General features: G+C 42.1%; 2 protein-coding genes across 6 annotated transcripts; both read left to right on the forward strand.

The window, feature by feature from the left end:
* The first annotated feature begins 46,107 nt into the window (after nt 1-46,107).
* TOPAZ1 (testis and ovary specific TOPAZ 1) lies at nt 46,108-88,991 on the forward strand. The gene is made up of 20 exons (XM_055709711.1): nt 46,108-47,807; nt 49,329-51,771; nt 57,251-57,318; nt 59,680-59,810; nt 61,707-61,768; nt 64,094-64,212; nt 66,467-66,552; nt 67,273-67,410; nt 71,741-71,804; nt 72,988-73,139; nt 73,351-73,443; nt 73,729-73,844; nt 75,337-75,403; nt 76,386-76,560; nt 78,113-78,213; nt 80,415-80,580; nt 81,447-81,611; nt 82,689-82,892; nt 83,959-84,142; nt 85,458-88,991. Exons 1-20 carry the CDS (start codon nt 46,652-46,654, stop codon nt 85,669-85,671), a joined length of 5,904 nt encoding a protein of 1,967 aa, XP_055565686.1. The 5' UTR covers nt 46,108-46,651; the 3' UTR covers nt 85,672-88,991.
* Nucleotides 88,992-90,636: 1,645 nt separating this feature from the next.
* Nucleotides 90,637-112,623, forward strand: TCAIM (T cell activation inhibitor, mitochondrial). 5 transcript variants are annotated; one of them, XM_027814780.2, is made up of 11 exons: nt 90,637-90,655; nt 93,314-93,390; nt 96,656-96,791; nt 97,345-97,498; nt 98,706-98,952; nt 100,369-100,491; nt 103,140-103,237; nt 104,848-104,939; nt 107,177-107,409; nt 107,956-108,087; nt 111,470-112,623. In XM_027814780.2, exons 2-11 carry the CDS (start codon nt 93,362-93,364, stop codon nt 111,693-111,695), a joined length of 1,470 nt encoding a protein of 489 aa, XP_027670581.1. In that variant the 5' UTR covers nt 90,637-90,655; nt 93,314-93,361; the 3' UTR covers nt 111,696-112,623. The 5 variants fall into 5 exon arrangements, with proteins under 5 accessions (XP_027670581.1, XP_055564229.1, XP_055564230.1 ...); XM_055708254.1 differs by lacking the exon at nt 90,637-90,655 and adding an exon at nt 91,083-91,232; XM_055708255.1 differs by lacking the exon at nt 90,637-90,655 and adding an exon at nt 91,333-91,399.
* The last annotated feature ends 31,556 nt before the right edge of the window (nt 112,624-144,179 follow it).

Genomic DNA, 144,179 nt, shown 5'->3' on the forward strand with positions numbered 1-144,179 from the left:
TGGGATGCTTCTTACTGAATTGCTGCACCTTTACACTTTGCATCCAGGGCTTCTGTGAGAAGGAGGGGAAGAGAAGAGGCATCTGAAGAGCAACACAGGCATCCGAGCCTCTCCTTACCTCGTGGCTGTGGAAATCTCTGTGCCTGTGGTAAGGGAGGATGCCCTTGGCTGTGGCCAGCAAGGAGGAAGAGGTGAGGGTCTGGGTACCCAAATGCTCTTCCTGAAGTGCCCATCATTTTGGGTTAGGGGCCAGCACTGTCAGCCCAGGGACTGTGCCTCTGTTGTGCAGGGAGTGGGTGAATAGAGGCAGAAAGAATCGAGCTGGTGATTTGTCACTTGGTTTTGCTGGTAATTTCTCTGAACAGCGAACAGGCAATCTGGTAATGGGCCATAGATTTCCCAGATGAAAGCCAGCTCATTATGACATAGATGTATTTTCTGATACAGGGTTTCTAAAATGGATGCGTTGGTATCCTGTTCTTTATGAAAATCGTGTACATACATATCTAAGTGAAGGCTGCGTTATTTAAGTGCACTGAAAGAAAATGGTACACAAGTATTTTGTGCACATTTGAGATCCTTCTTCCTTTGAGGCAAAGCTTTAATTTTTCTAGAGCTAAAAGATACTTGAATTAAAAAGGAGCAGTACAAAATAAAAATGATCAGCCTCTGTCCCTGAAGAGGCTGTACTGCAGCGGAGCATTTAGCAAGGACCATGTTGTTACCTGCTCCAACAGTGGGATGCTGGTGGGCAGAAGGATGCTTCCAGGTCTTCACAGGCCCTGCTGATGCGGCTTTAGTGTTGGCAGTCGGGTAGATAATACCACACTTGCATTTTATTTTAAAGTGCTGTTTTACTTATGCTGTTCTCTATTGCTGTAAATCAGTTTCCTAAAATGTATGGGGGGGGGTGTTTCTCCTCCTCCCAGACATGTACAGTTCAGTACTTCTGAATATTTGAACATACAAGCATTAGGCATTAATCTTCAAGCCTATAAAGCAGGTTGTATGAAGTTCTACCATGTTAGCAGCCCAGTCCTGCTGCTACTCAGGTAATGGGGGGAAAGGCTCCGACTTGTTTCAATATTGCATTCAGCAAGCAAATCTTCCTATTCGTCCTTTAAATCAAAATGGGCAGTGACATACTAGACTAGTACAGTACCTATCAGAAGCATATGTTTCATCTAAACAGGTCTCGGAGACTTATTTATTTTCTCATTGTAAAGAATGTGCTGGCCCAGTATAGATGGCAGTGAGTTTGAGTGCATTTTGTGTGATGAAACAGACATAAAACAGCAGCAAGAGTCAGGCCTGGGACCTAGGAACTGCTGAAGAGCGCTTGCTTTCCCTTCTGCTTTTTTATAAGCATTTGAGTCCCTCTACCCACTAGTTTGAGTCTCTGTTGGCCTCAGAAGGGCAGTAACTTTGCACACTCCTCTTTCCCTGAGAAGAGCAAGAAGTTGTCCTTCATGAAGTGGATAGATGATCTAGCAGGTTGTAGTATGGAGGTTTGGGGTTGTTTTTTAACAAATATTTCCTTAGTCTGAATTTTAAACATTCCTAATAAACAGTAAGGAAAAAGTGAATGGGATGTCCTTTATGAGCAGATGTGTTGGTGGGAGGGAGTCTCACGTGTACAAACAGGGCACTGTACAACCATGTGGTGTTCGGTTTTGTTGTCTGCAACCGATAACATTTAGCAAGAGGCAGTAAAGCAGCTGGAAGATGATTTTTAAGTACACGTTTATTGTTTAGGTGAAAAACATCAGAAACAAGTCAGAAAATCCTTTTGAATTTCGCTGTCGTGAAACTAAGTCCCTCTATCAGGACATCTAAAAGCAATCCTGAAGTCCCCGGTGTTAATGATCAACATTGATTGTAGCCTGATTTTTCCAGCAGAAAATCAGCACACTAAAAAAGCATCTTGCTGTGCATATATGGCACGTACCAGCCTTTATAAGGGATCAGCTGATTATTATTCTGCTACCAGCTTTTATTTTCTTCTGCTACTCCCTCTCTTGCAGGAAGGCTGCATACAAATATAGCAATCGATTGAGAGGAGATGTTCTTCCTTTACGAGATTAATTACAAACATAGGGATGCTGTGTCTAGCCCACATGTATAATTGATCTTGTAGGAGGAAATGCAATAGGAAACTAATGCTTCCTTTTATCCAGTAAGCAAAGTTCAGAGATGTTTACATTCTGCTAGGTAAGCACAGCTGTCTAAAGACGTGAAGACGGATGGACTGTCCTGTCAGCACAAATTCATGCCGAGGTAACAGGCTATGCCATCTCTGCAGACCTCTCTCTGGCCAGGAGGCTGTAGGGCCAGAATTGCTAATTTAGCCAACAGCTTAATTGTTTCATGTTTTAATTAGTGGGGAGATTCAGACAGAGCAGATGCGCTACAAGGGGCAGCAAGGGAGAAGGTGTTGGTGGACCATGCTGGTGGGGCTGTGGGGCGAGGAGGAAGGCTCCCGGTGATGCCAAGCATGGGACAGCGGTTGCAAGGCAGCTTTTCAGAAATTGCAAGGTTTTTTTTTCCTTTAAAACCTGGCTGGCATAAGGGGCGATCTGAGTATTCTCTCTCAGTAGCTCACAGCATGTAACTGTAGCTGTGGAAGCATCTGCAAAAAAGTGCAGCGCTTAGCTGCCCTTGTTTCTATTTGTATATAAATATAATCTTACAAGCCCTGGAATTGGCTCAGGGTCCTTCTGAAAAGGTTCATTTCATTCTTGGGCATAGGCTGGCGCTTGTATTTAGGCTGAGAAAGAATGTCAAGAGGTGGCAGATCCAGCTTAGTGACTCAGCCTTCTTCCTCACGGTATTTTAAATAATGGATGTGCTACTGCTGATATTTAACTCCTGCCAGAGCTGCTGAAATATATGGTGTGTTTAAAATACCAATACAACGCTGAATCTCTGCTCAGGCGGAGGAGAAGATCTTCACCTGGAATTGGTTTTCGCAAAAGGAAAAAGAAATCAGATGGATGAAGAGGGGGGAGCCCAAGCTGTAATCTTGTAACAGTGTAAAAATGCCCTTCACCTGTGGCAGTAAAGCAGTCAGCTCTAGCAAGCACATTGACGGAGCATCCTGAAATCGATGCTGCAGTCTGTGTTATATTTATACAAGCATATGCACTGCGCTGATGACGAGGGAGAGAAAGGGCTGTTCCCTGCGTTAAAATAATTAGTGTAATAAATACAGCCTGGCGAGCGCCAGAGGAAGTAGGGATCCCTTTGTTCAGTTCACATCTCGCCACTTAGAGCTGGGTAAGCAGGTCTTGTGGAGTTAAGCGCAGAATTTACCCTTTTATTCTCTGTCTAGAGGTCTGGAGCAGGATGCTCCACTGATGCCAGAATTAACAAGTGATGCTGGATCTCTGCTGTCTTAGAGCAGCATTGAGGATTTTGGGGGTCTTTTCTTTTTCTTCTTTATGTCCATGCAAATCCTGCCTGATAAACATGGATCCGTTTGCTGTTTAGCAGTCAGTTTGCTAGGCTTGACAAAGGTTATTGCAATAATTGATGTTCCTCTTCTAATAATTAATGTTAATGAGTCCACTAAACAGTAAACAAGACAACAAAGAACTGTTAATGAGACAGTCTTTACTCATTTGTTTAATCTTTTAGTAAGATAATGGGCGATAAATATATCGCTATTCAGCCATCTTCAAGTCCTTAATGCATGAAGAGGGTTTTAAAAAGAGATTTGAGCTGATTTTTTACACTTGCATTTAGTAAATTCAGCTGACTGGGTAGGTGGGGCGCCTGGAAGAATTGGGAGACCTATATAATTAAGTGCCTTGACATTCTGCTTCTGAAGGACATTGGCGGATATCCAAATGCTATGTTCTGCTCTCAAACCATTTAATTGAAACCATGCAAGGGGGGGGGGGGGGGGGGGGGGATTGACACACGCAAAAGAGAGAGATCTTGGCAAAAAACCTTATGTGCAGTTTTTTGCTATTGGATTGACCAGACAGGGCAACAAAGCTGATAAAACAGGATTAGCAAAATTGCATTGTTGGATATTATATGCTGTGTGACATGTACTACAGCAAAGGAATTTGGCAGGATTAACCTGCAGAGGATAAAGATGTACCAGACAAGAGCGCTGAATTAATAAACTGCTGTGACCAAAGCAAGGAAATCTATTTGCATGGGATATTAAGGGTGGTAATAACCTTGTAGGATGGGGTTGGAGTTGATGTCCCGAGTCCTGTGGTGACCCTGCACTCGAGTCCTGCTTACCACCTGGAAACTTGGCATACAAAACCCAGCTTGTTGGCACGGTTCCTCGTTACGCTTTCCTGTTTCTAAATATTAAAAAAAAAAAAAGCTCATTCCTAGGCAAGATTATCTGTGTTACTGTTGGGTGGGGTTTTTCCCCCAAAACTGAGAAGTTTTTTTTCCTATTTCTAGGAGATGAGATTCTTCTCCTAATGCACTAGTGTCATCCTAAAGTAAATATTTGGTTTTGGTGGTTTTCCTCAGGGCTTCTAGATCCTGCCAGCCGGACGGCACGGGGGAGTGCAGTTCCCTAGCTGCTGGTTACTCAGCTGTTTAGGAGATTGTACGCTTACATATGTGTAATCTAGCATCGTAAGAAAGCTTTCAAACCATGTAGCGTTAAAGAACATGAAAGCTATTTCCAATAGATGAATGAATAAAATCATATGAAGTAAAAATGAAAGAATATTAAAATTTCAGCTCAGATGTACTCTAAGACTATGTTGGACTATTTGACTGAGGGGGTATAGAAGCAGAAAACCAGCTTCCATCTCTGGTACATTAAGAGGAGAGAAAGTAGATTAAGTGTTCATTTCTCACTTGTACAACATGTAATACTGTTTTTTACTTGAAAAGGCTTTTAAATTGGCTTCTTCCAGGGAACAGGCAACGCATATACAGTAGCCTGCTTTTTATAAGTAGTCTGATATACTTCAGCACAGATTGCATGGATGGTTTCAGAAAGATTTAAACAACCTTGAAAAAAGCTCATATCGTTTGTTTTTCTTTTCCCACCCACAGTACTAGTGGCAGACTTTAGTGTTCCCAGGGAGCAGAGAACGTACAAGAAGTATTTGGCATTACTCTGTGTGTGACACAATGTGCTTCGTCAAGTGTGCTCAGTGCCATCACACGCAGTGAAAGATCTGCTCAGGGGAGATGATTCACCTTCATCCGGCATTATCATGTCACCATTGATCAGCACCAGCCACAACACAAGTTCAGCTTTCAGGCTCTTCCTTTCAGGATTGAAGGCTGAATAATAGATACACATAAAATATAAATACATTGGGGTTTTTGCAATGTGTTAAAATGCCAGAAACTGCTCTTTAAATAAAAGCTCTGTTAATACAACACGACTGAGACTTTACAAGTGTGCACACATGCACAGGTGTCAAGAAATTTAGCTTCATTTCCAACAGTGACTAAATCGTATAACCTGTCTCTCTTGGGGTATCTTCCGTTTGTGTGTATGTTAATTGCTCTTCTGCCCAGGGACTAAACATGGCCATGTCTCCTTCTCTGCAGGGGAAAGACGACGCATGATGTTTCCTTTGGATTAAATTGGGCGCTGGGCATGGGCTGGGGGGGGGAACGCTTCCTTTGTCAGCAGGGTTGGAAGTTTTTCCTCCACATCTAACCTATTTCAGGAGAACTATTAAAACCCAGCAGTTCCTCCCTGGAGGTTTGCTAGGCTTCACGCAGCTTTCTGTCTGGTTTGCTTAAGGACTCCTGCAATGGGTCCTCATCACAGAGATAGCCCTGAGCCGATTGGCAGAAACTCGGCTTTCTTTTGGGTTTTGTTTGCTGAGGCAAGTCTGTAATACACAGGATGAAGTTTATTATTTTTTGCGTGTGCCTAGACGAGCCCAATAAGGAGCTGTGCATAACCCCTTAAGAACAACCCAACCATGTCAAGCAAGTCATTGTACCACCAGCGCAGCATTTTGAGGGGGGTCGGGGAGAAGCACATGTCTGTTTCCGCCCTGGTTTTTGTCTGCTTGAAAAGCTGCAGGAGCACCTGGCCCCGTGCCCTCTCGGAGGCCATTCCTGCAGTGCTGCAGCATTGCAACACCGCCCCGGTGCCGCCCAAGGGCCAGGCTGCCCGCAGTTTCCACAGCCAGCGTGCTCACCAGCGGCAGCCCCGCGCAGGTGAGGGAGATTCCTTTTCCCTTGAGCGATATGGAAGTCCCAGAATCCATAACTCCTCGTGTGGTTTGAAAAGAAGATCCACTTTCCTGGTCGGCAGTGGGTTGTGTCCTTCAGCTTCCATGAGCTCCTGAGGGATGGGCACTTCAGGGGGGAGCGCTGGGCCTGCAAACTGGGATGTTCCTGGGGCCCAGCAGTAATTATGTGTAGTGGAGGCACCTTCCTGAATACCTCCAACATGCTGAGCAGCTTCTGGGAAGGGCCATGTGCACATTGGCATCTTGCTCACCTCAGAGGAGCAGCTGGGCTACAGGCGTGAGGGTTAATGGCGGCAGCACGCTCAGGAAGCTGCACAGTCCCTACAGCACCATTCGCCAATTGACAATGTCCTGGGATCTGTGAAAAAGCGGCCCGTTTCTCCTGTGTCTCTGAGGGCTTGGCTGAGTTTCTAGGTTGCTTCCCCTGCCTGCCAGCCTCTGAGCCTCCCCAGAGGAGCGCAGGAAACGAGCAGCAGGAGTGCAGCTGTACGCGTTACTGGCATTGCATTGCAGGGCCACCTCTGTGGCGTGGTAGGTCTTCAGTGCAGAGGCAGTTTGCCACTCTTACTTCTTTCTTTTCTTGGAGACAGACACCCTTCACACTTTCGTATTTTAAGGAGGTAAGAGTATATACCCCGTGGGTTCAACAGACCTAACCCTGTCGCTTTGTTTTCCAGCACACAGCGATGCAGAAGATGGAGCGTGGAGGAGCCCAGCAGTGGGGAGCCCGGCTGGGACCCCCTCGGGTGCCGTGCAGCAGCTGGTGTTGTGAATCAGGCCGTCACCAGTTGGAGAACGGCTACTTCACAACACCAGGGTTGCACCGCACCACAGTTCGACCACCGGCCACAGCGGAGCTTCCATGGGCAGGCAGGGGATGTGGAGCACGTCCCGGCTGCCTCTGCCCAAGCCCAGACCTGCAAAGGTAATCAGGTGCTCAACTCCTATTTAGGTACCGGCCTCCCACTGAAGTCTGAAATAGAAGTTAGGCCCCTAAATATCTCTGTGGGTCTGGCCCCGAGACCCTGGCTTGCTGTGCAGTGCAGAGCAGTGCTTCAGCAGGCACAGGGCAGTGCTGACAGCAGCACGGTCACTGCCTCTTTGCACGCCCTGTGAATGTTAAGGATCGGGTAACTTTTATTAAGTTGTGGCAAACAGGAGAAAAAAAACACCAAAAAACCTTCTGCATGCTCCCTGACAGTCATGTCTGTGGTCCTTGCCTGTGACTAGTCCTGATCCCTTCCCTGTCTGAACACCTGATCACACGTTCTCTGTAAAAGATGCTGCATGTACCAGGAAAGAAGCCAGACCCCTTGGAAATGATACTAAAACAGCCCTAGAAGTGTTGTAATGAATGAAAAAGCACCAAAAATAAACAGTGGCATTATCCAGGGGTGGTGCCAACAGCTGCTGTCCTTACAATAGAGAAAACATTTGATTTTGCGTTGCTTAAGCAACACCTCATAAATTATTAGGTGTAGAGGGGTGGCAAAGCACACTCAAATCGACCCTGTCCGCAGTGGCTGTAACACGGGCCATGCGTTTCAGGTCTGCAATTCAGGCTCTTCCCTGCCTCCTCCCTTGTACTGCAGCACCGGCGTGATGTTAGTTTGAGGGGAGTGGGTTACAGCAGAGTGCTTTCCACCCAAAACTGGGTCATGTTCACGGAGGTCAGCACAAAGCTGATGGCCATTATACAATCCCTTAAGTCAAACTGAAATGCTGATCAGTTTTGATCTCTGAAAGCAGCCATCTGCTCTCAGGCTCAGGATGGGCTTTTCTCTGGTGGGTTTTCCCTTCCTCTCCCGCCCTCCAGGATAGACTGTCTATATGCTCTTAGTTGTTGGCTGGCTGATCTCTTGTGTGACGTAAAACACTGGGTATATCTGAAAGCAAAGAGTGAAGATAGGCAGAGGGCAAACAATCAAGGTAATTTAGAGCTGATGAAGTATTTTTTTGAAAGTTTTCTTTGTTATCTTAACTCATTTGATTGAAGTCGGCAGTAAAAATTACTTAAATCCCATCCTGGATGTATGATTGCTAGCAGGGAGATAGACATAGGGGAGAGTCAGGATATACATAAGACCAGAAATAGCATGGGACAGCCTGGAAATATAAATGAAAGGAGACAAAGGTGGCTACATTAGACCCGTCCTAATCTTTGTGTTCAGGTGGGCTTCCTATGGGAGTAACCCTGAATTCCTTTCATAGCAAAAAGCCTACAACTAACACCATGAACAATGAAAGTGATGTATGGGAAGCTCACTCGTAGGTTAGGAGAGAGCAACCTGTTGTTGTAGGCTAGCATTGGCTTTTTTTCATTGATGGGAGGAAAAGCAAGACCATGTTTCTGGTTCAGGCACTATGGCACGGAGGAGTGTGAATTTGTCAACCCAACACGCAAGGAGCCTGTTTTATTAAACGTATCCTCTGCTGACACAAACTGTGTGCTCTGTGTGGTAGTCTTATGGTTCATTATAACCTTGTCTTAAAGCTTGATACCTTTCACTGCGGGGTTTGTTCCGTGGAGTAAAATAACACAATTCTTTAGAAACAGGAGGCAACAATGAAATAGCCCCACCAACGTTTATGCACACACACCGACTTGCATGAGCAGCTATTCATTTATAGAACTAAACACCATTTCGTCTTCTATTGTGAGCCATAAACCTGTTTGACCTATTCGGTTTCTGTCTGTAAATACGCATAACATTTGAAATAGGTTAATCGTAGAATCGTTTAGGTTGGAAAAGACCTTTAAGATCATCGAGTCCGGCCATTAACGCTTAATATTTGCTGCTGGGTGACCCAGTAGACTATCTCCATACTTAGCCAAGTATGATATGTGGAGACAAGTCATTTTCAGTCTCATTGTTAAAGAATTTTTCAGGATCACACTTCAGAGGTACCTTTGGGGCGTGTATTGTACTCCCTGTTTCTAACTTGACTCCATCACAGTTCATGCTCTTCTAAAGTGATTTCCTAGCAAATTAATGCATGCCATAATGTAGCACTGCTGCTGAAAATGAAGCACTCCTGCTGATCATTAAGGAGCCTGATCGTGTCATCTCACGAGGTGGATCACAGGCTGAATAGCCAACTGTCAGCTTCAGGTGATGGAACAATTTCTGTTTGCTCTCTTCAGTAGTTAGAAGTAATTGATGTTAGCATGTGCTGTAGTGAAAGGTGAATGCAAAAAATAAATAGTGGGGTTTATGCGTTTTCAATTTGTTGTGAGTGTTATTCTTAAATAAGCGCCTACAGTTCGTGTTCGTGCCAACCCCATTTCTGTCTGCTGAGTTGGAAAAACAGGGGCTCACCGGGTTTCTGGGTAGCCCCCAGTCTGTGGGTATGCCTGGAGAGCTTTCTGGTGCTTTCCAGATCTGTCCTCCTACTGGTGTGCTATTATAAAAAATGGTAGCTTACCAAAAAAACCAATACCCCCTATGTGAATTATTGAAAGGCCTAATTTTATAATCTTTATAAAACACTGTGCTCGGGGGGGGGGGGGGGGCGACAGGGGAGAAGAGCGAAGTCTGTCAAAGCTGAAATGCCGGGCTGTATTCTTGTGAATTTTTTTTTTATTTTTAAGGCATTGTTATTCCAAAAGTGCTTTTTGTATTTAAGCAAATAATATTTCATTTCACTCTTTAACTCTTCAAAGTCTAAATCTGATGGGGTTTATGTTCTCAGCACATGCACTTAGTACTATGGCTGTTCTTCAGTTATTTTGAATGGCTGTCTTTGTTTCCTCCCCAGGATCGCCAGCAGTGCACGTAGCACTTCAGAGAGTAGCATCCTTGTAAAATTTGTTCTCTTTTCCCCTGCATGCAAAAGCCAAGCTGACAGGCACAGTAGGGCTCAGCATCTCTCACTTTCCCTGTTCACATGCACGCTGCTTTTTACTGAGGATGTTCCTCATGAAAAGTGCCATTAGCAGGTTTCCTTTTTGTCTGTTTAATTGGGCTGCTTCTTTGGCAAACAACTCACATGAAATTAAAATGGTATTTCAGGCAGTATTGCAAAGCAAACGGTAGGTGGGACTGAATTTTGGTACCCACAAACCTGAGTCAGATTTTATTTCAGTGCTATAAAAGCATCTCAGTAGGAGGAAGAAAACACAGAAACAGGTCTCCAGGTATCTTAACACGGCGAGCAAGAGGTGACACTAAGGAAGAAGAGACAAGGCTTGTTCACAGCTACCATTTTGAAAAACAAAGTAGGATTTTGATAGGAAGGCTAATCAGATTAAATAACATACCCAAACTCCCATCTCTTTATTCTGTGTTCTTTTCTGTGGGCCTTGTGCTTTAACCAGCACATGGCGAAAAGATGGCTGATAGTAAAGAAAGCAGGAAAACAGGAAGAAAAAGGCAAAATGAACAAACAAAAAAGGAGTTGGCAGGGAAGGGGATGGCGTCCCTGCAGCAGACATTGAGGCTGAGCTGCCTCACCACAGCTGCCCACCCCAGCAGCAGCAGCAGCAAGGCAGGCAATGGGAAAACTGCAAGCCAGAGAGCAAGCACTGCTCAGCTGACAGCACCAGCACTGAGTGGACATTACCTCGCTGTGTGTGAAACAGCTGTGAAATGTAGGTCTTGGGCAGCAGAGACATCGTGCTACTTCAGCACTTGACTTCCATAGCCCTGGATGCATTGCTGCAAGGTGATTGCTCTGCAGCACCGTGTGCCTGGTGATGCCCAGCTTTGTCACCCCTGTGGTAAGTGATTGACAGTGATTTTTACAGTTCACAAATGCAAGTGTATATATGATATGCATTTTTAGAAAAATCAAGAGTCCTCACTGTATATGGTCAGGCCCCAAAATGCACATAAAACGCGCCAGAACCTCCCCATTGTGCAGTGAGCTGGCTCCACAAAGAGCATACAAATCACAAAGTAAGGCTATATAACTGTTTCGCTCAAAGGTTGGTGTAAACAACAGAAGAGAGTAAGCAGTCTCTGAAGATCACGTAAACTACAGAGAAGTTTTAAAACCCATCCTCTAAGGAGATTCTCCCTGCTTAAAAGCCAAAGCAGTGGAGACTTTGCTGCGTCATACTCCTTGTCTTCATGTATATGGGAAGTTCCAAGAATAATGATGGTGCTTTGGCAAAGTTGCCTCTGTTCTTTAACAAGAGTCATTACGTGTGCCACAATAAATGTGTTTTTACATTGCATTTGATTAGACCTAGTCCTCCAACCATGCATTAGCAGGAAAGAGCTGCCCACACATGCAAGCTTAATGCACGCAGCTCTCGCCACCACAGGGACCGTTTTGAGAAAGATGTGCAAAACAGCCCAGCCAGCCACTCTCTGATGCCCACTTCACGCCAGGAAAACTCCTCTGCTCTCAGGGAACACGGGTACCATGCTGGGTGCCAGGAGGGAGGCTGGGACCAGGCACCCACCCCAGTGCCACTGCAGCTTTTTATCCCCCTGCTGCTCTGTTGGTAGAGTGTAAGGCAGGGGCTTAGGATGAGCTGGTTCGTTCCTGGGTTGGGACAGCACAAAAAAAGCAGAATTGAGAAGAGACCTGAAGTCTGTATTAGTATTTTGAGTGTGTGGCATCTCCATGATTCAGCTAAAGATTTTGGTGATTTGGGAAGAAAAGCCCAATTCTAGAGAACTCTTTGGCATATGTCAAAAACTCAACATCCAAAGACACCGTCCCATGTGTGCCTTTAAGTGAAGTGGTTATTAAGATGACTAAACTTTGCATAGGGGTCTCGTGCCCTGAACTCTTCCCACCCTGGTCTCCCTGCAGTTTGGGATGTGTAGCCGTGGCAGCGCTTGTGTTCCTGGGCTCTCTACAAGAGCCGGCAGCTCCTCTGTGAATAGCAGCTGTGGACTGAAGTGGCTGCTAACGCTGTAAATCGCGTTTCATTTCCAAATCTCTGGCTGAACTTCACCACCAGATCTGTGGAGGTCTGAGGAGGCAGCACTTTGTGCCGGTTTTACCTCGCCCTGCTGAGGCACGTGTCTGCAGGAGGCGGATAGTGATGGGCACCCACCCACCCAGCTGCTCCCCTCCCCAAAGCCTCCCCTGATGGCTGGAATAGGAGTAGGTGCCCATCGATGGATAAAGAGCAGGACAGTCTTCTGGAAAAGACTGCTTTCCCCATACGCCCGACAGCCCTATTCCTTGCCAAATGGCAAAAGGTTTTAGCACTGACAGCCTACAGGGGTTTTACATGGCTATTTTTTATGATGTAAAAATACTGGTTTCCATAGTGACAGCCACGTGGGCCGGCACTTACCCCAACTCTGGAGATATGTTGCAGAAGACTCTTGGAGAAAAATAATCCCCGTGTGCCCCAGGAACTGCTGCACGTCCCAGGGTGTTTCCAGGAAAGGTACTCCTGCATTCTCCCTTCACTAGATTTCAATGTAACTAGTTGATTATTTTACTGTTCCAAATAAACTTCTGTTGTTCTGCCATAGGGACCTCCAGAGAGACCTGTCACACAATGGCAGCATCTCCCACGTCAGCTGCAGTGTGTGATAACTCTCTGGTGAGAAGCAGCAGTTCTTTTCCTCCAGGAATGGGTTTTGATCTCTTCCCACTTGCAGCTAGTCTAAACCCAGAAGTATTGAGTCGCGTTCTGGCAGCTGTGTTGCTGAAAAAGCCCTTCTAGTTTTATTACTTGAATTAAAAGCGTACTGTCTACAAGCCTCGAATTAAAAATGGCAACGTCTTCGCTGCTTAATGACACGGTAAGGGAAGGGGAGCTGGTGACTGCTTTGAACAGCAGGTGCCCGGGGAACAGCATCAGTCATCCTGTCATGGGGGAGATGTGTCTGCTGTCAGGGAAAAGTAACTTAGAGATGCACCCCACACACACCCCCCACACCCCAGCAATGAGGCCAGGGCGTGCAGGCAGCTGCCGTGCCTGAGGCAAGAATAACCCCAGGGCCAGGTCGGTCACATCAGTGGTGGGCAGCTTTGGGTGGAGTTGGCTTGTTCTGACTGTGTGAAAGACAGCCCGCCTAGGTGGGGTTGGTTTTTCTGCCTTTGTAAACAAAGCAGTTCTATTTGTGCTAATAATAATAATAATAATAAAGTAATAATAACGAAAAGGAAGTTGTTCAGCAAAAAGTCTCCCCAGCCCTGCTAGGATGAGCAAGCAAATTTTGAATAGCTAAATACTGTTAACATCGATGCCTCCAGCACGGTGCAGCCAAGCCCCCTGCCCAGCCCCTGTCCTTGGCTGCCCATGTCCCAGGCCTGCCACAAATTCCGGCACCTTCAGTCACAGGAACTTGCTTGCTCCCTCAAAGCCAAGACCTAGAAAAATAGCAGATTGCAAAGCACAGATGTTTGCAGTGACTGAAACACTCGGTGACCAAGAAAACCTTCACATGAGCTTTCTTTTTTAATAAAGCAAACTGCACTGCCTTGTCATGTGAATTAATATCCCCGCAGCATGGCTTTGTGTATTTATTCCTTGCTGATGTTGCTTTTGATCACTACTAGATGAAAATGAAATCTTGGATGCTTCGGGGCTGCTGTTAGGACAGATTCAATGAGATGAAAACACATTTCAGGAAATACCACAGAAGCCAGTTTTTGTTTTAATTTCCGGGGACACGCAGGGCTCCAGTTCCCCAGAGACAGGAGGAATTGCAGTCAGAGAACTGCAATGCTGAAAACACACATCAAAAGTCTGTCCTTCCAACCCACTGAAGCAAATGGCACTCAGAGGCATTGCTGTTAACCTCCTCAATCACAGGACTCTTTTCTTTGGAGGGCAATATTTGGGGAATCCAAATCCCTTTCTTCACAGGCTTTTTGAACATGAAGTGTCCCTGCGCACAGACAGTGGCCAGGGCTGTAGCCCCCTGGCATGCCCTCAGCGTGGCACTCCCACAGCCTCTGGCCATCGGTCCAGCATCTGCCCATCAGTCCTGTATGCACGTTACTCAAAACCCCACTTTGGTGCCTGACTTTCTGCCCGGCTTGTGGCCTCGCAGGCAGGTCCCCAGCTGAAGGCATCACCCTGTACTTGAGGAGCATGGGGACTTTGTCCCCTGTTAAGGTCCTCATCTGACTCTGTTACGGGATAACCTCTTTTCTGTTCTTGAGTTTATATCCCCGAATCTCTGCCTGGGAGGTGGGGAGGTGGTATGAACATCAGGTAACATCCACTTACTCAACACTTGTAATTGCACAACTGGCCTAAGATAAATAGTGCCAGACCAGATGATTTACACTGTGTAAATCACTGCTTTTCACAGTCCACTTGGTTCAAACCCCACACGATTCGGTTTAACCTACATCTGAAGAATCTAGTCTCTTCTAATTTAAGCACATGACTGGAGTCCACCAAGTCTCATAGTTAGATCTGGTCAGGGAAAAAAATTTTACTTTTCCCCATATGTTCATAGAAGGAAAACTCCGTATCTGGAAACAGTTTAATTGGAAAAGTCAGGTGCTCTGTTATTGAACATAACCCAGATTAACAGTGACAAACTGGGATTTTCTCAGAGGGAAAAAAAAATTAAAATGGAATTTTTCCTGTAAAAATTAACATGAAATAGAGGAGAGCAAAACTCCTGCCCACACCGGCCTCCCCCTGCACTGCTGTGGCCAGGGTCTGGGTGCCCTGAGCCTCCTCTGCAGGGCAGGGGTTCAGGGTGGGCGGGCATGGCTCTCTCCTCCTGCCACTCCTGCTGTGCCAAGGAGGCTTAAAAAGCCAAGAAACTTGGCCCCTTTCAGATTTTCTTTCAGCATTTCCCCGGCTTTCTCTGTATATGCATTGCGCACAACACAGTGGGGTTATGACACACAGCAGGGTTTTCTAAACACTCGTACAAGTAATAATAAAAAGTCCTGACCATCCCCATCTGTGTGTCTCACAGAAACAGATGTAAAGACCTCGTGGTCTTTAAATAGTGTGCTAAGGCAGGCAGAGCCTACAAAGAAGCTGACAAAGTCCCACTGCCCTGTTGCAAGGTGGGGAGGAGACCTCTGATGCTCTACAGGCCAAAACTGGCTCTCAGCCAACCCCTTTCACCACTTTAGCCCAGTTTAGATCTTGATACCCTCACCTTTCCAAAGGCTTCCAGATTAGAGAAATGAACAATTGAAGTCTGCTGCTACATCAGCCAAAAAACTTCATAGCAAGGAAACGGACCTTGGACCTGACGCTCTTAGCAAGACCTAGTGAAACCTGCTGCCATGCGTGAGGCTTGCTGGGGCCCTGTTTCTGAACACAGACCAGCATCAGTCATCTGCAGTATGAATATAGAAATGCAAATATACTGGTGAAGTGATTCAAGAATGAAGGCATAAAAAACTTGTACCTTCCTCCTGTCCAAAACTGTAGGCTGGGAGGGGGGGAGATGGTGGATAAGAGTCCCAGTGCCTTTGCAAAGCAAAAGAAGTTACACCGTGTTCATTTTAATTGCCCTGTGAGGGAGCTCAGCAGCCTGGGGGAGTCTCCTGCCATCCCACGGTTGTGTTGGCTCAGCATAGTAAAATACAGCAGAACAAATACCGACCCAGATGGGAGTTTCTAAAACTCCATCAAGTCTTTCCTCTTTCCCCATATAACTCAAGCTCTCTTACATGGCCACGACACAGTAATTTCACCTTTGTTTAGAGCAGAAGACACTGAAATGGAAACTTGGGGGGGAAAAAAACCCTTCCAGATTGAAATCAAAACAAATCAAATTTTTTGCATATTAATAAGGCTCCTGATTGAAAGTATTCTAGCTGTTCACAGAGGAATATCAACAGTAGATGCTGCTAATTTAAGCCTGGCTAATTAAAAGCAAAAAGAAAAAAATCACTCCCCTAGAAACAGCCACACGCAAGACACACTCACCGACCACATTTCATCAAGCTCCACTTATTATATCTGGGTTTAGGGAAACAACCCCGTGGCTTTTCTTTCCCTCACTGGATGGGGTTTTCCCACCGCATGCTGCCTCCAGCAGCCTGCCCCTCTGCAGAGCCGGCGGCAGTGGCCAGCGGGACCTGCAGGGACATCCGTGCCTGCCGCCCCTTTGGGGTTCGGCGAGGCATCACCAGTGGTGCGGGGCATTAGAGGTGGCTGAGCTGGGACCTTGCCCGTGGCACAGCCTGTAAAGACTGACTGCCAGAGTGCCATGAGGAACGTGTCACAGGTGTGCTCTGTCCTCTTGCCCACCTTACCGGTAAAAACACTAAACTGTACCAGCCCCAGGACTGACCCCCTAACAACTAAACCACATCTCACCAGTTTGGCTACGGGGATACTATGGGATATTGTGGCCTTAACCCCACTAAAGTAGGGACAAATGGCATCCACCGCCATCCCCCAGGCCACCAAGGCCCAAGGAGGGCTGTATCCTTGACTGCAGAGCGCTGGTGGTGTCCAGCGGGATTTGGGAGGCCGGGTGGCAGTGAGATGCCACTTCCCCCAAGCAGCAGTTTTGAAGCAGAGCTATTGCAGGAAAGGCTGCTGACGGGCTCTCAAAAAGCTACCATGAGCTTTGCATTAACAGCTCGGAGCCGTATGGGCTGGGCAGCACAGATGCTTATGTTCACTGGTTCGAAAGGGATGAGGGATCTGTAACCATCGGTTCCGCACAGACTGAGAGCACCTGCTGTCGGGCAGTGCCCATCCACAGCTGCTCTGCAAGGCGGCAGCAGACAGACCCATTTTCTCAGTACTCCTTCAGCAAGCATCCCTCTTCTCCCTGCGAGGGGCCTGGGCTCTGCAGCCTGAGTAGAGAGGAGAAATGTCTCTGCAAGCCTGCTGTCAATCAGGAAATTCTCACTGAAATGGGAAACGGGGTTTTGTGCTTTTTTAAAATTTATTTTATGGTTATTTATTGTGCCTCTTTGAATTTGCATCCCAGGGGCTCGCGTATGACAGAACGTAATAGTATTAGTCACCATTTTACACATTAGGGAACAAAATACTTAGCACTCATAACAATTTCTAGCTTCAAAGTGCCACACAAACATTAAAAATACACTGTATTTTCCCCTGTTTTTTTCAGGGATAGCTTGTTCTTGCCTGAAGCCGTACAACTTCTCTTTGTATTAACCCTCATGAGAAATGGGGCTTTTCTGTCACCCTCTCCGTCACCCCAGAGGATGCCAGTTTTCTGCCCTCTCACTCAGAGCAGCTCTGAACAAAGGGGACTTCCCTGGCTTGCCCTTTATCCCCATCCATCTACAGATCTCACCCACATACCATATTCCTGGCTGCAGAAGTCCAAGCCCAGCATTAGACAGCACCAGCAGTGGTCAATCAGTCCTTCCTTCAGCAGCTTGTCCCATTGCTTGTAGGATAAAAACTATAAATTGTTACATTTATTTCTTCTTTTCTGCTGATGCTTTTCTCATGCTGCCAATAAGCTCATTCTCCATACGGGACTAGAGTCATGTGCTGTAACCCACCTCATCACCCCACGGTCTGAGTCTTGACAACAACCCAGATGACTTGCCACAGGCACATTTGAGCAGTGGTGGTCTGCAGAGCCCATGGAGGTAGTGGTGAGGCTGCTCTGTGGTGGCCTGGGGATCAAGAAGACCTTGTCTGGTAAATCTGTACTTTGAGAGACATGCTGAATGCATCTTACAGAAAAGTAGCATCTTTCATGTTTATGTAGGAATATCCAACTTGTGATATATTCTCATAGCTGCCACTTGTGTATTTGTTAGACCAGAAGAAATACCATTTATGTAAACGGTGACATAATGTTTTACATGCTGTGACACATTATGACTTCTTGGTCCCATACAGCAGTATATGAAGTGGGGTTAAGAGTTTAAAATCTGTTCTCTTAACATCAGTGATTTTGCCACTGAACACATGAACATGAACACATGAAGTTCCTTCAAGTTTCCTGCAAAAGACAACTAAGATAAATGAGCTTGCCCGGTATTCAGTACATGTCTGCCTGTATTACATTTCCACTGGGCTCTGCACCTCTGCTGGAAAATACTTGGGATCCCCAAATCAAAAAACACCTCTTAATGTTATGTCTCAAGAAACATTTTCTGATCCTTTGTGTAACAGGTCTTAATCTTGCCTTCAATTTTACTGTGTTTAGACAACTGAGAAAGGAGGATTAAAAATACTGTCTCAGTTGGAGACATCAGACATTATTTGTATTCATTCCCAAACTGTGATTTGTAGTGTGATGAATTCTCAAGAAATGTCTTGGCTTGGCAAGTGTATTCCCGGAAAAGAATGATTCAGGCTGGAAGGGATCTCTCTTGGGTCATCTAGCCCATCGTCCAGTAGTCATGGCTATGCTGCGACACTGGTTGCATCAAAAGGTCTTCAGTGAAAGAGAAAAAAAGCCTGTCACGGTATGTATGTCACACACGCTAGATTTGACAAACAGAAAATCCCAACTCTAAGAACAATGAAGCATATAAATATGCCAATTCAGAAGTCATAACAATCCACAGTTTCCACAAATTGCACGCATTTTTCTTCCACCAGCCCCAGCCTTACACGCTGCACGCATTTTAATGCACACTTGCAATGCAAATGAGTTTCCAGTAACTCCTGTTTGTCAGCTGAACAAAACCCAGAAGTCTCAACCAGAAAAATTTTCTCCAGACTCAACAGATGATCAGCTGTGCTTCCAGCCGCAGCCTCTGCAGGCGAGTCAGTACCTGAGCTTTGGGGAAGAGAGGGCTGGGATGCTAGTCCTCCAGCATGCTGCTTTGGGACAAGGGAAAAACCGTTGGGCGTTTGTTCTCTCAAATTAAATTCCCTGCCTATGTGCAATTGCCAGCTAAAATGAATACTGTAGCCCACTTTAAAAGAGGAATAAAACTTCCTGCCTCTTAAAACCACTACAGAAGCATCCGTAGTTTCTACAGTGCTCAACTGCAAGCCTGTAGACATCTCAGCTGAGCAGGAACTGGGGACCAGGGCTCATTTAAGTCCATGCAGCCCCAGGCCCTCACCTCATTCCTTAGTGCAGGCAGCCAGCAGCCAGTTACTTCCCACATATTTCAGCTGGTTACTTCTACCACTCCCTTAATCTTATTTCACGATGTGTGGGGGAGAAAAAATCAGGGCTTATATTTCACCAGGTGTTTCACACAATCTCTCATTTGCAACAGATGTAAGCATAGGTGGATTTAGCACAACTTCTTAACCACACATAAAAAACTCCCCAGCCTGATCACAGAGGCACCAAGTTTCATGCACTCTTGTGCACATCCCTCCTCTTTTCCTGATTGTCTGCAGGGACAGAGCTCTGCGGTGTGTCATCATAACTCTCCTGCATCTCCAGGGCTCAGCTACTGACCAGCTGTCTGTCACTTGCCCCAGTAAGGCCAGTACTCACTCTCAAACTCTCTTTTCTCCTGTCAGATTTAAGCAGTGTGTTCTCAAATTAATATGTGTATTTGATCACCTGCAAACAGAGAATAAGGATATAGGAAGGAAAGAATACCTCTAGTTAGCTTTCATAGACTAGCATGAAGTGCGTGTCAGTGTGCACTGGTGTAACACATGACAGGAACAGCGTACGGTCCAAACCAGCTGTTTTCTGGGTCTTCATGGGGCTCTGCTTCTGAACCTGCAAAGCTGGAAGCTCTGTTTTGCAGGATGATTGAGCCTACCATCACAGAAGATAAAAACAGTTTGGTGCAAATCATGCCTTGCGTTCTCCCTGTTTAAACTGGTTTTTAGCACATCTACTACAGAGCTGCCTCCAGCCTAACTAGCCAGTGGTCTTTGTTCCCAGGCTGGAGGAGATGTGGCAAAGTCAAGTCTCTGTGCCAGCATCGTTTCCAAACTCCTCCCAAGCTTTGCTCTTTTCTCCAGTCACCCAGGAAGCTCCCAGGAGGCAACGCGATCACCTTGGCTCCAATTCACAACTTCTTCAGCAAAAGGCAAAAGAATGGTGCAAAGCACAGCCACATCCCATCAGTGTGAGAGTACAGAGGATTTCTGTGGAGAGGACCATTGGAGCTTTGATGTGTGGAATAAGATCCATTCATATGTGGGCCATGAAAAGATCAGGTATCTGCACAGTCCTCATCTTGGGCTACATCTACCAAGCCCATGTGGTACGGACTTGACCCTGGGAACCAGAGGCCCATTGCAAGGTCACAGTTTTGAACAGTCTTACCAGCTGGCCTTGCACACTTGTCCCAGAAACCGGTCACGGAGTCCTTAAGGTTTTGAAGAGCTCAGTGTAGCTTACCAATATTTAGCTGGAGATCTTTAATGTATTTATTTATTTGCAACAGGTCAGAACTGAAATAGGGCGGATGATAGATACTGAAACACAAATCTGAGACTTCTCCACTTCGGGGACAGACATTTTCTAAAGACTTATCTGGATGCCTGCACGCACTCAGTACCCAGCACTCTCCATATTAACATTTGTAAATGATGCTTTGAAACCTTCCAGGTTTTTTAGGGCACAGAGATTTCTCTGAAAGGAAAAAGCAAATCAGCTAGGATACAATGCTCTGCCTCTTCCCTCAGCAGCTCTCTGCAGAATCTGGATGTTGCATTGACAGGCAGCTGGTGAACTGCAGGCAGAAGTAACAGCCAGCTTTTAAGCAGCATCAGGTTGCTGATTCTCATATGCAAAAACTGGGTGCATGGAGGCATATGAGGTTAAATTGGGGTCCTAACCTTGCCCAGGCTCACAGCAGAAGCAAGTAATTCAAGGGTTATTGTCAAGAGGCTTTGCTCCAGGCACACACTTACAGAGCAGCTGGGAGAGGGTGAATCTTCCCTGTGCTGCCTCCTCTGCCTAACAGCAACAGGGTTGTCCAGGTTTACACTGCACTTCTTAAAAAGATGGTAGAAACTGCTCAATTTCTGTTCCTCCGCCCAACCCACAAACCTAAAATAGACTGTGGATGAAGCCATGGCCTCGTGACCCCCTCTTGTGCAGACTGAATTAAAGCTATTGCTGAAGGTGCTTTATTGGCAAAGCTAAATGGCTCTACGTACTGCATTTGGACAATGCAAAGAACTTGATAAAAGGCCGTGAAAAGCTTTAGAACTATTGGAAGATGTCACCTTCTTCTCCACCTGAAGAAGGAGGCATTCAACCAGAGCCTGTTCATTCTCTGTGACCCAAAAACCAGATGCAGGGCCACTAACTGAGCAAACCAAGCAGAAGTAGGCAGCAAAGAGAATTTGGAGTGACTGAAGATCAGGATCGGGAGAGAGGTCATAAAATAAGTAATGAGATAAAGAGCCAGACGTGAGGCAGAGACATCATGCAGAGCATCAAAATGAGCAATTGCCAGTGGGCAAAGCATCCATCACAGAGACATAGTACCTCGGAGGAATCTCACAGATGATGTGGAGAAGCAGAAAAAAGCCCTGCACTGCTACAGGACCCACTCCAGGCAGGGGGCTGTCACTCCTCCAGCGGAAAATAGGAGTATAGGTGAGCAAGAACCTTTTTCTGGGAGACAGTTAATTTAATGCTGCTCACAGCATAACTGCAGAAAGAATGCAGAATTTCAAGTGTCAAGGAAGTAAATTTGTATTAAAGTAACAGCAATTATACACAGCCTGCACTCACTCCCACGGGAGGCTGTGGCAGGTTTGTGATGGACTTCACTGGAAGCAGAATTAGGATGATAATCGATACAAGCACAGCCATCATTTTGCATTTTCTTGTAGCTGCCAAAGCCTACGATAGCAAAAAGCAAAGGGCTTTTTAGATTACAGAGCAAAGGCCTGCAGAAATTTCAGCTACTCTCTGAATAATGGCATGTGATCAAGTCCTTTTGTGAACAAAAAAAAAAAAGAATTTCCCACTACGTGCATGTAATTCCAATGCTGTGATAAGTTATTTGTTTCAGTGCTAGTTAGACCACTGCACAGTGTTCAGTGCCACAGAAGGTTTTGGTCAATCGATGCATTTTTCATCTCTCATATAAATACTGGTTTGTGCCCTAACTGTGTTAGTGGCAAATGGATCTCTGGTCTAACAAAAGCAAAACTAATTTTAGTGCTGTGAATAACCCACTGTGCTCAGAAATTAACCAGTTCCTTCAATTACACACACAATCAGGTAGCTGAAAAAGTCAGTCAATGTATTAGGAGTTTGATTGCTTTTTTTTTTGGGGGGGGGGGGGGGTGGGGGGTGGGAAGGCAATAATGGAAAGAGCAGCAGTTTGCCCATCCAAATGGTGGGAGCCCAGAGGGGATTAATGGGAAGCAACCAGTGCTGCAGGTGGGTACCAGAGGTTGCTCCCTTGGTACATCTGAAGTTAGTTGGGAAGAGAAAGGCTTGCTGAGCACTGCTACCACAGAAAAGCTGAGGACTGTGAGGGTGAAGGTGTGGTTACACCGAGGGGTGGCCAGTTTAAAATATGATCATCCCTTCCAAGATAACTGCAGCTTATTCCATACTTCTGCTCTGAAGATTATGAGGAAAATCCTCATTTGTCTGCTGTGCTCGGCTTACATAAAGGAATAACAAGTTCTCTAAAAGAATTTATTTTCCAAGCAGACACCTTGACCTGCTTCAGGATGAGCCCAGACAATTCCCATGGACTGCATGCAGGGTGGACTGACTCCCCATCTCTTCCAAAAGCCCGCCTGCCTCAGAGCAACCTGATACTCCAAAAGAAACAGATGGGAGAAAGGGAAGAGCTAAGCACCTGCTATTCTTCCCGGGACACTAACCTTCTATTGATGAGACCTCTACATTTCAGAGGGTACCTACAGAAGCGCAGTGTGAACAACTTGGCAAGGAGCCAGAAACTCTTCTTTGCATCCCAAAGCAGAAATTCACAGTTCACTTTGCTCTTGTTTGGGGCCAGTGATGTCAGTTGCCAGAAAACCTCAGTGGTTATCACAGAAACAGGCTCAGACAAATAAGAGACAAGAAAAAGAGGCAGCAGTTCCGCAGATCAGCCAGACCAAAATGATGCAACCATCACACAAGTCACTGCTCAGGGAGCTAGGGCCAAGCTTGGTGTGCACTGCCAGCCCACCGCCACCTCCTGCAATTCCCTTCCGAGCAGGCTTGGGTAGTGCTGCTGGTTTTGGGGGAGGGGAAATACAGGGCACACTTCGGCTTTCAGATGCCAAGAGGAGCTCGAAGACCTGAAGGAGCTTGTAATGGAGAAGAAGCTCTATCCACCGGCTGGGTGTGCAGAGACCTGGTTCCAGGCAGGGTTAAAATCCATTTTGCACAGCACTGGAATTTGAGAAATATATATATGCACGTGCACAAAGTGTCTCTTGTACAGATCGGCCAAGAGCATGTGGAGACAGGGAGAGGACAGGGGACAGATGGTAGGACAGTGGCAGAGTGTAGAGGAATGAAGCTGGGTTAATTAGCATTGATAATATACAGCTGTGGGTTGGCTTCAGGGGCGGCGGGTTGGCTGATGTAGATAAGGTGCAGCTGTGGCTGGTTCTGTTAAGGGGTTGAGAGCCAACGAAGAGAGAGCAGCCGAGGAAGAAGCAAGAGGAGAAAGAGTGGGTGCTGGATGAGACAAGGAGAGAGGGGAAAAAAAAAAAAAGCAAGAGGAGAAAGCACACGTGCCCTGGACGAGACGAGGAGAGAAGAAGCAAGAGGAGAGAGAACACATGCCCTGGATGAGATGAGGCAAAGGCAGCAGAGGGACTGGCGTGAAGAGTATGCTGGTATGAGATGGTAAAATACCTTGTTGCAGCTTGATAGTTTGGAGAGTGCTGTGACAACAGAGGAAAAACCTTACCTTAAGCTGCCATGTGGAAACTGTTCAAAAAGAAGAGAAAGAAGGTAATGATGATGACATGAGGCCTTAGGCCAGGGAATAGGCAGATTTTTTTACCTCTGCTGTATGCTGAAGCTCATGGGAGCTGCCAGCCTACTCCCTGCTGCCCGTTGGGTGCACACAGGTGAGAAATGGGGGAGCACACCTTCATGGTGGCAGTTTATGGCAAGAGGAAGTGGGAGACAGAACAAGCGGATCCAGCTCCCTGGGTTCTTAACAGTCCCAAGGCAATTACCCTGCCCTCTAACAGCAAAATCCTTTCACTGAGGGCTGGCAGGATTTCTGTGGGTTTCCTATACAGGCTTGGGGAGATCTTTCCTAAATTAACCTCTTCACAGCTGTCTTGGTTTAACCACAGCCAGTAACTCAGCCCCACGCAGCTGCTCACTCACTCCCCCATGTCAGGATGGGGGAGAGAATCAGAAAAGTAAAAGTGAGAAAACTCATGGGCTGAGATAAAGACAGTTTAATAGGCAAAGCAAAAGCCACACACGCAAGCAAAGCAAAACGAGGAATTCATTCACCACTCCCCATGGGCAGGCAGGTGTTCGGCCATAGCCAGGAAGACAGGGCTCCATCATGCATAACGGTTACTTGGGAAGACAAGCTCCATCGCTCCAAACATCCCCCCCACTTCCTTCTTCTTCCCCCGGATTTGGACATTGAGCATGACATTCTGTGGTATGGAAAATCTCTTTGGCTAGTTCAGGTCACCTGTCCTGGCTGTGTCCCCTCCCAGTTTCTTGTGCCCCTCCACCCTTCTTGCTGGCAGGGCCTGAGAAAGTGAAAAGTCCTTGACTTGGTATAAATACTACTTAGCAACAGCTAAAATATGTTACCAACATTATTCTCACACCAAATCCAATATACAGCATTGCATCCACTATTAAGAAGAAAATTAACTCTATCCCAGCTGAAACCAGGATGGCTGTAGAGCAAACCATGTCTCTTTCCTCTGCAGCCCAAGTTAGAGGCAGTTGCTGCCCCCTCAGAACCAGAGGGCAGAAGGGACACGTCCTCCCTGGCTGCTACATCTTCTTGAATTTCTCCTCAGGAAGACTGTGAGCAGCAAGAGTTGTTTGTGCTCACTTCTTCTCTGACCCTGTGAGGGTGCAACAGAGATGCAGGGCTGGCACTTGCAACTTCTCCTAAACGTTGCTCCTCTACACAAAAGATGCCAGAGCCTGGGAGGATGCACTTTTCTCCCCTTCCCATCTGCTTTCACCTGCATGCAGTCAGAAGGAAGGATATATCTGAAAACTGGTTTTACAGTTCTCTTAGTAGCAAGTCCTGATACAATTCAACATGATCACTGGGTTTGAAAGGGTTTCAATTTTCAGCACTTTCATCTGTGTATGCTTTGTTTTGATGACACTATGCCCTATTGCAGCTATTTTGCAAATCTTTTAGCTATCTGGGAGAGAGGTGGATGGACAGATTTGGCTATTGCCTTGTGCCCTCAGACAGGGCACAAGGATAAGGAGAGTCATAGCTGATCTCAGCCTTCCCCCAGTTGCCCTGGGGTCAGCCAGATTTAACATTTGCATTTTGTTTGATTCATTCACCACACTATCAGCGTAACCCAAGACAACATGGGTGACATTTGTTGTGAGCTGGCCCCTTTTTCATTAAGAATTGGCCTAAATCCACACACATTTAATGGTAATTGCTAGGCAGGCAGCACAGAGCAAATACCTTTTATTTCAAATCCAAGACAAGTCAGTGCTGGCTGATAGTTTGTTGGCGCTTTCCTACATTAATTAAGTACCTCTCATCTAATATTACACATGGTCTTTCTGAAAACCTCTAGTGAAAAGTCTATTTGTTAAAAGTGCCAGTTGAAGTCAAAACAACGTCCAACATTGCAAATTAGGATTCCAGATTCCAGGATGAGATCTATTAGTCTTTCCCTGTTTAACTAATTAAAAACATGGAGGGACAGAATTTGTTTTGTCATTCTGTCCGTAGGACTCCTTACAGCAGTTAAGAAAAGAAAACAAAATTCCCTTCATTTATCTTAAGATATTGGCTGGCTTACCCATCTGTGAGCAAAGAATGTTTTTGCTTAGCTTGCTTAACTAAATGAATCTTGGTTCACTTGCTTGCAGCTGAAGACAAATTAGGCTGATTATATACAAAAGGGCATACAGTACATCTAGGAATTAAACTGTGACTGGGTATTTAGGATGAATGAAATGAATAGGCAGCAACAGCTTTGCGTTGCTCTGAACAATCAGCAGTCCCCTTCTCTCACAATCTTTTTAAAGCACTTTCAAAATAATCCTTGGTGTTATTCTTGTGTGTAAGTTGCTGGTTTGCAAGTATGGATTTTTAAAGAAACAAAATCCCCATGCAAACTTTTTCCCCTTTGGTGTGGGAAGCTTTACCAAGCTCAGCAGCTCGCTGCGATGCTGCCTTTCATACTCAGCTGAGAAATTCCTGCTACACCACGCTGCTCCACATACAAATCACAGAGGCAAGCAATAGCATCACATCCTCCAGCACTTTTATTTCCCACATCTCTCTTACTCCATAGGATGCCGCAGAACATATAGTGTATGTACTGCAAGTGCTTGACAGGTGGTATTTCACATTCACTGCTCTTGGTGGTATGGGGAGTAGGCTCAAATACTGAGTTCTTCACGTGTCGATGGTTTTCATTAATGAGCATATTTCAGCCCAAATCACAAACATCCTCCCTTGAAAAGAATGATAATTGGTGACAAAATCCGTGGCATGCAGTTTCATCAAATGCAAATTTGGGCTAATAAGACACTAGGCTGCACTAGCAGAATAAAATGCACCATAATTTTGGTTAAAAAGTAATTTTTGCTAACATTTTGGACATAATGATTTTTGAGAGGACATTTTTTATTTTAGTGTTTACGTGATAAAAGTGGAGATTTGAATACGCTGATAAAAAGTCTTATAGGACTTGCAGCATACCATGGAGCATCCTCTGTACAACTGCATTTCGGTATGACCATGAAAGATCATCTCAGACAAACTGGAGCTTAGGTGTCCAGATCCTCTTTGAAAAACACATCCTCATCTGTGCTATTCCAGGTACTTGCTGAGATGCAGGAATTCCAGTTTTGTGCGCTCTTCCCTTGGTATGGATGTAAAAGAGAGGTGGAAGGCTGCCTTTCTGGTTGTTTGAGTCAACACAGGCTTAGGTTGGTGCTAGCTCCTTTGCAGTGCTGGTTTTGCAGCTTCATAACCTGAGCACAGGGTCAGGAAGATGTTTGCTGCTGTGATCGATGTCAATAGAAGAAAGAAAAGCAATCCCTCCAGCAACAGAAAGCATATATTTCTTCAGTAGTGGATGTTGTCCATATACTGCAATCAGATGAACACTGAAAGGCAAATATTTGTGCTTTCTTTTGAAAGCAACACACAGCTTCTGGGAAAGGTGGTAGAGGCTTGAACTGGCCAGAATCCTTCCAGAGAAACTCCCAGGGAAATACCTCTAAACAAAGAACTACACTAAGGTGTTTGAGCTTGTTGTCCCAAAGTCTTTTTACATTTTGATCATCTTAAGGAGAGATGGTCTGGAGGGGCACCTTGATGTGTAACTACATGTAACTCCTCATCCATTTGGTATAGCAGATACACTGCTACCTTGCGGGTACCCAGGCATGACTGAAAGACAGATATACTGAAGTTGTTTTACCCACCATGACACAAAGAGCCCAAGCCAAAGCGAATACTGAACCCAGGTCCTCAGGGTCTCAGCTCACGAATTCAGCTAAAGCCATTGTTTCTTCCCATCACTTTTTTCTGGAGTCTTCTTCCCATCTGCAGCTGCTTTCCTGAAGCTTGGTCATCCTCTCTCCCTGCTGACCCCTACCTGTACCCCCGTGACCATCCTCCCTCCCTAGTGAGCCATGACTCAAATCGCTACGGATGCAATACCTAGTGCCTACAACGGCTGGTGTGTTTTCTGCATGCCGCTTTAGCAGCACGGATGGTCATGGTAGGCTGACTCTCTGTCTTCTCATTTCAGCTGCTCTAACACATATTCAGGCTATGGAGAAGCAACAGAGCACTTTCTAGACCACAGGCACAAGCTTTTTTCTCTTACTAAAAATACCCAAACTACTGCAGAATTGCAGACCCAGCCACTCTCTGTCGACCGAAACGTGATTCTCATCTCAGTAAGAAATCTGAAAAAAAGTTTTGTTTCAAAGACTTTGTGACTGCAAAAACATGGGAAGCAAATATAACAAGTCAAATCCCCAGCCTGAGATAACATAGTCGATAGAAGGCAGAATATGGCTTTTGGTCTGAATTGGATGCTGTCTTATTAAATGCTGATAGGTGCTCATGAATATAAGTTAGCAGTTTCCTTTTATCTAATTTTTTTTTCCTCTGATATGACAGGCTCTTGGTTTAGTATATAAACTTGCTTTTGATGTATTGATGCACCAAGAATTTATCAATCATGGGGAAAGCAAGACAAACGATCATAATATTGGGGGTTTTGTAACACAATTGCTGAGCTTTCATGATATAAGCATCATAGTAAAATGATTAACTACATACAGGAGTGCACATCCAGCTTGCTTTTGAAAAATCACATTCCGAGCACACACACATATATTCCTGTAACAGCCATATAAACAGATACTCAGTCATATCCTAACTTACAAAACATACATTAATGGCAATCGGAGAGATAAACCCTTGTCTAACACTGAACAGCTTTGTCTCTTCCCTCGCTACAATTCTCTACCATGTTGAAAACAATTTTGCATCTACTGCTGAATCCAGGCTCTGAAATCTGAAGACTGTTATATCACCATGTTGTACGATCACCAAATGCCAGATTAAAATATACACAGGCTCCATATTATTCCGTTATCGGGAGAGCACAAATACATCTCTTTTCAGGTATTATTTATATGGTTTTAAGAAGCTGCATTTCTTTCCAAAAAAGACTGTTTGAGAATTTCCATCTTTATCATACAGTAACGTTACAGGTATTTAAAGGACAAAATCAAATGCAGCAATTTGTTTTACACATATTTTGATTACAATTATTAGCTCCTTGAAAATAAGGATGAAGTTACACCCGTCAGAGATGTGCATTTCACAAAACAGCAGTGCTTTTCTTGGTGTCATGAAGGATGAAATTTAATTAGAATTTTACATTACTGTTGAAACATTTAATGTAACAAAAAAAATATACTCTTAGTAACGTTAATAGCTAGCTTGCTTTAACAGCCATCAATAACGGATCCTCACAATGACTTCATGGGGCACAGAAAGCTGCAGTATCCCCAGAAGCCTACATGCAGGGAAATTTTAAAAAGCAGTCACACAGTGAGAGATAAACCAGGATCAGAACAAAAGTAACCCCAGAAACTCCATTTTTTTTTCAGCCCTAGAGGCGCGCCAGTCCTTCTCTAATCTGCAGCATCAACATTTCCACGGGGAGCCATGTCAGTGAGATCTCAGGCAGCTCAGGGAGCAGGCACTCCTGGGACTCAGCGTGCGTCAGGCAATTCCTCCTCTTTCCCACTAGCTGGGCTGCAGTTACTGCACCGGCAGTGCAGTCTGGGGAGCAGAGGGGGATGCGCTGCACGGTCTGGGGAGGTGGGGAGCACCTGGGAATAACCCAAGCCACACTGGCCTTCTGCCTCGCAAGCATTTGCAGGAGTTTCTGAGGAAAAAATCCAATTTACAGACAAGCCAGAAAGCATCCTTTTTCTATAGCGTGCAGAATCAGGCTACATGGCATACATGTGAAATTAAACCTGCCTACACGTGATGGAACTGCAGCTTTGATTCAGCTGCATCCTTTCCATTGCTGCTTTATAAAGAATAGCATTTAAAACCTGACATCAGCCCTTTTAGACATACAGGACTTCTCCAGACAGATGACTAAACAAATGGCCAGGTAAGAGGTATTATTAGTATTTTTGGGACTATCTTTGTCTAGAAAAGACCTCTGTGCACAGGTATGAGCTGTGGCCAGAATTTTTAAGCTATTCACAAAAGGCTAATTGTTAATAATCTAAGATTTCTCACGTAAGGTTTTCTTTTCCACCAAAAAAGCAGAGGGATTAATAAATTAAATATTTTTAAAAAGATTGAAAACTGCGGAATTGGCATCCACTAAGATGTGCAGACAAACAGCAGGAAAGGACATGTCATTAACCTGAAAGATTGGCTGCACCAGCTGCTTTCACCAGCCTGACCAGCGTGTAACTGGGAGGCTTCTCTGGGGGACTAGCTCATAGAAACAACAGCAGGTTCGTCATGCAATGCATGGAAGAAGAACAAAGCCAGAGTTCAGCCTTAATTTGAATAAGATTTATCTCCACGATGTGTGTTCAGACATCAGGAGGCACCAAACCTCTCCTGAGCCTAGCATCTGTGTGTCCCTAACACTGAGCATAAACGCTGCTGATGTGTGAGCCACAGCTGGCAGTTTGTACAAGCCCATCACAAGGAACAGCAAGCCATCCTGGAATGAGTCAGTACAAAACTTTTCCCAGGATAAAACTGGGTTTCCTCCATTTAGGTTTCCTACTTTTCCTCAGTACTTCTTGGTTTTACATGCACTGATATTTCCCAGTTCTGAGTGAAACTGGACATAAATGCCAGCTCTCTCCCACAGAAGCAGGAAAGCACAGACCACTCACAATGCTCCTGACCAAACTTGCAGACTCACTCCTTTCCCAAAGCATCTAAAATATTTGGTTGCTAATGCCAATCTACCCAGAAAAGCCTCCATCCAGGATTTCCTGGAAACGACCAAGCTATTTAGGATACCCAGCAACCCTCTTTTCTGGGAGGTTTAAAAGCTAGGAAAATAAATGTGTCAAATGAGGATTTTAAAGGAATAATTAAGATAGCAGGAAACATGAGCCAAAAACGGAGCCTGTACCTACTATCCTCTAATATTTTCCCTTTCATATTATGAAAAGATCAAGTCCTTAAGCCTGCTGAACTTCAATGGCTATGAAAACCTGAGCTCAAACAGAAGCTGCTAATGAGAGGCATTTCCTAAAGCTGCTTTAGCAGGTGTTTCCTGCTGAAATAGGGAGGGTCACAAATGTAAATCTCATTTGGAAAGTTTCTAACCCTGGGGATAATATTCAGTGGTGCTGCCACTCTCACTGCCATCTGCACTAGAAAGTGGTTCAAACTGAACTAGATAGCAGTTGATCCCACTGAGTGAGCCCAATTGTTTGCATTCTTGCACAAATGTGTGAATGGCAGCCTTCCGGCGAAGCAAATGCTGGGTCTGCTCCCTTCAAAGGCTTTGCCAGTGATCCTTGCCCTGCTGGCTTCATCCTTAATTGGCCTACACGGTGGGGAGCAATTAAAAATAAATGGTAGCTTGCTGAGATGCTGTAAGGGGAAGTTTTGCGACTCCAGGCATGAGTGCAGCTACCTTAGTCGATTGCATATGCCATGCACGGGGAACTGCAAGAGGGAAAGGAGAAAGACCTGGCTATCCTGTGTAAGCGCCAGGGGAAAAAAATCACATTGTAGGCTGCAACGAATCATCATTAGCCTTGGGATTAAAGGTTTGAAGATGGTATGAAAAATCCCATTTCTGGACTACAGCATCTCCTGTTACGCATGTAGTCCAAAAATGGGATTTTTCATACCATCTTCACAAGGCAGTATGCGTCCCCTTCCATACAGTCTCAACAGAGAGGGCAGAATGGCTCTTATCCACATGGAAAATTGAGGTTTCTTCAAATGAAATATCCAATACCAGAAGCTGTAAAACTGGTCTTTTAACGAAAGACTAATCTCAAAGAAAATCGGTATCCCGTAACTGTGTCATCAGGCTTTCTGAAACTTTAATCATAGGAGGGGGAATTTTGAACCAGCAATTAACTCACCATAATGATCTGTATCAAGCAATGGAGTTTCTCGCAAAATTTCCTACAACTTTTTACTGAAAGTCCGCTATAAGGATGAACTGAAAATCCTGATCATTTATTAAAACTGAATTAAAATACAAACTTTTGCTACAGACCAACCCATATTTCTATTGCATTCAGAAGTGGATTAAAGCACAAAAAAAAAAAAGAAAGACCTGAGAGTCACTTGATTTTCCTTTGTTCCCTGAGGATATCTGACACTGAAGGTGTTCAGCTTCACTCAGGAACCAACCAGGTAACGCACATCAGCCACTGCCATTTTATAAACACCACGTGTATGTCATCTCCTAATGACAGGGTTGCACATCATTTTTTGCATATTGCTGTTTTACTATAAAGCATCACAATGCTTCCTGTGCCAGAGATGTGTGGTACCTTCAGGGCACTTTCTTCATTTCATGGTGGAATAAAAATGGATGAAGACTGCACTGGAGAATCTCCAGGACATCCTTTTCTCGTCTCTCTTTGTTGATACTAAACTGAGCTAACAAAAGACTTTACTGTGATGATATCCTAAACAGTCTGTGCAGTTTTTAGAGCTCACCGTCTCTGAAAAAAAGCTACCACTTTTAAAGCAGATTCAGTGAGCATGGGATAGAGCTAGTACATGGGCATGCACTTCTTGCTGCACTCATTTTTATGCCCAGTGTTTGGAATGCAAATCTAGACGTACCTCTAAAAATTACTTCTCCTGTAGCTGATGTGTGGTGTTCCAGTGTCTGCAACATATGTTCGGAGTGGGCCAGAAAGGTGTATTGGTTATGTACCAGCCCAGTTCAACTTCTGTGATTATAGACAGCTCCCCTCTCCCAGGAAATTACCTACAAGAAGCAGTAAAGAAAGATTTTTGGCAGTAGATTTCATCTTCAGAGGGGAAATAGGTTATATAAATTGGATCTCTGCGTAGAAATATCTTGTGTCTTGCGCTGTAGTGTAGCAAACTATCTGAATTGCATTGACAGCAATTGAATTACTCAACTGCTGAACTAGAACATTTACGTGCAAGCACGTACATTTGATACACTGTTTGTAGGCACCTCCACAATTCACCTTCTCCAAAACCACAAGATTTCAACAGCAGTAGGATGCTGTGGGGGCTGTGGAGACGCTTTTCATGTTCTCATCATAGAGAGCTGGAGAAGATAATGTTATTCACAATTCTTCAACAAAGAACTGTCACTCATCCAAGGCACTTTCCTTTTAGTCCATTAATTTGTGATACAGTTTCTAGAAAAGAGAAAGTTTGAAATGATGCAAATCTCTCTAAACCAGTTCTGAGCAGAGAAACAGTGAGGGGCCAGTTGCTTAGTGATAATCACAAAGGCAAGGAAGAAAATACTGCAAGCTCTGCTATATCTGCACAGTCGACGTGATGAAAAGGCCATGGCCTTGCAAGGGAAACAACATTAAACTGCTTTGTTGTGTTGCTTGTGAAGATTTCTTACACGCTCATTCTACTTGATTACACTCAAGTTTGATAATCAGGTGGTTTGAATTCAGGGTTAAAAATTTCCTACTAAATAATGCTAAGGGTTCCAATATACTGTTACTATGACTTTTGTAATAAGGTCTTTAAAAATCAGGTGATATTTCAAAACACAGGGTAATCCATAGCATTTTGCATATACTTTGTGCTCTTCCCACATACTTACAGCACTACGAAATACACTTATGTGAGGCACAAAATACGCCAATGATACCAAGGCTGCCCTAAAAAGTTTCCTCAGATGATTAGACAAATTCTGAGGGAAGAATTCGATATTAAAAAGTTACTAATGCTAGGGCTGGCCTTATCAGCCATGAGGTCACTTATGGGGTCCCTTCCTCCTTGCTCAGGTACCTTGATCCCCTATTAGTCATTCCATGGGCCACAGGCAGTCTGTCCTCCATAAGGCAGGGGGACATCAGCAAAATAATTTCTGACAGCTGCCAGTGTCTTCCTGTTCAGGAAATACAAGCCAGAGCTTAGTGAACACTCACATTTTTTAGTGTCAGTTCCTGGGTACAGTGCCGGTGATTACAACAGCAAAAATCTGATTTTATAAAACAAACATAAAAATCGCAGTCTTGCTTACCTAACTGCTAAGTGTTTTTCACAGTTACAAATCACTGCAAAATAGTAGAATATGAGGTGATCCAAAGACTTTTTTTTACCAAACAGGTCAATAATTCTTTAATTAAGAATGAAAGGGTAGCACTGCCCTGGCCCATTTGAAAGGACTAATGAAATGAGGATGCACATTATTTCTAGCCTCAGAAGTATGCTGTATATTTATACAAATGATGCAAACCTTGAGGCAATACAATACGAAGCCAAAAGTACAAATGAACTAAAGATTAATGCAAACATAATGAAACACCACAAGGGGAAATTCAGATTGCACAGCACCTATGCATAGCTGCAAACAGACGGCTTCCACATTGTACGATGGCAATTTCCAGTGTCCTCAGGATCCCTTTGCCTCTACAAACTTTGCATCTCAAGTTGCACATCACAAAGTGCTGGACAAAAGCTGGTACCTCGGAGCAGTCCTAGGCACATACCTCTCTCATGGCCACCAGCGCAGCACCATCTGCTGGGAACACACACAATCTGGACAAATCTTTCCAGCACCAGTGTTTGTCAGCACCCATCTTCCTAAACATAAGACATACTGAAAATTTCCATTTCCCTGGTTCTTCGCTCTTCTTTTCAGCAAAGATGAAGCAACTAATCTCTGCAAGTTAATCAGATTGTTACTTGAGCAATTGGCAGCCCGGAGGACTTGGCAAAAAGCACAGTACAGCCTGCAGAAAGTTTGCATTTTAAGGTCCTATCCAAGAAGTCATTTCCGTACAGTGGCCTCTAATCTCTGCAGGCTAACTTCACAGGCAGGCATTTCCAAAAGACTGGTACAGGCTAGTGATGCCAAAATGAAGCTGGGAACCTGAGGCAGGGCCCCTTAGACTGAGCAATGTTTCTGGATGTTCATCCCTTCCTAGGAGACAGGTTTCAGACATTCAAAAGTGAGACAGAAAAGGCAAGAGTTAATTCATCAGAAAGTGCTGGTAGGTGAGAGATCTAAGCTAGTGAACATAGCACTGACTATGTTATTTTGCTAGCATTAAATCTGTGGAAGAATTAGTCACATTTTAACAGTCTAAACTAAGCTTCATTATAAAGGAGGACATCAGCATCTTTATTAGCTATGAAAAACACCATGTATCCTCCCCACATCAACAGCAAGGTCCAGCTGAAAAATTTTAGCAGGCTTTTTTTTCTGGCTCAGAAATGTTTTTCTGCTCAGAAAGACATCCGCTGGAGGAGCTGGAACCTTTGATGAAAATCAGAAAGCTTGCACCCTGAAAGGGTACTCCAGGACAGAATTTCTGCAACCTCAGAAGGGCTGGTCAGTGGTATGGACAACACGCTGAGACAACTGTACTGCTGCTACTGTGGGAAATACCTCTATTTGTCCTTCCTCAGGGATCTCCTCACCCCATCCCATTGTGTGGCACAGGCTAGGCCAGAAAGGCATTACTGAAAAATGTCCAAATGTTTTGTTTGCAGAAGGAAATGCTCCATTCAGCAATACTACTGAGGGTTTTGCGGTGGGGCTGTTTTAGCAAAACCTTAATTCTTTGATCTCCTTTAAAAGCAACACCGAGCCTCCAAGAACTAAGGATCCTTAGTAAGATGTAGGTAAAAGTGAGTTGAACTAAATGATACTATTTTAAGGTATAAACTTTACATTGAGTAAGAGATATAAGAAAGACGCCCAGGAACTCCTGACGGAGTTGTAGGCATTATTCCGTATTAGCTAACCAGTTGTGCATGCTGTAAAGTGGTTCAAGATGACAAAACATATCAGAGATTTAGAAACCAGCTGCACTTAGGAGAGCAAATTCATCGAGTTTGTTAAAGAAACTCTTTTTTTATTTGTAATCCCAGTGGCCCGAGTTAGCACAAGTAATCCACTTGTGTATTCAGACTTTCAGTGAGAACTAACTTTTTATTCACCAAACAAGAAAGGGTCATCCATTATGTTTTTCAAATAAACGCTTTCTGTTTACAGTTAATAACATATCAAAATATTACTAGGTTTTCATCACTATCTGTCCACAGCTTTGCAAATTCACTACACCACTCTGTCATTTGCCACACGATGGTATTTGCAAGCACTTCTGAAAAATCCAATCTACTACCCACAATCTATATTTCTCCTAAAACATTTTATGAGTCTGGAAAACAATTTCTATCATGAGAATTTCATAAAATAGCAGGGAAAATTGAGCATATAAATCTACATAAATATCTAACCGTAACAACCTCTGGCACTTTAATTCAACATAGCTTAGTTTCCTCCTCATAAAAATGGTTTCATTTCATAAAACATACATTTTAACGTAAAGATTACTATAGTTCGAATAATCTGAATGACATTCCTGATTAATTCTTTTTTCCAATTATTTTTAGTAATAAAAATTTAACAGGAGGGAAGGTCACTGTGACCAACAATGTTCTCTGAATCCAGCTGGAGACTGCTAGCAGTAGCTGCTTACAGTTTTAGTAGGCAAATCCACAAGCCCCAAATATTTTTCAAGTGCTAAATCAATTAGTCAATATTAAAAGGCCATATATAATAAAATTCTTCCTTCAGTTGCCCCTGTAAACGTCATTGCTGTTATCTCACATGTACAGGGCACAGTGGCAACTTGCAGGCTCCACTAGTTGGTGCCTCACCATGCAAGTCAGAGATGCCCAAAATAACGGTCCCTGACCCAAAAGCCTGCAGTTTAAATGTCAAGTCTCCTCAAAAGGATGGCATAAATGAGGGGTTATATGAGAGAGGATTTTTATTAAACGTATAGGTTGTGCATTCTAGTGAATACTATTGCAGTGCATATAATTCCTTTTCAGAACAGTATCTCGAATCTCCACCAGACTAATGAGGCATGCTCTTTTAGTTTGCTTTTATTTCAGATAGGCTACATACTAATTCATACTATATAGCTTGAAGCCTTCATGCATGATGGAGCAACAGCCAGAGGAGGGAAATGAAATGGCAGTCTCCTCACAGAGCATGCCACTATTTCTCTCTCCTGCTTCTCCTTTTTCTTCTGCTCCCAAAATGCAGAGGTTTGTATGTGTGTGAGGTCTGGCCGTGGTGGCAGAGCACAAACTCCAGCTCACGGGGCCAGCTCACGCTGGTCGAGGAGGTTAGTTGTCACTCTGAAAGAGCACAACAGATACAAAACCCGAGGTGAGGGTTTAAGCGTACTGGGGTCTGGATGGAGGGATGAATACTAGTTTTTATTCAGCCCAGGGTATGCCCTTAGCATCCACTTGCATATAAAAGAGGAAGATGTAGGTGTCAGGGAAATTGTTTGCTGGCCATTGATTTCAAACAGCTTTCAGGCCATCTTTAAATCCTTACATCACTGTATTGAAACCAAAACATGATCACATGCCAGGAACATGGGCAGTCACTCAAACTGAAGGGTCAGCTAGAGGATCGGCTAAGGCTTCAAAGCCCAAGGCCAGAGCTCTGCAGCAGCGAGAGCAGAGCTTCCTAGCAGCCCCCAGGCTAGCACGGGAGGGCAGTGCCTGCCAGAAACAGATGCTGGAGGGTCCTGCCTCATTTTCATGTTTTAGCAACACTTACATTGTTTTTTGTCCTGCTAGTATCTGCTTGAATCCAACTGAAATTACAGTCGCTGCCTAGCACTCGCTGCTCAGGACTGCTGGGTACAAAAGGGCATACCGGTGTGCAAAGGTGTTTTACTAAGAGATCAAGCAGTAACTTGCACAGGACCATCTCATTACTATTTTGCTGGAGTTAAGCAATACCAAAACCCGCGGTGGTAGCCTCTCAGCAGTGCAGTATGTCCAGCTGCACTGACAAGTTCCAAAGAGAACGTAAGGACTCAGCACAGCCCCTGAACTACTTACAATAACCTCCATTCCACCTTAATTCACAGAAAACATTTATTTAGGCAAAGAGATGATGAGGAGGAAGGTATCAGAAAACAGGTCTCTGAAAAAGCAGCGGCAAAAATAAATGCTGTACATAGTGCCTGACTTTTTAAATGAGGGAACAATTTGTTAATTCATCTTCGGTTTTAATAAATACAGCCTATAAAGTGAGGGAGCATAATGTATTCACAAAAGTCTGTAACTACACCAAAGGAAAGACACTAGTTAAAAAATATCCAAACAGATTCCTGATTAGAAATAATTATTTGTCTTTGGTTACATCTTTTTGTTTCCTCAATGGCCAGGAACAAGAAGATAACACCCCCAAGGAAGACCACAACGTAGATTTACGTGATGAATGACTACTAAAGATGAAATGTAAATGTTATAGGATGATGGGAAAAAGACAAGGTACCAAGTAAATCCTGCGCCACAGGCAGAGGTTTCAGTTCAGCATTTGTCTGGCCCTGATCATCTAAATCCCTGAAGGTATCATTCTTAGCCCACATAAGGCAACAGATTTCACTTGTCTCTTTTCAGACTGAGCACGCAAAATGAATATAAATTATTACCTGGTTCCTTTCAAGGTTCAAAACAGAATAGAAAACTCAGACTCAAATAACTATTTGCATATTTACAAAAGCAACTTATATACTTTTAATGTAAATAAATATATTGTTTATTTACATTTATTTATAGTTCTATTACACAACATAAAGTATATATTAAAATCATTTTGCTGTAAATTCACATGGGCCAAGGAAGAGGCTTATGTATTGGAACAGTCCTGAAAAATCATTCAGATGCGTCACACATGGAAGCATTAATCCACATATGGATTAATACTGCTTTGTAGCTACTAGTCTGTGTGCCCTAACTTTAGGAAACCCTCAAGAACAACATTTAGGGCCTTCTGGTCATGAAGCTCTGCCAGCAAGTGTAATTCCTGTGGAAGCTCTCTCCCTTCCAGCACGTCTTCTCATAAGCAAGATGTCCCCTGACAGCAAGTCCTGCCCAAAACCCTGTTCAAGAGCTTATAATCATCAGCAGTGTAAGCAGTTGGAAAGGACCTGGTATCTGACATCTCTTTTTCCTGTGGATTCTCTGATGTTTGATAAAGGGTGAGCCTTTCTTTCTATGGATTACTTCTCATCTACATGGATGTCCATCTTCATGAAATATGCAGGAACTTAATAGCTCTGTGGTCTCGATTCCACCACAGTCAAATTCAGACAAAATTGCCCAATGTTGGATACTTACTCAGAGGCCAGGAATGACTGACATAAGCAGGCACACAAACAACAAGTGCAACGCCACCATTGCAGCCAAGAAGGAAATAGACTACCTTGCTGTTCTGACTTGTCTGTTGAACAGTGACAACCACATTGCTATTAATTGAGAATTATCACTTACTGCCAGCCTTATTACAGGTGAGTAAGTTTTTGAAAGAGAGGCTCCTGAAGTGCAAGGAAGGTACTTCTGCATATATACAGTAACATCAGAGAAGATCTCTTCCTGATTTCTGTACCCTATGCTATGCAAATGTGTAACTTCACTCCTCACCTGATTGTCACAATATGATTAATGCAAAGCACTCCAATTCTCACGCTGAGCAACATGGCAAATAAGCAGAGAAACTACAGTTTTAATTACCAGCATGAACAAAAGTTCTTAAACCATCCATGTATAGTCTGTGTTCAGAAACTCTTTATGAAACTAGCACTTGAGATGGCTCATTCAACCGTTCTCAGCTGACTGGCCTGGGCACCAGGAACATAAATACTCACTTTAGGATTCTACCAATATAATAGTAATAGTAGTATTATGCAGAAAGCCTACAGTGGAGTCATGACTCAACAGGATTCCAGAGCTGTTGTGAGCATTGTATCATTAAAGGAGGTTTTTGTTATTTGGAGTCAAAGGAGATGGTCTAGAAAGCAGCAAGGCTGAAAGGCAGTCCAGCAAGTAATTCCTCCTTTAACAGTGAAACATCTAATTTCTTCAGTAATTACATATTTGTCTACAGCTGACAGGTACAGAAACATTCTGATCAGCTCTCTGCAGTCACAGAGTTGCAACGACTCCAGAAATAACACTTTCCTTAATTACTTGGGTGCTCAGTCTGACCACTGGATGACAGCCAAGCAGAACAGTGGACACGCAGTTAACACAGTATGGAACCTGGGCCATCACAAACAGATCAACTATCAACAATCCTCTTGCTGATTAGGAAAATATTTATCTAGGTGAAGAGATGAAAAAGAAATTATCCATCCCCAAATGCTGGTTAAGGAGCAGAGCATACAGGCAAGGAGTATTTAGATTTTAAATGGACCTGTCTTCTTAGGCAGAATACAAATAGCTGAGACAACACTTAGACATTATGACCCAGACACTCAGCTCATCAAAGTATGAAGATATGCAAGTGATGTTGCTATTAACTGAAGAATTTATGCTGGATGCAACTCCCAGCTGAATGGTTGCCTTGCTTTGACTTAGCATCAATGAATTTTACCTCAGACCCTCACTACAGCCCCCTAGTATGTGCCTGGTTTATCCGAAGATCATTTTCTGTTGCTTTCAAATACCCAAATTAATTACATATGAGGAAGTAAGCAGATGAATGCAAAAGTAGGTAAATGTCTGGTGTCATCTTCCCTTTCCTACACAGCAAGTTGTTGCACACATGCACCAGTACTATCAACTTTCATGCAGTTCTTCCCGTAGATTATCCTGGATATACCAGTGGGAAAATGTTCAATGGTAAAGTCAGCAAATGTTTTAAAATGCTTGTATGCTGCTTTAGCCAGAGGAAGCTTTATAGTCAGTCCATTGCTCAATACAGTCAGCATGTCTGAAACACTTATGCTTCATCAACTGTAAAAGGTACTTCCATTGCTAGAGAGTAATCACACAGAATCACAGAATGGTCAGGTTTGGAAAGGACCTCTGGAGATCATCTAGTCCAACCCCCTGCTAAAGCAGGTTCGCCCAGAGCAGGTTGCACAGAATTGTATCCAGGTGGGTTTTGAACGTCTCCACAACCTCTCTGGGCAGCCTGTGCCAGTGCTGCATCACCCTCAAGGTAAAGAAGTTCTTCCTCACATTCAGAAGGAATTTCCCGTGTTGCAGTTTGTGTCTGTTGCCCCTTGTCCTGTCACTGGGCACCACTGAAAAGAATCTGCCCCATCCTTTTGGCACTCGCCCTTAAGATATTTGTATACATTGATAAGATCCTGTCTCAAAAAAAAGAAAAAAAGAAGAAAAAAAAAAAGAGGTAAGCAGCAGCCATTTCCTAGGTCTGCAGTCAAAAAAACTCACATTCAAGTTCTGAAAACATACACTAACTGCAAATACACTCCTCAGGTTCAAAACTATATACACAAACTATATAATATATTGGAGGATGTGGAGTGATCTGATGCTTATGGATGAATCACCCAGGGAAGAAAAGACATGGCAAGTTATTCTGAGGCTCCACACATTCTGTCATCCACCCTGAAACTATAAAGCAGAGATATAAGGCCTTAATGGATGACCACAGCACAAGAAATTGAACCTAGGAGCCAGTCACTGTTCAATGCCCAACAGCAGGATAAATTGGGATTCAGATTGGGATTCTAGTTTGCAATTGATCACTGTCACCATTCAAAGTTCAAGGCTCTCCTTACTTTTCCTGGGAGCACTGCTGAAGGTGATCCTCCACTGTTTCTTCAGTCAGTCTGAACCAAAAAGAAGTTTCCCATTACTGTGTTTTGTCTTCACATCTCCTTCCTTTTTTTTCAAGGGTGATTTTCTGAAGCAATTTGCCAATTTTTTTGTTTGATTCCTGTCTAGCACTGTTTTCCCTGTTTATCTACTGTTTTATTACACTCTGTCTATACCTTAACCGACCCCTACTGTTTCTAATCCTATGCCTTTTTTAGCTCCGATTTACTGAACTTCCATTTCCTCTTTTCCTTTCTTTTTTAATTTTCTCATTTAGAAATCACATTTCGTAATCCTTTTTGGCAGCAAGATAGAGGTGTCATGTACTTGCTGGTGTGCAGATGCTTTCCTCATAAGCCCAAGATCTTTTTCATCCAGATACTAAAAGAAGTTGATTCTAAAGGCAGACTTAGAGGTAGGTACATGGTTATGTACTACCTAGTTAAAGCAACGATACGCTTTATTTAGAGAATTTTGAAATAAATTGAGACTGAATGGGTAGTCTCCTATCTGACTACTTAATCCTCTACTGCATCTGTATTTTTTGAATCTCAAATTCCAGCTAGCTAGTTATATTATTTCTTAAAGTCCTGGCAGTGGAAGTTCAAAAAAAGCCATAAGTGAAAGGGAATAAAACAGAATATGAACCCAACACAGGAGTTCCCTTGTGGAACCTTAAAACTGATTAGTGCCACTTTCTGTAAGGTTCAGATCAGATGCGATCATCTGTAAAGTCAGTCTTCCAGAATAAATGTCAAACAGCATGATTACCAGAAAAAGGCCAAATGGTATAAGACTTTCAAGCTTTGCAAAGCTCAGTGTGAGAGGCCCTTATCCCTCCAATGACTATCCATTGACAGAAACTGAAGGAGCACAAAATGTGCCAGAGGGAAACACTGATTCCACACAATCAATAATTTTGATTTTCATGCTGTCACAATTCAGTAGTAAATTAGGAATCAGAGGATCTACCAAGAAATGCCAGATGGTTCATTATGAAATACACCAGCTGTCCTTTTTCCTCCAACGTCTCATTTTAAACTGGTGGAAAATTAAGTTACTTTAATCTACAATAAAAACAGACACCAAAATAAAGGTTCAAAAGGATTCACCTAGTCTGCCAGCATGATGCCATGTAGTGTAATCACTCAGCCATTTCACAAAACAGATCACATATTTCCACTGAGGTACCTCTGCTTTCAACACCATACTGGCCCTTGTGTAACAGAGATCATAGTGTCAGGCTAGAAAAACTGACAAACAGCTGTTAGTGTAAACTGGATGAACACCTATACAGTTAAGCTACCAAGGACGAGTCAAATGCATACATCATACCTGAAGTCTTAACAGGGCAGTTAGCACGATTCTCATTAGATGTCATGTCAAAGGTGGCTCCTGCAGTAAGTCCCTGGGAATAGAAAGCAAAGGCAGTTTTAGAGGGATATACATGAATGGCTTGAGATGAAACTTCCTAGTTCAACAGCAATACACTTATTTCCAAAACACCCGTGTATTTGAACGGAAGGCAGGGGGTAAAGAAGTTACTTAAAAATCATATCTACATTCACTATATTTGGGTGCTACCTTTGCAAAACCAGTAACTCAGAACTGTTAATAAATAAATCCTTGGGGTTATAAAAGGATACCTTCTCAGACATACTGGACTAAAACTCTCCTATTTCATTTTAGTTGTATTACTTAAGGGATTAATTTGGCATGTTTTAAGAATATAACAGACTATGCATATTCTTCAGAGCTCAGTCCCAGTTATTACAGCACAGCCAAACTCTTTCCACTAAGGTTTGCTAGATAACAAATCTATCCTTCAGCCAAGCATGAAGATGTAAGCCATGCAAAAAGAAGTGGTCCAGGGGGACATTTTTCACATTGCCTCACAAAAAAACCAATTAATTTTCAAGTTAATTCTTCTCAGCTCCCTAGCTAAAAAAGACGACTTAATTTCTGTTGCTAACGTGAGTGTTAGCAAAGTCTAAATTACAGCCCAGTGAAAAATGTGTATGATTTGCTCACCTACGTAGCTGGTTTATGTGTTTATAAATTTCAATCCTTCAAAAACTTTTGGAAGGTTACTCAAATGTATCATTGTTAGACCTGCAGCCACAATTCCTCCACACTAGTAATGCAAACTACAGTAGTTGGGGGGGTTAAGTACACACAGTTACTCCTCTGAGAGAAGAAATAAAAAATTATTTCATGGACTTTACATAAATGTAGTCACACAAGTTCCTTTTTCTTTCTTGGAAATTGCCAGGCATCTCTGAGTATACTGGTTATTCTAGGAAAAAATGGGTTTAGGCACCAGGATTCCCTTTATACTTTCAGATACTTGGTACCTCATACTTCTATGACTAAGTGTCTAGGATGAACAAGAAACAGTGAAACAAAGTGAAAGATCAGCAAAAGATGAACCAGTTCTAAAATTTAGATATGGCATTGAGATACAGCGCTTAAAAAACTCAAGAGAAACAAACATTTATCTTTATTTCCAAACAAGATAGAATTTTAAAATAAAGTTTAAACATTTCCTTGTAGTATTACTAATACAAATATTGTTGGAATGTGAAAAGAACTTGTTTTCCCCCCTTAAGCTGCTTACGTGATTTTTTTAAAGTTATTTCTCCTTTAATAACCAACAGTTTTAATAAGCACTTGACACATAATTTTTTTTAAATAATACATCTATGTATTAAAAGTCTCTCCTCTTTCAAGTGTTTTTAAAAGATAAATTGATCCACTTTGGAAGACAATGTTTATACTACCTCTTTTTAGCAGTATTGTAAACAATGCAATCTGTTTTTTAACATAATCCACAGCTTCTTCAAAGTGTCCTTTTGGAGGCTGTAGCCCTTTTTTCAAAGGACCTTCAAGAAGAATGTCTTTAATCAGTATTCATTTCAAGTAGATTTTTTAGTAATTTCATAAAAAATCCAGTCTGAGAAGTGTTCTCATAATTGTAAATAACTAAATACTCAAATTGTAAAAACTATACTAGAGAGCAGTTAGATAATTCATACGCTGTTCTTCCAGATTTCCTTTACTACTGCTTTTGGCATATCTTTTTCTTTCTTGTCTTGCTATCAAAAGATTACGTTACATACTGGAGAAGGTTAAATTTTGCCAGAACGGAATGTTTTATGTAATACTAGCCTTGTGCTGAACACTGACAATGATAAATGCTGTGCAGTTAACTTCCTATTATTGCGTCCTTTATGTCCCAAGGACCTGAAGCGCAATACCGAGCCAGGGGAGAAACTGCCTAAGAAATCTGTATTTTCTGCTTTGATTAGCTTTAGCTAGCCACTTGCTGACTTTTTTGTTGTGCTTAAGCACCTACATGCAATCTAAGAGGTTGATAAGCAAAAGAAAATTAATGGCTTCCCAGCCTGCCTGTGCTTCCCTCACCTATGGAGAGGTTTTGCCAAAAATCCAGTGTTCTCTGTCTTTCTTTGGACAGCAAGGTATTACCTCTGCCTATAGATGGAGAAACAGAGATAAAGTGAGTAATGTGAGCTGAAGTCACGCAGCGAGCCAACATCAGTTAGTAAAATATAATTTTATTCTTAAACCACCCTTTTACATCCATAGTATCGCACTTCTGGAAAGTAACGACACAAAACCCATTATTTCTGTGCACGGGTCTGAAACTATGATGTGTGAAATGTGACCACCACCAAACACTGAGCCAGGGTGAAATTAATTTGAATAAAGGGCTTCAGCCCTCAGGAACCACCTGCGAGCGGAAAGGGACCACGGGCAGGACACAGCTATTTACCAACCACGTCTGGTTTTGCTGATGGCATTGCTAGCACTACCAGCGTAAGTATCTACCAGTGAGCATCACCTTATTAAATTTAATCATTTGTGATTTTCATAGCACTCTCCACTTAGATTCAATCTTTGTACAATGCTGTTTTTGTAAGCTAACTTCTACGTGTTCACGTTACCACACAGTGAGTGCTCCTGAGGCTTTGGTGTCCCCCATTTGTGTTGAAACTATCACCACATTTGAAGCCCAAACACCAATTTCGGCTGTTTTCTGACTACATAGCCTAACCGTTCAAGCTGTTTTTCCTAACTCCTGAGAAACTACTTTATTTGAAATACAAAGTTTCCATAAGCCATGGTTATGGAAACAAGCGTATTGCCCCTCTATTTTAGGGAGCTTCCGAAGTGCTGTGGGCAAAGGAAGCAACGCTGCTTCATGGAGGTGGATAACACCTGAGGGGAGCAGGGCAGCTGGGCTGTTCTGTACCCGACTCAGCCCTGGGCGAGCCGAACGGCTGCCACCACTCGGCGCGGAGCGGGGTCCGGTAGCTCCACGCCGGGCCCCACCACCTCGGGCCGCGCCCGCCGCCGCCTGGCCGCCCCTCGGGCCGCAGCCGCTGCAGCACGGGGCTCAGCCACGGGGGCGGCACGACGGCTCCGCAGCCGAAACCAGCGCCCGGCCGAGCTCCGCCGCCCGGGGCAGCAGCGTTTGCCACCCCGGTGCTCGGCCCCGCCTCAGGAGAGGAGCTTCCATGCGGCAGAAGGACGAGGGCGGCGAGCCGGTAGCGGCGCTGCCCCGCTGCTCCCCGAGCCTCGCCCCGCGCCCCGCCTCGGAGACACCCTCACGCCGCCGCCCACCGCCGCCTCCCGCCCTTGCGCCTGCCCCGGCCACGCCGCCATTACCGGCCGCAGCGGGCGCTCGTCCGTCGCAGTGAGCGGCGCGTTGCAGGCAGGCGGCGCTGGCGGGGCTCCGGCGAACCGTCGAGGGACAGATCGGTGGACGACAGAAGCGGGGAGCGGGCTTGGCTTGGGCGGCTGCTGCGGCCGCAGGGGTGGCGAGGGAGGCGGCGGGCGGCGCGGCACGGGAGGCCGCGGCGCGGCCCGTGAGGCGGGAGGGGTGCGGGGCCGCTGCTTCCACCCCGCGCTGCCGTGAGGGGTTGCTCCAGGCTGTGGGGGCGTGGGCTTTCCCCAGGCGGCCCGTGCATGCTTTCTGTCAGGCTGGTGCCCCCCGGGTGACCCCTGAGGCAGTTGCCTGAGCGAGGTTGTGCTCCCTGCCTGGTCTGGCCTGTGCCTGTCTTGGGTGCTGGGCTAGCTGGGGTGCTATTAAACATGCTCTAGTGAGTGGATTTGGTGGATTTTATTGCTTTCTCAAGGCTGCTATGATGCCACAGTTAAGATCAGGGAAGGTGGTAACAGCTAGCAAGGGGAAGTCAGCCGACAGAATGGTCACCAGCTCGGGCTCTCTGGGTGCGGGGGTAGGACATGAGCCGGCGAAAAAATCAGTAGTCAAGCAGAGTCCTCGCCTGGCACCAAAGGGAAAACCTGAGCAGCTCTTGTCATCCCATCTGCAACCTGCCCTGCTCTCCAGCATTTCCTGTGAGCAGTTTGCTTCTCTTGTGCCCGTGCAAAAGAAGCAAGGCAGGAGTAGCCAGAGATTCCCAGGTAAAAGCAAGGGAATACAGTGCAGGAGGGCTGCCAGAAGCAGCAAGGATGTAGCTTTGGCAGTTTCAGATGCTCTATGTGAAGATGGGCAGGCAGTGACCACAGCTGCAGCAGAGTGTTGGGAAGAGCCTGTAAGGAGTGAGACAGGACAGGGTCAACAGGTTTTTTTCTTAGGAACTACTTTGCAAAATAAATTCTCAGCAGGGATTGGAGGGAAAGAACATAGTTCAGAAGGAGTGAACCTCTCAGGTTTTCAGGAGAGTTCAGGGAAAAATGACAAATATTCCTTTATGGAAATAAAACCACAAATTCCACCCTCTGAGGAGGAAATTAAGGGCACAGAGAGACATGGTGTTTCCTATTTGCCAGTACCAGAGGTGTTGCAACCCAGCAAGGGCACATGTAGTACTGAAATGAAAAGCCCTGACTCCATGATGATACCGAAGGTGCAAATCCCAGATCATCAGAAGAGTTTGGCGACTCGGGAATCCTTGCCTGAACCAAAACCCCATGAAGAGGTAGATATGCCAGAGAAGTTGGGTGGGTGTTCTTTAATTGGATCAAGAAAGCCAGGGACACAGCAGAAACAAAAGAGATGCTTGAGGAAGAAAGAAGGGGCATCTTTGGTGAAACCAAAACAACAAGGTTCCAGAGGGAGTGGCACATCTGCCTTGCTAGAACTGTATACACAGTGTTCAGAGTGCAAGAAAGGAGCTGGGAGCCTGAGGAAGAGGGCACTGGTGTCAGAGCAGCTACAGCATCTAAGTGGCCAAGAGCAACCAACACCCCGAGGAAAGATGCACGAGCATTGCATGAAGGAGGAACAGCAGAGCTCAAACCCTCAGAAAGGAGCAGGCAGCCTTGGAGAGAGTGGTGAGTACTTGTGCCCCATTGTAGAAGTACAGGTGCAGAATTTGGGCTCCCAGGTCAAGGGACTGGTGCTGCATTAAGACCCCATTAAAAAGTGAAAAAACAGGAGGTAATTTTTTCTTTTGCAGGTGTGTCTGTGTGGGACAAAGTCATGGGGGCAGGAAAGAGTGGCCTCTACATAAGTCAAAGTGGCTGCTAACTTAGCTCAAGAAGTGTAGACGTAAGAGCTAAGGTCTGCTTTACAGTACTGTACAGTACAAGAAAACAGACTTTAGGAAGAGGAAGAGCTTTTCTTGAAGGAGAAAAGCAGTACTATAGCGCAAAGGAGAGGAAACCACATACCCTTTGGGAGGTGGGGAGAGGAAGGGGTATTGGCAGCAGCAGGCTCCAAGTGAGAAATTATTTTCTTTTTCCCTCAAAAATGATCAGTTCATTTATGTGTAGAAGGTCAGGCACAAACAGGAAAGGAGGCAGTAGTTTCAGCAAAGCCAACATAAAAAACAGTCAATTCTTCATCCATCTGTGTATTTGCTTATGTTTTAATATGTATCATGCTATTTTGTTTTAGTGCTTGCCTTTATAGGATGCTGGGTTTTGTTTCCAGAACTTTTTGCCTTTTAGTTACTATTCTCTGCAAAATCCTAAAAGATGTAGCAACAAAGATTGTATTTTGGTGTATTAAGAGAGCATTGTATCAAACTGGAACAATTTTGAAAGGATGTTTGTAAAAGTCTCATTTTCATGAAAGTTGTCTAAAAGGCATTCTTTTTACTTTCAAAATGGGTACATTCAAATGAAAAATACTTGCTGTAGGCTGTTATTAAGAAATATTATATCTAGGAACCATATTCTGAGAAAGTTTGGTATTAAAATTGTATCTTATTTACTTTGAAAACTAAGATCTTAAAAAAATCCATCATTCTACCAGTACATTCTTTAGTCCATTTCCAGAAAAAAAATTCAGAGGTACAGTTTTTCACATAATCTGTATTTGCTTTTAATTAAAAAATTAAAAAAAAAAAACCTTTATAAAAATGCAAGCCCTGCAGTTTTCCTAATCTTCTTCAACAGTCTGATGCATTTGGTTGGACTATATATCTGGAATAAATTACTACATTCTTATGAACAAGCTTTCCTGTTACAGAGCACCTACTGTGTAAACAAAAGATTTTAAGACCAAGTGTGCAAACAGCACCTGCATGGTTTTTTGCCAGACTTGCTCTAATTTGTTTTCCACCTATGTTTTAAATCTACAACTTCCTATGTCCTTGTTACACCTTAAAGTTTTGTTCATCTTCACATTTGTTTCTGAAGACAAAATATCATTTGTTACTGCAAGTCTGCTAATAGTGGTCGCTTAAAAAAAAGCAACTGCTAAAACTACAGAAACGTTTTAGCCTTGTACACTATCTTGTTCTTTGATAGCCTTGAATGTTTTTTGTTCTCGTTATAAAATAATGTAGTACTAGGATGGTCATTCTCCCTTAGCATATTCTTTAATGACATTCTTTATTTTTTAATCAGCAAAGGAAAAATGGAAAGCAATTGAGCAGGAGTTCGGTACACGAGCTGTGAAGAAGCTTAAGACAAATCAAAACAAATCAGAAGATTCTGAGCAAAAGGAACCTCACTACTATGAATTTCCTATGGTTACTACTTCAGGTGGGACTCGAAGCAAGAGCTTTCGATGTCATCCTGTAACAAAATCTGGCATCCAGCGTAAAAAAAGGAAACCCAGAACTGATCAAATTGGGTGCTTGCAAAGTGTTAGTGTGACTGCAGCTGAAAATGTGAGAAATGTATCTGCAAAATGTGATGCTGAACATTGCAAAAATGTCCTAAACCACAGTAATGGCTTGCTCTGTGCAACAGAAAAGAATCCTTTTGTGAGGCTAGAGGTCTGTAGTTATATCAATACATTTGTGAAGTCTTCAGCTAGTGAAAGTAGCAGCCATTATAAATTAAGTGGGTTCTTCCATGTAGCCCAGGATAAAAGCAAGCATGTTTTTCCTGACAGTGGTGTAGAACAGAGTGATATGAATTGCAGTGCTAGTAGAATGCGAAGTGAGAGATCACCTATAAAATGTAGTTTATTGTTTAATAAAGAAACACCTCAAAATGTAGAAGGGTGTTGTTCATGCTGTCAGAGTGAAAACGCTAAGTGTTTAAGGGGAAAAAGGTGGAGTATTGGTAGAAGGCATAGAAAAAAGATGAAAATCACTGAAAAATCGGCAGTGCAGAATGTTTTCACAGCCATAGCTCATGAATGCAGTGAGTGTGAGCTACAAACAGAAGCACCAGTTGCCACATCAAGCTCCCTTGCCGTTTTAGGAATAAATCATAAGGAAACTACTCTTTCAGCTTCATATGATCATACATCAAATCTTCATATAAGAAGACCTACTCATGAAGTACAAAATATATCAGTCTGGAGAAAGGATAGTACCAAACCACTTGCATTTGAAGATGGCTTTAAGACATCTGAGCTCTCCATGATAGCAGTAGGAGAAAACTCAAACAGTATGGCACATCGTTCTGCTGCCTCAGGTAGCCTGAGAGTGCTAGCTCAGGTCCGTGATGTTCCCAGTTGTCACAAAAGCAAGACAGATGAAAAATTGAGTAAAGTTAATAAGAAACTGCAGCAGTTTACCTGTCAAAGAACAATACCTATGACTGGTAAAAAAGTTTGGCCTTTCGAATCATGTGCCAGGACTTACAAGTGGGTTCAAAAAAATCATGGATCCATCTCGGAAGGAAAAAAGCTTTCAAGGGCTGCTTTCCAGGAGTCCTCTAGTAAAAGTAGTGTTGAAGCTGTAGGAAGCAGTGCTGTGACTGGGAATTTGAGGCTGTTGGAGTTGCATATGTCATCAGCAGAAATTAACAAAGCATCTACACATAAAATAAAGGATCCAAATACTGAATGTCTGACTTCACTTGAAACACCAGAATCCTCTTCCGTGAATATTTATGAGGCTTTGAGAAGGAGCAGTGAAAATGTGGAATCAGCAGTTAGTATGGACAGAAGTGCTGTGGCTTTTAACCATGATGATGTGCAAAAAGTTAAAACAACCTTGAATTTTACAACAAAACAGAAAGGTAAAAATAAAGAAGCTGTAACAAAGAGAGACCTGTCTGTGACAGTCCAGACAGGTAACACACACAGAGCAAACTTCAGCCATAAAGCATCAGTAGTGAACCAGACATTTTCTGATTTAAAGGGAATGAAAGGATTAAGCACTGGAAACTTGACAAAGTTCAAAATTCCTTTATGCAGAAATAAAACTGAATTCAGAAAATTGAAATCTGTCCATTCATTTGAAAGAAAAACATGTAGTCCAGTAGAAGTTCTTGACAGCATTAGTGTTTCGAGGAGGCAGCAATCAGGTGAACAGACTTTTCTGCTTAATTCTGAGGAGCAGTCTCTTACTGTCACAAGTGATGCTATGTCTACAGCTTCCATGAAGAAAGAAATAGGTGAGATCAACAGTAAGGACTTTCAGAACGATGGCTCTGAAAACCTTTCAAATGAGATGTCTGTGCTCCCTGAGCAGTTTTCTTTATATCCACATCCTTTTCTCAATGGGCAACTAGCAGCATCTGTGCCTGATTTCCATGATACTAAATGCATACTAAAATCTAATTTTCCCAATCATTCTTGGAAAACCATTGACTGCTCTGTTTCATTAGAAATAAATGATGATAGAAAATCAAGAGAGAATCTTTCACAACATGAAAGTCAACATTTTCCAGATATTCTTGAAGCTTATGAAAAAGATGTTCTTGTCATTGATGTGATTCAAGATGACCCTGACCTTTTTGGAACAAATAATGAAAAGGAATTTGCACTTGCAGAGTGTGAAAATTGTCCTGTGAAGGCGTCCTGTACTAGCAGATGCATTGAAGACAAAAAGCAGGATGTTAAGCCTGTTATCTCAGAAAATAGAGACTCAGTAGATGATAATTTTAGGTATGCATATAATTCTTTTTATTATAGTAATTCTAAGTAATTTGTTCTCATATCAGTATACTTTGGTTGTAGTGGTCAGTCTTCCTTACAGAATTTCAGTAATTTCTGGGTTGATTTTAAATGTCAAAATTTGATTGAGGTAAGGCAGTATTCTGAATGCAAATACATTAATTGGTTCTTCGTAAGAACTAAGATAAACTCTGAATCAAAGGAAATCATGGTCCTAAAGAATTGGTTTAAACCAAGTGAAGTGGAATGTGAAAGTATAAACAAATTAAGAATATTATTTTTAATAAATAATATATTTAAATATCTGACTTGATTTGAGATAGCATGTATCCCTTTGATGGGAGATTTTTAGTTGTAAAGTTGTATAATACAGAGAAATATTTTTTACTTTCTAGGTGCAGCTTATTTTTCTGCTGGATCTGTATGAGTAAATGGTTGTCTGTACAGTAACATTCCATTCTGTCATCCTCTTTCCCTGCTTTTCTCCTATCCCCAGACATGTAAATCGTTTTCAAATCTGTAATTTGGCTGACACAATATAGATGTTTATGATTCTGCATCTTCATTCAGCAAGTTCCTGGTGTAAATTATGGGTATTAATTTTTTATGGGTTTTGAGATGATAATGAAAGTCACTGAAAGGGGAAGAGAGGTTTAAAGTAGAAACAAACTTTTGTAAAAGAGGTAGTAGTCCTTTGAGGGATAGAGGAACTAGTTAACTGTCTAGTCTGTTTTCTCTCTTAAGCTTTGATACTTGTGTTTAATTAAGGAGTTTTAAGATTAATTTTTTCATCTTACAAAGTAAACCATAAAGCTTAGATAGAAATAGTACAAGATTTTCCACTGAAGATTAGGGTTGTTTTATTGGGAGGAGTGTTTTAATTTTCTTCCTGTGCTCTTTCTGGGAGGTGTTATGTTATCCTTATTTTAAATAATGTTTTAATTATTTTCAACGTTGTACCTCCTTATAACTGCATTCACTTTTTTTACTCTTTACTCTCCTTATTCTTTCTCCTTCACTAAGCCCATGTGCCAAAGAGGAAAGGAATCTTCTTTGAGGTGCTAAACAAGTTTTTTAGACATGAGAATATAAAACTTGCAGATGTTAATAGAATAAAATTTCTACCAAAACAAGCCTCTCAAGAACAGGGCAAGTCTTTAGTAGGAGCATGCAGCTTAAGAAGCAACTAGGCTGCCTCACAGTAAATTTTTTAGTATGAGTATTCATGTTGTGTACATTTCTGTATATTATATACACTGTATAACAGAATTGAGTATTTGCTTTGTATTACCCAGGGTAATAATGGCTGTTCAGAGATGGTTTCCCACAGACTGTCCTGACAGCTCTTTCACAGAATGGAAGGCCAGAACATCTGAGCCCTTTACACTCGTGTATTAGTTATGATAGTAAAGTTTGCTATTTATATGAATACTAACTGAAAATTACTGGCTTTTGTAAGTGCTTTGTAGGGAGGACAAATATTCCCTTTAATTAGTAATGACATTGAGTTAGAGTAACATTATTACAACCATTAGATGAAAACTGAACTTGTTTGAAGTCGTATTTCAGCTTTCTTCCTGGTACCTGCTGAATTTGCTTGTCATCAGCCAAGACAAATAAAAATGCATGGTTCCTATTTCTTAAAATTTCCACTTAATCTGGTAAAGAAGCAAGCAAAATTGTCTGGTTTTGCTTTTTACCTTCCATAGTTTGATGCAAAGATCATTAGACAGTGACTGATTATAGTTGGTAACAGTCAGGAACATATTCATGTAATGACTACAAGAATATTAAAGTAGGGCAATAGACTATACCACAGTGTTATCAGGTGGCTTATGGTATAACCAGATAATGGCCATTTCATGCTATTGATTTTTTATTTTGTTGTTATTTACCAGATACAACTGGGACTTCAGCTTTGTTTGGCCAACCAAAAAAGTGATTATGCTGGTAGAGTTAGGCTCACATTGTACTACATATTTTGAAATAAAATACTGTTTTTGTTAATGTCCTTTGTTTTGTTTTGGGGGGGGGTTTTGTGTGTGGTTTGTTGGGGTTTTTTTCTTTCTTTCCAGGTGTTCTAGACTATTGTCTATATTTTCTTGTCTGGCTTCTGATTTTATACATGCTCGGTTTTGCTTCATTGCAGTATTAGTTTGTAACACCACTTCAGCCTGTCCATGTGGAACAATGAGTCAGAACTGCACTGTTGTAAACCAACTCTAATTAGTTTGTATGCATGTTTTGTTTAACCTTTGGTTACTGTTAGCCATTATACTCTAGATGAATGTAATCTAGGTAGAAGAGCAATGCAAGCACTTAATGGCTGCACAAGGTGGTTTTTGCTGAATGTTTTCGTTAACTGTATCAATACATAGCTTTTATTATCATTTTTTCAGATTAATGTTTCAGATTAGCAAGAACAGGCAGATGATGACAGAAAGAATCAGGATCTTTGCTAATACAGTTTTAGTGCATGTATGCATGGGGATGGACTTCAGAACATTACTTCTTGTGTACTGATATTTTAGTCTGGCATTGGTACAGAGCAGTAAGAACTGTATTTCTGCTAGCAGCAGGTTATTCTGAAAGTGTAGCTGGGTTGTTAAAAAGCTTTTTAAAATGTGTTCAGTGTTACTTATGAGTTCAATAGCATTTAAATTGTAATTGTAAAGGAAACGATTGGTGCCTTAATTTGTAGTTTTCTTCCAACTACAAAAATCTGAGATCTAGCAGCTTGTCAAAATGACAGTTGCTGTAATGAAGTAATACTTTTTATTGACATTTCATAGTGAAACAGTGTGAAGGATGTACCAGCTTGATTCAGGAACTGACAAGTGTTCAGTGGCAACTATTAGCCACTGTGGGTTTGTAGCTATTAGCGTGGATCCATGTTTTTGTTTGAGTTTTGAATTTAAACACCAAGACATGTTTAGCCAATGACACTTTTTATCTTTGACTGTTTGTGACCTTAAAAGCCATAGGGGTATTTTTAGTTATGAAAATTCAAGGATAGTAATTTTTGGCTTCCAAATTTCAGATAATGTGGGCACCTGCTCTTCAAAAGCAGAACATAATGGTCACAACAGTGATTGAGATACAAAATTCAAATAAGTCTTGGGGGGTTGCTATTGGTTGATTAGTTGGATTTTTTTAAGCGAACTAACCAAGCAGCCAGCAACCACAGATGCATCTAATATTGCTACACATCTGTGACCTAAAGTTTCCTACTTAACTAATTGTGCTTGTTCATGCGCCCAGAACTGATGTCTCTGACCAAGTAGTTTTAAGTAGGACAAGCAGGTTGTGTTCTTTAGTCCAGGAAGATTCAGAAAAGGCTCTGCTTGTGAATGTCATGAATGGTTTGATTCAGTTAGCATGCTCTGCCTTTTAGGGTAAGGTTATTCCTCTGGTGGTTGCATTTTAAGAAGAGAATAGTGAGTGCTGGTCACTTCCAGGCATTAGTTGCTAGTCATCAGGAAAGGATTCTGGATCTGCAGCCTGAATGGGGCTGTGAAAACTCAGGTTTCGCATATAGTTATGTTTGCCATTTTCTATTGCATACCCCCGAGTGACTCCCAACAGTGCAGGTTTTTGAATCAATCATCTGAGGTGTTTCTTTTCTCTAATGTAGGGATTTTAACTCTTAAGTGGCATCCAGTATATCTCTTCATCCCAACAGAACTAGGATGATACCTTTGAAAGCACATCAGCAGCCATTCTTGCTCTTAGGAGACTTCTGCATTTTACTCTTTTGAATAAAAAGCCTAAACTTGAATCCATTTTTCATATGCAAAATAGCAAAGTGAACACTGTGGGTTCTGTAACTTGTGCTGTAAAGAGAGATTTGCTTAAACTTAATCAGCATCATGCAAGAGCATCCCACATTCTGACATGGTCTAGTCTCTCTCCATTTCTAGATCTCTAAAAGGTGTTGACTACTTCTGATTCTGTCAGTGCTCCTAGATTTGTCAGGTTGGTGAGCAAATGCCAAGTACGGTAATAAATGTAGTTTTCTGTATGTGTTTTAGACACCTTCTTTATGAGGGCTTACAAGGCGCTTCTGTAACTATTTCACACTACACAATTGGCAGAATCTGGTAAAGATTTGGAAGTGGGTTTTGACCTGAACATGAAGACTTTGGTCTCTTGATGCTGCTAAATATTTTCAGTTTTCAGCAATGTTTATGAAAATGACAGCTTTCTGGAACTGTCTGCACTGCAATTTTACAAAAAAGAAAGTCTGTTGTTGTTGTAGGCAAAATCACTCAAACTTTGCATTTCACATAAAATTGGGGGGGGGGGGGGGGAGAGCCTGCAGAGAGCCTGCCTCTAATAAAAATCACTCTCATCACTGCAAAATTGCTGTAACTTATTTAACTCTGCTTCGTAATGAATCTCATGCATATACATAGGTATCTGTGCCTGAATGTTTGTGTAGTTCCAAGTTATGTGTATTGGGAAGCTTTCATTTCCACTAGGTTGTTGCAAATTTTCATTATTCCATTTTGCTAGGCAGCTTGCTGTCACTATACTTGGTGTCATTCTCCAGGTACGAGCTTCCAAAAAATCTGTGATGATCAAGTTGTTTTATGTAGTCTATATATAATGTTTTAATATCAGTGCATATAAATATCTTAAGGGGGGGGTGGCAGGAGGACGGGGCCAGGCTAGTTTCAGTGATGCCCACTGACAGGACAAGGGGCCATGGATACAAACTGCAACACAGGAACTTCCATCTGAATATGAGGAAAAACTTGTTTACTTTGAGAGCAACAGAGCCCTGGCACAGGCTGCCTGGAGAGGTTGTGGAGTCTCCTTCGCTGGAGATAGTAAAAAAAACCCTGGATGTAATTCTGTGCAACCTGCTGTAGGTGAACCGGCTATAGCAGAGGGTTGGACCAGATGATCTCCAGAGGTCCCTTCCAACCCTGACCATTCTGCGAGTCTGACTTTTCTAAAGAGGACTACTTACTTTTTAACCAATTTATCTTCAAAATAGGTGAAGTTAGTGTCTTTCTGTGAACAAATGTTTTTGTTAATCTCTTTGAGATTCATTATTATGCAAATTGTCTCAAATATAAAATTACTATAAATCATCTTTTGTAGAAACTGATGAATTGGCTTGTTAGCACAGTATTTCCATAATTTGCTATACAGAGAATCATAAAAGATTTCCCTTCTCAGTATTCTAGGCAAAAGTGAAGTGAGATAATGAGCTTTTACTGACAGATATTGGGACTTGAAATGTCTTGGTTTTACTTAGCATGTTTAGGTGTGTATCTGTAAGGATGGGCATAAGAAAGCCAAAAGAGAAGAGTTAATAACAGTCTTACAACAGTGTATTTTATGGAAGGATTCTGTCAATAGCTAAAAGTATTACTGAGATCTTTAATTTTACATAACTGGTTAGATTAATTCTGCTTTTGTGCAAGATGGAAATCTTAAATATGCGTTTTGTTCCAAACAGACACATTACCATACAAGAATCTGGAATGTCAAATGATACTGAAAATTCCTGTGGTTGGATGCTAAAAGGTAAGAGTCTTTGGAGATTTTTTAATGCATAATCAAGAGGAGAAAGTAACCACAAAGATGTTCAGTGGCAAAACCTAGGCTTTCTACTTTCCCATAAAGTAAGAACTTGTCAGTTCAGTAGTATCTTTTTATTCTAACAGCAGCTTGTTTCCTAATGCGTATAAAATGGATGTCTTTTGAAATGGTACCAACCTGAGCCTTACAGTGAGCATCTATTTCTCTGTAGTGCTTGTCTGTTGGTAGTACTAGGTTGGGTTTTTGTTTGGTTTTGATTGTGGGTGTTTTTCCATCTCTGGTACTTTAGGCAAGGAATTCTGTTGATAAGATGATAGTAACACACCGAGTACTGCGGTAGTGCTTTGGGAGTCAGTTGGTTGTTCTCTTGTGTTCATCAGAAGACAAAATTTTATAATAAGGGTTTTTTTCCAGGTTGTACGTTTGGTTTTTCTGGATGCTATGCCCCTCTTCTGACAAACTTGGTTTTTAAGGGTGCTTATTTTTTTTAGAGAAAGATAACTTCTGACTTAACGTTTTTTTCTTCCTATTTTAAGTAGAACAGTCCAGCTAGGTAGCATGTGAATGTGATTTGTTTTGTTTTCTACAGCTTGCATACAGACCTACTACGCATGTGTCTGATGTGAAAAGTATTTCTTAGGCTGGAGGACCAGGATTTTGACTTTTAACAGAATCCCATTACTGACACTGCAGAAAGCACAGAGTGCTGAGACTGGTTTTGAAAGTTCTTGGTGTTTCTCTTTCTGGAGGCAGTTTGCTGTTAATGTAGCACTCTGCCATTATGTGTTGATTTTGCTGCAGGCTTGAAAAGTGTCTGTGACAGTACCTCTTGTGGGTTTTTTTCATATTAATGTGTTATATTTAGGTAGAAAAAGTGAGTGATTTGGGCAGTGATTTGTAGCCTCCTGGAGAAAAAGGAGTGAATAGTGACTGACTGGGGGAGAGTTACAGGCTTCAGTGATTAGAAGGCAAAATAAAAGGTAATGAGGATTTAAGAGCTCAGACACCAAGAAATAGATGCAAGTTCCCTCCCTGAGGTGTTCGGGGGCAGTACACAGTGAGGCCACTGGTGTGTAAGGAGCGAGAGGAGCCTGTGCCATGGCATCTGCAGTGCTGAGGTAATTGAAACCAAATGTGGGAGCAAGTCTTGTACTATTTAGTAACTTCTGCATTTTCTTAGACTGCTTGTTGTTTTACTTCATGCTGTAATGAAGTTTGAGGCTAAAAGTCATTTGAGTCTGTGGTGCTCGAAATAAAGAAAAAGGCTTAAGTCAGTCCTTCCCAGATAAGAGGAATTTAGGATCACATCACACTCTTAGATTAATATGCACATGGTAACTTATGTTTGGTATATGACTTTTTAAAAAGACCTGTACAGAACACAAGAAACATGCCAGGTTTTGGTAATTACTGACAATTTATGTATTTATTTAGAAATACATGTTACTGCTTTGATGTCTTGTGTTATGTAGTGAAGTCATGGCTGCTTGTCTCAGTGGCTTCAGTCTTAAGGGGCAGCAAATGCTATAGTTAAGGTATTCTAGATTACGTCAATCCTCTTCATCTTTCAAATGGAAGTGTTATGTACATTGACTTCAAGTAGATGTGTCTTGTACTGATGGTCATACAGAGACCAGTGACTGTAAGATAAAAGCCTTTCCAATAATTGATCTTTCTTCCTGTATCTGGACAATGCAGTGCAGTTGAAATTCATTCATGTGATCCGATGAAATAGCAAATTTATTTTCTATTCAGAACACTTCTATTGTACATAAACAGCTGCTTCAGAAAACCTCAGTCAGGTGTGCTGTTCATTTCCTGTGGCATCTGCAAAAGATGCTGAAGTTTCCTGACACTGAATTAATTCTCATTGCGTTTACTGTTTTACAGGAATTTGGAGTTTCTCAGAACTATCTATATTTAGTTCAGGTTTGCATCATGTCATTATGATTAACTTATCCCTTTCTCCAGCAAAGACTAACTTTCTACCTGCTTAGCAAATTACCGTACATATCTTTGGCTGTGTTTTAATAACAAAGCTTGACTGAGTTAATTTCTAAAATATTGAATTCAGTATTGTATAAATAAACCTGTTGTACTGTTCCACAGGGACTATTACAGAACATACAGCTTGGATAGAATTTTAATTGCAGATTCAGTTTAATACTTATTTGCAATGGTTGTGCTTTAAAGGTGAAATAATTTTACCTATAAATTTCACATTTAGGAAGTCCTAGGAGTTCTTAAATGTCATTAGTATTAAGGCTTTGTAATATTTAGGAAATAAAAGCTTTGTTGTCTTGTAGCATGGGAAGCATATAAAGTAATATGTTTATACATTTTCAGCTGAAGATATTAAAACCCGCAACTCCTCCAGAGGAAGTAGTCCTTTGGGAGGCATTACTGAGGACTGTCTTGAAGATGGGCAACCAAGAAAACTAGATGAACTTTTAAAGAGTTTTGACATGGGTGAAAAGGTACTGAGCAAGCATGCTTCTGTCACTAAATAGTTTAAGAAATGATAGTCCATGTAGTTGGATAATTTTAATTACTAATGCTGTTTTATCAACAAAATTCTTAATTTCCTGTAATAAAAAGAATATTAGTGTTTCATAGAATGCTGTGCTGACAGTGTAGGCTTTGCTTGACAGAACTTGATTTTTTTGTGTTGTCACTAATAATTCATCTTCAAATTTGAAATGAAACAAGGTATTGTTATATCAGTTGTTACAATAATTCTGTATTACCAATTGTATGAAAATTACTGTTCCTGGTGAACACCGAAGAGTACTACTGCGCATATGTGACATTTTTACATAACATACCTAGATTTAAAAGTCTCAGTCTCAGAAGGACAGGATGGTGTTGGAAATCTGGGAAGCTGCACAGCCATTGTGCGTCCATGGAAGATCAGTCTGTGGCTCATTACTCGGGCAGAAGGGCCATTACATTAACATACTGACTTCCTGGCTGTTCAGAGGGAAGTTAAGCCATTTTCATGCTCACAGACTTTATCTGACCTTCATACTCTCTCTGTCCTTCCTCTAGATAGTAAGTCTAGGTCTTTAAAGACTTGCTGAAGTATTCTACTATTTACTTTGATAATGGCTTGGAATTTACGACTCTCTGCCACAGAGGCATAGGTGCTGATAACATTTACTGTTTTCCACTACTTCAAGAGTGGATAATGGTTTTAACTGGGTAAGTTAAACTGTAAAATATACATGGCTAAAAACTGGTAAGTAATTGCTAAGGTAATCAAACAGCAGGGAATCAGTTTCCCTGGCAAAATCATTATTTAAAAGCAGAATAGAAACATATCCTTCAGCAAATGGAATTGGGGCTGTTAACATCTGATTCACAAAGTGAACAGCACCATTTTGTTCCCTGACCTCTTGGAGAGGGTAAAAGGGTCTGTCAAATAGTATAGGTTACTGGACATGTAGTACTTGTTGCAATATTGCCAAGTCAATCCCAATTGGTTGTGGCTTTATAAAATCAGTATCTGAATGTTTGCTTTTCTGTGCTGTGTTGGACAGCAGTAAATACATACAACTAAAGTCACCAAAGCCTCAAACTTAAGCCATAAAATACATGTTACAGCCCTTCATGTATTCCTGTATGTGGATGGAAAACTAGCTGTGTTTGGGGTGATCTTGAGTTTTGTTGTTTTGATGGCTTTTCCAACTAATAATGCTGTGAGAAGGACAAAAACTAACCATGAAAAAACCCTAAAAATATTTGGGTAACCGGTGAAGTTCGGAAATCCAATGGGAGAATATCCATCCCTAATTCTTTGGCTATCGTATATTTGTGATATAATGTGAAGTTCAAGTTACTTCACTAATAATGGATAAAACAAAGCCAGGATTCCATGACTTTGTTCTGTATCAGTCCTGTCAGATTCTCACCCCCAAATATGTTACAGGCTCTTTTTTCTCCGTATCTTTGGGGATTTTTTACCTATACACCATGGTGTGCAGCTGAGCAAAAGCCTTAGATCTCTCCTCAATACAGCTTTAAATTTTCATTAAACTTGATAGAATGTCTCTTGTGGGTTTCTACGTATCAGTCAGGTGAGTTAAAATTGGGCAGTGGGCCTAAAAATTGCTGGGCTTACCAGTGGGTGCAAAGACAAGTGAAGACAATCATGTCACCTATTTTCCAATTAAAAATCACTATTAAGATCACAGTATAATGGTAGAGTGTCCATTTAAAAAGATGATGTAAGAGTAACCTTACAGTTTTTACAGTCAGAGCTATATTATCACACCTTCCAAAAATCACAAACAGTTGTAACTCTGTAGTGTAAAGTGTAACAGGCTTAGGAGTGCTTTGTGGTATCTGAAAGTATATTTTAAATATCTTCACAGTTCAGGTTTGCAGATGGAGTGCCTGATGTTAAACAAGGAAAAAAAGGTGAAGCTGTGAACAGGTATATATATACTGTGTCCTTCATGTAACCTGTGATATTCCCCAGTTACTGTACAAACGAAATGCAGTGTTTTTACCAAAACACCATCAGCATTTTCATTCCATTTTCCTATGTTATTGTGACTATGTGATGAAGAAAATAAATATGTGAAATAATACAGTTTCACTGTGCAGAGTACAAGACAAGTATAGTCATAGCCTGACAGGAAGATAGAGGCTATTTTGTCTTTTGGCTGGTGATGAAATATGTCCAGTTCATGCCAGTGTCCCACCTTGGCATCTTGGTGTGAATGCGGCATAAAATACATTTCCAGCCACAGTAGCACTTACCAGAACTTTAAAAAAAACCAAAACAGTCAATGAAATTTTCAGCTTTCTTTTCTGCTTTTTGGACTTTCTAAACTGATGGAAGAAGTGAAAGATCTCATTCAGAGTCAGGCTGACAAATATCTGAACAGCAGTAGAAAAAAGGCTCTTAAAAACGTGGCATGTAGAGTTAAGCATGTGCTTTACTCTTTCGCTAGCTTCAAGCTGTGCTTAACAGTGTTTATTGTATGTACAACCTGAAGTGTCAGACTAAGAAACTTCCGTTCAACATCAACCCAAAAATGAAGCAGAGTAAGACTTTGTAGAAAAAAGTATACTTAACTGATGGAATACTTGAAGTAATTAGAAGAGAAATAACAGATATTTCTGAGTCATTTTCACAATAATCAGGAAACCTTAGCTGGCATAGAAGAGGGTATTGCTCTTGTGCAGCACCACTCACATTTCTGTGACAGACTTGAAGTGTATTAGAGGTCTGTTATGTGGAGAATATTGCATCTTTTTATTAATCCACTAGAGAGCTCCAAGCTCCTCCTTCTGCTAAAACACCCATTTAAATGTACCTTAGTAGCATAAGTAGTTCTTTATGCTATAGAATAAGTAGATTATGCTGGATAAAATATGTTTGTGCAAGTGATGCTGCATTACTTCACTTCCTTAGTTGAAATGCAGCACTCTGCCGTTAGAGCAGAGGCATTTATTCCTTCATTTGGAGGCAAACTGTTTTCTCTAGTTTTAGTCAAAATGTTACTATTGCAAAGGTTCATGTAGAAGAAAGCGTAGGTACTGTTCTTATTTGGCAAACTCTGCTTCTAGTGATGCTGTTACTCAAAAGAAATTTCTTGTAGAGCTATATAGTTCACAGTTCCTGGCACAACTGTGTGTAGTTTCATGTCTAGATTAAAAAGAGAGCTGAGATTGTTATTCTGAAGGTAAACTGCTGTGTAAATCCTGTTGTGTCAGATCTGAGGTTGGCATCACAAGGAAACATAAAAAAACCTTTGCATGGTAACTTGAACATTCTGAGTAACTAGATCTGCAGATTCTTTTCCTCTAGAGACCAATACAATACATTGACTAGAATAAAAACAAAGATTGATATTGAAGAATTTAGGTTTATTAGGTAAAATTTATTCCTCTCTTCTGTAAAATTTTTATTTCAAACTGGATTAAAAACAGCCTGCAATTTAGGAAAGATTTGAATTATCCTGGCTATGAGAAGTATTAAATAGCTAGAATTTGCCCCTCACAGGGGATAGCAAGTCTGTTTCTGTCTGCAAACCTCAAACAGGCTGAAATGTCCTTTATACTGAACCTAGATTCTTAATTGAAGGGGGAGGGGAGGAAGATCTCATGAAAGGGGATTATTTTTTGCTGTGGCTTTATTTACAAATAAAGAGATAACATTAAGTATTTTGCTAGCAAAATTTGTAGCTGATTTTGGAAAATGTCACATTTTAGTAGTTTAATTATCCAGAATGTACATATTTGGGAATAGTTAAAGGCAGAAGGGTCTTTAACTGGAGTTTTCTTTGAAATCACCTAAATCATCTGCTGAGTAGAGTCAGTTATTAGGAAAGAAAACAGTTGGCTCTTCAAATGTAAGTTGAAAAGCTTTGTGGATTACTCCTTTGGCAGATACTACATAACATACTAGTGAAAAGTAGATGCTTCTTCAGAGGTGACAGAAATCATCTCAATCTTCCTGTCAGCATAGTGGGGAAAAAACGTGGAAGTGTTTTTCATATAGTTATACTTTAGGACAGAATAATCTCAGTTAAGAACATAATCAGATTGGACCAGGTAGTGAGAGTAATGAAAGTAAAGTTGGTGGGACTGTTAGCTATTTAAATTTACAAGAAGTTTTGAAGTGTTGTGTAAATTGTTGAAGAAATTCTCACCTTTTATACACATAATCCCCCTTTTCAGGCTTCACTATATGGGAGAAGCACCTTTTTAATTTGATTAAACAAATTTATTGTTTTTTAATACTCAACAGTGGCTGTAAATACAAAGATCTTGTGAGCTGTGAATTACTACCAGGATCGTCATTGCATGCCCCGAAAGTAAATGTCCTCAGTGAAGCTACAGTGATGAAATCCCGGACAACCCTGGATGGTATCATGTGCTGTATTGGTGAACCCTACAGAATTTATTTTTACATGTGTTTTCCTATAAAATCTTAAGGAATTTATTCAATTCCTGAAGGCATTGTCTGGATTTTGGTTTAGTTTGCATACATAGAAGCAGAAATGCAAGCTCTCATATGATAGGTTAGTGAGGTTTTGGGGGTTATGTTGGGGTTTTTAGCAGAACCCTATTTGGTAGGATCAAGTAGCAATCATTCTGTCTTGATGTTTATGGTTCTCAGATACTTTAATGGTACAGCTGTGCCTGCGTTCTTAGTCTTCTGACACGTTATGTTTGAACCATGTTGTTGGCAAGTAACATGGTTTTCTCTGTTTGTGGTCAGAGAATGTAAGTGCAGATTGTCTTGATTGTTTGTTACCTGTTACCTACCCACCCTGCTGAAGGTCAGAATTTTGTTGTTTATGCCAATTCAAATGTTTGTGAGGCATTTGCTAGACAGGATCAAGGAAATATCTAGATTTAATAAGCAGCACTTCATTTTGACCTGGTAAATTTCACACCTGGGACAGATACCTCTTAAGTGTGTCTGCTGCCAGAGAAATTGTAATATAATAGAACTGTAGTTGGTTTCCTTCTCTTTGTCTCTGCACATAACAACTCTGGCATTTAGCTTTACATAAATGCATTGTTTTATTTGGCATTGCAGATAGAGAAAACCAGGAATTGATTACTTATGGATAGATGCTTCATTCTGTTTCTTTGCAACAGCTGTTTTGGGAATTATGTTTTTAGAATTATTGGTTAGTATGGATGTTTATAAACGTAGATTTCCAGAATTGAGATCAGACGTTCTTGCTTAGTTTCATATTATACTCCCAGTCTGAGCTTGCCAGAACAATTTTATCATCATGTAGTTTACCAATATTTTCAGGAAGTGCAAGAAACATAGATGCTATAAAACACAACTGTAAAATACGTCTCTAGACTACACTTGTTTGAAATTGCTCATGTCTTTGGCCTTAGAAGTGTTGTATACACCTTCTGAAGAGTTCTCCTAAATCTTCCTCCCTAAATCATTTGAAACTGTTGCCAAAGCAAGAGTTCCTGGGCTAGGAGAGGGCAAGCCAGCCTTTTTTTTCCCCCAGAACTGTGCCAGTAGGATGGGCTATTTCACTTTAGTGCCTGCTCCCCTGCAAATTTCATATACAATCGGCAGGGAGAGTACAAACTTTTGAAAGGACCTGGTCAGAAACTCTGTGCTGTGGCGACGGCAAGAATCTGGAGGAAAGAATTCTGAGCTCAATTTCCCAGTGGCATTTTTCTGCAGCTAATGGTTGACTGTTTCCTCAAGTCTTTTCCTATCACTAAATGTATCCAGTCCTGAATCTACCAAATTGCCCACCATCACTGCACAAAATTATGCAGCTGTGATTGTACGTAACACTTAGATATTTAATTGTTTTGTGTTGTATTTCTCCTTCCTATCTTGTGATAGTCATATCTGTTAGAAAGACATGCACGTTAAGAACCATGTAGGTAGGGCAGGTCTCTAGTAGAACACAGATCGTTACTGGATGCTCTTCTGCACTCTGACTAGTTTGTCAGAAAGAGCTAAGCACCCTGCCTTTTGAATACACAGTTCTTTAAAGGGGCCAGAGGGAACCCTAGAAAGCAAAGCATTTAAAAGCGCTCCTTTCTCTTTAGATATGGAGTTGAATATTCAAACTTTTATGTTCCATTAACACTATTCATTTTTCAGAGAAATAAATCTGGTATCAGTAATAATTAAAAGTTCTAAAACAAAGTTTCATGGTTAAGAGACCAGTAACTTACATTGGGCTTAAGCTTGATATTGCACTGCTTAAAAGAGAGCAGGAAATGTTTTATTTCAGTTCTGGAAAAATAGCTATTTATAGCTAGTGATGTGGGAATGCAAAGATTACTAATATAGATGCGGTGGGGTCCTTTTGAAATTAAAACTTCAGGATATTTTAATTCCATTTCTTATCTCTGTAAGTTAGATTAAAAACCTTTGATAAAGTAGTGAAGTTTTTAAAATAAACGTTCTTACTCTTGAAGTTTCTGTGGAGTCTCAGTTTTAAGATAATTAAGAAAACTAACTTAAATTACTGGCTTTAGATTGTATTAATCAAATTTTCATCCATAATTTCTGTGACTTGAAGGAACTGTAAATATAAAGGAAAACAAGATAAATGAGAGTGGTTTCAGTATGATTTGTTTTATTACATGATACATTTATTGCCCTCGTCCCAATTTTTAGATTACAGATTTTCAGGAAGAAGTCCTATACTGCCATTGCAAAAGTATGGAGATTCTGAGCCATGGAAGATGGAAAAAAATGCAGTTGTGAGTAGTTAAATCCTTAATGGTTTCTGATCCTTTGCCACTAATTTTTTTTATGGACATTCAGACAGTTCTCCATATATCTAGTCAGAAATTACGAATCTGTGTATGTTTATGTTGCTACTGCTCTAAAGATGTTATCACTGAGTAAAGACAATTTCTGAGAACAAAATCAATGAGGGGACAGCTGTTCACTGGAGATTTGTTGATTTCTATTTCCAGCTTAAGCAGTATCAAATAATGCTTTTGGCTTTATTGTTTTTGTAGAACTGAAAAGCAGACAAGGTTTCATGTGTTTAAGACAGACTGCATTATCCATTATGCTGGGCACTGAAAAAGGGTAAAGGAAATTGATGCCCCAGAATTCTCAGACTGTTACACAGAGCCATGCAAGAGTTAGTCACCTTTCTTCCTCCCCTCTACTCATTGTCTGTCTCATTTAGCAGTTCTTGCATTCTCGCTGTGGTCTTCAACACAGATTTTTGTCACATTGGACGCTAACATGACATGACAAGGGATTGATCTGGGTCCGCTTTGAAATGCTGCACATATAGTATAGAAATGAGGGTTGTTTCAATGGTTGAATTATAGATCATGTATTCTTTGCTTTTGTTTATAATTTGTAGGTATTTTGAAATTCTGAAAAAAAAAATGAGTATGTTTGCTTTCAAAAATATTACCTGTTAGTTTTTTTCTGCTTGTTCCAATTTTATTTTATTTTAGGCTTCTCATTCAGTCCAGCAGATCCTCGAGATGATTGAATTGCCCCGTAAATATTGCAGATTTTATTTCATGACTTTGCGTGGGTGTGAAAGAAGAAAATGTTGGTTTGGGCATGTTCCTCAACAAGGGGATGAAAAGGTAAAGAAATATAATGAAGAAAGGAACGGATTGTAAGTGTGAACGCTTTTTAAATGCAAAATGACATCTCCTCTGTTCATTTATATACAGAAAGGGAATAAAGTTCAGAGATTGATGGATCAAAAGCATGTTCAGCAATTCTTCCTCTCAAGTTTGTTTAAAAGAAAATGGTAGAATTTTGAACTAGTAGATTTTTTTAAGAGAACAGACATCAGCAAAAGAGCAAGAATTAGGCTGTATGAATGTAGAGTAGTAAAACAGGGAAGTTCTGAGACATTTCTATGCCAAGCATACAGAGACCTGTAAGCAAACCCAGACTTTGTATGTATTCTTAAAGTCAAAAGCCACCTATGGTATATTACTTTCTGCAAATCTTCTGCAACAGGGAAGTGTTTGTTTAAAGATGCTGTAATCTCCTTAAATGGAGCAACAATTCTCATAATACTTGCAGGCAAAAATACTTTTCCTGTGGTGGGCAAACTAGATGTGTTTTCAAATGATTTGGCAAAGAAATTATGAGTCTGTAAAACTTGCAGGAACTGTGCAGGGCAAGCTAATTGTGCTGTCATGTAATAACATTTTGGAACTGGCTGTATGAATCCAAGACTTACATGGTTCTGTAAGTCACTCAGAAGCAAACAAAAACATTAAAACAAGTAAACAAAGTCAAATGCCTAAACTTGTCACCATCAGGTCTTACACAATTGATTTCTTGTCTGTCATCTTATTGGTATGAGTACAATTTTAATCATCGATGTCAGTAAGTAAGAAATTACAGAATCAAAACATAAAAAATTGTTGGTGAACCTGTTAGACATAAATACTAAAAAAAAAGTATCTAAAGGAGCTTATCCATCTCTTTGATATCTTAAATACACTGTGTCAGAATTTTTAAAATACATCAGTGTAATTTGGTTTTATTTTTCTTAATGTTTTCTCTTTTCCTTTTTATGTCTCAAAAAGACCTGTTGCTTTTTTCTAATGCTTTGTAACCCCTTTGAAAATTTATATGACAGCTTAAAAATACTAAGATAATGCAAGAGTAATTTTGCATGGGATGTTTTCCCTTTTCCTCAATTGTTGAATATCTTTGGCAGGCTGTAGTGCATATCAGTAATTTTGAGCCAGTTTGTATGAATTACTGTGATTTGTAGTGCTTCATTATATACAAACACATTAAAGAATTAAATTATTTGTCTAAAACTATTAAATTCCATCAGATTTTAGTTGTGCTGCAGCACTCCAGCACACTTACTGTTCTGCCCACCAAACCTAGCCTGATTTTCTTGGTAGTCTGGAAGTTTACTTAGGGATTTGTTTGTTTGTGTATTTATTTAATTTTTTAGAAATGTCCATGTAAAAATTAAAATAGGCCAAGCACCTCACGGTGGCACCAAAGTACATAAATGGAAGACAGGTAAAGCCGCAACAAAGTCATCTATTCAAATACAGGGGAGCTAAATTTTTTCAGGAACTGTTACACAGACTGGTAGTCTGCTTGCTTAGTACTATGCTTTCAGTGATGATCTTTAACAGAGTTCTTGGAGAGAAGTGCCTTTCCCTGGAATGGATGTTCCTTCCTTCTCATTAAGTAACTGGCTGATGATTTAACACTTCACAGTTGTGGCTGGTCACACAACACAGCAGTGATTTAATTCATAAAAACATCTTCTGTTTTGAAAAGAATACTCTTGAGCTCAGCCAGTTCAAGTTACCAGGTTGGGGTGTTTTTTTTAAGTTCCCTATAATTGCAACAGTGAAATCTCTTTTGCGTTATGAAAAGTAAACAAAACTATTAAAACGGTGTTTTAAATACTCCCCAAAGTATTTAAGGGGGGTTGAATATGCAGGGATGTAGGGGAGGGATCTTAACAATGTGTATGTATATGAGGGTTGGAGGGGATAAAGAAGGTGAAGCCGCACTCTTCTCAGTGGTTCGAGAGGAAGAGACAGCGGCCATAAATTGAAATTACAGGAAATTGTTTGGCTTGAATGATGCTTCAGACTGTAGCTTAGATAATAATTGCACAGTTAGATAACTGGTTTGAAAATCTGGTTTTATGCAAACTGTATTTCTCTGATTTTATTTTAGTTTTTTGCACCTTACTCATTAACTTTTTTGGACTTCTTTCCACTAAAGAAATGTTCACTTGTAGTGACTTCTTACTCTCTTTTTCCTTGATCCTGTGAACCTCTAACTGGAAACAAACAGGATATAGAATAGGAAGATTTCTTTCTTCATTAGTGTCATCTTGCAACTTCAGGGCCTTGGGCTGTGTTTTTTTTTAACCTGGCTTCCTAAAGAAATGAGACTGAAGGCTGTACTGTCCTTTTGTTACTGTCTCTAACTGCCTTTAAATAATTTTTGAACCTCTTGGTCAGTTTCAGCCACATTTAATGTGGAGTGTGTGTCTCAAAAATGCCACAGGTTTTATAAACAAAAACTCTTGTGAAAAGGTTCCTGGTTTTGATCTCGCTGAGTGAGGTATGGGATTTCCCTCCTTACTAAACATCAGAGTGCACACTGAGTGGGAGATGCTGAAGGATTTCCTAAATTCTGGTGCTTGTTTTTCTAATTTAAGCACCTCTGTATTACTGTAGCAGAACTGTGTTTTACTGGACAGTTGGTTGCTTGTATAAGATACATTGCCCTTTATTACAGTTTTTTATTAAATTATCGTGTTAAATGAGTTGTGGAATCAACTGATAAGGGACAGAATGGTGTGATCTACACTATCTTTTGAAAATGGGAATTGTTACTGTTAGGTACCTTCATTTGAAATCTATTATGGTTAACTCAAAATTTAGAGATTCTCACATTTTTACATGGTTTGTAGGTTCAGTTACACCTTTTAAAATTGAAACAACTAAATCAACTGAAGCTTCCCAGAAGCTATAAATGAGTAACACATTTAGTTTCTTTTATGAATGTAAAGTAACATGTCCCATGATCAAATACTACTATGACTGGATTTTCCAAGCAATTTCACTAATACTTGGAACAGTCAGAGCTCCAGATGCAGTCTTGGCTTTTTTTGGGAGTCAGTCCAAAGAAGAAGGAAAACAGATTCCAAAAGAAAGCAAACTAATTTACATACTGTAAGCATGTGCTAAAGTTTGTTTTGGAAATGCCCTCAGCCACCTGGGGTTGTAGATTTGGATTACATGAGTGCCATTCATATATATTAATGATCAAAAATTCTAATGATTTTCTGAAGTATATCTTAGACTATAGTTCAAAAGCATTATGACACTGTTTCAGAATAAAACCAATAAGCTTTATTTATACTCAACATACAGATACTGGTTTTATGTTCTTTGACTTGATGATCTGAACAGGTTAATGGTTTTTAAAAAACAATGATGTCTTGGCCACAAGCCAGTGTCTTCTGCTTTGATGATATTTCATTTGCTGTGTAACAAACTTCATTAGCGTGTCCTGTTTCATTTTGAAGTTGCATGTAAAAATCAACCTGACTCCATTCTATCATAACATGACTACTATTTTAGGGTGGTCTCCATCTCTTGATTTTTCATTATTTCACTAAATAGTATTAAATATGACCCAGTTACATTGCTGTGAGAAAGACTGTAAATGTTCCAGAAGTGACAGAGGGTATCTGAAAGGGTGGGTGTTTTTTCCTGACTTAGAATTCTAAGATTGAATCTCAGCAGTCTTTATTTCTTCATAAGTATCACAAAGCTGACAGCTTAAGATTTTAAGACAAGAATGATCCAATACCAAATAACATATTAAAATATCTAGGTGTGGATTTTTTTTTTTGATCAAGTAGGTCTGGGGTGAAGTGGTTCACTAAATCAAGTTAGTTCTGAGGTTTTTATTCTGTGTCCTTACAAGTGATTCTCTATTACCAAAGGATGAGTGTTACCAACTTGATTTCTAGATGATTTTTGACTACTTGGTACATTCACATAACTTTTGTTTATCATGTTTTCACTTTCAGCTTTTTGCTTCCCTTTCTCTGTTTACAGTCTGCTACATTTATACAAATTCCAAAGTAACTGTATTTTCAGATTTTTTTTTGTTTGTTTGCTGTGAGTGTATACACACATACATGCAGCTGTGGTTACAGCAGATCCTTTCCCACACATTTTGTCTACACTATTTTTCTATTTGATTTGCTGTCCTTTTGACAGCACCTTTGCCTATGGACCCAGTTCCCTTCTTATGCGATTTGTCAGTACGTATGGGTTAAAGAGAAGCAATGTAAAGCTTGTTTCCTTACAGAACTCATGTTTGTGGGTAGTTCTTGTTTGGCATAAACAGAGGTAACATTTTACTATGGTGGGTTTTTTTATCTTTTTCTAGATTTGCATGGCAATACTTAGGACATACATTAGTATCAAAGAATCAAGCCTTCTAAAACGTGCAGGTATGATACAGTAGAAGCTTTTGATGTATCTTTGTTACTTAGATTATTTAAAGCAAATAGTCTGTCATTTGCTTTATGAGAGAAATGAGTGCCACTTCAACAGTAAATAAGAAGTTCTGATTTTGAAGGAATACATCCAATCGACGTGTTTTCATATTCCAATTTCCCATTGAGGCTAGGTATTTAGATATGCAGTTACCCCAGGAGGCTGTTATAAATGGTACTTCCACGGAAGATGAACTTAGCCTGAATGGAACTAGCCTTGAGAGTAGAAATGAACTGTAGAAGAGTAGAAATGGAGAGTAGAAAAGTAACTGGGGCAGGAGAGAGGTTTAACAAAACCAAAATTTTGTTAAGGCACTCTTAAACACTCTGGCCAAGCATTACAAATCCAAAAACTTTAGATTTAAGCTCTTGAAATGAAGTGCTGTTACAGTACCCAAACAGCTGTAGTTTAGTCCTTTCACATTACCATATATGCAAACAGTTATGATTTATGCATTTTAGGGGCTGTATTTGATTCAGATCCATCTGAGCTTTTGAGTTCAGTCAGAAAGGGCTAAATTTTACCCCGGACAGTCATTTCTTTTGTACCTGTTCTGAACAGTCCTTAAGTTTTTGAAAGCTTATTAGAGTGTAACACAATGTGAATGAGGGATCCTGCTGCACCCTGTGTAGTAACGTCCTCATGCTGAAATACTGAGCATTCTGATGCAGATAACACTAGTTACCAGCACAGTACATGTCTCTCAAGGTCAGTCTGGAACAGGTTGTAACGTGTTTCCGCTACAGGAAAAGGTATCCACCACAGTAACACTGCACTTCACTTCCTAGAGCTTCATGTCTGGAAAGGCCTTAACTATCTTCATGCACTTACTGAATCTAACCCGGATTCATGCATTTTTCTTGTGCTGCACCAAATCAGCTAAGCTTTCTTGAAACCCACAGGGCTTATGATGTTTAGCTGAATGACATGAGATTTCAGAATAGCCAGTCTGCATCTACTAAGATTAACGCTGTATTTAAACTGGATCTTTTCACCTGTTTTTTTCCATATTACTTGTCCCATAATATCCTGGATAGTTAAGGGTTGTTATACTGCATTTAAAATTTAAGGAAATAACTTGTTTAAGTAGTTAGCATCAGTTACCTGGAAGTGAAATTAATTTAATTGCTTTTTCAGTCCAAATATTTGTGAATTACTTCAAAGAAGTTACTCCTGGTGTGGATTTTGCTGTTCAAGTGTTGAATGATCTTCTCTTTGCTTTGCTCAAGAACTGTTTGTTGCAGGAAGTATTTCAGATATTGAATGTAACTGTACAAATCAATACACTGGTAGGTGACCTTGTAATATTTTTTAAATCTTTGATCCATAGTTTCTTAGTTTTTTGAGTATTATACCATTCGTAGTAGTAAATTTGGTTTTGCTCCGGTACCCAAAGCTTGTGGGGGGGAAAGACAATTCAAGAGTTCCCATTATAAAAACTATAAACTTTATAATTGAGTGGCGTTGCAAAACTGATTGTGCTTTTTTTGTCTGAATTAGCCAGCTGTAGAGGTTCTCCTGAAAGCTTTTGATCATGTGGCAGCTTTGAATATAAGAGATGCTGTGCCTACATTAATTAGCACCTTTCATAAGGTATGAGTTTGATTGTACTACTGCTACTCGTTGAAATTTCTGAAATACCTTGCATGGTTTAAAACTCAAATGTATCACTTTAATATTATTTCAGTACTGTTTTTTAGAAGTTATATTGTGACTAGCTGAATTTGTGGTACAGGTTTCCATTTATCCCTTAGTTTATGACTGAGATGCACTGTGATGTGTTTTTCCCACTGTTGTTTGCCACTTGCCTCTGGGAATAGGCAAGTGATCACAATTTTTTTGTATGCTTACTTTTCTTCCCCCTGTTTGATATTGCAGCTCATTGGTGCTGGTATGATCCTTGAGTTTCACCATTTTGATTATATTATTAAGTGCCTTCACCAACTGCGAGTTTCCAGTCAGGAAATAGATACTGTTTTGAACATAAAATCCAGGTACGTATTTAAGGAGCTATTTTATGCTTACCTGTCCAGTTCCTTCCTCAGGTTCTATTTTTATAAATTCATGTAAAAAACTTTAAAAAGCAATTAGAAAATGCAAATGTAGTTATTTGGATGAAAATAGTGTCATGCCATGCCTAATTGTATTTTTTAAGAGCTGTCAATCTACTGTGCTTCAAAGATCAAGGATTATTAAGTCAAAATGTAGGTTCTGACCACAGTTAAGATTTTTTTTTTCCCGTATTGATCATCATTGTACCATCTGTTCCCAGCTGCGCTACAAGTTTATGTAACTGTAGTCAAATTAGAAACATCATGGTTTACTATATCATTTAGGCCTGCATAAGCAAACAGTACTTCTGCACTAAACAACTGTTCTAGCCAATAAGAGGATTAGTTACAAGCTGAAGTAGTTTTCTGCTTTCATTTACTGTGCAACTGCATAAACACTTGTGCCAACACAACCAGGGAGGAAGGTCATTTTTTTAAGTACTGCTGGATTATACTGGGCAAAATGGGAACTCACAGCCCAGGTCTGTTCCAAAACTGCTGATGTCTCCCCATCACTTGCACAAGATTGTGATCCCCATTTTTTTAATCTGCATCATACATGTACACGTAAATTGAGAAACTAAATTTGCAATTCATAAGGCAGCCTTTGATTCTTAGAGGAAACCAAATTTGCAGCATCTACTGTGTGAAAACAAGCCATCAGTGTTTCAACTGAAAGCACTGTAGAAATTATTTCCTGCTTTTTATACTTTTCCCACAGAGTACCTTTCAGCCACGGATCTCAAGTGTTTTACCAGTGCAACTTACCACACATGTTGTAATTTTTATGACTTTTCAGATCAGGAATCTCATTCACAAAGTAATGACCCCTTCCAGGTTGCCTCAGTATGTATGTTTTGAGTACAAACTGAGAAACAGTCTGTATCTATGAAGACTGAGCAGCTGTGCTGCTTCAACTACATGTATTAGCTCATTCATGTGTAGGTTATGTGTCTCTACATGATAGCATCATACTGGATAGATGCATCCATTGTTTCAGTGGCAGCATCAGAATAAAATATTATGCTCCTAGGTAGGTATTTGAAGCTGAATAGCACTTTCTTTCATGTAATAAACTTTTTTTATTTACTTCTATGTCAGAAATATATACAATACAGTTTTGCATTTACTTAATGGATTGCAAGTCTTATTCATACCTTTCCAGTTACTTTTCTACTAAAACAAGGGAATATTTTCTGTGAAAATAGCTCTGCTTAGTTATTTGCTTAATACATGCACTGGCTTCCCTTGACATGACTGTAAATGCCTGTTTTCAGTGTCCAGGTTGCATAGTGTGTACTAAATAGGATTAAAAATCACATCAACTTTTAGTTCAGATATGATAATTTGTTGATTGCCTTCTGCTAGTGCATAGCTTAGTTCAGTAGGATGGGTTAAAAGGTTAAAATGAAGTAATATTTTTTTCTTCTGAAAGATTTCAGGAAAGACATTTTGAAAAGAACTGGCTTTTTGACTTCAACTTGGTCGTGGCTGAAATTCAGGTACATTGTGCACATTCTTCAAGCCTGCTGGAATACATAAACCATGAGTTCTTTTAAACCTACAAGAAACAGCAAATTTTACATAATGTAAAATTAGTGGGCTTTATTATTAAGTATATTGAGATTATGATAAAATATTTTAATGCAAAGCTGTGTTTGGGAAGGATTAATGTCCAGGGGAAAACTGTCTGGCTTTTCTGTGATGTCTATTTTAATTTACATACCTGCAGTTTTTATCTTGGTTTTGCATCTAATTCAAAGGTTTTATAACTTTCAGCAGTTTTTTCTCATGCCTTACATTTGTTGTGCTTGTAATTGGTAGTGGTACATCATTCCTCACCAAGAAATTATTTAATATATTATCTAGCAGATAGGATTCCTATCTGGTATAAAAAAGCACAATTGTAAAAGGCTGTAATTGGCAACACTAAGCAGGTATTTTAAAGAATAAGAAAATAACATTAAATATTCTTAATAATCAGACACTTTAATCTTACATATTCAAGGGCAGATTACTTATGCAACATTATTGTATAGTTTACATATTATCACATTTACTGTACAGAATCTGAGACCACAATTTAAGAAGGGAAGAACCTGGACTGGTTTTTTTCCTCCTTTAACACCTAAGTCACCAAGTGATCTGGCAAGCCAAAGACTAATGCATATAAAAAGTAAAATACTGAATGAATGCCAGTTCTTGAATAGGATGAATAATTTATGAGTTTCCCCAGATGGGGTCATGACATAAAGGGAAAAAGGATTTTAATTTCTTGGGGGGGAAAAAAGTGATTAGCAGTCCATGCAAGTTAGACAATGTGTAACTGTGCCGTATTGAACATGGAGGTTCTGGCAGTAGCATTTCATCTGCATCTTTTTTCTGCTTTAAGGCTGTTGCAGGTGTATCTCAGATTTCAGTGTATTTTCTGTTTGGTGTTCCGTACGTAGGTTCGCTTGTATTTACCCCTGGCTTTCTTTGCAGCATTGCAATGAAAAAAGTGACTGGAACAAGCTGGGAGCTTTATATGTTAATGCAAGAACTGGATGTGAACATTCAGATGATCTTCAGAAACTGTCTTTATGTATTGCTGAAATACTGACCAGAGATTCTGAGACAGACAGACCAGGAGTTCCTTTTTGTGATTTTGCTGATGCAGGTAAAATTACAGAAGCAAGAACTGCTTGTTGTTCATCCCTATTCTTTGTAGAGTTTTTAAAAGAGGTCAAAACCTAAGTTCGTATACTGTTTTCTGAATATTGGTTAATTTTATATGTTACAATATTCAGGATTTCTTGAAGTGCAAATACAATCAGGTAAAATGCTCAGTAGAAGCCATTTTTTAGTAGAAGTAAAATCCAGTGCTTACACTTAAAAGTCAAAGTTCTGAAGGAAGAATACTTGAGCTTTGTGAAATCAAGAATCAAAACCAAAGTAGGTGATCATTTAATAAGAATGTCCTGTGCTCAGGACAAAGGCAAATATATTTAAGTATTGTCCTGTGAAATGTTACACTCTAAATAGCAGAATAGAGCTGTAGATCCAGCTCTATATATATTTGTATATTTCAAAACACATTGAACAGGGTTACATCATGTATATAATTTGTACTTTTTTTTTAAATAGTAATCAGGATTTCCAGAATTATTTCATTCTCTATAGAACCAAGAATTTCTGCAAGGCCTGGGTCCACAAAACACCGTCTAGATTTTTAATAGTTCTAGCAGCCTTTCTTACCCCTCTCCTCCCTATGCCACTTCATTTACATGTCTGTATCATTCTTCCTAATAAGTTTGCAGAAAACTGAGGCTCACTGAAGTGTCAGTGAAATATTAAAGTGTTCTATAATGGATGACTCATATCTTTTTTCAACCTGTAGTAAGTACTAACATAATTAAGATTTATTCCAGATACTTGACATGATCTTTCTGACCAGACTTTCATATTATAAAGCAGCTATCACAGCAGCCAGTTGTGTCACAGACAGAGATTTTGGTGGGGCTTGGAACTTTGTCTTCCCTAGAGCAGTGGTCTCCAAACTGATAGGCACCTCTAATAGTAAAAAAATTTTTGAGCACTCACCCCCAGTTTATTTATTTAGTTATTTATAAATTATATACATGTACTACTGCATTAATATATTAAGTACATTACAAAAATACACAAAAATAGAAATTTAAAAGAAGAGATAAAGATGGAATAAGCAGTACTTTAAAAAATACTTTATTTATCTATATTTATTTTGTAATGATACAAAAAATGTTTTATTCTCACACCTGAATGGATTGTTGTGCTCACACTCCACTTTGGAGACCACTACTCTAGAATACCAACAGTGCTTCCAAAGTGGTCATATAATATGGTTGGAAAAACTTGTAATTACTCAGTTCTGTAATTGCCAACATTTCTCCATGGTGCTAGAAAACACAAAGCTTCTTTACAAGTAATGATGTTACTAAATTATGCCATTACATGTCCAAGGATCTGTCCAGTGTCCAATGAATTAGACTGCTGTGAAATAGTGCCTGAATAAACTATAGTTATTTACCCTGCTTCTGGTATTACGACTTAGGAAGTTACTACTTCTAATGGCAAATACTTCAGAAAGTGTATTTAGTATTTTCACAATGACCATGTCTTTCAAGTGTGTAATTTCTTTAAAATTGCATTTACTTGTAAAATTAAAAAAAAATATGTTTTTTTCTTTCCAGTAATAAAAAAATCACAACATAATGAAGCAGACAGAGTTTTCATTGGAAGGACTGGGATAAGTGTAATGTATTCTTATCACAGGGCACTGCAGTGGATAAAGGTATACTGGACTATAGGAACCTGACTGAAAGAAAAAGAATGAGTCATTTCTTTTCTAGATGTTAAACTGTGTTTCTCTAATTGAATGGCTGGATGTGCCACCAGCCTCCCCACCATTTTAGTATTTCTTAACTGTCCAGCTGGATTGAAACATTTATTATGCCTTTCTGAGCAGTAGTCTTCTATGAAGCCCATAACTTTGTCTTGCAACCTATCGTTCAGATTCAGCTTTTGACTTTTCTGAGCTAAGGATAAATCTGGATTAGACAGGTCTTCCTGAGATTCTGGGGTGAGGTGCTGATGTCATTGTTTCCCAGAAATGTCACTTTCTTCCATATGGCAATATGGCTGTATTCTGAGACTTCCCAACACAAGAAATATTTAGAGAAGCTTGAGTGGGACCTTCCCTGCACTTATGCTTCTGAATCTGACCTTAAATGGAATTGATAAGGCTGGAAAGAAAGAAGAGACATAACAAGGCTGCTGCTGCAGTTGGTGAACTGCTCATTCCTCAGAATGTCACTAGAAGTGCTTTTCTTCCGGTGCATCTAAGTTCTGTGGATCTTGCAAAGACTCAGCTCTCATAAAGAAATACCCTTTACAGTCCTTTCTTTGCTGCCAAATATTAAAAAGGACTTTTGTATACAAGTATTACAGGGGTAAGAGACCAGACCTTTCACTGGATGTTTTATACTCTGTAGACCTCATGCAGTATTGGTCATAAGTTCACTGCAGCAAGATCCGTTTCACTGTTATCCTGGAAGGAAGCAGCATATACCAAGTTGGATCTCTCATACAATGCAACATGACCAGTGACAACATAAGAAATAATATAAACCACCATGATTTTGGAGTGTACTTTGGTCAGTGATCATCTGAGCTTACTGTGTGTCAATGGGCCTGATCCTTACAACTAATAATTGTGCTGTACTGGGATGTTCCTCATCCCATACAGAATGATGTTCAGCATGTATTTTTATGAACAAAAGCAAGCACTCTCCTTGTCCCCTTTTGTCTCTGAGGTTTTTTTTTTGTGAATTGAGTTTCTACCCTTTCTAGTTTGCATTAGAGGATTAAAATATCTTATATACTGTGGTCTCTTAAGGGATGACCTTCAGGAATTCTGTTACATAAAACCTCTGTGCACTGCTCATCCAATTTCCAGGGTCAACCCAAGTTCCAGGAGGTATTTGATAGAGGTGCTTCATCTAAAGGCAGTACACCCGTTCTGATGAATCATTTCTCCTAAATCTCCCTTTTCTTCTACCTCTACAACCCTTGTTCTGTGGCCACAATGAATGCGCACACATGACCACAATTTTTGATAAGCCACCTCCTCATTGATACACCCACTAAGCAAGAGCTGAAAAATGTTTGGAGTTGCATTCGTGTTGCTTGACCAGCAAGGTGCAGCTAGACAGAGCAAGTGCTGCATCCTGCCTGTCCTTGCCTTACTGGGGACATTAATTTGATATCCCACCTTGACTTGGATCATCATCTTTTTTTAGATTGGTCAAATCTTAGTTATCCTTGAGACTGCTACCTTTCTTCCATCTTTGACTGAAAAGGCCATCCAAGGAGTTGTTAAGAGGAAACTTCTGGAGAAAACCAGTGTAAACATCAACCTGGAATATGATGATCAAGTTGTTGGTTGTTATGCTGTTGGCCAGATAGAAGCAGCTTTTACTAGCTTAATTGTCTATCTGCGTACAACTATCAGTGTTCTTTTTGGCTTATGCTGGAGTAATTACTTCAGTTTAACGATTATGCCTCTGCTGCAAAATGAAAACTCTCAGTATGAATTTTTTAGAATTTTTTAGGTTGTGTAGTCCTGAATGTAATCAGAAGTGAAAATATTAATGTACTAAAGTAAGCAAATACAAATTAATTACAAAGTATATTAAAAATACTCTGTAAGAACATTATATAGTAGAAATAATGTTATGGGGAATAGTGTGCTCGGAGCTGTTCAACAGTGGGTTGGTGGGGTGGGTTTGCCTACACAGTCAAAAAAATCTACTATTCATTAGAAATTTTAAAATACCATTTCTTTTCCCCAGCTCAGTTTGGATAACTAAATTGATGCCTATAAATCTGTATCACTGAATTACATCTGCTGTATTTTGTGCAAATACGCTGTGTGTTCACCGATATCATTGCTTTCTTTGACCTTTCCACTTTCTCTTCTCCCTTTTATACTAGGGAAGGAAGGTTTTGGATAAGTTGCATGAGTTGCAGATACCTTTTACACTCTTGAAAGGACTTACAGGTGCAGAGGGGTTAGCATCAAGATGTCAAATCGTTAATAAAGCTGCAGAAATTTTTCTTAAAACTGGAAGTTTGGATGGAGCAACATGGGTTTTGAGAGGTAAGCTCATCTATAAAAAAAATTAATTTTGACTTAAATTTGAACAGTCCCCTTCTATGACAGATTTCAGATGAAAGTTACAAGCTGGTCTGTGTTGTTAAATAAAGTTAATAATACTGGGTCAACAAAAACAAAGTGATCCATCTTACTGGTTAGTGTTCTTGATATTTATAAGAAATATTATGATCAATACCAATTTTTTTTGAGAAAAAATTTCACAATAGTCTGCTATGAACACCATTCTACTCAAAAGCCTACCATAATAAGGGAGGGGTGTAGCTGGGAAAGTGACCCTACCCCATGTAGATTTCCTTTGAGCCAGGTGACATTCAGTGTCAAAATTTTCAGGCTTGAGTCAGTGTAGTGTTTCTTTCTTCTCACAGTATAGCCATTTAGTAAAACAGCTTTAGAATTATACCATATTTCCGCAATTAAGGCACACGTAATTACTGGCTTTTTGGAATTCTGATATGCTAAAAAGAGAAGAAACTCAGAAGTATAAACAAGACTAGAAGGTGTTCTATAAAGTAATATGGAGGGTCTAAAATTTGCTATTCAGTTTTATATATGTACATAGATATATACATGTTTATATACACACATATATATGCCACTGACAGTCTGTTTTACTACCATGATACCATGATACTTAATAAAAGAGGTTAAATACAATATAAAGGTTCAGTGAATCCATCTGAGAAGTACTGGTGATAAGGAACGAATTATAAATAACTAGAACTGCATTTTTTGTGAAATTCTGAAATTTGTTTTCTGCTGTGGTTTACAGTGTATTCTTAATGGTCAAAAGTTTTGGCATCCAGTAGTTTCGGTTCACAGAAATAATATTGCACTGTTGTTTGCTGCAGAGTCAGAGTGGACCACAAATGCACCATTGTGGCCCTGTGATAAAATCGACATCCTCAGTCGACATAATCTGTTATGTACACTAGTGCAGAAGTATTTGAGGAAGAGTTTATACAGGCAAGCGTTTGAAGCTCTGCAGAACTTACCAGGTTTTCAAAATAATTTTGGTAAGTAAAGAAAAAGGTACTGCATTAAGAGCTAAAAATTTAACAGATTATTCTGTACTGTTCTTTTTGCTTGTTTTCTCGCTAAAATTTGTTGAAATAAGGTCATTTTTTACAAGCCCATTATTTATTTCCAAAAAGTGTAGTGTCAGTTAAACCAGGTATTGTGCTCTGCACTCATGCCACACATGTGCATGCACACATGCACATACATGCACACACACAGTTTATACACCTGTCTTCTTTTTCCAGTTGGCTTAGTTACACAGGACAAGCGGAAAAACTCACTAAATTGTTAAGGATCATACACAGTCTATACAATAAGATAAAATAGGGATATCATTGGGGCAATTCATTCTATCTTAACTTCAGATAAATGCATTGGGTTTTTTATATAACTGAGCCAACTAACCTAGGCATCTTTTGCATACCATATTAAGAACTGAGTGCTCTTTTGGGCTCAATTTATCTGACAAATTTTGGATGTGTACTTCAAGACGAGATGCATAGTCACGTAGGCTCCACTGAGGACGCCTCAGCTGATTCCTGCGTGAAGGTCTCAGTCCTGTTGCCAGTGTGTGCTTTTAGGTATGTTAGGAGAGCTTAGTTGGAGACCACCTGCTTAAGAGAATCATTTCTTGTCATGTGAGTCATGAAGTGGATAGAAGGCTGCTCAGTCTTGCTGAGAAAGGGACAGTTGAGAGAAAGTGGACAGTTTGGATTAAGAGTAGAAGCAGAACTCGAAGCACTAAGGTGGTTTTTCTTGGTGGAAACTGTAAAGTCTGAGAGATGAGGTGAAGATTCTATTTATAGGCTTGGGCAAGCGATATATGTTTTTATCTAATCCTATTGGTTTGGGCAGCAAATTATTACTTGGTCCTTAACATTTCTCTTTTATGATGTGAATTAACTAACTGTATGAAAAGATTTACAATGAATAAAGCATTATCACAACTTAACCTTGTTCCATTTTGCTGACAGAAGCAAGAGTCCTGATTTAGGTACTGACTGAGAAGCGATTCTTCAGTTAGATTTGCATTTGACTTAATTCAGTAGTTAATATTCTTCATTTCATTTCAGATACTGTAGATGTTTCTCAGTATAGCTGCCTTTTTAATGAGCTGATAAATGCCTGTTTTGAGAGCAAGAACCTTGGGGTCTCGTCTTCTGCAGTAGATTTCATGCTTTCAAAAAACATAGCTATTGATTTATTTTTGCTTAGAGGATTAATCACAGCTTTGGGAAGAAGTTCTTTGTGGTCTAAAGCTAGGACCTATTACAAAAGTAAGTTGCATCTTGAAACAATATCCTTCCCTTATGTTCTTTGGATAACACATGCTTGTAACAGCTCAGTATGTTGAGAAGAAATGTGTAAGAGTATACTTTGTAAGAAGAAAACATTGCTTTCGGTGTCACTATTGGGAATTTATTTATAACCAAAATGTTTATTGTGAAATACGAATTGGTACATACTACCAGGCATGAAATAAACATAATTCTGATTAAACTAATTTACATTCAGTTTCAGAATCTCAAAAATGTGAACCCTGAAATTATTAAAAAGCGCATCATCTTTGCTTTTTCATCGAGGCAAATTAAATTTCTTTGTACTTCTCTTTAGAGCTGTGGTGGTAAAATTACTAATATTTAAGATTTGAGAGGTCTGGCTAAGAAGTTTATCCCAACTAAGAGAAAATCCCTTCCAGCTAAAAGCTAACTGTCTGTGATTGTTTTCAGCTCAACACTTCTGAGCTAAGATAATACGGGGTGTGCCACTCTGATACGATCCACCAAAAGCTATCTGTCCATACAGTCCCATTATTTACTCTTCAATTCTGTCTTAGAATTGTGGTGGTTAGCAAGCTGCTTGAGGAGTCTGTCCCTCCCAGGGTGGATACTTGGCTTTGTTAACATTGAAATGATTGGTTTTCCCCTCCTTTACCACCCCCGCCCCCCTCTTTACCACCACTCCCCCCCTCTTTGCCCCTGCAGCCCCTTTGCCCTCTTCAAATGTCCTCTCACTGTCATCATGGTTAATAAAGCTTCTGTCTGATCTGTCCTAAATTGTACTTGTATTATTACGCACTTGGAGTCCCCAGATTTCTGACAGAGCTTTTTAATCATCACTGATAGTATTCATTGATGAAAAATAACATTTTAGAACAGTGAATATTATGAGTGAATACTATTTGCTGTGTTCTCAAATCAGGCTATTTCACAGGTGAAATAGTAAATTCCATTATGATTTTGGGGTGCTTTTTTTCAACATTCTTTGTCACATACCAAAGAAAACAGATCTGTGTTCGGTATTGGTAATCCTAATTCCTTACGTTTCTGCATTCACTCTCAGGTGCTTTATCATTGGGTTGCTATCCACCACTGCAGGGAAGTTTATGGAACAAACTTTTGATTATTCCGTCTTACTTGTCTGAGGTTGAGATGCTGTTGGCCATTGAAATATTTCTTGTTTCGAATGCTAGTGATATTCAAAGTCCAGTGGCTACTAGTCAGACTCTTCAGATAATACTGAAAAGGTTTGTTGTCAGATATGTACTGTTTTGATTGTATTTATCTGTGTGATCATGTAATTAATAAGAGATCTTGTTTTCCATTGGCTGGGAAAAAGAATGCTTGGGTTTAAAACTAGTTTTTAATCCTTATTTCTAAAGTGGTTATAGAACAGTAGATGTTTGCAGGGTTATTATTTTATTATTTTTAAATATGTATGGCAGAAAAGTAATTGCTCCAGAGTGATACTGGCCTATGTTCCCTAACATCTATGTTCCCTACACACATCTACTGCACTGTGTGTACTGTATTTTCAAAACCAGGATAGCTTGATATCTTGGTATATAAATTCTTGTGTTCTGGTTTAAGCAGTGGGGTAGAAGAACACAGTCAAAATATTACTCCTTTCAAAAAGCAACTCAAACGTTTCTTAGCTTTTTTTTTTCTTTTTTTGAAACAGCATGAAGCCATTTTACTTGATTTGCTTTATAGGGGATGTCACTGTTTGTTCATTTTTTCCCCTTTCTGTGAGACTTAATACCTTCAGATAAAAATGTGTTGGTTTTTTTTTTTCGTTTTGTCCATAAGCCACCAACCACTGTCACTAGATTATGCCTGTAATTTATTTTTCAAGACTCTGTTTGCTCTGAGATTGACTGGTTCGGCATCAATAAAAGTAAAACTGCATAGAAAAGCTGTATTTGTTAAGAAGGATGAACAGTGGCATCTCAAGCTTGAGAACTTGGTCTTCCTTCCCCTCTACCCTTCCCAAGGAATGCATCTCTTAAATTTGTACTTTTGATAAATGAGAAGATTTTTATATCTTGTTTTTGTGTGTATGCTCTTGTACCTCTGCTTGTTTGCTTAAAAAATAAGTTCTGCTTTTGCAAAAACATAGGCATGTCACTTAGGCACATCCTTATTCCAAAAGTGATTACATGCCAAAGATGAGTAATCCTTTTGGATTCAAGCATGTACATGAATTCTTGCTATATCCAGTTCATAAAACTGTGTACATTCCTTTATTTAATTTCCCAGCCCAGAGTTAAATATTTCATCATTAAACTTGCTGTGAATATTGTAGACCTACTTGGCACGGGCATTAGATCCTATTACTTTTCATCACCTTAAAATATATTAAAAATACACTTTTTCTTAACTTTGATTCTACAGAGTAATCAGCTAAAATTTGTCTAGAAATTAACATAATCTGTTATAAGTGAAGTGAACACAAGGCATTATTTTAATGTTTTGCAGTCTTGTTGCCAGTATAAAGCATCAGGCAAGTGACACAAGGCCTGTATGGTGCCTAATTTTGTATTTGTGAAAATTCACTTACAGATCTGAAGATCAGACAGTTCAGAATAACAGTGACTATCAAAAGGCAGTGGAGAGACTAATCCTGGCTGCTCGTATATCTGATCCGAAGCTTTTTCTTAAGTATATGACAATGAATGTTAGTATGGAAGAAGTTTACAGCTTGGAGCTTATATCTGCTTTAAAGTGGCTTCAGGAGAATATGAAATGGGCTAGGAACGTCTGGCTGTTGCAGTAGTCATTAAATAGTCAAGACTTCTGGGGTTTAGTGGTTAAAGCAATTGTTGTTGAAAATAATATGATAATAAAGGCAGTTCCCATTGTGTTCAGACTTGCCTTCCTGATTTACAGCAAGGCTTCAAACTCAAGTTGTGTTTTTAAATACTTACATTGATGGTAGTAGCACAGAAAGAGTGATTTTTTTTCCCTAACTGTATAGATTGTCAGACTGATTTAGATGTTTTGTGACAGCATCATTAGAAAATGAAGAAGCTGCAGCCTCAGAACCTACATTCTCCCTTCTTATGGAGAATCTAGTACCAACTGTTGCTCTTTTCCTAGCAGTTGATGGTATGTAAGTGCACTGATTGCATATATCGGCTGTTCTTGTGAAACATTTTCCACATTGCTTCATAGTTTGTAGAAGTAATATGTTTCCTTTTGTCTTCCTCACAATATCTTGTGAGGATATTGTCCCATCTGTATGCCCCTCAGCTCTTAATTTCCTTACTCCAAAAACCCAATAGAAAGCACTGAGAATAAAAATAACTTCGGAACTGCTTGAGACATGCCTGACTTAAGGATATCTTCCTTCACAGAACTGAGAGAGTCTACACAAGTTGCTCACAGCTGAAGGTTTAGTTGTGTCTTGATGATAATTTGTATATGGCTTCACATTCATATATATGCATACTTCCACTGAAAAGGAAAACTTGCTTTCTCCCTTGATTGTGGGTTGCCCATTTTTTAGTTTCTGCTGACTGCATGATGAGATGGAGGCTTTAGCAAGCTGGTTCTAGCATTTTGGTTCTTTGGGAATTACTCTTTTTTTTTTTTTTTTTTCCCATCTGCAAATCCTGAATCAGATTCAGAACATTAATTGCTTAAGGCACACTTCATCTACTGATCTGCATCCTGAGCAAGAAGAGCCAAACATTTCATATCAGAAAACTCCTGTGGCAAATCAGTGGGACCTCTCTCAAAGTTGATATGTGCCGGAGCTCCCCACTTCCATAGTGTTCGTTTAGATCTCCAGTACCAACTTACATAAACATGCCAATAATACAGCTCTTCTGATGCTGCTCTCCATCCCCTTTAGAGCTTTTTCTGCTGACAATTTCTGCTCTATTGAGCATAGAAAGAAGTTCATGGAGTTTTTTAAGGCTGTTCCATCATAAGTGAGATCAAGATGGTGGCATAAGGCCTCAATGTTTGAAAAATCTTCCCTTCCTTTGGGGCAGCATGAGTCTGTTCCCAGTCCCAGCAACATCATTGCAGGTGTCCCTTGCGCTTCTGAATCATGAAGGCCATTGTGATCTTAGCACTGGGTGGTTGTGGAGGGTTTTGGAGGGGTACTGGTGTTTTTTTGTTTGGGAGTGTTGCCACTCTAGTCTTGAGATTCATGCCGCTAATCTGCTCTCATTAATCTGATCATCAGTTGTTAGATTCCTGACCCTCTTTGATAGCACTGCTTATCCAGTCTGTCTGGGAGTTACTACTGGAAGAGATAGGATTGTGAATCTGATGACTGCCTAGATCAGTGCCTTCCTCCTGTGCCAGCTGTACAGAAGAATGCAAGGACAGAGGCTCTTATATTTTCACAGGGTATCATTCTTCTGTAGGGATCTCATCTGCTTTCCTTCTACGAAATGGTAGATTCAATGCTAACAATCAGATGGCATTTCTTTAAAAGCCCTTTACCTCAGAATTTCTCTTGAAGAACAGTTGGCATGAGTTCAAACAGACCTAGGGTTCCACCACTTGTCACCAAGATTGTTCTGCCATTTGTAAGGCTATCCACCTGATAAATCCAGTAGCGTTCTGCTGCTTTTGTTTCCTAGTAGCTGAAAGAGTAGATAAGAAGTGATCAGGTTTCAGATGAGGAATCTAAACTGATGTTCTTCCAGCCACTCCAGCATTAGTGGCAAGAGCAATTTGGGAAGGTTTCAACAGACTAAAACTGGCAGTGAGAAACTTAAGTCATTTTTGCTAATTACTTTTTGTAAGATCCTTTGTAGCTTAATCTCCCTTGGAATTAGACAGAGGCTATCTGAACCTCAGCTAAATCCCCTATTTCTGTAAGCAGTACCAGATGTGGCTAATACTATGTCTGAGAGATGCAGAAAGACAAAATTCTCTTAGTACTGTCTATGACTCTAAAGCTTGGGATGTTCTAGAGACAGCATTGTTTTTTCCATTATAAGCAACCTTGAATTGTCACTTAGATTATCCCCAGAAAAAAACCCAAATACTGCTTTTTTTTCAGAGGTTAATCATTGACCTTCTAGCTTAACTTGGAACTGTGTAAAATTTGTGCAATGTTTTGGCTCCATCTCCTGAGTATCATCTTCAGCTGATAGGACGCAATCTCAGCCATGTTTTGTATTAACAAGCAAAGCAAGCTCCCCACATTGTTGCTCAGAAGTTATGTTACAGCTGGTGTTCCTGACAATACAGGGTTTCTCCTATCACCATGATAAACCAGTAGGCAGTTTGAACAACTTAACAGTAAAGTCCTGTGTTTCACATTTTTGTGCTGTCTGGATCCACCTGAAATACCGTACAAATCTGGTCATTTTGATGTGTAACAAAACACCAGAAAGGTTTCTTGAGCAACATACCCCATACCATTTTGGTGACAGAAATTCCATGTGCTAAACAGGACAACACTGCCATGTGGAATGGAAGCGAGCCTGGAAAGATGAAAAAATGTTCCAAAGAATAAAGTTAAATACAACAGAGGCAATGCAGTTCTGCAGAGCCAGCCGCTCAACAGACAATATCCGTATTTTTGCTTTTCCCCAGGTATAAGCTACTGTTTCTTAGTAGCTGAAAGAACTTCTGTGTTAGAGATTAAGCAACTCCTTTGATACATTTAATTTTTCATATGGGAAATAAAATGTGTGTTTATCTGTTTGCAGAGAGAGAGAGAGAGGTGCAAAACCCCCTTCCTGTTCTGCACTCAGTAGCTAGGTCTAGACAATGCCATGCTCCTTTAGTATGTTGTTAGATGCATGAGAAGTTCCCTTGGTGAAAACCTTTCTTCACTTATCACCGATGACAAGGTATGCTCTTAGAAAGCTTGCTTGTGTTAGGTATGGACAGTTTCTTGTAACTAAAACAGAATAACGTTGTTTGGAAGACTTACCACAATTTTATTTCAAAGCATTGATAAATTTTGAGAGTTTCTTAACCCACATCAGGGACGGAGGTGAGAAGCTGGAAATAGAAGCTTGATAGTTCTGCAGTGTTTTATAAAGCAATTGGGGGGATCATTTTGGAGTGGTTGTTAAGATGTTAATAAATGGTTTTTATTCTTTATACGAAGTATCAAAATATCTGAGTCAGTATTGTCATTAAATTGTTTAATTCCATTCAGATCCCTGTAATTCATATTCTTGGGTATGGAGGAGGATAAGCAAATGGCAAAGTAGAGGTGAAGAGTTTAGCATGTTGTAACTACTACAAGAATCTATAGAGTATGAAATGCTGCATGAGGAGTTTAAGACTGTGTGAAATCAGTCAGTATACAGTTTTTCACCAGGCCGTAGCACATAAAGTAGCAAATGCTCATGAATAAATTTGGGCTAAAACTCCCAGCTGTGGATGCGGCCAGCTTCCAGTGTTCAGTACAGACTTGAGCGGAGGCTACAGGCTAGGCTTGGGGGCTATGTTTGATTCGCTGAAGAACTCTCATGGATGTTAGCATTTCATATGAGGAGAAACTAAATGTCCTTGGTGTAGTAATTGAACTTATAATTACCAAGATCTTAATGCCATACTCCTCAGCTTATTAAAATACAGCCACATTAAGATCAATTACTAGTTTATGTTTCTGGCCTTCAACATTCTCGATATGCATCTTGCAGTGTTGCAGGTTTGTTTTGAGGTTGGTTTTTGAGTTTGTTTTGTTTTTGCAAATCCCAGGTCTACATTTTTCAGTCTTAACCCCTCCCGCATTTTCTAAAATGACTGGTACGATGAGTAGTAGCAAAAATTAAATGTTGCCATGATCAGCCTCAGAGCTTCTGTGCCACTGTGGTGAAGGGACTGGAGAAATCTATGCTGCTTTCTGACCACCTGCAGGCCAAGGACCAGAACAGAAACAAAAGCAGCAAGGAGAAAATGACTCAGTTGCTGCATGTAGCAACTTTATTGTGATGCTTAAAATCGTCCTTCTGTTAGGGAACAAGAGGTAGTCAAAATACAAACTTTTTCATTTTGTAGAAACCAGGGACATTTAGTTTTACTATTTCTCCTCATATGAAACGCTAACATCCATGAGATGTTAAATTTATCTGGTATAAAACAATGTTTTCACTCCGAGATGCCTGTGCTGCTCTTGCTGAGCCAGTGGGACAGACCCTGGGAACCGACAGGGAGTGGTGAGACCACATACCAGAGTACTATTCCCATGGAATATTCTGGTGATATTCATAAGCAGCAAGTGTTGAGACCTTCAGCTACAACGTAGGACTTAATTCCTGTGCCTGGGGGGGCGGGGGGGGACAGTGGTGCTCTGGCTCCATTTGACATGTCCCCTACGCTGTGGAGCGTCCTGGCATGTCCCCCTGGCAGTGTCACCTGCCAATTACCCCTCCCAGTTGATTTTATTCCACACCGAGTTCGAAGAAATCCCTGCTGAAATGAACGGCATGCTTTTCTGTTGAATCGATTAAATTTATTTTTCCATTCGCCCAATTACGCAACCAATTTGCTTACCTAACTGACAGCTGCTATCGGGAAGCGGGAAAACGTGCTGCATGTTACGGAAATCATGCAAATCCCCCGAGGGCAGTGAGAGCGTTAACTTGATTTAAAGCTTCACTGAACTACAGATCTTTCCTGAACCCCGTCCGCCCTCTGTTAACCTGTTCCGCCTGGAAAGGCAGCGGGTCGTACGCACGTAACCCCGGTCCCTAGCAGGGCACCGGACGGCTGGCTCGGCCGCAGCATGCCCCAGCATCAACCACCTGGGAAGAAAACCCGGCGTATAGATGGAGGTATACGCGGAGCGCTACGCTAGGAACGGCAGGGAAAGAGCTCCCGCTCTTCCGCGCTGGCTCCCGCACCCGTCGGGCCGCCCGGGTGCGGGTGAAGCCCCGCCGGCCTGGCCGCGGCGGCCCCTTGCCCGGGGTGCGCCTCCCGCGGCCCCCGTAACACCCGCGGGCACCGCCGCAGCGCGACGGGACCCGCTGCTCCGCGGCCGGCGCTGCGGGGGGGCATTGGCAACGCCTTCAAGGGTCGCAGCGATCGCTACAACGGGTTTGTTCCGCCTAATTCTCCGCACGCCGGCCCGTAGCGCTTCCGCAGGGCCCCGCCGGCCGCGCAGCGGGCAGGGCACCAGGCTGCGCCTGCGCGGGGCGAGGCGGGCGGGGCGCGCAGGGCGGGGCGGGGCGGGCGGGGTCGGGAGCGCAGGCGCGCGCTGTTCCCACCGCCCCCGGCCCCGCCCCCGGCGGGAATCCCCCTCGCCCGCCGCGGCGCTGCCCCGCCCCCTCCCGCCGCTCCGGGGCCGTCGGCGGGGGCGGCTGCGCCAGGGGATGGGGGCCGGGTCCCGGCGGGCGCTGTCCGGCCGTGGCGGTAAGCGGGGCCGGGGGCCTCGGGCTCCTCCGCGCGGGGCGACGCCGCGGAGCGGGGAGAAAGGGAGGGGGCGGGGAAGGCGGCGCGACCTCGGAGGACGGCGTGAGGCCGGGAGCGGGCGAGGGGCAGCTCCCGCCTGCCCGTGGCGGGCCCGTGGGCGCGGAGCGGTACGTGCGGGCGCGCACGCGCCGGTGCGGGCCCGGCAGGTAACGGCCGCCCGGCCCGGCCGCCCCCCTCCAGCGGCGCAGCCCCCGAGGCCGCCCTGGCGCGGCAGAGCGCCAGCCCCTGCGCGTGTTCGAGCCCCGGGCACCTGCCCGGCGCCGCGCCCGAGAGCCGCGGCGGGCGGGGGCTCCTTGCCGCGGCGCGGGGGGCCCGTGGCGCCGGAGGCCCTGGCGCACCCCGCTCCCCGCCGGCGCGGGGAAGACCTGCCCTTCCGCGCGTCGGGTGGTTCTGCCAGGGCTGCGTGAGCGGCGGAGCCGCCGGGGCCTGCGGGCCTCCCGCAGCGGGCCGGGCCGGTCGCCTCACGCCAGCCAGCCTGTGCCCTGCGCGCTGGCACCGGGCTCGTCGCCGTGCGGTTTCCCCGCCGCGCCGCGGGGGTCAGCGCGGGTGAACCCCTGAGGTGAACGGTCCGGGGGCGCGGGTGGGGCGGGCGGCGCGTTCCTACCGGCGTCTGCAGGGTGACTGCGGGGCGGCCCGTGTCCTGCGCCGTGCTGGCCAGCCCCTCTGAGCTGGCGGCAGGTGACACGCGAGACCGGAGGCTCTTGTTTACCTCAGCCATGTAACAGTTTCTCGGCGGTTAATAGAGCATTTAAAACAAGAAACAATGGTGGTTTTGTCCGGTTATATAAAGTGCCGCCGTAGATTAGTGAGATTGCTGGGGTTTTCCATCGTCTATCCAAATCCCTGAAGCTAAAATTACAGACGGAGAAATGTTTTATTACCAAAGGGCTTGTTGATGTACTTAAGTTAGCTGATGATTAGGACTGCTGCTAGAGGCGAAATTATTATTGCCTTTCCCACCTAGTTGAAAATCGGAAATTGGAAGACAAAAATTGAAAGGCGTTCTGGGGATATTTTACCTCTGCCTATTTTTTTTTTTTCTTCTCACTATTTGCTCACAAATACCTAGTAAAATATTTGGTAAACAGTTTACATTCTTAGTTAAGTATATTTGTAGCAGTAAGATGCAATGCTAAAACTTCCAATGTCTTGGAAAACTGTCATATGAGCTATTGTGCTGTATTGGAACCAGGATGGTATTTCTCTGATAACTGCTCATCTGAGGTGCTTGAAAATGGCAACGTGTGGGCCGTTAGTGGGGGCATGTTATTTTCAAAAATGCAAAGAAAAGTATATTTAAAAATAAAAGTGCATGAAAAACATGAGGAAAACATTGCCAATAGGGGGCTACCCTCATAATCCCTAATAATTAGGTCTAAGTTTGCACTCTGACAGGCTAACTTGGAAAACGCTCAGTTACACTTGCGTAGTGCAGAAGTTACTAGTAAAAATTTTGAATTCATTTTTATGGATGCCAGCAAACTTTTGGTAAAGATTTCAAGGCATTGTTGTGTGGCAGTGCCATTTCCTTTGTTTTTATCTTGCACCCCCATAAAATCATTGGTGTACCTATTTTAAAGTATTATCATTGTTTGAAAGTTTTGGACTCAGGGGAGTGAAAATTTACATGGCATTTACTTGCTCTGTGTTTGTCCTGAAAGCAAGCTGCCTTTTTTTGTTTCTATACTTCAAGACAAAAACTGAACATCAGGAAGAGCAGGAAACATTTGCAATTAGTTATTTCTTAGGGGGATTTTTCTTAACTGGAACATCTTTAATTAATCTTCCAATCCAATTATGGTAACTACTGTTAATATTTGTAAGACACTGTTAGTAGAGGAAACTGAAAACATTCTTACAGAAAGCTTTTAGGTTTTATGTGTGATTTCGCAATTTTGTACTACTGTTGTGACTTTAAAAGTTATCACCTAGGATTTAGAAAATGCACTGATAAGTAACAGGGGAAAATACTCATGTCCGTTACTAAATAGGATTTTTTCTTTTTTTATTTTTTTCCACAGTGAGTTAGTGGATGGCTGAAAGTTGGCTTGACCATTGGAATTGCTGAAATGTTCTGCTGCTTAAGAGCCGTGAGAAGGTATAGCATGTTGCTGACCTAATTTACCTTTAACATATGTTTAAGTGTGTACTTATGGCTTGCATATATGTAAAACTGGTGTGGTCTTCTTGTTTAATGCTTATTCCTTTGGCTTTCTCATCTTTACAGCTTGAAGCTTTCAACAGAACATCCACAGCTGAAAATCCCCAAAGGCATATGCCAGTCCTCGAGTGAGACATTAAAAAGGCTCTCAACAAAACCAGGGTTTTAAAATAGTTTAAGTATGAGAAAAGGGCAGTCTAAATCTGAATATGATATCAAATATATTACTGCATTATTGAGTTATTAAAGCTCAGTGTTTCAAAATGAGTGAATATATCTCTAATAAGGAGCTTAATTTAACAAAGCTTTTCAGTGCCAAAGCTATAAGCCAAAAATTTAAACTTCAGAGAGAAGTGAAGAAAAAGTAAAAAAGAAAGTTGAAGGGAATTATTTAATCAATAAATTAAATCGCTCCTACAGTATGATTGCATAATATGTTCTAGTGGAGATTGTGTTTCATATCTTTCATGAAGTGGAGACGGCTGTTCTCAAAGTGCTTATGACCTTGATTTTAACACAAAGCCTTTCTTGGCCCTTAAAATCTAAATGAAGCTCATGGAAAAATTATTGCTCCTTGTGAGTGAAGCCATAAGCATCTTTCTTGCATTTTTTTTCTCTCTAAATTCATTTTAATTCACTTATTTTGTCACTTCACTTGAAGGATGCCTCAGAGTTCTGTCTTTCACCTTCAGTAAATGAATTCTTCCTTCTGTCACGCAGACTAATTTTGGCCTTTGAGCGTCTCTCTTTTAAGCAAGTTCAAAATAGACTTTTGGCTGGAATCCTGAGCCTTCCTGCTAGCATGGCAGTGTTGTTTAGATACAAAACAAGGGAACTGGAGTTAACCATACTTGGCCATTCGTCTTGTAAAATACCAGATGGAAGTTTATGATTAATAAACTTGCAAGTATGATTAAGAGTTTCCAGGTATGTTGGAACTTTTTTCCCCTAACTACTGGAAGCAGCATGCAGTGTAGTTCGAGAGTGGACGTGGGAAATAACGTATGAATAAGGTGAAGAGAGAAATATGCTTCTTACTTCCTCCAAGCAGTTGGGTCTAGGAGGATGTAGGTTTCTTGCACTGCTGTTAGTCAAAACTGCTATCAGACAGGTAGCTGGTTAATTTACTTTTTTGCCTTTGTTGGAAAATTAGTGTTTTTTTCCCTTTTTACTGCTTTGTACCCACTTGCTACCAAAAAAAAAATTTCTGCTCTTTCTTTTTTTTTTTTTTTTCCCCTCAGCAGGACAGTTATTTTGGTATTTTTGCAATACAAAATGGTAAAGCATATGATCAGGTGGACTTTTATCCATTGTGCTTCGCTTCGTTTCTTGCCAGGTCACGTAGACTTTTTTTCTGCATCACTGAGCAAATCTAGCGTGTTCTTGTCATTGAGAGCCTTTGCTTTCCGTAAAAATGTGATACTGTGTGGTGCTTCACCATCTCCTGCTATTTTGAGTAGGATCATGGGCTATAGTGATGACTAGTCTCAAAGTCTGAGATGCAGCCAGCAAGGAGGTAGAAATGTTTGCCAGTAATACATTTTATCTTTTTTTTATCTTCCATTTAATCCATGCACATAAATATTGGGTTTAGTCATAACCGTTTGAAATTTCATCAGTCTTCTTACATTACACATTTTCCATCCCACTTTTCTATGAAAACTTCTCATGTTTTCAGCATTCTGACTTTTCAGACCTACTAATTAAATATTTGCCCACCTCTTAGGCAGAAAAAGTTAGCTTTAACTACTTTCATGATTCTAATTGGAGAGTTGGAAATGTTGACAAAAAAAAGGTAAAGTAAGGGTCATTGCATCTGCTTGACAACTCAACTGCTGTCATTTACTGTTTGCCAAAATGAAAAATACTGTTTATTGTGTGAGCACAAATTTGGGGATTTTTTTTTTGGTTGGGTTTTTTATTTTAATTCGTGAAAGCAGTCAAGAAATAGTCTCACATATTTCTGTGTCCAGGATAATTATTTGGTCTAGGATGCTGAACAAATAACTCTTTGTAAAACAGTCTTGTTTACCGTTACTAATAAGGTTGTTAGTTTTATGTGAATTGGAAGTAGCTTTGCCTCCAGTCTGCCATATATTTTCCTATTTGGGGCTTGCAGTTTGAATGGTACTGTGAGGAGTGGAACAGCATTGTATTGATTGACAGAGGGGAATCCCTACCCTTCTGAGCAGCAAACTAAAATGAACATTAATCACAGAGAAAAATGGTTGGACTGTTGGATTTGTTAGCCCATGAAATCAGCTGAAGGAGAAATCTATTATTAAATATTTACCAATTCACATTTTCTTGCTGATTTTATATATACTGTCTCTTGGTAATTAGTTTGCTGACCTGAGTATCAGCTTTGAGCTATGGCAGGAAATTTTGGTGGTCTTTAATTCAGAACTTGTTTTTCCTCCCACTTCAGTCTTCTGTTACGCAAGTGTCCTCATTGCAGAACTGTTGTTTAATGTATGCATAATTGGAGGTTATTTGATCTTTTGTACTTTCTGAACTTCCTAGAACAACTTCAACTTAACTTTTCCTAGCACAAAAAAATTTCTTGTTTTTCTCTATTTCAATGAAGATCAAAGGTCAGAAAGGTACTATGTTTTACTTGATGTCTTCTATAAAGGGAGTATGTCTGGGAAAGTAGATTTTATTTTATTTTTTTAAACAGACACAAGTGTGTGGACATTACAAACTAATGACGAACTTCTTTTGATTGAATTGTGATTATTATTCCTGGGTAAAATTTCATATTCTTTCGGCACTGCTTGAAAAATACTGGTTTTGGCTTTTTAACTTGGAGGTTCAAAAGTATGTAAGGCTTGGCTTTTAAGAGCAGCTTCAGCAGTAGCTATGAAAAATACCACTGAAGCCAGTCTTCATCATTCAGACTACTTGACTGGGGAATTTTTGTTTGAGCCTGCTCCGAGAAAGTACAGTGAAAAGTTATTGTACTTATTTACATGCCTGTAATCAGCCGTTAGCATTCACTATTTCTCAAATTTGTTGGATTTGCTCTATATAAATGCAGCTTTGTGAGTCGCAAGGGGAAAACCCCAGAACTGAGACTTCTAATACTGGTTTAAAATTATTGCAGCTGTGAATGTTTACTCCATTCTGTCACATTCTAATGCCGTTTATATCAGTTTGTCTCTTGGTTGCATCATATATAAACATTTTGTTATTTTATTAGGTTATGTCTGGAGAAGATACTGCTACAGTGCATTCTTCAGTCAAGAACTTTATCAGGAGCTGATGCCATCAATGCTCTCAGACCTTTCTATTTTGCTGTGCATCCAGATTTCTTTGGCCAGCATCCCAAAGAGAGGGTAAAAATCTTTTAGTATGCTTTCTTTGTAAATGTGTCACGTGTCAGGGATGGAAATTTTCGAGTTTTCCTGCAGTCAGAGACACAAAAGTAATATTAGAATTGAATATGGTTGTTACCAGAGAACAAAAAGATGCACTTTATTTTAAGTCCCTTAAAACACCTGTTACTTATTAGTCATATTTTCTGTTTAATTGTTATTAAACAAATATTGAATCCTTCCAGATTAATTTATAATACATATTACTTGCTTTGTCATAGTGAAATGCTCTGCATTATGTTTGAATCAATGGATTTCTTTAAGCTTGAAAGCCTTAAAAGTGGTGTTTTGGAATGTACAGAAAGTGCAAGTATGTACGTCATCCAATTTATTCATGCAAGATAATTCATTTATGCTGAGAATATGAACTATATCACTACTTATTAAGAGCAGCTGGCAGTTTGTAAGAACTAATTCTGCATGTAAGATTAAAAATGTTTAGATGAAAAATGGCCAAATTCATCATCTGTAAGGTTTGTGGGGGTTTGGTTTTTGGTTTGTATTTTTTAAACAGGAAGTGAATGAAAACTCTCTGAAGAGGTTAAATGGCTACTTGGAGAACCTACAGAAACCAGGATTTCGCTCCTTTAAGCCAACTCAGCTTACGTTTTATGTAAGAGAAAGAGAACCAAACTCTTCTAATGTTCAAGAATCCTTCAGTGCTTCAGGTGCTTTTATATCGTGCAGAATGCATCTTCTTTTTCAATCTTGAAACTTTTTCAGACCATAACTTAGCCTTGTGCCGTCATAATGACTTTCCGACTAAATAAAATCCTGTCAAACCATGAAAATATGTATTAAATATGCCAGCTAGAACCATGCAAGTAATTAAACATCTTAAGCTTTAAAAAACATTGAAAGAATAAGAAATGACAAAGTTGAGGCCAAGTTACAGTATGAGAAAGTAAAAAAAAAACCAACTCCTAAGTTGATGTCAGTGATTTTTCTGCTCTTAATACTGTTGTCTTGTCTAGCTGGAACAACAGTTGGGTCCTTGTGTTCATTGCAGATAATGTGTAGTACACAATGTCAGGATGTTTGTAGGGTCAGTAGGAACTTACTGTGTAAGCAGAAGTTGTAGGATATCTGAAGCTTCAATTTACCACATTGTCTCTTAGCTTTGAGACTACAGAAAATATTGCTGAGTTTGGATTACTGGTTTTGATTAATTTTATTCTATGTATTTGGTCTGATGTACCAATATGCCTTACCTAACAGATGAGTTTTATGTTCTGTATACTGCTCATAAAAACACTTGAGCAAATTGTGAGGGACTCTAGTGCTAGAAAACAGTCATACCATTTTTCAAGAAAATAGTAGTGTTTTGTCCAGTGTACTTAAAATAAGAGTTGAACTGGCAGCTGTTACACTCTTGAGTCTACTTGCTTGCTGTCTAATGGGGCAGTTAGGCCTAATATCTAAGTGATGGGACTTAATTTTAGCCAGTGTGCAAGTGTAATGTTTTGTTCTGAAGCTGCTGTTGCTAGCCTGTGAAGAGCTGTTGTAGTGTGGCGTTTCTACAGTAAATTATATCCAAAGTGATGATCAGTAATAACATGAGTTGTGTAGAGCTGTTGGACAAAACTGCCAGTGCTAAAGCAAAAGCATCCATTCTTGGGTTATGCTGCATCTGTAGCTAGTTTTCCAATTTGTCCAGTGATTCAGGTAGTTAAAACAGCTCTATTTATAATTTTGGACACATAACAGTTTTAAATGTTAAACTGCACATGAATTTTGCAGCGAGTATTGAAATGACGATATCATAATTTCTGACTGTGTACGTCTTGTTTGGGCTCTTGTAAGATGAGAGAGATGTGGATGCATTTAACATAATTTCAATTAAATAATACTAATTGTGGGACTTGTATTTTATAGGATTTCGAGCAGTCAGTTTTACATTACATACTAGGGATCTCCTGAGCACAGTATTAGATATTCTCAACTCCTGCAGTTTATCTACGGAGCATATTCAAAGTTTGAATGTGAACTCTCAGCCCCACAAGGAATCAAAAAGCACAGTGAACAGACCTATCAAATGGGATAAGACTTACTATTCATTTACTGGATTCAAGGATCCTGAGGAGGAACTAGAACAAGCCCAGAGAGTGGAAACAACTTTAATGTATGTAAAGCTTTTATTTAACTGGTATTTTGTAACCTAAATTGGTCTTATACTAATGCTAAGGGTTTTTAGATGCTACTGATAAACATTCTGAAAACAACACAAAACCTTATTGCCCAACATGTAATTCTGTTCACGCTTTTTATAATTAAAGAGAGTTCAGGTGAGCTCCTGGGATAACTAGTGCCAGCTAAGCTGAGGCATTCTTGCGTTTTCGCACATCATTAATGTTTGGTCAATCTGGTTTTGGTTGATCTTCGCTTTTCAATGTTGTGGAATATTGGTGGCGATTCAGTAGAAGGCAGAGGTTCCACTTGCTTCAAACCTTAGTGCTGTGCTCCTGATTTGTTGTTCAGTATACCAACATTAATATTTAAATTGAGGCAATTAAAAATTCTGAAATTGCATTAAATGCAGCATATTGTGCATTAGAAGTCGGTTGTTTATAAAATCTTATGTGCATATTTTGTGGAAGGGTGAAAAATACTGCCTTGAAAAATTTTGTAACAATGAGACTTAGGTGCCATTTGAAATAAATGCAGAACTGTGGTGGTAGTATCTTCAGAGCATCATACTGCCTAGCACCTCTCAAATAAAGCTACTATAATATATGCTACTGTAAAACACTTAACTGAGATTTAACATACTAGAAAATATTTTTACTTATTTCTACACGTTTACAGGAAATGCCACAAACAGTTACATATTAACAGTCTGGTTTTAATACCTAGCCGTTTGGCACTGGGCCTCTCTTCTTCTGAGTTTGAATTTTTTTGCTTAGAATACAGTGTGAGAATGGAAGTATTTCTTTGTTAAAATACAAGTATGAAAATAAGTTTATGATACGAACAAAGGCTAAATCTCTTAAAGTAGCATTTTCCTAGAAATAGAATGATCTACTTATTGAAAGTTTTAGATATACTCCATGAATCATGTTTGCCTGGTTGTGATTATTGACAGAAGAACTGTAAAACTTTGACCTGCTTTATCTATGTTCATCCCAGCTCTGTAAGAGTTACCTAACTTAGCCCCTCAGTACCATCTCCCTTATTTGATAGTCGACTATAATCACTTTGGTGGTTTGGTTTTTTTGAAGATGCCCCCCTAAATCACATTAATCTGCTGCTCTACACCTTTCACAGCCCTAAGTCTTACAGCTGGAATGTTGTCAGTGTCTTTTGGTTCAATTTGATTCCCTAGTCCCCCTCAAAAACATTAAGCACCAGGTATTCCTTTGCAGATATCTTAAGGTAAACCATTGCAATTTCAGTTTTTGTCCTCTACCTTTAAAAACCCCTTTACCTAGTAAACTGAAATAAAATCTTAATGTTAACAGTAAGAATTCAGTTAGTTGTACTGTTTTCATGACAGATAATACAGCATGCCTCTAATGTTAGTTTTTTCCTCTTCTTTCAGATCCTGGCTAGATGATAATGAAGCAAGTGCGGTAAAAAAACTGAAAAAGAGTTTGCCACTTAGAAAAGAACTAGAACGTTTAAAATTTGAGCTCTCTCATCAACTCCAGCTCTCAGATATCAGGTAATAAGTTAGATCAGTCAGACTCGGATTAAGACAGTCAAAGCCAGGAAGTATTGTGTAATACTATGCCATGAGCTGTAGAAGCCTATTCCAGCAAAACAGCTACATTTCATATATGTAAAAGTGTTATTGCACTGAATATTTTTCTAGAAGAATTCTATGGGGACAAAAGTTTCCTGTTACAATCTGCTCAAAAAGACCTAGTGTTTGTAACTAATAACATAGGCTCCAGTTGAGACAAACACCTAAACACTTGAAAATAGGACCTCTGTCTGTGCATTAGTTTGGGTGTTTTCCTCAATGAAATTGCTTTTGCTGAATTCAGGTGAATATCTACAAAGGTAACTAGATTAGCAGTGAAATGCAGCTTTGCACATGGTACCTATTGACATCCTGTGAAGGCTTAATAAAAATGTTGTTCTTTTTAGTGTCTCGTTCCCCACACTCCAGAGGAGGAGGATATTTGCCTGAAGGGGCTGAGTACAGTTGGTAATCTTGATTCTTCAGAATATTTTCCAGAAAATAATTTATGATCCTTCTTTAAATTTTGTCCCTTCGATTGAGGATGTTCTGAAGTGGAATATTCAGGATGGGAAATGACAGTGAGGGTATTCAATAATGGAAAAATAAACTTTGCGGATTATTTCAAGGAGTAGTCTGTTAAGTTCTTCTTTTAACCAGGAAAAGGGAGAGTTGGAGCTTCTGAAATCATGCTTTTGTCCTTTCACTCTGTAAAAAGACCCTGATTTCCTTTAAGCTGAAGCAGTGTTTTTTAATGCAATTTCTAATTATCTGCAACTGTGCTTTGGTGGGAGTTTTAAGGTTTCTGAAACAGTCTTCGGTATTAGAGGCATAGGTTTGGTTCTGTTCATGGCTTGAATTTAATTTTCTTATAATTTGTGCTTTTAAAATGCACTAAAACTATTGTGTTCCAATGAGGCGTTACTAACCTTCCAAGAGTTACATTGTCATAATTCAAAAAGGAATGTGAGTGTAGAAATCTGACAAGCTAGTGTCTTAATAGGAAACTATATTTGCAATCCTGCAGCCTAATGCTAGTTTTCACAGAGGTTTAAAAAAGTAATAGGGTCACTGGCTTTACTCCATGTATAAGTTTAGGATGGCTGAAGAGAAGGTAGGATCTATAAGCCACCTTTTTTGCTCTCAGCAGCACCAGACAGGAATTTTAAGTGATACTGACTTGGGTTACAATAGACTGAGTTGCCTCCTAAGTGCCGTGGCACAGTGCCATTCTCTGCATCCCAAAGAGTGGTTCTTTGCCAATTAGGTTTCCCTAAATGAGATGATGTGGGTTGACCTCAGCTAGCAGCTAAGTACCTACCCACACAGCTGCTCACTCATACACCCCCATCGGGATGGGAGGAAGAGAATAGGAAGAGCAAAAGCAAGAGAACTCATGGAGCAAGGTAGAAGTTTTAATAGGTGAAGTGTAGCAAAGCTGCATGTTCAAGCAAAGCAAAAGGAGGAATTAATTCATTACTCCCTGTTGGCAGGCAGGTGTTCTTCTGGAAAGCAGGGCCCCAGCATGTGTAGTGCTTGCCTGGGAATACAAACACCATAACCATGAGGGTCCCCCCTTAGTCCTCCTTTCCCTGAGCATTTATTGCTGAGCACAACATCATACGGTCTGGAGTATCCCTTTGGTCAGTTGGAGTCACCTATCCCAGCTGTGTCCCCTCCCAGCTTCTTGCCCGCTCCAGCCTACTTGCCAGTGGAGGGGGCAGAGTAGGAAGAAAAAGCGAGAACCTGGACACTGTGTCAGTGCTGCACAGTAGCCAAAACAGTGGTATGTTATCAACCTTGTTTTAGTAAAAAATACAAAACACGGGACTGTTAATGAAGAAAATTAACTCCATCCCAGACAGGCCCAGTACAATAAGGAAATGGTAATTTCCCATTTTCAGACAGTTTTATGTCAGCTAGAAGTTTGTTAAAGGGTGTAATTTTTCAATACGCTGGGACAATTTTACAGTTTAAATGCTTCTTGAAATTGTTAGGAGTTTGTCTTACCTTTCTGGTGGAAGAGATGTCAAAGCTATTGTATATTGAAGTCAGCAATGTGACACCTGGCTCCTGTAAGGTTTAACGAAAATTATTCCACTGTGAAATATGAATATATAGACAGCAACTTGCTGCTGGAATCTTAATAATGTTCTGGGCTAGGAACTCGAAGAAAAAGAAAAAAAAGAGATGGTCCTTATATACGGTATTTGCTCCTCTAGACAAACATTACACAGTGTACAACAAACTGCATGCCACATGACAGCTGAATACTGTTGCTGTTTACTTACAAATCCCTTATTGGGAGAGAGATTTCCAAGTTGTGTTCTGTCTACTGGGTTTTATATTTATTTTTTCATATGTCTGATTTTATTCCTTTGGAGGGAGGGGTGTTGGTTGGTTGGGCTTTTGGCACTCACTTTAAGAAAGATTGAAATTTTATTTAGGTGTTTTATCTGTCCAAATAGCATATGATGCAGACAGCTTTTCAGTAGGCCTTTGCTTTTATTACAGTTGGAGTGCTATTTTGTTTGAGTTATAAAGTTTTCAGCTGCTCTCGAGTTCTGTGAATTATTTTTTTTTAATAATGTTGAGAATGAAATGCTTTCAATTATATTTTTATGTAGGTGGCAGAGAAGCTGGGGTATTGCTCACCGCTGTAGCCAACTACACAGTCTAGGTCGATTAGTCCAACAGAGACCTGAAGTATTAAAGAATGTTAAAGGTATTTCTGTTGCTTGTTTCATATATCCTAATACAGTATTGATTCAGAGATGAGCATGAGTCTTCTGTGACAAGGGAGCTCCAGTTCTTTTCATGAATGCTTTTGATAACTGCAAAAACAAGCCTGCCAGCCTTACTGAAAAGCTGGTAAGAACTGACATTTTAAGCTACTGGGTATTTTTTAAAGTGACCTTTCCTTACAGTGTGTTTGCTACATCCAGCTTCTATTTTACACCTTAATAAATGCAAACTGAGCGAGTTGAAGGCACTAGACTTAGTACTAGCAATGATAGTAAAAAAACCCTCTGAAAGGGTGGAGGTAGCGGTAGCTTCTTACCCATGTGAGTAACATGAGTAGCTCTCTGAAGAGTCAATATAAGGAGGGCTTCCTAGAATACCTTTAAAATCTATTTTGTCTTCTCTTATCATGCATGTTCTGTAAAATACCTATATTAAAGTTAGTATTTTCTCAGGAAAAACTGAAATACTCTGTAAACCTGACCTACCATTCTTCTCATGCAGCTGTTTGACCTGTGGCAGTAGCTGTTTGCTCTAATTGTAACTCCACATTTTATGCCTGTCTGCAGATACTCAGTTTTGAGTGGCTTTCAGTTGAGGGTTCACCTAATCCTTTGTCAAAAGACAGAGTGGGTAGGACAATAAGTAGTTGTTGTAAATTGTATCAAGTTTCAAATTAGTTTCTTTACCTGAGCATGCTAAGGATTTAAAGTGCTAGAAAAGTCTGTCTTGTGAATCTGTTGTAGTCTCCACCTTTGAAGATCTTTAATAATATACTGGACAAATACACAGGTACCGTTGATCTTGCCTTGGGGTACAAGGATGGACTAGATGCCTTCAAGTCAGTGTTGCTCGCTCTTAAGGATTTTGGAAGACTGATTTCTGAAAGCAAGAGCTTCTGTTTAAGCCTTGTCTTGTAGATTAATACATCCCACTGAAGACTTTTTTTGTGGAAGTTTATTTTAATAAACAGTTGCCTGTGCTTTTACCCTAAAGAATTCTTGAGGATATTTGTACTTTGCTTAAAAAAACCATACTCAGACTCAAAGCTGACTTGTCCCCCCAGAAGTAAACCTAGTATTATCCTTTTGTTGTCTCTATTATTTCTTTTAAAAAAGAGCAAAAACCTAATGTGAAAGCATTTCTTGCAGCTTGCATGTTGCAGAGAGTTCTGTGGAAGCAGTAGTTCTCTGACCAACTTTTACCTTATTTATATATACTTTAAGTGTACAGCATGTATTTCCTACTGCATACGTGATTTGTACAGTTTCTTTGACTATGCTGTCTGCTGAGATTTTCTATTTTAAAAGTAGTCTTTGTAAGAAAAAAAGTCCAGTTAACTGAAAAAAAAATCTATTGAGTTTAAACAGGGACAAGGCAATGCTAAGTAAAGTTTGTGTGAAAAAATTCTTGAGCTGGAGTTTTCAAGAATCACTCTTTCAAATCTTGAGAATAACAAAAACACCTGCTTGTGTGTCTTTGTGCTGTAGAAATGTGTTGTTCATGACAAGTTACTAGCTTAGCTAAGCCTTAAATAGTGATAGGAATAATTGCAATAACCTAAATTAGTAAAGAGTTTTGTTCAATCTTCAGGGCGCACGGTGGTATTTACAGACCGTTCAGGTATGAGTGCAGCAGGCCACGTAATGCTGGGAACCATGGATGTTCACCATCACTGGACCAAAGTAAGAAGATTTCCAAGTAAATGATACTGCCTCTTGTTATGACATCCTCTTTTACGCTATAACCAAAATATTAATTGGTGCAGATAACTGATGAGTAATTTAAAGCAAAGACATAGCTAGTATGTTTAGCATAACTGTGTACATTGCATTCTAAATTTAATCCTGTGATATACTGTTACTAACAGCAATCTTTGTCAGGTTTTTGCTGCTGCTTTCACAAACCAATCAGTCCTACCCCTGATTAGGTACAAAGAAAAATAATGTTATGCAGCGTTCCAGTGCAGTGAGCACCGGCAGAATATTTCATGATCCATAAAGAGCTCATTCCCATGAAGAATGTAAAAATTTTATTCAGATTTTTTGTAAAAATGGATTTAAAGGGAGTTGTGAAGTGATCATTTCAGTCAATGGCTGCTAACCAACCCTGTCACTCCAATTTGTTCTTTTAGGCAGGTAATGTGTGCGTTGCAGAAATCTAGTGACTATGTGAATTCTGCTGCTGCTTGGGTAAAGTTCAGAGTTGACAAGCTTTCTGGCACCCTGAATGATAAAGTATTATATGCAAAGGACCACAAATAAAATATGTAATGATGTCAGCGTGTCCATGCAGGAAATTTTCTGGAATCTGGTTGCTGAAATATTATTGATAGTTCTACAAAAAAAATATTCCTTTGTAAAGGAGATAACTGGTGGCATTTCACAGTTGGGAATTTCACCTAGCTAGAGTATTGGAATATTCTATTTCTGTATTCCAATCAATGGATAATACGAAAATTTAGCTCTCAATCCAAAGCTTCCTCTGGTGGTTGCTTGAACTTTTGCCTGTGTGTGTTTCACTGAGGGAGAAGATAAACCATGGTTTGTTAATGTGAATGATTTACAGAGAACTTAAACTGAGAAACTAGAATTTAATGCAAAACTTTCTACTCTGAGACTTGAGAGTGTTGATAGTAATTGGAATAAAAGTGTTCTAATTATAAAGACTGTGTCCCTTGAAAAGAGAATTTATTCCTCTTTCAAACCTTTGCTGAGGGGTTTTCTGAAGGGGTCGTGTTTCTGCACAAAGTGTTGTGCAGATGGGATGATGTGGTGATGGTGTTTGCTTTGGAAGACAGAAGGGTATGTATTTGAACCTGAAATCAAAGGCTTTTATTTTCAAATGCACTGAGGATCAGGTTAAATGAGACACAGAAAAAGTCTGTGAAAACCTTTTTGAGGTTGGTTAGCTGCTTGGTTTTTAGAGAGCAGAATTTTTTTTTGTCTAATATTAATGTACCAATATTTTTGAAAGCAGTCCTAACAGCTGTTACTTTTGTTACTAATTATTAGAAGAAGGAAGCAGCAGAATAGTGTTCAAGTCAGCCTGTAGAATGCTTGGTCAGAGGTGCAATATTCAGAGGATTTTTGCAGGTTTTCTCTGTAACAAATGCAAATGCTGAACCAATGGATTTTACTGTGGCAAAAGCTGTTCTGATTCTGCTTCTCTTGGGTTTCCAAGGAGATTATTCTGAAATCACTTGAGGTGTTCCAGCAGCAGTATTTTTTGGGATGGAAAACTACGTTGTAGTAATAACTAGGTAGAAGATAAGTAGTGACTACTACTACAGACTTTTCACTTGTTGCCCTGTTCCAGCCTTCTCCCTGTCACACCTTCTGTGTCTTTACTCACAAGTCTGATCACTTCTTAACCTTTTCTCGTATAGGTTTTGTAGATGAGAAATCTGGGACCTTTCTCCTCTCCCTTCAGACTCAAGATAATCCAAACCCTTGGGAAAAAACTTGTTTCAGTAACAGAGACTTCTCTTTTTTAGGAGTTCATATAAATTACACCGGCAAAACCACTTTTGACTGGAATAGCTCTACTACTATAACTGCGGTGATAAACATTTTATGTAGGCCTCAGATTATAAACTTTTTTTATCTGGGGCTATTAATTTCTCTCTATAGAGAGAGAAAGAGGACATCTGTTAGTTTTGTTAGGGCCTTTTGGTGCCTTTATAGTATAAAGTAAATACTCAGAATAATTACAGTCTTATTCCACTATGTCTTGCCCTAAAATGTATATACTCTATATTTCTGATTTTTGGTGTTCTTTGAATTTTATTTTTCCCCCTTCCTTGGGTTCCTTGTTTACTTTAAGACACTCTTCCTTTATAGTTTCATGGGGATGGGGGTAGTTCCTTAATTTTAAGTTTTATGCTTTGTAACATAGAAGATGTTCGTTTGTGTGTGCACAGATTTTTGAGAGATTGCCAAATTATTATAAACTTCAGAAAAGGCTGCTCTTCTTGGAAGACCGGATAAGCCAACTTCTGGGAGGCATACAAGTAATATATATTGAAGAACTGCAACCCCTATTGACTCTAGAAGAGTACTACGAGACTCTAGATTCTTTCTATAATAAATTACGTGACAGTAGACTACCTTTTCATCCTCGCAGTCTGCGAGGCTTGCAGATGGTTCTGGAGAGGTAGGTATTTGCAGGAAAGTTTCTTCCTTTTAGAGCTTTAGTCTTCTTTTTTATGGTTACACTGATAATTACTCTCACTATGAAGAAAACTAATATAATAACGGATTTTCGTTATGTTGAAGTCTTTTTGTTTGTAAAGGTTTTAAGTGCCTTTTTATGGGTTAAGAAGGAATCAAACTGAAGAAAATCCTGCTTAATTTCATGCAAGTTAGAGTCAAAGTTCTGTCTTTATCTTAGCAGTGTTCTGCTGTGTTAAATCAAAGGTTTTATGCTGTCAGGTCAACACACAGCTGTGTATGATGGTGCTGCTGTTTATATTTTTTTTAGTATTGTTAAGAGTTAATTTTGACATGTAATTTTTAAAAAGCTTTATTTATGATGCTTATGTATTCTCATGAATCAAACTTGATTTTCTACCACTTATTCTGATTGTAATTAACCGATACTCTTTTTATCTTCAGAATTTGTTCTGGAAGTAATTCACGTAAATACTTGCATAAGAGAAAAAATGATACCTTGTTTTTTACTTCCGTCATGTTTCATTAGTGACAGGTATGCACCAAGCTTACATGAATTTGGACACTTTATGATCCCAACGGTCTGTGATCCAGCAACCCTTCAATGGTTTTTTTTTGCCAAAGCACAGGAGGCAAGGCATAATCTGAAAAGAAAGGAGGAGTAAGTGTTCATGTGTCTCAATATGTTTAGCTCATGAAAATCTTTGTATGTCATGTTTTATTTGGAGGAGGAGAACTCTGAAGAATGTATTCATGCTCTTGTAGTGGGGAAAAAACTTCTGCTTATAAAACAGAACCTTACCCATCAGCTTTACTAATTCAAAAATTTTAGCCTTCAGTGAACGCAAACAGTTATTGGAAAATACCCATCCTTCACCTTGTAGAAATAGTTGTACTTTATTCAGAAATAAGAGATCTTTGCTTACAAGATAAAATTACATAATTTTTTTACAATTAATTCCCCAAAGGGGAGGGGTTGGAATTTTTAAGGAAGAGACCTTTTTACTGAATAATAACAGCAGCAACCTCCTATTGACGTTACTTACATTGTGGCAAGAAAGCAGTAAAATCTAAAAATAACTTGAGACTGATTATAGAATTAATATTTCTAATTGTCAGTTAGTTGAGGAAAAGATTAATCAGTACCTAACAAGGGGAAGGAAAAAAATGGGGTAGAACGATGAGACAAATACCTCCTTGGTACTCTTTCACAGATGCGAGAGAGACAACAGTAGTGAGTCATAGTACCATACTTCAGTATTAAAGTTCATGACTTGTACTATCCATCAGAACTGTAATTTTTTTTCTTGTTCTTGTATGTTGTATGTGTCTTTGAGGATTAAGAGCATGAAGTAGAAACACTGGTTTTATTTTGAATAAAATACTGTGATAGATAACTGGGTATTATGTCCTTTTAGAGGTTGTTACTGCAAGTTTATTTTCTGCTTAGGAAAGCTTTTAATGAATTATTGAAGTATCACACTGTCATGAGTGTATACCTGATATATTGATTCAGATTTTTTTTGTGAAGGTGTTTTAGGCACGAGTCTTACTGAAGGCTGTAATATTTTAGCTCCGTTAAGACCTGATTACTTGGGAGGATGTGTTTTGGAGATAAACTTTGGTAAAACATGGAGGGTTTTTGGAATTTTTCCATAACCCTAGTCTAGCTTTGAAGTTAGATTATTTTTGCCATATAAGTTATAACTGCTGAATAGCTCTCTATGTAGCCGTCCATATGTGACAGCTGGGAAAGTATTGTCAGTAGAGATTGGGAGGGATGTTGTAGCCAGCGTATGCATTTGTGTCTGGGTTAACTCACTCTCCAAAAACCTCGCATTGCCCTACGTTATAAAGGCACTAATCCAGGAAAAATGTGGGGCTTCCCTCAGAGTGGAAGCAGCTGTGTTGTAAGAGCCAAGCTATGTATCTCAGCTTTTGTTGTGTGTTGGATGACTGCTGGTTTGTGTAACATAGTAAAGAACAACTATACTAGGTCATATTGAAGGTCTGTCTCCATCATCCATTAGCTTATGGAAAGTCTGTGTGAATGGGGCAAAAATGGTGGGTTTTTGTACTCTGTACTCCTTTCCAATTTCTGACTGACTGCACTTCAGAAAACTGAAGCTGGAAACATTGTCATGTTAAGAGCATTTAACAGATCATCTTTCCCCCCTGCCCCCCTTAGATGTTTAATCATTTATTGAGCTGATTTATACTTGTGCCATGGGGTATTTTGGAGCCACAAAACTGCAGCTGAATTACATGTAGCATATGTGTATGAAGGAGGGAAGAGGTGTTCTGTTTTATAGACCTACAGCCTGATGATTTAATTTGTCATTCTCTCTTGTTCTTGTGCTCTAGGAAATATAAAACCAGTCATTCTGTATTTATCACCTTTACTTTTTTGTGGATATGTCATATTTTGCCTTAATTGTCTCTTTGAGGCTGAAATCTCCTTTTCTACTTAATACTTCCTTGAACAGAACACATTCTGTACTTCTGACTTTCCTTAGCCTCCTGTGGTTGTTAAAGGGGCCCTGAGATAAAGGAAAATACTTTGAGATGTACTGGATTTACTTTGCACATGCAGATGAATGTTTTACATGCGGTAAATAGCACCGTGTAGCTGGAATTCTGTATGACCTGATGTACTGGGGAGTTTAAATGCTGCTGTTCTAGCAAGTTGTCTTATCTGTGTGGATAATGTCAGTCTTCTAGTAATGCAGGATTTAGTATGACTCTACTTCTTCCCTTGCTTTTGCAACCTATCAGTTTTGTATTGTGATAGAGGTGTAAACCTCCTTGTGGAAGTGACTAAAAATAAACCCACAGTTCTCACTGTGTGCAGCTAACTTTATGTCCTTCAGGGCAGCCTAAGGTTTCACGGAAGAGGAAAGCTTGGTGCTCAGCTGTTTGGGAAAGTGCTCAGGAGGGTGGCGTGAATACAGTCAGTAGGCAGGGTAGGCTTGCTCCAGGTTAACTCACTGGCTCAGTTCACCCCTGACCGCCAGGGCTGGGCTGGCTCTTGTACAGCCATCCGAACGCCTCAGCAGGGCGCAGTGCCTCGCAGGTACATGGAGATCCCGCACTGAGCTGTGTAAAGGGGGGTGTTAAGCCCCTACGGCACTGTTTTCACCTGAGTCAGATAGTCTCGGTAGCTGTTCCACCACGCTTAGCTTGGGCTGATTCCCGTCCCAGTGGCCCTGCAAACGTGCTCCTCTCCTGTTCAGCACAGAGTCTCTTGTAGAGCAGCACCGGTGCTGTTCCCCTAAGCAAGCTGGCTCTGGAAGTATGGCGATGTTAATGTGGCACAGTGCCTGAGCTAGGAAGGCTGGCTGAACCTGAACTGTCTCTACATTAGACGATCAGCCACCGTTCCAGTGACTTTTAATTAATTCTGCACATTAACTTTATTTCTGAGTAGTTTGAGTTTGCCATGTGGTGTCTTACCACTCTGTCTGGGGTGAATGGAAAAAATCATCTACGAGCTACGAATTCAGTATTCATAGAATCATTTAGGTTGGAAAAGACCTTTAATAGTTCTGCAATTAGTAAGTTATTGACACATTTAATATACATCAGGTAGCTGTACCTGTCATCTGTTGGTTTTGATGACGTGCAGAGTACGGATCTCAGTTAAAAAGACAGAGTAATTCCTAACATGATTTTATTCTTAAAGCTTACACTTTCAAGGTTGCTTAAGTACTTTCATCCCATACGTTAAAAATGGAGCTTCATAAGACTTCTCTGTTGGTATTTTTCCCTGTTTCCTGGTGACCAAAAAAATGTCATGGGCTTTCAAACATGAATCGGTAGGCATACTGTTGCCCATAGCCGTGAAAGCATGTTCAGTCTAGCCTCTGAGGTAGGCATGTGAGTATCAACCTGTACAAAAATCTCAGCTGTGCCATAGCTGTACATGAAATGACACCTTTGTTTACGTGTATATAACCTACAAATATACTTATTTCAGGGTGTTTCTTTTTTTTTAAGAGATTTAAGTTCTAATTTTGTCACTGTATGTTGTCTTCATTTGCTAGGATGATGATTACAGAAAAAGAGCTGATCGATACTTCCACTGAAAAATTTTCATTGGATCGGCTGTATAAGGAACCCAGTGTTTCCAGTGCACAGATGATAGATTGTTGTAAGCGACTGCTGGAAGAATCATTGCCGTACCTACAAGGCATGCACCTTTGCATATCGCATTTCTACTCTGTGCTGCAGGATGGAGACCTGTGTATACCTTGGAACTGGAAAAACTGAGGACATATCTGATAATCAGATGAATTGTTTATTTTCTGTAAGAGGCTATAAATATGGTTGGTTTTAAGAGTAAATTATTTAAATCTGTATTTTGATATCAGTATTCAACCCACAAATTTTCTTATAACTGCTGCTCAAGAAGTTTGGAGTCCTAGACAATTTGCACAGTACACAGTATTGCTAGTTCTGGGAAAGACATCTGTACATTCTCCATACTACTGTAGGAGTCCTGGTGTATTGTGAAACCACATTTTTGTAGCGAATTATGAAAATACATTAAATTGCAAGTCTGAAAAAATGGGCATGTGTATTTTTAATATACATTAATATCACCGAATAGATTATCATAAATAGTGAGTGCACTACTCAGACCAGGCATTACATGTTATCTTACGGGATTTACTGAATGCAGAAGTTGAGTACCTAAGTTGTCAGGTGGCAGTATTTCATATTGCTACCTATTACTGAATTAAAAAAAAAGACAAGGGGAAAAAACATCAGAGTATTTCTACTGTGTAGGAGAAAGCAGTGCATTAACTTGGCCTCAAGAGTAGAGTTTCATGTGCTGGCCCAGTATTGTTGCCTTAGAATTTTGAAATACGCCAATTGTACTGTCTGCAGTTTCTTTAAAGGAGATGTCATTCTCTTCTTGTTTTCCGGCATTTGCTCAATAAATACAGACAATCCTCTTTACTTATGTTATAACAGATTGCAAATCCCATTCACAACACTTAAAAGCTGAGTAGTTTAATGTGACATCTAAGGAAAGGAAGCATTGGTTTATGTGGGATTGTCTGCAAGAGTAAGCACTTCCCGGTGAGGGCAAGGAGTTTGCAGTAAGGCAAATGTGCATGGATTTTTACTGGTATGTTATTCCTTGAAAAAAAATGAAATAAAGTGTGAATGTATATCAACACTTTCCTTGTAATACATGCCAAGATGAATTTTGTATTTTGGGTTACTATTTTGCAAAATCTCTTCTGAGAACAAACTCCTTCACGTTTCTGGACTGGAATTCACCTAAAATAACTGTAGAGGGGAAAAAAAAAATTGTCAAATCCTTACTTGTATTTTATATTTGTATTTAGCAGGGAAACTGTTGTGGGTCTCTGTTTTCTCCAGTTGCAAGGCTCAGTGTCAAGTTCTTTATTATGTTGTGAAACTTAAAAGAAAGACCCTGGCTGCCATCTCGGGCATGTCTGTTTGAAAGCATCAAGACACAAGCTGTGACTTTTATCAGGCCATTTATTCAGGCGAACAACTAGCAATTCCTGTATAGGTTCTGAAGATCAGTTGATAGTCTCTTTAAGTAGTTAACTTCCATTGCACGTTTCTTGCCCTGGCTCTGTCTAGGGCTGATGGTGCTGCCTGTGTCCCAGTTGTGCTAAGCCCATGGGCCAGCCCTGTCGGTTATAGCCTGGCAATATTCCATGCAACAGCTCTTGGAAACTAGGGTGTCTCAGGAATAAAAACTGTGTAGTAATTTTTTTTTTTCCCTTGCTTGAGTTGAATGCCTCCTCACAGGTCCTTAGGCAAGAAGCAGCTGTCCAGTTTGACTGTAGAGGAGATCAAAAAAGTCAGAGAGAAAGTGAGTAGACTCCATTGAGAGCTTGGTGCAATTCTGCGAGGACTGATGCTAACATCACAGAAAGCAGAGACTAAACCTGGGGTCATTCTCCTTGTGTAGAGGAGACCTCTAGAACTGGCTGGAGAAGGAGGTGTAAGCAGTGAAGAGCCTTTTATGAAACAGAGCATGGGACGTTTCCACAAATAAGGTGAGGTAGTGGAGACCTTGACCTGGAATAGGGACCGGAATAGGTAAGGGCAAGAGGGAGTGGGCCTGGGTTTAAATGTGCAAGCAGCAAAAATGGTTGCTGTTAAACATACCCAGTCTGGGATAGGTCTTGAAGATTCTTGCCAATCCTTCGAAGGGGAAGTAGCCAAAACCCTCTTGGGGGGGAAAAAAAAAAAAAAAATCAGGGAAGGGCGGCATGGCAGCCTGCTGTTCTGACAGTTCCCGCTGGGATGGGGTGCCGGGTCTGTGCAATAAGCCGGAGTGCCAGCCCTGCTGCTGTCCCACTGGAGAGGTGGTCAGCTCTGGTGCTGTCGGGGTGGCCCTTCCCTTTTCTGTCAGGCTTTGGGTTCTGCTTCCTGAAGTTCTGCAGCAGATGTATCTCAAACTGCCCAGAAGTTGAGCAATATAAAATCGAAGATTGCGTATAGGTCGGTAATTCGGCACGGTAAAGTCTGGGTCAGAACAGGGTTACTTTGTAGTGCGCTCCCTAGATCAGTTTTACTGCAGGATGGTTGAATTGACTTTACAAACACGGACCTCCCAACATTTGTTAACGTATTTAGAAAAGCTGTGGAAAAAAACAAAAGGATAAACTTAATGTGCATGTTGCAGATATTTATTTTGACACATTTGACTTATTTTGAAGACTGTCCCAAAGGTGACAGTGAATTGCCTGTTCAGGTAAATGTGTGTGAGTTAAATCTGTCAGAATATTTTGCTTTCTGTCGTTTTAATGAAGTGGGGGCGGGGGGGAAATGGTTTAGAGCTCTGAAAGCGTTTTGTCACAACGGCAGGGTGGAAATGAACAATGATTTGAAACTTTTGTCTGTTCTTAAACTATGTAGAACACCTCAAATCCTGTTCAACAGACTGTGCTATCAGCTCATCGTGGAAATAGATTTGTAAGAATATTAACACGTACTGTCATTTTATTCAGTGCAGAATTCCTCCTTGCTCTGGCCAACAACCAAAACCATGCTTGGTATGAAGTTTCGAAGTGTGTTCTCTTCCAAAACAAATCCTAATGTTAATTTAAGTGGAGCTGGTGTCTTGCTGTTTTAATCACTGTTGCTTGGCTTAGATTTTGAGGTTTTCTTAGAAATCTGCAACAAACATTTGAAAGATAAGTAAGAATCTCTACCAGTGATCAAAGACTTGAAACGTGTGTTGATCATCCGTCATGAGTCAATAAACCGTGGTGCCCAGATCATGTTATTCAGCCTCTGAGAGTGGTTTAGTATTTTAGTGCAGCTGCCAGAAGGAAATTCAATGCTAGATTCAGTGCTAGAATAAAAGAGATGAGGACTTAAGACAAAATTTATCACCTTAACGAGTTATTTTGATGCTATTTAATACTATGACCTTGAGATACATGCATTGGCAAACAGCAATTTCCATTTTGCCAGGGGTCAGTGTAACATTTTACGCTATCAGTTCTGTGTGAGTTCCAGGGTTTCAGGCTCCTGCCTGTGTTTTAACAGCTTTTTTTATTCTTGGAGCTGTATATGAAAATTGTATGAAATTTTGTGAAACAGCGCCCATTTAGTCATTGTTCTTCTGGCTGTTAATTGCTGTCATGCAGGCTCAGGGACTAATAGGCTTCTATTCATGTTTTGTAAGATGTTCAAAATATGATAATGAATCTTGAGAAAGACTTAGAAAGGGAAAATCTTCCATAAGATTAGAGCTTATGTATTAAAGCATATCCAGGCTTCATCAGAACTTTTTGTAGAGAACATAAATCTCGTCTAGTTTGTGGACATTACAGCCAAAAAAACCCTGAGGAAACTGTGACATTTTAAAGCTTATTTAAAGTTGCCTTTCTGAGACTATATAGTATCTGTCTGAACAGGATTGGGGTTGTCTCTGTGATTGCTTGGACATATGCATCTACCGTATGTGTAGTACATGTATTCGAAGATGAGACTTTCCTAATATTTCTTTATAAGCTTAACTTTATACAGATTTGTAACAGAGCAGGGTGGTTTTGTTTGTTTAAAAAAAAAAAAAAAGTCTAGCTAAGAAAGAGAAAACATAGCTGTAAATACAGTAAAAATGTTAATTTAAAAAGTTCAGCTGTGGAGATCATGCTTTTCTGTTGCATATAAATGCTAGAATAATTTGACTTAAAAATATGAGATTAAAAGCTGGGATCTTGATTCTGTGCATGGAAAAAAGGTTTAGATACCTCCCTGGAAGGCCCTGTTAAAACTACGGTGTATACTAAAGTAACAGAAAAATATTCTTGTTTTGCAGTTTGTGCTTTTCAGCTATGTATTCCTTACACAACTGCTGAAATGCTGAATAATTTAGTACGTCATTTTTGCTAAATCCTCCGATGGGGCACTGTGTGTCTAAGTAGCCAGACTGATTGATTATGATCTCAGTGATGTCTTTTAAAACAAAAAAGCTTTTGAAGATACTTTAGTAGAGCTGAAATTTAATATTTTGTTGCCAGCTTTTACATTCTGAAAGTGTCTTGTGATCTTCTATTTCTATAGCCTTTGGCTGTTGTGTGGCTCCATATTTTAGCAAGTTTAAATTTAATTTTTTAATGCTTTTGCTTTTCCTAACATGTTTACCAAATCAGCACAGGTTTAAATTGGCTCCGTCTCTGCTGTGGACTATACTAACCACAGATCCCCCAAACATGCCTCAGACTGAGCTGACTAACCTCCTTGTAAACTTCTCTGGGCTTTTAACAGGGAGTAACATTTCAGAAAAGTGAGAGTGGCCAAAGTTTGTGCCAAATGTAACAGTTGCGACAATACGAAATGGTGTTTAACATCAAGGTTAGATAAAAAGAGCAGGGTTACAATTTTCTTCCTAATTTAATTCCAACATCTCTACCTCACTGCTCAGGAGGATGCTAGGCAATTTGTTGTAGCTTAAGGTACCAGTCAGCCTTAATTTCTTTTTGATTGTTTCTCTTTAATCATCTGCTTTGTCATTTGATTTTTATGTGTTGCAGGGGCATAGCTGAGCAGTCAGCTGGTGCCTGTGGTAGCCGTGTGCACCCTCTCGCTGTAATGGGATATTCTGGGACCATTTACTAAAAGCAGCAATTGGATGAGAACCTGATGTCCTCACTCAGGACCGCTCTGTGATCTGGCGGCCACAGTTCAAGATCAAGGTGTTTCCTTAATAGTGCTTTGGCCAACCCACTCGTTATTTTACCCTCAGTTCGTCACACTCTTGGGAACCTCTCATTCCGGGTTAGGTTTTTTTGGTGGGATTTTTCAAGTCCATTGAGTCAGCGGGTGGTAGTTGTGGACCGAGTTTTTGAATCCTGCTGGTGGTTACAATCCAAGGGCATGGGTAACTCCTGTTTGCAGCTTGCACTGATATCAGACAGTCCACCAAGACAGAGCTGTAACTTCTACATAATCACACAATGCTAAAAAAAAAATAAAAATATTAAGACTAAATGCAAATCCCTCAATTTAACACTCAATTAAAATTACTGGAGAGTACTTAACAAGGAGCACTATATCTAACTTTAATTTGCTTTCTCCCACCAATCTGCAGCCAGGGCAGTGTTGTACAGAGCCCGCGTGACCTGGGGCTCACCCTGCCTGCAGGGCTCTGCGAAGGCGACGTTGGCTCGGAGGAGCAGGGTGACCAAGGGTGAGTCAAGGCTGTCTGCAGGTGACCGAGGGTGAGTCAAGGCTGTCTGCAGCAGCCCCAGGGAGGGCATCCAGTCGCAGCCATCTCTGGTGGGGTACTCCTTATAAAAAGAGGAAAGGGGGGGGGGGGGGGGGGGGGGAACCAAAAAAACCAAAACCACCAAAACCTCCACAAAAACAAAAGTGAGGAATGACCTTTCTGAAACCGTTACTTGGTTGTATAGCAGCATTGGGAGAGTAATGGCTCATGGTATTACGAGCCAATTCTCTGGTGCAGTTTTGCACATTTCAAATAAGGGAAGATGGCTGGAGGATGCTGCTGCTGTCTTCACAATACCACCTCTAGCCAGGTGATACTCAAACATGCAGCCATTGGTGTATTGCTTGATCACATGCACATTCCTCTCTGTTTCATCTTTGAGCTTCTGAGACCTTTCTCCAAAGGTCACAAAGCATTAATCTAAATGTGACTGACCAGTTCACATAGGTTCTAGCAACAGAGAATCTTGTCTTGGTCAGTATTTGTATGATGCCTGAAATAGCTGGGTCTCTTGCATTCTATATTGCCACCAAAAAAATTAATTAATTGGAATTTAGAAGTCTGTATGGTTGCAAATGCTTTTACACGGCTCAGATCTTTGCCGTCCTGGTATGAACAGACTTCGGAGGGAAAAGAAACTGTACTGTAAACTGGGGGGATGTACATGCATTCTGCTTTTAGCCAGAAATCTGCTCTGAAGCACAAGGTCCCCTGTCTCCGCTTTGAGATGGTGAAAAGTGAGTGGGACAAAAGGCCTTGCAGGTTTGAACCACTCCTGGCCAAGATCAAGACTTAAAATGTATATATATACATGTATGTGTGTGTATATATATACACATATTAAAAAAATTTTTCTCACTACTGTATGGTTATTACCATCTTTGCTGAGTATAGCAACCATAACTGTCATCTGGCAAGAACCACATTTCATCTACAATTTGCGCTCTGGTCTAAAAATTAGAAAAAGGAGCAACAAGGTTTAGGATTGCTGCAGCTTGGCACTTAGATTTTGTCCACTTCCTTCCTAATGCAGTTTGTCATGGCCAGCAATGAACGGCAGATCTTAAGAGCAGGTTCCAGCTGAGATTTCTAGGTATGATTTAGCAGTGTGTCACTGCCTGGGTGGCAGCCCTTAGAAAGCCGTGGAGGCCTTACTGCATTTGCAGGTACCTTCAGATGTCTTCAGTGAGTCCTAACAGACCTCACAGGTCTCTTAATTATGTCTTAATTGAAAAATCACTTGTGAAAAGATACTTCCTCATCCAAGTAAAGCTGTATAAGGTGTGTATGGCGAGTACAGTATGTCTGCACAGCTGGCTGGCACTAGAAGCTTCTTTCAGAGAAAAGGACTGCTGTTCTGGCTAGGTATGTGTGTCCTGAATTTCTCCTTCGTTGGATTATTCTGGGTAGGTAAAAATGACAGACTGCTTTATTCTAAATCTCTGCGTTCAAAAGTGGTTAAGAAGAGAGCGTGAAGGGATTAGGTGTTGAGCACGTCTGTCTCCCTCCTTCCTCGCCTCCATTTGTCATGTCAAGCACTGGTGCCATGGGGCAAAGGCTTCTCCACCTGGAGTGAACACAGACCTCATTGGCTGCAGCGGTGACAGACTTTGTCAAGAAATTACAAACCAGGGTTTCCAAAACTGCTTTCTGCTTCTGGTGGAAGCTTCACCGGGTACAGGCTGTCACTCTGTGTCTTAAACCCTCATGCTCCATCACAGCGTTACAAAACATACTGTACCTGCACTCCAATACGCTTTAGCACGCTGCTCATCTTGGTGGTAGGCTGCAGAGATTCTATATGAATACAGAGTCATTCGTGGCATGGGATATTTGGTAACTCTGTTCTTTTGGGGTTTAAAGTTTGTGCCGGTTTTGTCATTCTCTCATTGTTGCCTTCTTTTATTATGTTTTTGTACTCTGAAGATAAACCAGCTAGGTGAAACACTATTACGCAGCAATGAATAGAAGCCTAGGTGCAGTTACCAATTACTTAAAATGGGCAGGACTTCCTAATGATTACGTTGACTTGTGCAAATTCATTTTGCAGACAATTTATTATACTGAATTCTTGCATAATGAATTTGTGAAACATTTTCAACATCACTCTGAGGCTCTAGCAGAAATTGCCTCCTCATTGAACACGTAGGATAGATAAATAACTAAAAAGGGTAGGATCTTGCACAGACCCTGCACGCTTCCTAGTTTCTAGGGGGGAAAAAAATAACTGTGTGAGGAGAACTGCACTGGAGAATCTGAATGTTATCATCATGCTGCACTGTTAGTCATGGAATATGACTTTAAGTAAGAGGCATAAACAAATGATATGTGAAAAACAAATTGGAGTAGCTGTAAGCTCTCCTAATGTTTCCCTTTTTGCTTTATTAGTCATTGTAAACCTCCTGCTTACTCAGGCTATAACCTTGGGATTATTCTTTATACGATGAGCGTATTTAGAGTGAAATTTTGCGTCCCATAACCTTAACCATAGCATATAGTATTAAAAATTAATTTAATGGTCCTCTAGGATCCGACTCTGGAGGTAGCAAACAAGCATCTCAGTTTTATATTGTCTTCAATTATTCATTAAGAACTATGGGGATTTTCTAGAACATATCTCTTGTGAAGCTCAAAGCTGTTCTAATGCCAGCAACAAGGCTCTGCTACTTAGTTTAACAGAAATGGACATGATTTCCCTGTTGGGTTTCTCTGTTTGAACTGTGTAATATTTTATCACATTTAATAAAGTTTATTACAAACATGACTTGGTATGAGAAGAATCCTGGCAGTAAGGCTAAAGCATCATTTAATTTCGAATGGACGCTTTGCCAACAAGAATTTTAATATATCACCATGTGTGTGGGCATAATGAATAGTTCAACACATAGATTACACAGCATCAGTATGGATAATTTCTTGTACACTAGAGCCGTTTTCTCAGGAGTTTGAGCTCTCAGTTACATTTCTTCTATCTTCAGTGTTATCCTGGTTTGGACTCTGTAGTTGTTACTGATCCTTTGTTCTTTTAAAGCAAACCTGTTTTCCTCAAAGCAACTGCTTAATTATGGAGCTGCAAGTGCTGCATCCTTGCTCTGGGAGAGGGACTTACTCAGCCTCGTGCACCAGATGTAGAGTTGTGCAAACGTACAAGGGTCTGTGGGAAGGGTGTATCTGGGAAAATGTCAGGGGTTCGAGAGCCAGAGTTGAATTCAGGGTGGTTAAAACAGCATAACCTCTTGTGTGGATACTTGTTCTAGTATTTCGTGGGGTTTCGCAGGGGTGGTTGTATTTCCTTAAACATATACTCTTAGCCATAAGTAAATTTTATATTAACTGTTCCAGAATTGAGTTCCCAGTGGAGAATTACACCAGAGTTACCATAAGTCAAATGTATGCTTATAATGCTATCACTTTTGTGATGACAAGCCCTTGCGTGGCTTCAGTGAAGCTGTTTCTGATTTACGCCGCAGCTGATGTGTTTTAAAATACTTCCCCATTCCTAAAGGATTACATTGGAGTTCGCTGTTTCTGTAATCCCTGTTGGATGCTTTGCGTCCAGAAATCGCTGTTCAAACAATAGTGCACTAAGTGTCCTGGATTTCTTTTTGTAGATTTTTGATTCCTGCTATGAACAGGTCAAACGCACAGATTTGAGGGGGGACGAATCTTTTCCCTTATCTTATTTTGAGGAAGGGTAGAACTTGCTTTGCCTGTAATTTTACTGCTCTAACAGGAGAGCAGAGCACAGGGAGAGATATGTAGGGAGAAGATAGATTGGTACAATTTTCAATGCAATTATAACTGAACTTTCAACAAAAGCAATATGACTTTTGCCTCCCACTGTAAGAAGTTTCAGAAGGAATACCATCCCATAAACCACACTGGCAAATTCCCTCTGCAATGGCAGGCGCTGGTGTTGGAAGCCTTGGAAGTCGCTTAACTCTGCGTTTTCATTGTGCAGAGATGTGGCTTTCCTGCAGGATTCCTCTTGGAGAAAGGTCCTGGCCGCTCGTGTTCCCAGTGATGTGCTGCTTCTGTGGCAGAGGAGCTTGCAGTCACCAAGCGCTGAACCCAGCCCTTCCCCTTCAGCCCTGCTCTGGCTGTCTGCTCGCCGATGCCTCCAAAACCAGCTTGGCTGCAGCCCTGCTGACGTGTGCCAGCAGCCACGCATCTCCCAGTGGCATGTGTGTGGCCTGGAGGTGGGCAGCTGGCCACACTGCGGTGCAGGCTTGAGGGGAGCTCCTCAGCCACTGTCCGCATGGATTCCATGCAGAGGCAGGAGGCTTGAGTCAATGGCAGGGTGCAGCCTCCCCCAGCAGCCGGCGCGGGGGGAACCTTGAGTCACTACAGGTAAAGCTGCTGTGCTTCCTCATTAACTTGCTTAGGTGCATTTGCTGGGGGAAGCTCTGGATCTCTGGACCCATATTTTCTTTAATAAGCCAGATTCGTATTTGACGCTGGTATGATGCAAGCCCACCCCCACCTCCCATGTGCATCTTTTCAAAACTGGGGGAGTTCATCTTCCTGGCCTGACTCTGTCCCTTCCAGCTTTAGGAATGCTCCTGCCCTTAAGAGGCACTCCATCACCTCCTGGGCTGGTGAGTGTCCTGCTAATGGTAGTTCCTGTATTTGCTTTACTTGTGACTAATTCATTAACCTGTTCTGACATTAAAATGGCATTTTTAAACCAAGTGAAGGTTGGTGCTAAAGCAAGTACTGCTTTTCCACACACACTTTCTCCAGATGTGCCTTTGTATTCTAGGCATGCATGAATATGTGTGTATTTATTTGCCAGTTGCACCTTACAAAGCCATGCAACCGGGGCAATGCATGCATGCAGCGTGTTCCTGTCCCCCAGGTGAGGAAAGCTGCTGAGCAGCCTCTGGGGACAGCAAAGCTGGGTTAAGTGAACATCTAGTCCAGTCCCCATGTATGCCCTGCCTGTGACTCGTTTCCAGGCCTTCTGATTTTTAAATAGCTGGATCCTCTGCTAAATTTCCAGCAAATGAAAGACAAACAATGGTATTATGTGATACAGCAGCTCAGAACAGCTCAGCAGGCTCCAGCCCAGAGCTGGAGGGAAGGGCTGTGAGTTTGTCCCAAATCTGGGTTCTTCACCCAGTGTGCAATAAGCCAACTGACACAGAGTCGAGATACTTGTTTTATTGCAGTTCTACAGAACTGGGTCTAGGCATCTAACACAGCCAGCGTGCCTTTTAGGAAACATGCAGAGTCTTTTATACAAAATGGTAACCAGAAAAAAATGACATCAAAATAGCTGATTGGTCACTTGTGTAACAGCACGTTTGTGCATGTCCTAATCTCTGTCTAGCTTATCATACTAAGGTGGTCCTACATTTTCATATAAAATCTCCTCCTAGAGGTGTGGGTTTTAGTATTATAATTACCTAAGGTAACTAGAGGTTATATCTTTATCCTATTAGCTACTGCAAAGTTATTGTTTGTTCCTACATTCCATTGCAGCTCCTGTTCAGACAATAGTTGACCATGAAGTAGCTGCTAGCAACATCTTGCTTCTAAGGTCTTTCCGCTCCTGCACTCTCATTGCTAGAGTTTCAAGACTGACCATCATGTTTGCTCACTTCGTGAACTTTTAACCCCTTTCTACATCATACAGCCTGCACTGGAACCACGGGCATCCCCAGTCCTCCTTCCCTGGCACCACCTTTCTTGCTGCAAGAAGAAGGTTTTGATGATCCTTCAGTCTGGTCCTTGTGGGAGGAGATCCATGCACATTATTGGATTATCCAGACTGTCATCTCTGCCACCTTTGGGAACAGCATGAACCAGCATCTGAGGGACCCATTGATCTGCACAGAAAGATTAATAAAGCAAAAGCATTGCCAGCAGCTTCTGACCACTATTCAGGTCATGATCTTTGGGAAGAAACAGCACTTGGCCCTGTGATGTACATACGGTGGAGACCAGGCGAGGGTCAGAGTCTGCCTGCAGGACTTGTGGAGACCTCAGCAAAAAGGAGAGCATTTCAGTCATCCCTGCACTGGTCTGTTTGCAGGCCCTTGTCAGAGAGCCTGGCTGTGAGGGACGGTGCTGTTTGCTGGTCATGTTGGTGATCTGCAATTAAGATGCTACATCTGACACTGAGAGTCACGGGCCAGCGAGCACAGAGAGCACAGGAGCCCAGGGACCTGCAGTGAGTAGGTATGTCTTGGTGGGATCAGGGGCTTCCTGGTGTGAAACCTCTTGCCCAGAGCCGGGGCTCCCCATATGGGGGAAGATGGTTGTCCTCTGAAGGAAGCCCAGCCAGGAGAGCTGGAGGCTGCCTGGAGATGGGGCAAGGGCTGCTGCAGGCAGGGAGCGCAGCATGGCTACAGGCAGGAGGGCTACGGGCAGCTGCTTTGCACCATGCAGTGTGAGTGGCAGAACTGTGGCCCTGATGAAGCTGAGGGCTGTGGCCCTGATGAAGCTGAGGGCTGTGGACCAGTGCCAGGGATGCTGACCCTTTGCTAAGGGTGATGCAGGGCAGACGGGGTGGCAGGTCTCCTCCTGCTCACCACTTGTAAAACCCACGTGTTGGTCTCCTGGAAATGCTTCTTGTAATGGAAATGCTGAGGTTTGGTGGGGATAACTGTGGGAATTATAGTCGTTCTGGTATGGAGGGATCACACTTGAAAACACCACACAACCCTCATCAGGCTGAGGCTGCCCCAAGCTCTGGGGATGGGCTACTCACGGGGCTGAAGGGGGTGAGAGGCTCCCCCTCTTCACTCACACTTTATGTCCACAGGTTTGCCTTATCTCCAGACCTTACAGATTGCTTTTCCTTCCTAAAAGGAGTAAGTCAGCAATAAGTCAGCCAGCAGCATCCCTATGGGGCTCCCAGTGCAGGACAGAAGGGTTTCAGAGAAAGCGTGCTATAGCAGCGAAGCTGGCCGTAGAGACCCTGCCACGCTCCCCTGCTGCCTAGGGTGGGCTGGACGCCCCACTTCTCCGTCACCGCCACATGCTGCCCTCCTCAAACGCGAGGCAGCAGCTCCCCGGTGCTCGGTGGGGCACGGCACCGTCCTCCCAGTGCCATTGTGCCCCCACGGCATGGCCAGGCCCCGCGGCTCCAGCCCCTTCAGTTGCAGCGTGGGACACGCTGTTCCGGGCTCCATTAGCCAGTGAAACAAATTATATTCTGTCCTTTTTTTATAGCACACTCAAAGACAGAAATATCCAGGTTATTTGTATATCTTGAGAGTTGCATTCGATTTGTCCAGGTGAACTCTTTGTGTCTTCTTTTAAGTATGAAATAGAAAAACGTCTATTTTTAATTTATTTTAAAGATGAACCTACTGTGAGGTACGGTCTAATGCAGAATGAATCTCCAAAATGTTTTAATGAAGAAAAGGAGGGTGTGTGAGACCTGGAGCTCTGTCCTGCCAGAGGAGCAGCCCTGCCAGTGCGATGAAAGATATTCCACTGGGGGATTTCTGACACACGCTGCCCCTACATTTCTGGTATTTATTATAGAGGGAAGGGAAGACAAAAGCTCAAGGGAAAACAAAAATCTAGGTCTGCCTCAGGTTATTATAAACTGAGAATTGATAGGCAGTCTCAATTGCCTGTTGCTAAGCAGCCAAGAGAATTGGTTGACCATACCCTGGGCCTTTTAAAAAAAAAAACAAGGCAGAAAGCTCTGTCTCTGTGTGTGTGTGTGTGACGGGTATATGAAATAACGTGTAAATCATATTAGAATACAGAGCCCAAATTGTCGTTGTTGAATGTGTTTGTGAGACACCGCTGCATGGGTGTGAAATAAAAAGGAAGAGAGGGAGAAAGAGAGAGATTCTGCCATGTCAGCAGGGCCAAGCAGCACTTTCTTGGGTTTTGAAGGGTCCCTTTAGAGTATGATTTTACATCCCCATGAAAAGCTGCATGTTGATGGTCATGGGAACGGATTCCTGGGGATCCAAGTCTCTCTTCTCCCAGCCACTGTCATCACAGTGCCTTTCAGCATTAATTTCTTTTTAAAATGACAATGTATAAAACAGCACGAAGCACTGGAGAGCCCCCACCGCTCATTCCCACTGGTGCTGGTCCTGGCTTGCTTTGGCCGGAGCTATGGGAAAGACAGGATGCCAAACTCATACTGGGTGAAGAAACACCCACTGGCCAGGTCCCAGCTGCCCCTGGGGAGGGCAGGGAGAGCCCAGTCCTGCTGAGGGACACCCCCATGCCCACAGGTCCTGCTCAGCTCCAACTTTCCCCCTTCCCGTTCCTGGTCGGGTAGCTGGAGTGTGAAAAAAACGCTGTCTGCCTGGCAGAACAGTCTGCCAGAAGGTTATGGAGTCCTTTTGTTATTTTCTTATTGCTCAGCTAAGCTGAGTATTAAAATAAAATAGACATTATGCTTGGTGAAAGGCGGTGTTGTCTTGGGAGCCAGCTTCATTATCACCACCCATGATTATTTCACCCCTTTTCCTTGTTTCTGCAAGCATGATTTTTGCCTCTACATTGGTTTGTAATAATAAGTCTCCAAATTGATGATTTCTGTGTCCTGCCTCTGCCATCCCCAAGAACCCCCCTCTACCCCGGCACCTTCCCGGGAGCCCTCGCTCGCCAGCTGCACACGGTGGGGACCAGGCGTCAGCAGCAGCCACGCTCCTTTGCACCAGCCTTGTCCTTCCCCACCACCCCAGAGCGAATCCCCTCGGAGGCTGCTCCCTGTCTGAACCAGCTGTAGCATGGGCTCCTCTTCCTCGCACACACCAGGGTGGATGTCAGTCTGCAGGGCATTCAGGGGGCTGAAAGTGCCCCAGTAGAAACCCGGCTCGCTCGGTGGCTCAAAGTGTGCCGTGGGCACACGGGGCCATTGCTGCAGCGTGCTAACAGGGCACACAGGGGAGGGAAAGCGGCAGAGCCGTGCTATCGGGCAGGGCCAGGCCACCCCTGCCCCCCCTCCTTCCCCAAGCATGGGCTTAAAAATAGACATAATCAGGTTTCAAAGAGGAAAAGAAATGAAAAGGTCGAGTGTCACGACCTTAGACATGCTCTGAGGCAGCTTTTCTCCCCGCGTGGCTTGCCTTCGCTGGGCCTCCTGCCGGCGTTTCCGGACCAGCAGTGGCCGGGGCGTGTGCCCTGGGCACGGCCATCAGCTGTGGCCTCTGGTCGGGGGGGGTCTTCCTTTTCATCCCTCCTCTGCTGCCTGCGACCGGGCTCCTTCCTTACCTGGGGGTAAGTACTGGCAGGCACCTGGGGCTCCATCCCCAGCTCCTTGCTGCAGTCTCCGCATGGGACCAACCCACTCTGCTGGTGTACCTGCCAGAGCTGCGTTGATTTTGGGGTGCTCGAGCCCCACTATGTACCGAGTGGGTGCAGGGAGGCACTCAGCGGTTTCCCTTCACGAGCTCACAAGTGCTGGGTTTCCATGGCTGGCCCCCATGGCCACGCTGCTCCATCTAATCTTATTCAAATCATAATATAGTAACGTAGTGTGTTTCATGCTGGGAACTCAAGACCCAAAGCAGGGAAGGCAGAGGATACGGTGTCTTCACAATTACAGTCTCACATTTCCCAGCTGGTGAGAAATCCCTCCATCCTCCTTTGCTTTTGCTCTGCTTGAATAATATCTGAAAATTTTGGATAACTGTTTGTAGTGCATGTGTGCTCTGTGCAGGAGTCGGGACTCATGCTTTGCCTTCTCCTTCCTTTTGGTGCACTGAGGAGCACACAATCCACCCTCCGGGTCCAACCAAAGAGCCACACAGGCCACTCTCTGCCTCTGCCAGCAGTGAGTCTGTCCCCACAGTCCCCGTTTATGAAAGCTGCAGTAGAAGACACCATATTTCACCATCTATCAGTGTGCACTGGGCAAGTAGCAAAACCTTTCCTGTGTTTTCCATTTGCACATCTTTCTGCTTCCTATCGGGAGCATTTTACTCAGTGGATTGCTTTTTACTGCAGCAGGAGAATGTCATAGCACAGCAAAACCAATCCTTGGGTGCTTTCAGCAAAGTGCATCCCGGGGCAGACGAAATCTGCACTGCGAACTGGCTGGTGCCTGAGGATGCAGGAGCTGGTGAAGCGTGATTGCTGCAGGCAAAGCTCTGATAACACTTTTCTTCTGCAGAGGAGGGGTATGTGTGTGTCTGGGTTTCTGGGGATGCCATGCAGCATCAGTGTGGGAGGACAGCCCCTCATTCTTCACCAGGCGCGCAGTGCTGCTCCTCCCTCCTCTCCGGGGCTGGGGGCAACGGAGCAAAAAGATGACAGATTAAATAAATTTCAGCATTTCCGAGGTGTGAATCGTTATTCTAACCACTTGAAATATTCAGCACTGTAGCTTTCTGTATTCAGTGCTTTGCTGTCCCCTCGCTTTGTACTTGTCCCCTGCTTTTATCCTAAAAAGCTCCAGCCACTGCGCTCGCAGCGCTGCCCTCTCACTCGTTGCACCTGAGCCCTCCTCCTGCACCCCGCATACCTGGAAACCTTCCGTATAAAGCGCAGTGGCAGATTTCAAAGCCAGCCATCTCCATACCAGTCCACCCAACATTGCCCAAAATAACCACAGCACACAGGGAGGTGGTGGCTGTTGTACAGAAATTAAGTGTTTTGCAGGAGCAGCAAGTAGCTGTGTGCACGCTCTGCAGCCGCCGTCCTGCCAGCAGCTACTGTCCTGGACAGGTGTGCGGGGGCTTGCCACAATTCCCCTGTTGCTTGCTCCTGCCAGGGCTCAGCTCCCCACACAAATCCCTTTCCCCCCTCCAAGGCCTCAGCTCCACTTTTGCACCCTATCAGCTGTCCTCATCCTCTCCTGCCACTGTGCTAAAGCTGAATGAAGTTCTGCATAAAGTTTATCATGAAAATAAGTAAATAAAGCAGTGACATAAGAAGAGGAAGTGGAAAACCAGAATTAAAAACAGTGAAGAAGCTGGTGAGTCAGAACTGAATTTGCAGCTGATGAGCACCAGAATGGTTTGTTTGCTTTTCAACTAAATATGTTTATTATATTGATACAGTGGATCAGTATATCAATATAAATATCATATATTAGATATCAACAATATAGTTGATACTTGTTTCAAATCCAAAATGTTAATACCAGAAAAATCACTCTGAAAGGGTGTATTCAAATTAATACCCTTTTTTCTTTACACAAGCTGAAATACCTACTAAACAGGCATATTCTCTGCTTTAAAATGTTCATTACTGCTGCATTTTATGCTTCTGTACATTTTAAATCTATTTTGGGCATGTGCCTCCCTCTGTATTGATGTGTGGAAAACCTGGTGCCTGACATTTTATTGGGTATTTGCTTCATCTGCAATACCAGGATCCACCGTCCGAGGCAGGATGTGCCTCAGGATCCTTAAAAAACTTGAGCTCAGCAAATAAATCAAAGAGCTGCTTTAAAAAGATTAAAACCAAGCCCTAACAGTAGGAAGTTTACTTGTCCCAGGTGGGATCTGCTGTGCAAACTGATGAAAATGTTTTTGTAGGACGCTGTCTCAGCCCTGGCTGGTGGTGCCAAGTGGTACCCGATGACTTTGGGTGTTGCGTGAGCTCTTAGCGCTCCCGGTTGAGCACAAGAAAATTCATGGCTATGGGTATCTTCAAACCTGTAAGGTGTCTCCAGGCAGCAGGTACCCCTGCTCATAGGCCAAAAGGATGCATGTGGGCCATCATCTCTGAAACATTGTACGTAACCTGATGGAGGAAAGGTGAGGCAGTGTTACGACACCACAAATTTAATGCACTTGCACCCTCTTGACCTGCATTTTGTAAAATGGGATCCCTTGATTGAGTTTTTTATCCTTCATACTGATCAATTCTTGCTAGATCTATAAATGCCGATGCACCTCCCCCTTACTCCCCCAGATCCACCTCTGGGACATAAGAAATGAAACTGCTCGGTGCCAGACCACAAGCAGCCCCAGGGAAGGATGTGGGGGCTCAGGGGGTGCTGTTCCCACAGGGCTCACACAGACCATGCCTCAGCTGATGGGGACACTGGCAGCAAGGCCCCGGTGGGCTCCCGGACCTTCCAGGGAGCAGCACCCCAAAGACTTTGACAAATGGTTTTATGGTCTTGAGCATTATGTGTGCTGGCTTAGCATGCCCTGGCACAGCAAACCCTCACTGCTGGTGGGCGGGGAATGCTGTTTTGGAGATTGAAATCTTGCTTTTACTGAACTGGCAGGGGGCTGTCACAGGCTTACTTTTCCCACTGGAGTTGGGGGGTGTCATCCACCGAGCTGCATCTTATCAGCCACATGACTGCCAAAGTGCGTGGGGCTTATGACAGTGCTGGGAGTCATGGGACTACCTTGTGTACAGTCCAAAAAAAATCTATGTGTTTGTATAAGCAAAGATTTTAACTTCTCCTAAAAGCTGATGAAAACTTTTCCCAAAAACTGACTTGCTTGTGTAAGGAAAACTTGTCTCTACAACCATCTTAACTGAGCATCTCGAGCAGCTTGAACAGGGGCAGCAAGCCTACCCAAAGAGACTGGACCCACACCTTGTGATGTGCAGCATGACCTCTCCGGGAAGATGAGCCATGCTGGCGAGCCAAGCTCCAGCTCTTTCTCTCGAGATTTTTTTTCCACAGCGTTGGCTGACCTTGGCCAGACCCTCAGGCATTTACGCACAAGCAGCAGCAGCAAGCACTGCAGAGTGCATGGCAGGGGAACAAGAACGAGGCAGCATGCTGTGTTCTGGTACACGAAGCACATGCCCACAGCACACACACAGTGCAAAACCTGTGTCAGGGCTTCCTGAGAGAAGCCTGGTGTAGACAAGACTGAAAGTACTGAGGAACAGATCACACTGGCTCAAGGAGAATTGGGCTCACTTCAACATATATCTTGTGAAAAACACCAGTTCCTCATGGCATTTTGGCATGGACTCCTTAAGCTCCACCAGATTTCCAAAGTATGAGTGCTGCATCAGGGGTCCTTGAGAAACTTCATATCCCAGCAGCCGAGTGGTGCTGCACAACGTACGGCTGTCGCTGTCACAGATGGAGTTCAATTAGTTGACATGTTTCAACCATGATTTTCAGGTCCTGCTGCCTCACACCTCGAGCAGGAGGAGGGTCGGGAGCGATCAGCCTGGGTGCAGTTTCCCTACCAAGCTGTTTGCGCTTGTATAGCAGAAAATCAAAAGCAAATCCCCCAGGTCCAGAGGTTTGTCTTCTGAGGTTGTGCCTACACAAAGAGCAGTGACCAGTTGAATTCGTCCCAGCTTGTCAATTATGCTGCTAATCCCTCTATGCCTGGATTACCCACAGCAAATACAAAGTATTGTTCTTCCCAGCTCTTGGCTAGTTTTCTCCCTGGGGGGGGTGTGAGACATGTCCGTGGGAAGTTACCAAGCGGTGATAACCTGCACGGGTAGTCTGGCCATGTTTTCAAGCCCTCCTGAAGGTAATTCAGCTTTCTCATGTACCTATATTCTTGCTCAGCAAATTGAAATGGGACTGAGCGTACCTAGCTGCTCATGTTGGACCACTGGTTGGAGGCTGGAAAGGATCTGGTAGTGAACGGTGCTTGAGAGAGGAACCAGGGCCAAGTACCTGTTTGGCATGGGTAACTCTTCCCAAAGCTTGACGGGGGGAGCGTGATGCCTCTGAGATATGGAGCTCATGTTTCTTTCTGCTGTTTTGCCGTTTGGCTTAGACACAAGGGGACTTTCTTCCAGGCTGCAGAAGTGGGATTATGTCCCCTAATGTCAAGCTCCCAGAGGACGGCACTGGTTACCTGAGACCAAAAAACAGTGGAGGAATCCACTCTTTCGAGTTACTGTTCCTCAGGACCTGAGACCTTTGCTAAAACTGAGAACGAAAACAGGGTCATCATGCTCGGGCTTTCTGACACGGACATATTTGTAATGCACGATGCAGCAAAGTAATGCCTCCAAGGTGTGTTCCATCCAGCAAGACAGACCTGACATATTTTAAGAAAAGCTTTTTAATTACCCTTTGGGAAATGCCAATGAATTATCAGGAGGAAAACTTCTCAGCTGGGCCTTCTCAGAAGGTGCAGAGCAGCTCCCAAGGAAGATGGTGGACGAGCCTCGCTGAGCTGTTCGAAGTTAACTGGGGTTAAAAAATGAACGCTACATAGCAGAAAGCAAAAGAATTATGACAGTGGGTCAGAGATGGTGTGCCTCCTCTTTCCAAACCTCTCTCTAGCAAAAACGAGTAGCAGATGTTCAAGGAAAGATGAGAAACAGGGTAAATGCAAAGTGATCTTTCCCTTATACCTCCTCCTGGCTTTTGGCACGTAGTGGTTTTGACAAATCCGTAAGTCCCAGGGAAAAATCATATATAAGATCTTTTTTAATTCTTATTTCTGCGATGCATGACTACGGGATTTTTTCCCCCGAATCCACATGAGCTCATTCAGCCACTGCACAGGCTTTTCAGAAAGACAGCATTATCGCAACAGCCAAATCTTCTCTGTGGCTTTCCCCGTGACTGCTGTGGAAGGGCAGCCTGCCAGGTGATCTAAATCCAGACAGGAAGCCTACCAAATGCCGCTCAACAAGTCATGTCAGCTCCAGTTTCCTACTGGTTACATTAATGGTTGCAACTCTGACCACAGGGGTAATGGTGCGTACTCCTCTCCAGCGTGAAAGCAAGGCCACAACGTTGTGTTGCTCAGTCCTCCGGGGCTAAAGGGCCATTAAGGTCTGCCGGGATGGCTGCAGATTTCTCTGCAGCTTGGTGGAACGTCCCAAAAGTTTTGTGGAGAAGGGAAATGCCTAAAAACACAGGGGAGAGCATTTTGCCTGTGCAGGGGGCTCTACCCACGGTCTGATGGATGGGTTTTGAATAAGATGAGCTCCAGTTACCGCGCACCCTGCACACAGGGTGGGGAGGACCACGCTGCAAAGTGCTCCGTTTCGGCCCCAAGCTTTGCACGGCAGAGGACAGGGTGGGCGGCGAGGTGTAACCCCAAGGGTCTCCCGAGCTTCCAGGGCACCCCCAGGTGCACCCCCAGGCATCGGCTGCCTCAAGATGCTTGGAGAGGCAGCGGGGCTGTGGGTCAAGGAGAGGACGTGGCCACCCCGAGGGGCAGCCCCAGGCTGTAACCCACACCGGAGACCGCCTGCTTCCATGGGCTGAGCTGGTGGTAGGAGAAAAAGGGAAAATCTGGGGCAACCTAATCCAGCATTAAAGTCTTGCTAATTCTCTCCTTCCTGAGGACACCTGAGCCACAGGGCTGGTGTGTGGGGGCCGGCGGCTGCTGTCCCAGTTGGCTTGAGCAGCTGCAGCCATCTGCAGTACTTGTCTCTGGCAAGGTACAGTTTCTGTGGGGTGGATGCCCCAGGGTTGGATTTCTACTCCTCAGGAGTCACCCCAGACCTGGGGGGAGAGGGATACGGCTTTCTGGACAAAAGGAGAGGGGATGTGTCACACAAACATTTCTGGTGCCAGATGCTAGACCTCTGTGTCTCTCCACTAACGTTGCTTGGGAGGAAGGGGAAGTGATTGCATGGAGCAGAGCTCTCCCCTTACCCCAGCAGTCTGACCTGCTGGGAGCCAGGAGAAACATGGATGCTATACTGAAAGCTCTGCAAAGGGCAGGCAGAGAGAAGGCAGGGAAGTCCTGTCCTGTGGAGGGAATGGGGCAGGTGATGGTGTAGGCAGTTCATCCAGGGATTTTATCCCCAGCTGCTGCCAGTGACATGGGAAATTGCTTAGTCTGTGAAAAGATGAGATGAAAAAACTCAGAGTCGTTCTTAAATGTGTGCTTATAAAGTAGCAATGATCTGTGAATTGTGGCTTTCCAGCTTTGGATCTTTATAATGTGGTGATACACACATAGAGATCCAAACTAACAGTAATATAAACTGACCTGAAAAAAACTGAGACTGATGCAAAACCTAAAAAGGAGAAAAGATAAGAACAAAGTGCTTCACATTTTCCTGTCCTCTTGGGTTGTTAGACCCACTGAGGCTGGAGCAACTTTCAAAATGCATAAACAAATCAAAAAACTAAGAATAACACCAAATTATTAACTCATCCAGACTTACGTTCACGAGTGATGCTTACTTTTAAAGTGAAAGGATCAAAATTGGATTTTAAAAATCCTTGCTACGTTACTTAAGTACGCCATAGACTGTGGTGAGTATACATAGCTATATCCTTCACTGACTTTGCTTTCTACCCTTCGCACAGATCTTTTTTTTTCTCTCCCTTATCTTTATTTTCTGCTGCTTGGAGAATGAAATCAACCCGGCCAGAGAAGCTTGCTGGTTCTTCTGCCCTCACACAAAGCAGCTGGGACAGTCTTCACCAGGGCACGAACATCCATCCAGGGGATCTCATCAGCTCGAGGGGCAGGGGTCCAGCCTGGAGGATGCTGGTGTAGGGCAAGGAAGGTGAGCAGGGCATGGGGGGTGACTCCCACAAGTTTTGCTACTGGCTCAGCTGCAGGATTGCTGAGTGCTGACCTCCAGGAGGTCCTGGGCCAAGTCCTGGGCTACAGTCCCACATCTGTAAAACGGAGATAATGTTTTCAAAGCTTACATGGCTTTTGGGAGGGTCATGACTATTAATGGTCATGAAAAGCTCCACCATGGCAGAGATGTGGCCCTTATAAGGGCTGCTGTCTCTCTTGAGAGAAAAAGCTTAATTCAAATCAGCTGTCCCCACTGGTATTAAAATTGTTAGCACCGTTCATCTTTTGGCTGTCTTTGTGCAATCTTTCTCCTTTTAGAACTAAAATTGCATTTTAAGGCTTTAAACTGCAATTTGATCTCCACAGCTTGGCTGGATTCCTTGAAAATAGGGGCTGGAGCTTGCTTTTGATTTTCTCCTCACACTCCTGGCCAGGCCTGGGCTTGAAAGCATAAATACCAACCATCAGCATTCAAATAAAAATTATTCTAGAGTCCGAGCAAAAATGGTACCGTTATTTGGAAGCCATACTACAAACTGCCAGCTACCCTGCTTTGGAGTCATAAAACACAGATAGTTTTAGTGAAGAAGTAAAATTAGTTCCTGAGTTTCTGGCCTGACTTTCCTACCCCTGACTGCTATTCCAGACCGCAGTTTAATTCAGCTGTTTATGTGAAGATGCCCTATTGGAATAAGGCAGTGAATCTAGCCAATGTTGCAGAGATGAATGCCTTTATTCTTCTTGAAATAAAAATGGTGTCATGGGATCTTTCATGCCTCCCCAAAGACAGAAGCTTGATTTAAAATGTCATCTGAGGGATCACATCACTAGAAGCACATATTACTTCCTAGCTCAGTGCTAGGGTGTTGACAGAAAGCAATAAAGTGTCTTCAGCCATGACGTGCAGTTAGACATCGTGCTCCAAAGTGTGGCTCAGCACCCAGACAGCTGTGCCACAACGAGGGACAACTGGGCTCTTCAGTCTCTGGACCATGATGGCAGGATTGCACCCCTTCGCTGGAGATATTTTGCTATTTGATTCGGTATAAGTATGGCTTTGTAAAGAGCTAATGAACTTGAAACCTCCCCATTGCAGCATTTAATCAGCTTGGCTTTTGACAGTGTAATTTATTTTTCCCCATCCACACTGCTATTTTCAAACATAGTTAGTACTGATTTCACTATTTCAAGTGTAAAGACCTGCTAAGCAGAAGCTTCTCTGTAATTTATCTATTATTTAAACCATGCCTTGAAATGTGTTTGCTTAGTGGTGTCAACAACCTCCAGCTGACATCACTGGACATCGTGGACCCCCACCACGCTCCAAGGAGGGCTGGAGCCTGGAGCACTGGCAAACAGAGGTAGCCGATCCTGCCATCAACTGGGAAAGATGGAACAGCAGGTACCACAACACCTTCCTCTACCCACTGCTGCAGGACCACCTCTGAGTTCAAGCCTCCTGACCCAGCAGAGCTACAGAATCTCCAGGGTTCGTTTGTTTTTGCCACGGTCCCCACAAGGTTTCTCAGAGAAGGGGTGAATTGTTTTGTGACTGAGAAAAAGGGAAAGGGGGAAGCTGTGTGGAGGAGTGAGGCTTCACTGGCTGGAGTGGGATTGCCCCGAGGAGACCCAAGTCTGTGATAGGCTTCCAGACCATGCCTGGTGGTGGAGGACAGCCCAGGTGTGGCCCACTTGGAGAAGCACTTTGAGATGAAAAGCACTGCTGTTAGCAGTTCGTAACTCCCCAGGCTTTGGAAAACAGCCAGCCTCAGGGAATGGAGTGCATTGCATGGCCAGGTACACTTACAGAAGGCGTGAAATTTTCACGGAAGTTGCTAAAACGTGATTTTTCAGCCTGGCTTGATGTCCTGCCCTTCTCATTGCCAGGTGTGTTTAGGAGAGGCAGGCAACAGGCAGTCAGGGCACTGCTTAACAAATACTTGGCCAGGAGGAAAAAACTACTTTAGCCACAACACGGACATCTTGACTACACTGAGGTTACTACCAAGAGTAGAGCTGTCTCCCCACCACACGGCATGCTTGGCTTTCTGCCTTGGGAGCCCATGTCCACCCGAGCAAATCCCTTCTCCATTCCTGCATCCGTCTCCAGTCTGCTCGTGGGAATTTGCTGTGTTGCACACCAGCTCGGGGCTAATTGGCATGGGGGAGTCAGGGCTGACAGTCCTGTGATGGCTTCTTCAGGTATCCTCAAGAGATGTTTTCAAGACAGTGAGTGGGCTGAACAGGCAGATTCTCCTGAAAATAAATGTGTTCTTTGACTTGCTGTCTTCAAGGCAAGAAGTAGATAAAATAAGCAAATAAGCATATTTGTGAGGCCATTAACCTGAGAGGGAAGAAGCTGAGCTGACGGGGGAATGACAACTCTGCAAGCGTTCATCACGTGCAAGCATTTAATGCATGGCACTAGCTCCTCAGCACATGAGGTCTGGTCAATTTCTTGCACTGCTCAAATCACTGCGATGGTAGCCACGGGCCTGCATCACTGCTGACTGTTTCTGCAAGCAGGGAAAGCTGCTGGGCAGCAAGCTCTCGTGTTTGTCTGCAGCCAAGCTAAGAGACACCTTTCGTGTTCCTGTGCAGCATCACTCGGTCTGCAGGAGTGAAAAGGTAGCTTTTCCTCCAGGTCTGGTCCCAGGAGCATCTTCTGAGTGCAGTCCCAGAAACAACCCTGTGCAAAGTGTGCCTGCAGAGGCCGAGGTGCCAGGCTCCCCACTTGCACTCCTACAACTGCTGCTGCGGAAACACAACCCTCGTTTTAAATCAGCTGCAGTGAAACGGAAGGCTTTGAGAAAACAAACTCCCTCCAAACATATCCTTAACTTCATTTCCTCTGGTGGCCCTCCTTCTTTCTGGGATAGGTTTCATGGGTCACTTTGTATTTTTTTTTTCTTTCTCTAATTTTAATTCTTGTCCCACCAGGGGTTGTTCTTTCATAGGATCCCAACCACGAATTCTCAGATGGCAATAAGAGCTGAGACGAGGACTTGCCTGCCTGCATTCTCTCTGCTTTTTTATTTTCTCTTTTTTCTAGGTTTTAAGCTGAGCTCTAACACGTCCCATATTTTATTCATTTAGGAGGATTCTTTTACACCACAAGAAAAGTAGATCGTCTGCCCGGTCTGTAATCATGCTAAGAAGATTTTAAAACCCAATAAATAACAGTATTTTTCCCAAAGTATTTTTTTCCACCAAATTCCACATCTATTGCAATGCTCTTCCTTCAGCACCAATTTTTTATCACATTTCCAAAACCGCAGTTGGATCATCCTTATCAACAGCCTCCCCTGACACAGACAGCTACGTCCAGTGCCCTGGACAGACCTGGGGGTGAGATGCGCTCGCCCTGGGAGCGCAGCCGGAGTAAAACCAGCCGGCAGAGCCTGGCGCTGGTTCTGTTGGAGCCGTGCTCTGGATCAGGCCCGGAGGAGGCAGGTGAGCGGCGGGCTGGCTCCTGCTCGCCACTCGGCTCTCTCCTGGCTGGAGTGGTGGCCCCGTGGGCTCCCGTGGCTGCGCTGCAGCAGCCACCACCTGTGCTTGCTGTGGGCTTTGGGGCTGGTTCCCACGAGCAGGCAGACCATTGCTTGCTAGGCACAATTAATGGTTACTCTGAGGCAGCGGATTAAATTATTTTTGCCAAAACCCCGTTCTTAAGCGCAGTCCTGCCAAACCAGGCGCTTCGGCGGGCTCCACAGCTGCTGATTGTGACCGGGGTTAAATCGGGCTGGTCTCGGTCTCCTCCTTTGCCTCACGCAACCCAGCCCCGGAGCGCTCCGTCCTGGGGGACTCCTGGGGACAAAGCTGGCGGGCGGAGAGACCCCGGCTTTTGCAGCAGAAGGGTCCCAGGGCGCCTCTCCGTTCTCCCCTCGCCCCGCACCGGCAGCAACGCCAGACCTTCCTCAGGCCCTGCCGCGCCTTCCCGGGTGTGGGCTTTACTGGGGGAAAAACAAGAACCCCAGGTGACAAGTCCCCCCCCGGGCGGGAGCTCGGGGCTGGGGACCCCGCTCCGGCGCGGCCGTGCCCGGGGCCGGGGGCAGCAGGCCTGTGGCGGAGCCGCCAGCCGCTGGGTGCCGCCCTTGTCCCGCCAAACCCCGCCGGGCCGGAGCCGCCGCCGCCGCGGGGCCGCTGCGCCCGCCGCGCCGCGACAGCACGGCCCCGCCGGCCCGCCCGGGGGGGGCAAGGCGGCTCCTCCCGCAGGGGGCGCGGGGGGCGCGGGGGGGCCGTGCGTGCGGCGGGGGGCCCCGCTGTCACTGCGGCGGCCGCGGGCAGCCGGCCCCAGAGCATCGCCGTGCTCCGGCCGTGCTGGGCTGCTCCTGCGTCTGGTTTCTGCCTCCTGCAGCCCCCGGCGGCACCGGGCCGGAGCCCAGGAGCTCCCAGTCCCGCCGCCGGGGAAGGGTCCGGGGCTCTGCCCACCGACCCGCGGCGCTCCCCGCTTTCCCGTCGTTTCCCCGCCGCAGAGGCAGGCGGTGGCGCTGGGCAGCGCCGGTCGGGCGAAGGGGCGACCCGTGTGCCGAAGCGCCGGCGGGGCGGGGCGGGGCGCGGCTGGGGACCCTCGGGCCGAGCCCTCTCTGACTGTGTTTGCCCCGTGGCGCTCGGTGCGAGTTTGGCGCTCGAAGGTCTTCGCGGGTGGGAGCGTTACATGACACGAACAAAAGGTGGAAGAGCGAGAGGAGCGGGCTAGCGGAGGCTTCACAGCTCTTAACCCAGCAGCAACGTTTCAGAACATGTTTTCATAAAAGGGAGTTCATTTTGTCCCTCTAGTAACACTGGCTACTGCGGGTTTTCGTGTTCTTTGTTAAATGGAATGAATCACACAGCATCAGGATAAGACTCTAAATTAACATCTTTTCGTATTACTTGTGGATGTTTATTTTTAAGCTGGCAAACAGCAGATGGGCAACCATCAACAAACACAGGATAGTGGCAAGAGCAGCTGGACAATGCATTAGCTCATCTCTATTTAAAAGTACATAATTGGGACTTCAGTATCAGAAGTCACTTCAAAACGGGAAGCAACTGCAAACACCAAACAAATTTTCCTGCGTTCATCGTTGGTGAAGTTCAGCAACCGGCTGTACTCATGGACATTTCAGTCTATTTACAATATTTACACTGATAGTTTCCAAAGAAAAGAAGAAATAGGACGGGGAACTACTCAGTAGGCACAGACTTCAGATGTTACATCTACTGACAAACGCATTAAGTACCTACCTACCTACCGATCTGTTTGACCCCAGGCCAGTTAATCCCAGAGTGAAAGCTCTGACAGCTACCTCTTGGTGTGGGGTTTCCGAGAGGAGAGGTCTTTCTTCTTGTCCCACACGGTCCCCCCCCAGAGGAAGCCCCCATCCTGCACGTGCACAGCAGCGATGTCCCCATATGAATTTTATATCCGCTGGAGACTGATGGACCTGGATCTCCACTCACTTGTGGCCGTTAAGCTCTGAGCTACCTTCCTGTGTGGCTGCCAGCTATGCTCGGTTAGAAGAATTCCTCCTGGAAATGTATGTGTTGAGGGAGTGCAGATTGTATGGGATTTTATATGCTGTAGGATTAACCTTTACTCAGTCTGTATGCTGGGGGGGGGAGGATTTAAGTGATGTGCTGGAAAATGTTCCCTGAAGATGCTAATCTTTCCCCCTTCTTTCTTACTTCACTTTAAGCCTTCTTCAGGAAATTACTTGTGGTTTAAAGGTGAGATCTCTGATCTACCAGCAAATACATCTCCCAGGGGCCTGAATCTGCATTTCACACACAAAAACCACTTTAGCCAGCTCAGCTGTCTGTCAAAGCAGCAATGTGTAAACCGAGGCAAAGAAGAGATGCAGAAAATGGAGAAATGTGCTCCTGGAGAGGTGGCAGATGGAAGACCCCGTCTCTAGGACTCAGCAGGAGCTCTGAAAACTGGGATATGGCACTAGCAAAACAGTGTGAACGGCCAAAGAAACAATGATTTACCTGAATGAAAACTTGTTGAGGTTAGGTATGCCTTTTCTTGAGCAAAACTGTACGTTATTTTTTGGGCGGTGTGAATTTCTAAAAGTTGGGTTTCCAATGTAGTCCAAATGTAGCTTGAGTGGGAGTTCAGCCATCTATCACCCTGGGAATATAAATCAGGCCATGTAGTACCCTCAAACTGCTCATTCTTGTAGGGTAATCATGAACGTGAAACAGGTTCATATGCTTCAAAACTGAGCAGCCAGTACTTAGCACAGTAGGCCAAAGAGCATTTATTATCCCAAATCCTGCAATGAGCTGTAAAGATTTCAGTTGTGTCCAAAACATATCATTAGGCCTTCTCTTGATTTTTGGTAATTAGAATCTTCCCAAATATCTCTGAGCATTTTCATTACTTCGTAAATTTTCCCCAAATAGTTTAGACAAATTATTTTCAGCAGATGGCTTGTTATGAATAGCTTGTGAATTTTTCACTTTGACATCTGTACTGTGTTTACTGGGTGGTTTAATCAGTTCCTAGGCTGAATGACTGAAATGTTTGCAAGGGAGGAAAAATGAGCGCAGGATACTAAATAAGAAACGCTGCATTTCAAGGACAAACATATTCAGCTGACTGTATTCACAAACACTCGGGGATTTCCAGCAATTGCTGACTGCCCTGTGGACACTGGGTGCCATGATGCCTGTATGCCTGCAAATCAAACTCATCTTGCTCAGCCAGAAGTGTAATTGTGAACTTCTCATTTCTTAGCAGCCATGTCATGTAGTCAGAACTCACTAGCAGAATTTTTGCTCCAACGAGTTGTATTTTAACTACATGCCAAATCCTGACTGTCTCAGCGCTGATGTGGAGGTATTGTTAAGCAGAGCTGCATGTCCAAACGGGCTACTTTTATCTCCTTGCTTTGTCTTTCTCAAAATAACATGGAAGATAAGGTACACTCTTTCTTTGATCGCTAATCTCCAACTCTTGAATGGTGACCAGGAAGGATAAGTATGCATTGAACAGAAGTCCTAATGATCAGCACATGGTTACAGTTTCAAGGAATGGGAAAATTAAAGCAGAAAGCAAAACCCCCAAACATGAGGGAGGCTGGAAAGGAAGGTAAAAGAGCAAGTATAAAAAAATTCAGCAGTGCACAACCATAAAACAAATGGATGCATTTGCTGATCAGAATTAGCACGCTCTTGCTTTACTGGTGTCCTCTCCTACCTGAAGACAGTTTAAGAAGAAAATAGCAGTAGTAGGGAGCAAACAATTGGAACAAGGATTGTCTCTGTAGTATGTTCAGATGGCACATGGTACAAAGGGGTCCTCGCACTGCCACCGTGCAAATATTAAATAAAAATAGCCTTGGGAGGAGTGGCAGGAGATTGTGAGACGGCAGCACCAGTGGCAAAGCCATCTGCAGCAGCACAGGCTGCAACACGCTCCAGGCTCTAGCCGTGCCTTTTCTCACACCAGATGCTGCTGCGCCCACCACCTCGGCTCACCCCCGAGTCCCCAGCATGTCTGGCAAGCCATGGCTGGCCTCGGGTTTCTTGCAAGGCTTGTGATTTTCTGCGCTGAGTTGCCACCCAAATGGTAAGTAATAAACACTTCAATAATTCATAACCAGTCAGTAGTATCTTAAATAATTTAACAAACAATTTGTCATCTTTCCTTGTGATAGAAGATGCTAGCTGAAGAGCAGCTGAGGAAGTTTTCGTGTCCACCTCACCCCTCCCCAGGAGCGGGCTTCACCCCAGCCTAAGCTCAGCCAGGTGGATACAGCCTGCAGGGGAGCAGTGGGAGCAGAGGCGTGCAAGCGCAGAGGGGAGGCAGAGGAGCAGGGGAAGCCACATTCAGCAACCTTCTCCTGCAATTGTTGGGTGTACTCAGAGCCATACTTCTGGAGCCGTTCTCCTACCCACTGCCCTTGGTGATGATACTGAGTCCCCATGCCCTTTATCCCTGCTTTCCCCCAGTTAAGCATTCAGCTGCTCTGCAGAGCAGCGCGGACCAAGCCAGTCACAGTTCCTGCTTTGTCACCCAAGCCGCTAAAGGATCACAGCAGGCATAAGGCAGGCTGGCGAGTCAGACGGCCCTTCATTCCCGTGTGGTTTAAGCAGCAAGTCCCAACAAGATGCATGTTATCTTCCAAAGGCATGGGGAAGACCTTGGAGCAACACTTAGTTCAGAGAACCATGTCAGAAGATAAAACCCCCAAGAGAAATGAGAGACCAAACAAGCTTCACTCAAAAACAGTAGTTTCACCTGGTTAAACTGTAGCACATATCTGCAGCACAACCTTGGCATCGCACTGAACACAAACAACATCCAGTGAAGCCAGCCGAGCTCCCCAGGTGCTTAAGATTGTACTTGAGCAAAGCATGTAAGGAACACAAGTGGTGCCAGCTTAGGCATACAGAATATGTAATAAGTCACAGAGAAGCATGCTTTTTATTGTGTTTTAAAAGAAGTCTGTGCTCTTATTTCCAAGTAGTTCCAATCCTGCCAATGGATACGACCCCGTGCACTCGGGCTTTTTTGGGAGATGTTGTATTCACTCCAGTGAAGTTATGCTGGCAGAAATCGTGGTTCCCTGAAACTTAACTGTTCCCCAAAAAGCCTATTAGCTAAGGCATTTGCCATGTCTAAATACATGTTTTCATTTAATAGTGGCTACCCTGCTATTAAAAGCTTTTAAGACAACCCCAACCTTGCTGCGAGCATCCAGCTAGAGCAAACAGGCAGACAGCCCGGTGGAGCACTGGCGAGCACTGAGAAGGATGGCAAAGGGAACAGGACAGGGCATCAAAGGGCTGCTCTGCCCAAAAACCAGAAGGGAGCATGGCCCATTCCTGCTGCTACAACATCCCTGCTCTGCTATGAGGGTGAGAGCTCGAGCATTTTGCAGGGCTTGCTCCCGGGAAATGGTTTAGCCCAGAAAAGCAGAGCAAACTCAAGCAGCATCATTCTTACCCTGCAAACATGTCTGAGGTTAATTGGCATGGCAAAGCATTTTGAAAAGCACCAAACCTGACGTAGGAGCTTTACCCATCCCTGAACAGGTGTAAACTTCTAAGCATTAAATTACTTTAAAAATTCCCTCTGGGCTTAAAAGTCACTTTGGTGACTCATGACAGGAGGCTGGTGTTTCCAGGCCTTTTTAATGCAGTCCTGGGGGAAGGGAGAGAGAGCAGAGGGAGACAAGCCTTTCCTTGCATGGCGGCGTGCTGGTCCACAACCTGCAGGGAGCCCCCTCGCACAGAGATGCTTTTGCCAAGACCTGGCTGGTCCCAGGGACACCTGGGCTCCTGGGAAGGGCTCCAGCCCAGTGGGAAATGGCTGGAGATGGCAGGCAGCTAGGCTGAAGCACTCCCAGAGATTTCTTTGAACCTAAGGACTTGGACTTCATCCTGTAACGCCTTTTTGGTAACGAGCTATGTCTAAATTCTGTCTCATAGCAGCCAGCATGTGTCAGTGCTGGCTCGGTGCTGCCGTTTGCCAATGAAGAGAGCTTCTCTGGGAATTTCTAAATGGTCTCATAATTATATGCCCTTGCTCACAGGTCTGCTTACCCACAAATACCAACGCAACACTAATTAACTCCTTGGAAATGCTCTCTTAGCCCTCAGTTCCTGCTGTCTCTTTCCAACCCTGCTGATGTTTCCTCTTTGATAGATTTTATTGAGCTCAGGAGAATCCAAACATTGCAGGCACTGCATGAGGAGGGCAGGGCTGTCCCAAGAGTCACTCCCATTTGATGGTTACAATAGGTTTTGACTTCTTTTTGAAACGGTCCTTCCTCCACCTTACAGGTTTTTTCCCTCGGTAACCCCAGAACCTTTTTTGAAAAGATACAAGCTGACACAGTTGGTTGATGTCAGGAAAACTGTCAGTTACTGTATGGGCAGAAATCAGCCTTCTGGGAGATGCAATACATTATTCATCATCTTCCGAAGATCATCTAAAGGTCAGGCTATTTCGGCCTCAAGGTGGATAAAATATATGTTCAGCCTTATGGGCTGACTTATGGTTCCTGTATCTGGAAGCCTCAGGTATTACGCAAGGCGCTTGCATCAGAAACCTGAAAAGCAGAGAGGGCTTCATAGCTTTGCAGATCGCTGTTGCCAGGATCAGATAGCCATTTATGGGGTTTGGGAGATACCCTCCATCCACCATGTTGGGAGAGAATCCGTGCTTCAGGTTTTGTGAAAAGATAGAGCTTTTCTCTTTTGTTGCTGAGGAACTACAGTTTTTCTCCTAATTTTTTGATCTGCACAGTCAGAGAATAAACATCTAACAAAACTTCATTGTAACAGACAAATATATGCATTCAGTTCAGATCGGCTACCTGCCAGGGGCAGCGCAGCAAGGTTCCCAAGGGCAGCTGAGGCAGGGCAGATGCTGCCTCAACTCTCAGCTCCTGCCGTCAGGGTTCCTTAGACATCCAGTTTCCTAGGGCTGCTCAGTGCTCTGGGAGTTTTGTTTTGACAGTCACTTAGTCAATCATCCCCCTGGCCATGCTTGTGGCCAATATTCAAAGTATCTTTGGGAGCTTTTTAACATTACAGGAAGTTTAAAATATTTCCACCTTAAAAACAAAATACAATTACCCAGTTAGGTGGAAGCTTTTAGGGTTTTGTGTCAAGCTGTATCAAGAAAAGATACAAAATCAATTAAAA

The sequence above is a fragment of the Falco cherrug genome, chromosome 4 (assembly GCF_023634085.1).
Source record: "Falco cherrug isolate bFalChe1 chromosome 4, bFalChe1.pri, whole genome shotgun sequence".
NCBI classification, from domain to species: Eukaryota; Metazoa; Chordata; class Aves; order Falconiformes; family Falconidae; genus Falco; species Falco cherrug.

Coding starts and splice junctions, on each gene's coding strand:
- TCAIM (XM_027814780.2), top strand. CDS start 93,362: ATGTTCTGCTGCTTAAGAGCCGTGAGAAG. Junction 96,792..97,344: donor GCCAGCATCCCAAAGAGAGG/GTAAAAATCTTT, acceptor TTTTTTAAACAG/GAAGTGAATGAAAACTCTCT. Junction 107,410..107,955: donor TTGCAGATGGTTCTGGAGAG/GTAGGTATTTGC, acceptor ATGTTTCATTAG/TGACAGGTATGCACCAAGCT.
- TOPAZ1 (XM_055709711.1), top strand. CDS start 46,652: ATGATGCCACAGTTAAGATCAGGGAAGGTGGTAACAGCTAGCAAGGGG. Junction 80,581..81,446: donor AGCAACATGGGTTTTGAGAG/GTAAGCTCATCT, acceptor TGTTTGCTGCAG/AGTCAGAGTGGACCACAAAT. Junction 82,893..83,958: donor AGCTAGGACCTATTACAAAA/GTAAGTTGCATC, acceptor ATTCACTCTCAG/GTGCTTTATCATTGGGTTGC.